Source organism: Artemia franciscana, chromosome 17, assembly GCF_032884065.1.
Source record: "Artemia franciscana chromosome 17, ASM3288406v1, whole genome shotgun sequence".
Taxonomy (NCBI): Eukaryota; Metazoa; Arthropoda; class Branchiopoda; order Anostraca; family Artemiidae; genus Artemia; species Artemia franciscana.
In genome coordinates, this window is record NC_088879.1 from 1,125,443 (window position 1) to 1,246,473 (window position 121,031).

The 121,031-nt window shown below is 35.9% G+C and overlaps 1 protein-coding gene across 1 annotated transcript; it reads right to left on the reverse strand.

The window, feature by feature from the left end:
- Positions 1 to 44,224: 44,224 nt before the first annotated feature.
- On the reverse strand, positions 44,225 to 107,765 carry LOC136037665 (ras association domain-containing protein 8-like). The gene is made up of 3 exons (XM_065720394.1): positions 107,612 to 107,765; positions 64,631 to 64,889; positions 44,225 to 44,968 (listed from the first exon to the last, which is right to left on the reverse strand). Exons 2-3 carry the CDS (start codon positions 64,876 to 64,878, stop codon positions 44,284 to 44,286), a joined length of 933 nt encoding a protein of 310 aa, XP_065576466.1. The 5' UTR covers positions 64,879 to 64,889; positions 107,612 to 107,765; the 3' UTR covers positions 44,225 to 44,283.
- Between the last annotated feature and the right edge of the window lie 13,266 nt (positions 107,766 to 121,031).

Sequence of the window (121,031 nt, forward strand, 5' to 3'; positions counted from 1 at the left end):
TATCGGAAAATGGAAGCCTAAGGAGTCATGTTGAGGAAATAATTAAGAGAGGTAGGGTGGCCATGTCAGCTATATTTAGAAACCCGACGATAATGGGGATCAAAAACCTAAAAATGCATAAAAGAATATTTAACACAAAAATTTTACCCGTAATAGAATATGGAGCAGAGATATGGGGTGGAGAAACGGTGCAGCAACTGGAGTCCCTTCAGCTCCAGTATTATAAAAGAGTGTTTGGTTTACATCAGACAACTCATTCACAGATTCTGAAAGGTGATATGGGCCTGTTTTCTTTAAAGCTACGTAGGTATATTTTAATGCTTAGATTCTGGTTGAAGTTAACTAAGAGTAATGAAGATAGACTAGTAAGAGTGGCATATGAAGAGATGTTGAAATGTAGATGTGAAAAACCTCGTGGCCATCCCAAATTAAATCATTACTAGAAAAAGTAGGAATGCCTTATTTATGGAATAATGGTCTTTGCTCTCGCGATGTACCAGCAAATTTAGAAAGCCAGGTACGATTTATATTAGAGAGTCAGGAAATTCAGCATTGGCAAGGGCTGGTTCTTGATTCTACAACCCTACAACATTATAATCAGGCAAAACCTAGTTTTGGGGAGGAAGTTTATTTTAAACTTAATTTACCGGCTATGATTCTACGTCGTTGGATTCAGCTTAGGGCAAATTGTCTTCCAATCCAGAACAGGCAAAAAACGTTCGACAAAAATAAAATGATAGTTGGTCCTGATAGGCGGTATCTTTGTCCTCTTTGTAAAGATGATGATGAAGACTTGGATCATTTTCTCCGGAAATGCCCGGTGCTCTTGGATTTACGGGAAATTTATTTGCATGGGATTAATTTGATGCTTCCGGGTATTCTACAAAATAGTAACCCAACCACAATATTTCGAGTGGGAGTATATATAGAAAAATCTTTAATAAGAAGAAAAAGTTTTATATGATTAATTTCTTTTGTAGTTAGATTTGGTACTTTTTGCGTTGAATTCTGTTTTTTGTGCGTGTTCGTACTGTTGTTAATTTCCTTGCTTGTTTGTTATTTATTTATATTTTGTGTGTATATGGCCCACGGGTTTTTGAAATACACTTATCTATCTATCTATCTATCTATACAAAATTCCACATTTTTGTAGATAGGAACTTGAAACTTCTACAGTAGGGTTCTCTGATACGCTGAATCTGATGGTGTCATTTTCGTTAAGATCCTACGACTTTTAGGGGGTGTTTCCCCTATTTTCCTAAATAAGGCAAATTTTCTCAGGCTCGTAAATTTTGATGGGCAAGACTAAACTTGATGAAACTTATATATTTAAAATCGGCATTAAAATGCGATTCTTTTGATGTAGCTATTGATATCAAAATTCAATTTTTTAGAGTTTTGGTTACTATTGAGCCGGGTCGCTCCTTACTACAGTTCGTTACCACAAACTGTTTGATAGTAGAAAACGCTGCTTAATTTTCCTCTATCGTTGCTTAAAATTTGAATACAAATTAGAAAGAAAGTTGCCTTGATAATTTTTAGTTTATTTTACAATTCATCATATTCTGAAACATCAAGACTTCGAAATTTAGAATTTTATATAGCTTCCTTGAGACTTTAATCAAGTCCTTTCCGAATTCTTCCAGAAAGGGCTAGATATTGGAAGACTATTCTTTGTGGGGATGTCGGGATAAGTAAATGATAAATTTACCTTTAATTTTAGAAATCACAATAATTAAATGGGACTATGACCTTAGTATTTTTCCTGACTTTTAGCTTTTTACTTTACTTCATTTTTTTTTGTTTGCTTGTCTTTTTGTGTCTGTTACTTAGGTTTTTCTGTCCATATACTATGGCTGCGGTAACCGCTGAAACCATGACAAAGAGCGAACCACATTCTATAGTAACTCAAATTTAAAAATGCGCTTAGGAAAAAATGAGGGAAAAATTACCATTCAAAGCTGACTAGGGAATATTTACTTACTCACTTTTCCATCTTCAGAAACAGTTTTGTCGAAAATCCTTCGCAGAAGAGCTAGTATTCGTAAAATGTTGGAAGAGAGAGAATTTGAATAGAACTCCCAATATCTAATGTCCTTTTTAAGTAAAAGAAAAAAAAAAAAAAAAAAATTCGCGCCGCAGCAGATTTGTCTTTTCAGCCATTTTGTGCCACAAAACATCAGCTTTTGCCCAAAATAGGCAAAAACGCTGGGGAGCAGAAATTCTAAAATTACCAATATGTTCGTCATAGTTTAAAACTAAACAGGAGGTTTTGAGCCCCACCGCCTATCTTGTAAAACAGATGTAGAGTATATGGATCAAGCTTTACAGTACGATGTGAATGTCAGGGTGGGTTCAGTGCTTATTTATAAATCGCCACCTGATAATAACATAAATGCTTCAGTGGTTAGAAAGGCTTTTGCCAAGCCGTTTGTAAATGATGTTTTTTGTATGTAATCCCACACAGAAAAAAATTTTTGGCTTTTTTCTTAGCTGAAACCTTAAAGCTGAATGCTGCAGTGAAAATTGAAATTTATTTTTGACAATGCAATTAGTAGATAATGATTTTTATAGGTAATCCCTCACAGGAAAAGCCTTTAGCTTTTTCTTAGCTGGAACCTTCAAGAGCAAAACATTATTTTGCTAGAAATTTAGCTTGATGTCATAGCGTCTTTGACTCTTACAACTATTAGATATAAAAAAGAGTTTTTCAACTGGAAGTAAGGAGCAACGTTAAAACTTAAAACGAACAGAAACTATTCTGTACATGAGGGGACTGTCCTTTCTCAACTCTTCACTGTTTACGTTAAAATTTGACTTTTCATCAACTTCTTTAAGAACAACTGCTGAAACACAAGGGCCATAGAAAGTTTTTTAAAGCACTAAAAATTTTGCCAGAATATTTTTGACAACTATTACTTTCAATGTCCGGTAAATTCAGGCGCCTCTGAAGTTGCCACGACCATCCCTTCTGCGAAGTGGCCCCAAAAAAATCCAGCACATGAAAGATACATTACTCTTCCTGATGGGGCACTCTTCAAAAGGGATCGTGCCACAGCAAATAGGTGTTTTCTGCCGTTTTCTACTACAAACATCAATTTCCAACAGATCTGTTTGTATCGGCAGGGAGGCTTTGATTGGTTCGTTGTGTTTTGGGATGACTAAATGCAGCTTGGTACCATCGACAAATTGATCCAGAGGACTGGTAAGGTTATCTTCCAGTAAGGCAGACCTGGAACAAAATTTTGGGGGCGGGGTTCCAGTGTGACAAGAGCACTAATAATTAAACAAATTGACAAGTTTATTTGCATAAAAAGAGTAAAAAAAGAAGAAAAGGAATGGGGGTGCCATAAAAATCTTGGAGGCCAGGGGCCCTCGGCCTCCCGGATCCACCTGGTCTCTCATATAATTTATACAAATAATGAGAGGTGTAGGTATCAATAAACCACCCTGGGGTACGCCTGCGTACCCCATGACGCGAGGGACGTGAAACTGTCAAGAATAAATGGCATGTGAACGACCAGAAAGAAAGTATTCAATCAATAGACTGCAATGCCATACTATGTCGAAAACTATAGTATCCCTATATAGTATCCTATAGTATGATGTCGTATCCCTTTCTCAGAAGTTCAATCCATTCCTTCTGCTGGGTCATTAAGCAATCAAGCCTTGAACACTTCTGACGGAATTCATATTGGTGGTCATTTAAAAGTTAATTTGACTCCAGATACTTATAAAGTAAATTATCTAAAACCTTTTCGTAAGCTTCCCCAATACAGGAGTGGAGGCTGGTAGACCTATAAGAGCCCACGCTCCATGGATCAGTTTCTGGTTTAGGTATAGGAATGACATAGGCAGATTTACGTGCGCGTGAAAAGGTTCCAGAGCAAAAGCACTGTCGGTAAGTAGTTACTGCGATCAAAGGCAGCATCGGTTCTGTCAGGATAATCGGGAACTTGTTTATCGTTGTCTTCCAGATATGGGACTTCGGCAAACGTCTTACTAAGAGCTTTGATCTTTGCCTGCAGGTCTTAGACAATAGTACCATTGCTATATACCTCCCCCTCGCGTATAGTCCCCCTCCCAGCTTCATTAGTAACTCAAAACTAAGACTTTTGAAAAGCTGCTTATAAAAAAATGTTGCTTATTTCTTTTATTTCAGGTAATATGCCCCTGGAGCTAATAATCTATGCGACAAACGTAATCTTGTGGGAAAGTTTCGGGGAGGTCAGAAGTATATCTTATATTTGGTGTGTGATTTTAACAAAATTATGTTAATTTTCTTATCGCCTAAGTTTTTTCTAAAGATGTTTTTTGTAAATTTTTTATTGCATATTAAAAAAAAAACAAAAAAAACGAGCAAAACTTAATTGAAAAGACGAAGTTTTCTCACGGGAGTGGAGAGCGAAGCTGAAGCTCCAAACGAACAAAAATTATGGTTTTGTATATTACGGAAGATGTATCTGCAAAACTAGCTTAAATAAACTGGCTAGAGATTTCTTCCAGTTTTTAGGTTAGGTTTCTAAAAACTAACACTTTGCTGAAAACTCAGCTTGTTTCAATTTCTTATTATGATTGATTATGATATATGAATTATGATTGCAAACTAAAAGTTTTCGATGTCATGGCCAATGAATGACTATTGAAAGTCTTATAAACTAGTCTTTTATTTCATTCTTGCTACCCATGGAATTTTCTGATCCTAAGAAAAATCCTATTCTTTAGGATGTTGGTTTTGTGTTTTCAGTAAAGCGCTAGGTTTCAGAATTTCACATATATTGAAAAATATTATGAGTCAGTTTGTTTGAGCTAGTTTTGCGCGCATAGTATTTTGTAATCTATGAAGCAATGACAATTTTTGTTCTAGGTTTCAACTTCGCTCTTTAACTTCCATAAGAAAAACTTTGTTAAAAAAAGTCCTTTGTATTTTGTTACCTTTGCTCTTCGTTGGATAGGGTTATAATTATGTCTTATTAGTAAATCTTTCATGTCTTGGGAGGTTTTTTAACGTCACACTATAACGTCAATGTGAAGGCTACGCTATTTTGGAAACCTCTTTATTGGTTCATTTTAGTGCTGTTTGTATGCTTGGTAATTACATCATGCGGATTTCAAAATCTGTCTAGTCATTGCTCGCAGATAGGTGGGCTTGCGTCTTGCTGTTTACCTTCTGGAGTTTACTTTGTTTAATTTCATCTTGAAAACCATAAAATGCTGTGTCAACCATGAGATATTACGTTCAACTAGATTTATTCAATAAATAATTTGTTTATTTTAGAATTTATTCCGGATTGCTTTTAATTTTTAAAGATAACAATTTTTCAGCTAAAAGTGAGGATCAACGTTAAAATTTAAAATAAACAAAAATTATTCGGTATATAAAGGGGGCTGCCCCTTCCTTAACCTTCGCTCTTGACGCTAAAGACTTAAAGTTATTTAAAAATAGTTATCATTCGAATTCAACGGTCCTTGTGTTTGAGCAATCTTTCTTGAAGATTTGTGACCAAATTCAAACTTTACGGTAAAGAGTGAGTGGGCAGTGAGTTGAGGAACGGGCAGTCACCCTTATATACAGAATAATTTCTATTCATTTTAAGTTTAAGTATTGCTCCTTACTTTCAGCTAAAATAAACTTATTTTATTATTTAATTTCTGACAATTTATCTAAACACACCAGTAAATTCCCCTACCTAGTCCCATGTATAATTTCCCCTGGAAATTTACTCCCGGAATGGTCATCTTAAAATTTTAATCGAATGTCTTTGTCAAAAATGACAAAGATGACAAAAATGAAAAAATGTGAGTTGAGCTAGTTGCTCCTTGATCTTTTCAGTCACTTAAAAAGGGTACTAGGACTTTTGATTTCCCTATCTTCCAGGACCATTGGTTCAATACGATCACCCCTGAAAAAAAAAACACACGTCTGCGATCTTTCTTTTGGCAAAAACTTCCACAAGTTTTTCAGTTCCATGTTTTTGTAGGTAAAAGCCCGACATCTCTACAGTAAGGCTCTTTGATATGCTAAATCCGAGGTCGTGATTTTCATTAAGAGTCCTTGAGTTTTTGGGGGTGTTTAAGCCTTTACAAAAGTCAAGCATATTGTATCAGGCTCGTAGCTGTTGATGGGTAAGATTCAAAATCAGGATTTTTGTATAATTATTGAATTAAATCACTAAAATTATTTAAAAATATTAAATTAAATATTAAATATTAAATATTAATATTAAAGCAAGCTCGATTGATGTATATATTGCTGTCAGAAAAAATCAGGTGATTTTTCTCAGGTTTGTAGCTTTCCATGGGCAAGACTAAACTCAATGAATCTTGTTTATTTGGAATCAACATATAAATTCACTTTTTCTTATGTATCTGTTTTAATGTATTTTGTTTTAAAATTTTTGTAGCTATTGGACCAAGTTGCTCCTTACATACAGTTGCCTACCACGAACTGTTTGAAAGATAAAAAGAATATACTTTCTTGTAAGGATCATGAACCTAATGACACTTAACGTGACATTCAAGTCAGATTCTAATATAAAGGGTTGCTTAATCTTCTTAATTCTTGAAGGGAGTAAGGTGAAAACAGCGGACCTCCTTTTCGAATGATGCTACCTAAGTCCAAAATCACAAACTTAGGAAAGAGATATCTGTGTACCATATTTTCTCCCCAACCTCATCATTTAGAATGGTCATTGTCAGGAGTTTGACCGGGCTCATTCTATTACAAAGTGAGTTACATTCTAATTATGTGTCATAACTGATCAAGGAGCATCAAACCGTTCTTCATCCCCCCAAAACACCAAATACTGTTTGATCAAAATTCAAGAATGTTCAGAACATTTAGGAAAATTTAAAAGTATCCAGAATGTTTTCAGTGTTCAAAAGTGTTCAGAGTGGGGTCATTTAACCCAGCCCTGCCCTTCCCCCCAACTGTTTAAAAATAAATATGTTTGCTCTTATTTGACTCATGATATTTTAAGGATTATTTGAGGAATGTTTCCAAATAACTGAATGCTAATCATCAACAATTTTCTGCATTGATTAAATCAATTGTAATAATAAATAACTTTGAGGTGTAAAATTTATTCTGTAGAAGGCATCCATCATACAAACATAAAATTTGTGCTCCGCGGCAAACACCCAACACTTTATCTATTTCTACTAAAGCTAATAATATAAATCTAAGGACAAACACGCCTATCATAACTACTCTTCCCATAGCGTGGGGTTGCTATGGGACTATTGTTTTGGTATTTATGATTCATGATTTTTTTTTCTTTATATATAGATAAAGTAGGGAAATAGTGCATAAAAGTGCTGTTATATTAGGTTAGTGTAGTACAGGGTCTCAAGTGATAACTTTTTTTTGTGCTTGATTTTTTTTTTTGCTTTTTAGGAGAATCCATTGATAATTAATTTGTTTTGTAGTTTCGAAAATGGTCGCACAAACCATAAGGCTTTTTGGCAAATTTTTCTTTTTTGTGTTCTTATAAATAAATTCTCTCTCTCTCTCTCTCTCTCTCTCTCTCTCTCTCTCTCTCTCTCTCTCTCTCTCTCTCTCTCTCTCTCTCTCTCTCTCTCTCTCTCTCTCTCTCTCTCTCTCTCTCTCTCTCTCTCTAAAAAAAAAATAGCAGCTACCACCGCTTTTAACTTGAGTGTGGCGCTGGTATTCCACACCTCTTCGCCCTTTTAACCTCGCACATATGGGCGCGTTGCACCCCTTTGGACTCATAATCACGAAGTGTTCATTGAATAAAAATTCTTCATCAGAAGAATGGTAATCACAAGAATTTTTTTGTCCTCCCCCTCCCTAAAAAGTGAAATTTTGTCTTAGTCTCACCAGATATCTCTTACACAAAAGAAAAAAAGAGCTTAAGTTTTCATTCGAAAAGAAAACATATAAAAGGAAGAAAGCATCAAACAAAAGTACTGTTAAAACCAAATTATTAAAATTTGGTTTAAAAATAAAAGTACTGTTAAACTATTAAAACCAAATGGGTCGTTACTAGACCAGAATAACTGCTTTAAACAACATTTATTTGTGGTATTTTATGTGCGTTCTGCGTTTGACTTCATTGTTTGGGTTAATTCTGGCATATTTCGAAGTTTCACTTCTTCTTTTATAATGGCTATTTACAGGAGCAACTCTTGATATTGTATATTTTTTCCTGTAACGTACACTTGTCGGCCAATTTCAGTTTATTACAGTCTATCAGTATTTCACTCCACCTCCTCTACCCTGAGTAACCACCGTACCTCTGTGATTTTTTTTTAGACAGCCTGAAATGTTGCACCTTGTTTGAAGGGGAATCACACAAGAATTTTTATTCCGTACTATTTGATGCTTAAACTGTACTTATGGCCATTTCGACGTATTCCATAACACTTTCTCCAGCTTTCACAGAGAACGATAGCCGTATTACCCAAATGCCAAAAGTTGTTTTGAGCCCAAATGCCAAAAGATGTCAAATCCGACAGATTAGAGAGCCCAAGTGTCCAAGTGGTCCCTCAGCAGGAATTTGTATAGGAGGGATGGAGGTTTTAGGACCCCGCATATCTTATTCAAATCAATTTTTTTTATGATTATTGTGTCACCTGAAAAATATTTTTGAACAGATAGCTATCCAGAAGCCTAAAATTTCCACCAGCTTTTTACCACAAAGCTACGCATGCTAGAGATAGTTTAACTGGGATCAAGCAGCGAATATTAGTTTCTTTATTTTGAGGAACAAGGTATGACTAATCCCACTAACAATCACTTTCCTTCTGTTTCCAGCATTTTCTGCGGATATACAGTCATGTTCTACCTTACTAAATTGAAGAAGTGCAATTATTTTTAACCTATATGATTTTAAACGCAAAATGGGTCCAGGAACCCTCCATAAGCCTCCCTAGTAGAAGGTAAACAAGTTTCACCTTCTTGAAAGCGGAATAGTGCAAGATTCTAAGCATATAAAGTTTGAGGCCCAAAGAGGGACTGCGCTAACTCCAGTGCCATCCTTTTCAGAATAAGGCTGGCGTGTTTTTTCTGCCATTTGGCTTCAAATTTATGGGGCAAGTACGTTGGGTGAATAGGACATGAGAATTGTGGTTTTTAAGAGCAAACCCCCTTCGTCCAGGTTTTACACGAAAGTGATCAGATCCACTTGAATCTTACTGGGGAAAATAGTTTTTGCATAAAGCAGAGAAGGATGAATTTTCACGTTCCATCCGAATTAAAGTATCTAGATTCTCTTTGATTTTGGCTGGCTACCACTTACCACCAAAGACACCAAAAGAATGTGATCTTAAACCGTTGATCTATTCATTTCAGCCTTATGTTCTATTGTTTGACGGTTTCTTTTCTATCACGGGAAATGAAGAGTATCCAAGAACGGCAAAGCATATTTATCTTCAAGGGGCAAAGAGTTGCAAAAAAAAAAAATGCGAAATTGGCAAACTTTCATCCTTTTAGCAATGCATGCTATTGAAGGAAGATCTACCTGTTTCCAATTGGTTAAAAACTGATTAAGCAAAATAATGCAGCACAATGATTCGATTTCATCCAAAATAGTAAGGTTAGTATGCAGCATTCATTCTTTAATAAATACTTTTTTGCAGGTTGGCCAATGGTCTACGTCGCGCAGATACCGATCTCCTGATGCACTGCCTTCAGCCAGGAGTGCTATGTGTTGGATAGTCAGAACCAAATTGTTTTACCATCAAATACATCAGAGTCAAACAATAACCGTAGAATTTGGCTTGTAAAAATAGTCGTTACAGCAGTAGTCTTTGAAGGTTAAATTGTGGTCGCGGTAGAGGGACTTGGAATAGCTGTGAAAACTTAAAATGAACAGAAATTATTCCCTATATGAAAGGAGCTGTCCCCTCCTTAACGTCCCGCTCTTTACGCTAAATTTTTTTATTGTTTTAAAAAGTATCCTACAACTGTGACAAAGAGTCAAACTTTAGCGTAAAGAGCAGGACTTTGAGGAGGGGACAGTCCCCCTAACATCAGAGACGGTCCTTTTACACAAAAAAAATTAAATGAAAGTAAGGAGCGACATTAAAACTTAAAACGAACAGAAATTACTCCGTATTTGAAAGGGGCTTTTCCTCCTCAACGCCCCGCTCTTTACGCTAACGTTTGACTCTTTTTCTTAACTCTACATTTTAAAATAGGACAAAACTTTAGCGTAAAGAGCGGGGCGTTAGGAGGAAAAGCCCCTTTCAAATACGGAGTAATTTCTGTTCGTTTTAAGTTTTAATGTCGCTCCTTGCTTTCATTTAAAAAAACCTTTTTTTTTGTTTAATTTCATGACGTTTTTGAATTAATGCATGGTTTGACCTTGGCTCTCCGCACATAAATAATTAAAACGAAATTTGCAAATTAATATTTTTGGGGCTAAATGGCCTTTTCATAGTTTTAATCCGAAGATTTTGAGCAAAAAGGAGCGAGGGAGGAGGCCTAGTTGCCCTCCAATTTTTTGATTACTTAAAAAGGCAACTATAACTTACAATTTCTACGAACGTTTTCATAAGTAAAAAATATACGCAACTTACGAATTAAATTACGTAGCGAACTTCTATATTCGTATGTTTTTATTACGTATATGAGGGGGCTGACCCCTCGTCGATACCTCGCTCTTTACATTAAAGTTTAAATGTTTTCCCAATTCCTTAAGAATGACCCTTGAATCACAAAGGCCGTAGAAGGCGTAAGACCCCTCATATGCGCAATAATTTCTGTTCGTTTTAAGTTTTAATCTCACTTTCACTAGAAAAAACTTTTCATATTTATTTTTTCATTGTTTTGTTTAAATAATGCTAGAAAATCCTGCGCCCCATCCATTGAAAGTCTCTTCCCCCATGAGAAGTTCCTCCATGGAAAGATTCTCCCCGGTAACCCTCCCCCTCAAATATCCCCCCAAACCAAAAAAGTCCCCCTGAAAACGTCTGTACACTTCCCAATAACCATTACTATATGTAAACACAGGTCAAAGTTTGTAACTCGCAGCCCCTCCCACAGGAAGTGCGAGGGAGTAAGTCGTCCCCAAAGACATAGTTATTGGGTTTTTCGACTATGGTGAATAAAATGGCTATCTCAGAATTTTGATCCGGTGAAATTGTTTGATCAAACAGAAGTTTGATCCGGTAGGGGCTTGAAACTTCTACAATATGGTTCTCTGATACGCTGAATCTGATGTTGTGATTTTCGTTAAGATCGTATGACTTTTAGAGGGTGTCTCCCCCTATTTTCTAAAATGAGGCAAATTTTCTCAGGCTCGTAACTTTTGATGGGTAAGACTAATCTTGATGAAACTTATATATTTAAAATCAGCATTAAAATGTCATTCTTTTAATGTAACTATTGGTATCAGAATTCCATTTTTTAGAGTTTCGGTTACTATTGAGCCTGGTCACTCCTTACTACAGTTCGTTACCACGAACTGTTTAATATTCACAAAATATGAAGTAAATGCATCTTGAACATTCAGTCTATTTTCGATAATTTTGCTCTCGAGATCCAAAAAATATGGGATTGATGGATACTGAAAGGAGGGCCTAAGTACAGAATTTATAACCTACCAAGTTTTTCGAATGTCTTTACTGCAATTTAAAAAACAATTAAAATAATTTTGGGAATTGGCCTTTGACACACAGAATTACAAATATTCCTGTAAATTTTAAATTACTGAAAGCAAATAGCTTTCATTTAGTGCCTAGCAGCCTTAAAGGCCCTTAAGAAATTATTTTTGTTCTACAACTCCTAAGGAGACCATGGGTCATCCAAGGATTCAGAGGAAATGCCTTCTTAGATTTATGATTAAAAAAAAAAGATTTTAACTGAAAGTAAGGAGCGACATTAAAACGAACAGAATTATTCCGTATAGTAAAGGGGTTGTCCCCTCCTTAACAGCTCACTCTTAACGCTAAAGTTTGACCCTCTGTCACAGCTCTACTTTTTAAAACCATAAAAAAACTTTAGCGTAAAGAGGGAGGTGTTGAGGAGGGATAACACCTTTACTATGCGGAATAATTTTGTTTGCTTTAAGTTTTAATGTCGCTCCTTACTTTCAGTTAAAAAAAACTTTTTTTATTTAATTTCAGAACGTATTTGAATTAATGCATGTTTTGATTTTGACTCTCCGCACATAAATAATTAAAACGAAATTTGCATATTAATGTTTTTTGGGGCTAAATGGCTTTTTCATAGTTTTAATCGGAAGATTTTGAGTGGGATTTTGAAAAGTAGTGGGGGAGGAGGCCTAGTTGCCCTCCAATTTTTTGATTACTTAAAAAGGCAACTAGAACTTTTTATTTTTTACGAAAGTTTTCATCAGTAAAAATTATACGTAACTTACGAATTGACTTACGTAGCGAACTTCTATATTCGTATGTTTTTATTACATATATGAGGGGGTTTAACCCTTCGTCAATACCTCGCTCTTTACACTCAAGCTTAAATTTTTTCCCGATTCCTTAAGAATGACCCATTAACAAAGGCCGTAGAATAAATAGTTGAAATTACTAAACATACTTCTGAATAAAGAGCGAAGTATTAGGAGGAGGTGAACCCCTCATATACGTATTAATTTCTGTTCGTTTTAAGTTTTAATGCTGCTCCTTACTTTCAATTGTAAAAACTTTTCATATTTATCTTTCATTATTTTTTTTTAATAATGCTAGAAAATCCTGCACCCCTTTCATTAAAATTCTCTTTCCCAATAACTAATGCCTCCATGGAAAGATCCTCCCACTTAACCTCCCTTTAAATTCTCCCCCCTCCCCCGCAAAAAAACCATGTGAAAACGTCTGTACACTTCCCAATAACCATTGCTATATGTAAACACTAGTCGAAGCTTGTAACTTGCAGCCCCTCTCATGTGGATTGTGGGGGAGTAAGTCAGCCCCAAAGACATAGTTAATAGGTTTTTCGACTATAGTGAATAAAAATGAATATCTCAGAATTTTTATCCGGTGACTGTGGGGAAAAATGAGCATGAGAGGGGGCCTATGTGCCCTCCAATTTTTTGGGTCACGCAAAAAGGGCACTAGAATTTGAATTTTCGTTAGAATGAGCCCTCTTACGACATTCTAGGACTAATGAGTCAATACGATCACCCTGGAAAAAAAAAACAAAAACAAATAAACACGCGTACGTGATGTGTCTTCTGGTAAAAAAAAATGCAAAATTCCACATTTTTGTAGATAGGAGCTTGAAACTTCTACATTATGGTTTTCTGATACGCTGAATCTGATAGTGTGATTTTTGTTAAGATTGTATGACTTTTAGGGGATTTTCCCCCTATTTTCTAAAATAAGGTGAATTTTCTCAGGCTCGTAACTTTTGATGGATAAGAAACTTAAATATTTAAAATCAGCATTAAAATGTGATTCTTTTGATGTGACTATTGGTATCAAAATTCCATTTTTTTAGAGTTTCGGTTACTATTAAACCGGGTCGCTCCTTACTACAGTTCATTACCACGAAAAATTGCATTTTAATGCTGATTTCAAATATAGAACTTTCATCAAGATTAATCTGACCAATCAAAAGTTACGAGCCTGAGAAAATTTGCCTCAGTTTAGAAAATAGGGGAAAACACCCCCTAAAAGTCATACAATCTTAAAAAAATCACACCATCAGATTCAACGTCTCAGAGAACCTTATTGTAGAAGTTTGAAGCTCCTATCTACAAAAATGTGGAATTTTGCATTTTTTGCCAGAAGACAAATCACGGATGCGTGTTTATTTGTTTTTTTTTTTGTTGTTTTTTTCCCCAGGGGTGATCGTATCAACCCAGTCGGCCTAGAATGTCTCGGGAGAGCTCATTCTAACGGAAATTAAAAGTTCTAGTGCACTTTTTATGTGACCAAAAAAATTCCACCAAAAACACTTTCAATGAAGGGGGCGCAGGACTTTTTTGCATTATTTAAAAAAATAAGGAAAAAATAAATATGAGAAGTTTTTTCTACTGAAAGTGAGGAGCAGCATTAAAACTTAAAACAAGGAGAAATTATTGCGCATATGAGGGGTTTACCTCCTCGTAACACCTCGCTCTTTACGTGAAAGTATTTTTAGTAATTTCAACTATTTATTGTACGGCCTTTGTGATTCAAGGGTCATTCTTAAGGAATTGGGACAGAATTTAAGCTTTAGTGGAAAGAGCGAAGTATCGACGGGGGGTGAACTCCCTCATATACGCAATAAAAATATACGAATATAGAAGTTCGTTACGTAATTTAATTCGTCAATTATGTATATTTTTTACTAATGAAAATGTTCGTAAAACAATTAAAAGTTCTAGTTGCGTTGTTAAGTAATCAAAAATTAGAGGGCAGCTAATCTTCCTCCCTCTCTCCTTTTTCTCAAAATCTTCCGATTAAAACTATGAGAAAGCCATTTAGCCAAAAAATTAATGTGCAAATTTCGTTCTAATTATTTATGTGCGGAAACAAAACTATTTTTTTTTTTTTAAATGAAAGTAAGGAGCGACATTAAAACTTAAAACGAACAGAAATTACTCCGTATACGAAAGGGGCTTTTCTTCCTCAACGCCCCGCTCTTTACGCTAAAGTTTTTTCCTTTTTAAAAAAGTAGAGCTAAGAGAAAGAGTCAAACTTTAGCGTAAAGAGCGGGGCGTTGAGGAAGAAAAGCCCCTTTCATATACGGAGAGCATCAGGTAGCCAATCATAAACAATCTGTTTTAGATGGTCACTTGAGGAACAAGGGTTCTGAATATTCAACTGATGCACTGAAAAATATTCAACATGTCCGGCGGCCTCCCTTACATTAGAAACATATTTACTCGTTTCTGAGGGGTTCATTGTAGTCAAATCACTACTAACATGCCCAATAGGATTATCAATCATGCTTACCACATCGATTGGTTATCATACAGCTCAAAAAGTCGTCCTTCAGACGACAAAATTTTTAGTTCAAACCCTAAAAAAAATCTAAAATTTTTTTTTTAGTTATATGCTAAATTTTTGTTTGGAAGATGTCAAATATGGCTTTGAAGTAGAGGGACATCAAACGACTGATGAAGATATGATAGGTACTTTCTAGAGGAAATGTATGAGAATGCTTTTTGGCACTCCCCTGAGGGACTGCATATTTATTAGTCAATAAGCTTTTGCGAAAATATTGTGGCTAAAAAATTTGGCTACAATTATGGTTTATAGATGAAAGACGATAGGATGCAGAAAACTGTACTTCTTAACGATCTAGCTGCAGAAAGCGGGACTTCCTCAAATGGGCTGGCATAGATAAAAAAATAGTAGGTTGTTGGTGGGATGGGATACAAAGTGGTTTCTTGAATAGAGTAGAATGGAAGAGGAGCGTGCATATCCTTATTGTCCTTAGTCCTACGACAAGCTAGGAGCAGCAGCAGTAGCTTTAGAATTCCACTGGGCTTGAAAATCGTAATCACCCTAATTCTTAAACTGATGTTCCTAGGAGATGCTGATGATGAGCATAAGTCACGCTTCCATAGCAATCGAAATGTAAAGAATGCTATTTATGAACCAAAACAATTCATTTTTCAAATAGGTTACAATGCTTAAATTTTGGAGATGATAAAGAAATTCATCCATCCTACAAACTCTTTGTTGGTAAAAAGCTTCATTGGGAAGAAAAATAATATCAAATTAAAATCAGAGCGTTACAAATTAATCAAAAAATATCTCTCTCGCGATAAATACAAAAAAGGCATGGTCTCTTGTGGTTTACTCTGTGTTTCGAGTTATAAAATAAGAATGTAAAAAGTGAGACGAGTAAAAAAAAAAACAACAAAAGAAAGACATAGTTATTGTCAGATGATGAACCACAAAAAAGTTTATTTGTATTTCATGTTCAAAGCGAATAACCTTAAGTGTAAGGAAAACGATTTCTTATTATCCCTGAATATTAGCCACATTACTTAGGGAATGCAGGATCAGTTTGCCCACGCGACATTGCACCAACATAAGCTTCCACCCAGGAATAAAGCACCCTGAAGATCAATCTACCTGTCTTACATACGAAAATTGTTAGAACCAGGGATTGTTTCTCTATTCTTATTCAAAACCAAGGCTCTTGACAACGATTTAAGAGAATTTATATAATGGAATGGGCATTGGATATTATTATTTGTTGCGAGAAATTATTGGCCTTGGATATTATTTATAATGCATGAATGTTCACTGAACCTTCTCCTGTGTCAGCAGAGAACAAAATGGCGCAATTTAGTCCACTATGGTACTATGTTTCCACCCCTTACTTGTTTTCTCTCTCATCCCTCCCTGTTTCCAAACATGGTAGAGAAAATATACTCGGTCCACAGTTTGCACAACAGTAACGGCTTGTGTTAACATTGCACCCATTGTTGAAATTATTTTTCAGTGTTAAATACTACGCTGCAAGGACTAAATTTTGGGGCAAAATCACGAGCTCACTGTAAGAGGAGGATGGGGGCTTTAAAAGGATATATAAAAAGTCTACATTAAAACAGATTATATTTCCATAAATTATCCTTATTATTCCATAATATTATAATTCCATAATATAATATTATATTATAATATATAATATTATATTATAATAAATAATTATTAAATACATTTATACATAATAATAAATATATAATATAAAAAAATACATAAATGTATAAAAATATACAAATATCATGAAAAGAGAAATCACCAATGCTACAGCACAAACACACACAAAAAAAAAAAAAAAAAAAAAAAAAAAAAAAAAAAATAAAAAAAAAAAAAATAAAAAAAAATAAAATAAAATAAAATAAAGAGACAGAAGGAGAAAAGGAAGACTGTTTTCCTAAATTAGTGATTAATATAGACCAGCACTTGAATGAGGCCTCAACCCTACTCATCCATACAATCACATAGGTCAAACAGCATAGCCACACACAATCAACCATAAAGAATAATCCATGGACAGGCAGTCATGTCGTCAATAAGTATAAGTCGTCATTTACTGAACAATAGAAAAAATAATATAGACAAATAATTCAGAGGCAACACCCAACATAAGGGCTCATCAGGAGAATACACTGGCCTATATTGGGTTTCGCCACTCTAAATTCTCTACCCAGCACAGTGTTGTGGCTACCACAGAATATCCATGGCATCCCCGCGTCAGGTATCACCCCCAAATTACATGCCTATGAAAAAAAAAAAACAGCAAATGTAAAACAACCAAGTAAAACCAAAACCAAAACAAGCTTATCCTGTTAATATATCCCTCCCTTTAGCAACAATAGGTAAACTAAATATTATAAATTTTACCAAATCACAAATATTAACACATTGCAAAAAACCTGAATGAACTAAACAATTATAGAATTCATCTTTACCATGTGGCTAATTTTTCAAAAAATTACGCTCAATTAGAAACGCAATTCAAAATAAATGGCGCTGTGACAACATTTCTCAAACCTCCCAAATTAGTTAAAAATTTCTTTAAGCATTTCTAGATAATTCTTTTGATATTTATTTAAAAGTTCGTTATAATGAAAACTAAATTTTTTAAATTGCCAAGTTAATTTATTTGCAGAAAAACCTCTTGATATCAATTTTTGGCTTAAGATTTTACATCTATTTTTAAAATCAATATAATTACTACATATCCTTGCATAACGAAGTAACTGTGAGAAAAACGCTGAATATGTGATATATGTGATAAATATATAAATAAATATATAAATAATAATAAATATAATGAAAAATATAATATAATAAATAATAAATAAATAAGTATATAAAAATAGATATATAATAATAAATACATAATATCTATACATAATATAATATTATAATTCCATAATATTATTTTTTCATAAATTATCTCTGTCGTGAAAATTACTGCTGCCCCTAAAGACGACGGTGATGGTGCGATCAAAGCAAAGAAAATTTTTAATGTAAAATTATTTTACTAAAAAAAAAAAAAAATTAAGATTGTAAAAATATTATCCTCTTCATTTTTTCAATTTAGTATAGATAAACAATGCATAGAATACTGTTATTTGCTTTATTTCGCTTTTTTTTACCCGTACATTTGTTATGGTGGCTTTGTATGGGCTAGGAATTTCGTTTCCTGTTATAGAAAAATCCAAAAATCCAAAATAAAGCCGTTAAGCTTTTGTCACCTAAAACTTTGTTTACTTATCATATTAATGAACTTTACACTGCGAATCAACTTTTTGGTATTCCAAAAACACGATATTACCAAGTTAGTATTTTTCACATATCAATTTATCAATAATATTCTTCCCTCTTCTTTCGAAAATTTTTTCTCCATTAATAGTGATCTCCGTAGCCATGATACACGAGGGGCATCAAATCTGGTTCACCGATTTAGAGTTACGGTTAGAGCTTCTTTTGTAATTAGAAATGTTACCACCCTCGGTATGGGATATAATTCCCATTGAAATAAGAAATTCGAGTCGTCTGACATCCTTCAAGGCTGCAGTTAAGACATTTTTCCTTGCAAAAGAATAGTATGTTTGTATGTATATATATACGTATTGTATATGTTTGTATGTAGTACTATGTAAAGTAGACAAGACTACCACTTGCTGCCAACAAACCCTTTAGGGCTTTCTTAGCAGGTTCTGCAAAGTGTTTTGTATACATTTTTTAAACAAAATTTATTTATCTATCTTATCTATCATTATTATTTTGCAAAATTTATAAAATAAAGAATTTGTAGAATGGACTAACCAGCAAGGTCAGTGGCAGGAACAAAATTGCGCATTTACCATTTATTAAAATGCAATTTGTATATTTTATTCGCAGCTTTTGATTTTCTTTATATGCAGGAAATACTTTGCGGTAACGATGGAAGTCGTCAATTGTCTATTACAAATTATAATGTTGACTATACATTCGAAAATAATTGACCAGTGAATTACTCCACAATAAAGCCGCTTACAACAAAAATACATTTTATATTATATTTAAATTACCTGCCATTGAAATATTTTCCCAAGGTAATTCACTCTTGTATACTTTTTTTTCCACTGCCCTAACTATCGCAAACAAAATTATTAGTAATTTTTTGTTGTTGCTACCAGGCCAGGATTTACGTATAGATCCACTAATCCCGGGCCTTATTGCATGCAGAGCATGATATTTTTAAAAAGCAGTGTTATCAGACTAGGATTTACGCATAGGCCCAGTAGACCCGGGCCTAGGGGCGCAAAATGATGTGGGTGGAGAAAAAATTGGGCGAATTTTTTTCTCAACAAAAACTAGACTATCGACTGAGTGCCAGTTTCACTTTGCTGCTGCGCTGCCTATTCAAAGAAATAGGATTTTAAAACAACACAGAAATTCTACAGCCACTTATAAACTGTCATTTGTCTCCCAAGAACGGCAGCTCTGAGCTTGGTATCACCTCTCTCTTGCATTACCTTTCGCTCATTCCTCATCAGTGACCTTCTGCTCAGGGCTTCCACTACTTTCAGATTTTCCCCATAATCACTTCGGACTAGGGGTACCAAAACTGCTTGGGTCTTGGGGCGCCAAAGATTTAGATCTGGCCCTGGTTACTATGCTGTAACACAAACATTGATCAAGAAAAGTTCATTTGTCAAGATTTGCAGAAAGCGTTCATGAAAAGTGGAGCAACAAAACACTGGTCTTATTTTGTGCATTTTCTTATCTTGTTCCATGGATAGTGACCAGTATAAATGATAAATAGTCAGTGTCAATGTCATGGATATAGTTAATAGTCAATAGTTAATACCAATGGTTTGTGGAGCCGTAGCTCCATAGCAACAACCATAGCCCTGTTTGTCCGCACATTGGCTAGTAACTCTTTTCAGTCTTCTTTGGACAACTTGTAAAGAATATATCAAGCAAGGGTGTATCCAAGATTTTTATTCAAGGGGAGAGGCAAAAAAAAAAAACACATATAAATTTCTTTATGCGCGTTTATGTTACGTTTTTTTGTTTTTTTACGATTTGTCGGACAAAGGCTTAGCGGGAGGGAGAGTCAAGCCCGGTAACATTTCCCTCCCCTGGATGTGACCTTGATATCAAGACGTGGTTGATCTAAAGAGGAAAGGACAGACTGTTCTTCGATGCTTCCCTGTTAAAAAACATATTATATAGTTCCGTTAACGAACTATAAGTAAGGAATGCCGCGGCTCAATAGTAACCAAAACTATAAAAAATGGAATTTTGATGCCAATAGTTACGCCAAAAGAATTGCAGTTTAATGCTAATTTTAAATATATAAGTTTCATCAAGATTAGTCTTACCCGTCAAAAGTTACGAGCCTGAGAAAATTTGCCTCATTTTAGAAAATAGGGGGAAATACCCCCTAAAAGTCAAACGATCTTAACGAAAATCACACCATCAGATTCAGCGTATCAGAGAACCTTATTGTAAAACTTTCAAGCCCCTATCTTCAAAAATGTGGAATTTCGCATTTCTTGCCAGAAGTCAAATCACGGATGCGTGTTTATTTGTTTTTTTTTTGTTGGTGTTTTTTTTTTGTTTTTTTTTCCCCAAGGGTGATCATATTGACTCAGTGGTCCAAGAATTTCGCAAAAGGGCTCATTCTAACGGAAATTAAAAGTTATAGTGTCCTTTTTAAGTGACCAAAAAAATTGGAGGGCACCTAGGCCCCCTCCCACGCTCGTTTTTTCCCGAAAGTCACTGGATCAAAATTCTGAGATAGCCATTTTATTCACCATAGTCGGAAAACCTATTAACTGTTTTTGGGGACGATTTACGCCCCCGCAGTCCCCATGGGAGGGGCTGCAAGTTACAAACTTTGACCTGTGTTTACATATAATAATGGTTACTGGGAAGCGTACAGACGTTTTCAGGGGGATTTTTTTGGTTTGGGGAGAGATTTGAGGGGGAGTTACGTGGGAGGATCTTTCCATGGAGGAACTTCTCATGGGGGAAGAGACTTTCAATGGAGGGAGCACAGAATTTTCTAGCATTATTTAAAAAAACAATGAAAAAATGAATATGAAAAGTTTTTTCTGCTGAAAGTGAGGAGCAGCATTAAAACTTAAAACGAACAGAAATCATTCCGCATATGAGGGGTTTACCTCCTCGTAATACCTCGCTCTTTACGCTAAAGTATTTTTAGTAATTTCAACTATTTATTCTACGGCCTTTGTGATTCAGGGATCATTCTTAAGGAATTGGGACAAAATTTAAGCTTTAGTGTAAAGAGCGAGGTATCGACGAGGGGTGAGCCCCTTCCTATACGCAATAAAAACGTACGAATATAGAAATTCGCTACGTAAGTTAATTCGTAAGTTACGTATATTTTTTATTTATGAAAACGTTCGTAAAAAATTTAAAGTTTAGTTGCCTTTTCAAGTAATCAAAAAATTGGAGGGCAACTAGGCCTCCTCTCTCGCTCCTTTTTTCTCAGAATCTTCCGATTAAAACTATGAAAAAGCCATTTAGCCCAAAAAAATTAATATGCAAATTTCGTTTTAATTATTTATGCGCGGAGAGCCAAGATCAAAAAATGCATTAATTCAAAAACGTCCAGAAATTAAACAAAATAAAATGAGTTTTTTTAAATGAAAGTAAGGAGCGACATTAAAACTTAAAACGAACAGAAATAACTCCGTATATGAAAGGGGCTTTTCCTCCTCAACGCTCCGCTCTTTACGCTAAAGTTTTTTACTGTTTTAAAATGTAGAGTTAAGAGAAAGAGTCAAACTTTAGCGTAAAAAGTGGGGCGTTGAGGAGGAAAAGCCCCTTTCATATACGGAGTAATTTCTGTTCGTTTTAAGTTAAGGTCGCTCCTTACTTTCATTTAAAAAAACTCGTTTTTTGTTTAATTTCTGGTATCAATAGATATCGGATAGAATTTCCTTATTACAATGATTCGATATATATATGAAGTTCATTAAGTGTAATTTTACCCATCAAAGGTTACGAGCCTAAGAAAATGTGCCTGATTTTCGAAAATATAAACAACAAAATACAAGGAGAATAATAGGGAAACGTTTTCTATAAGACAGTGGAATGCAAACTTTAAACGAATATTTCGACCCTATATCCAAGGGCCGTCCTCAGCAAAACAAATGAAAAAATATGTAAAAGATGCTGACATTAAAATACGAATGTTAAAACTATAATCTTTTTAAACCAGTCCTTTAAAATCGATCAGAAATTATATAAAGAAAACAAGTTTTTTCAACTTAAAGTAATGAGAAACATTAAAACTTAAAAAAAACAAAATTATTACGTATACTAGATGGTTTTTCCCCTTCTTAAGACCTCGCTCTTTACACTAATGTTTGAATTTTTGTCCCAGTTCCTTCTGACCAACTCCTGAAATACAAGGGTCGTTTAATTAGAACAATAGGAAGCTTTTATAAAAAACTTTTTCCTAAAAAACATTAGCGTGAAGAGCAAGGTATTAAGAAGAGGGCTAACCTTTTCATGTACGTAATAATCTCGGGTCGTTTGAAATTTTAATGTTGCTCCTTTCTTTCTGTTGAAATTTTTTTTTGTTTGATTTTTAAATAAACGATCATTCTCTTGGTATCGATAACGCTACAATCGACTTTACTTACCAAAAAAATAAAAAAAATAAAAATTATGGCTATAAAGCTAGGTAATTTTAATTTAATTTTTTTCTTTTCCTTGAAAGCAAGGCTTTAACCATGATTTTTATTCGTGGGGGGGGGGTTACAAAATAGCTTTTAAAAATATATCATAAATTTGCTTATAGGAATTTTGCTACGTATTTTTGAGTCAGACACAAATTTAGCTGAGGGAGGGGGGTTATTGGGTCAATGTTCCTAAACATGACCTTGCTTGGAAGGTATAGGGTTTGTTTATTACGTTTTAAGTTTTATAAAAAGTTTTACTAAAATCAGACGAGATCATCATTGATGCTAGTCTATTTTGCAGGAATGTTTAAAGAGTATGCATATACTATGTTTAGAATTTCTTTTGAAACCCTAACCGGACAATATAATACAAAAGAAAACATTTTATAAGTAAAAATAATACTACATTAAGCTTGAACAATACCTCTTAAAAATTAAATTGACAAACACGATAATAACTGGATTTTTTTTAATTTCAGCAGATATAGTTCCCCTGTCAATCTGTAGGATAGTGTTTGTTTTTTTAAACATTAAACAATTTTGAACAGCTAAAAAGACTTAAAAGATGGTAATTCTGAACTGAGCTCAGGCCGCGGCTAACTACTACAGATTTACTCTTATTAATCACTCGTATTTAAAACTATTGCTTCCGTTCTCTTTAAATAGATTCTCAAACAGCTCAAATGACCTTTTCTATTTTTAATTTTTACATCAAATTCGTTAGCTCTTCAGTTCATAAATTAGAAGAAACAAGCTTTTTTAATGAGTTAATTAAAAAATTGAGAAATATGTTAGTCGTGATCAGTCTTCAGAAAGAACTAATAATATTAAAATGAGCATTTGATATGTAATGATATTAATTGCCGAAAGCTCAGTAATTCAAGATTTTATAATGCTTTTATTTTTATTTTCAATGTTGTATATACAAAAGAAAACATTTGTAATATAATTTGTTTTCCGTAAAGCGTAAATGACACAGTGGGCTTTAGAATTTACAGCTAGGGGAAGGGGCAGTAGCCTAACTCTGGTTTGTAGCGACCTATAGAAAGGAATGAGTACAGCCTTAGGAATTTAGCCTCCCCTTAGGCACCAGGCACGTCCCAAGGTGGCGGATACGAGAAAGTCCTTTAGATGTAAAGGCCTACCTCGTACACGAGTCACCCTGCTAAAGACAGAGAGGAGTACCTTGCCGCCGTCTCGAAATCTAGCTGAGCATCGTCTTCTCAGATACTGCTCTCAAATTTTTTAATGATGAAGACATGAAAACTTACAAGAACCAGTGCTACCGCCTCCGGAGTTTCATCCGAAGACCATGCGATATAATCTACCAGGCGACCGACGAACCAGATACCGATTCCGGGGGAGCCGACGAACCAGATACCACGTCCGGGGTAGCCGACAGTGTGAGGACCGGCTCTTCCGGAAAGATTACTGATGACCTGACGACTGGCTACGCCTCAACCGCAATCTCCAATGTGACAAATCCTGCATCGAAAGCCCCGCCCCTTTTCACCCCTAAAACAACATTGACAATATGAACACTAAATGTAAAGACCCTGGTTAATGAAGGAAAGAAGGATCTACTTGTATGAGAAATCAACAGGTATAGATGGGACATCATTGGTCGGTCAGAAGCCCATCTTCAGGTAGCTGGTGTTGAAAAGATTGGGGACGCAAGACTAATTTTGTCAGGTCACAACGATAGAATGTTTCGCCAAGGAGTAGGAATTATCCTTTCGAAGAAAGCATAGAAATCATTTATCTCCACAACTCCAGTTTCCAAATTTATCATTGCTATCCAGCTCAAAGGTTCGACTGCGAACCCAAGCATCATATAGGTTTATGCGCCGGAATCTTCTCGTAGCGATGAAGGTTCAGAGGAATTTTACATCCAACTCCAATTTGCAGTGGTTTCGTTGGCAATGAAGACGTCAAGGAAAAATTTGAACATTCCAGAAGGCGAGTCCCTTCGGAAATATTGCCGGGACAACGAGCTAGTAGAGGCCAACACTCTTTTCAAACACAGAGAGTGACGAAAAGTCACGTGGAGAACACCTGCTGGAACCACCAAAAGCTGCATCAATTATGTACTCGTCCCAAAACGCTGGAAAACTAGCACTGGAAAACTAGCACATTGTCGATCTTGCAGGAGGAGACTTTTACAGCGACCACACATTGGTAATGGCATCTTTCCGCCTCCGTCTGAAGTCGACAACAAAACTTACGAAAAAAGTCCCGAGATTCCGTATCAAGCTTCTGAAAGACGAGTCAACTCGCAACCGTTACCAGCTGAATCTCGATTTGGCTCTCAAGACCCTCTTAGAGAATTCCTGAATGAGTTCAAGGAAATAGACATAAGCGCCCTAGTCAACAAGAGTACTAAGATCTTCATACAGACAGGTGAGAGAGTCTTTGGAAGAATTAATGGCTCCAAAAACCCATGGATCATCGATGGGATCATTCAACTATGTAAAGACAAGCGTGCTGTTGCTAATAGTCAAGACCCAGAAAGCAGAGACACTTATAAGCATGATAAGCGGCAAAGGGAAAAGAAAACCAAACGCGCTCTAATCGCGTACATTCATAACAGTTGTGATCAATGCGAGCTCGACTTCCAAAAAGGCAATACCCAGGCTGTGTACTAAAGAATACAAGAGCTGTCGAGGCGAAAAACTACACTTACGAATGTATTTCTGGATAAGGACGAGACTCCAGTCAACGACGCAGCAGGAATAAGAGAGAGGTGGAAGCAACATTTTCAAGAAAAGTTGAACACCCAGTCAATGCCGTTCTTAGGAATTTAACCATCTGCTGATCGGAATGAAGTCCACCACCACTCAGACGCGAGGTTGAAGCTGCCTTGAAGTCGCTCAAATCAAATAAATCGCCTGGACCAGATGGATTGCAAGCAGAAATCCTGAAAGTCGACTCAGAAGTCGTAACGGACCTCTACCACAGAACTGCCGCAGCTGCCTGGCACAAGGAATATTTTCCGGGAACGTGGTTTTCCGCTAGTATAATTCCACTACATAGAGTGTCCAAAACCGTATGTGACAATTACCATCCAATCAGCCTGACAAGCTATCCTGCCAAAGTATTGACCAAGATACTACTGGACAGAATAAAAGCAGTAACCAGTCACATCATCCCTGAGTATCAGTCAGGTTTCTGAGCGAATCGCTCAACGATAGACCAGATTTTTGCCATCCGTCAAGTAATTGAAAAATACTTTGAATACGGTCAGGAGCTCTATTAACTCTTCATTGACTTCAAACAAGCTTTTGACTTAATTTGGAGATAAGACCTTTTGCATTTATTACTGCATTACGGCGTCCCGTCAAACATCGTATTACTCATTCGTAATATGTATGAGCGGCTCAGAATTCAAGTGCAAACAGTTGAGGGAATGACTGAAGAATTCCAAACTTCTGCTGGTGTTTTGCAAGGATGCATCCTGTCACCTAACATGTTTAATCTCTCCCTCCACTGCGTAATGTCATATGTTGAAGCAACCAATCGGGCAACGATAGGAAGGATCGTAATCAATAAGCTGGCATACGTAAACAACATTGAAAAACTCATCGGATCCGTCACTGAACTCCAAACCAAAGCAGATAACCTGGAAGTAGTTACACGAGCCTTCGGAATGAAAATCAACAAGGATAAAACGAAACCCATGTGCCTGTCACGGTTCAAAAACCCATCCCCAGCGAAAATAAAGCTTAATAAAGCGTAAATAGAGTGGGTAGACAGCCTCACTTATCTGGAGAGCCAGATCACGAGCGAGAGTAATCACTCAGTGGACATCAAAAGACGCCTCGCTCTTGGTAGTGCAGGGTTCAAAGCTCTGATGCTAATATGGAAGCAAAATTGAATTTCCGTAAAGCTAAAAATTCAACTATTCTGCTCCATCATCAATACTTTAGCTACGTACGGCTGTGAAACGTGGACAGTCAGAGTAGATGACTCCAGACAACTCGCCGCTTTTGAGACAAAGTTACTGAGTCTAATCGCCGGCATACTATATGTAGATCGAGTACCGAATGCAGACCCACTCGAAAGACTACAGTACAAACAATGGCTGCCAGAGCCTAGACAAATATTTTAAGAAGCATTGTAAAAATTATTCTAAAGCTGTATAAATGTCATAAGGACTTTAGACCTTATACATAAGTTACGAAGAGTGGGTTTCACCATGTCTTAATTTATGTATAATTCATGCATAAGAATATGCATAATTCATTTATGGTATGTAAAAATTACATCTTCCTTTCCTTCATAAGTCTCCTCCTTAGTAGATATGGAAGGGAGCATGGAAAGAACACAACACACTAAACCGTTACTCCTAGAATCTGTTAGGGTACGCCTTTGATTAGGGTTTTGCAGACAAAACTTTAAATAGGATCAGCAAATTGGAACTTAGCAAATTCAACTTAGTTAAGTTGAAAGAGTTGTTTGAAATCTAATTTGTCAATTTACTTTAGAGTTCGTCAATAAACCACCAATTGAAAACACAGTTTTACAAAGTTGTTTAAAATCTTATTGGAAACAGAAAACTGGACTTGCAAGATCCGAATGGCGCAAGGCAAGGCTATGCTGCACCACTTTTTGTACATGACACTATTTCTATTTGGTATATTTACATTTGAACCATAACCTGAGCATGGCACACTTTTAAGCTCTATAGCTACGTATATTTGAGTATTTACGCTTCTATCATTAACTCTTGTAATCACAAGAGTTTAACAGACTGGTATCTATTGCATGCTGGCGAGCAAGTAGTGGTTGGCACTGGATTTGGAATCTTTTGTCAGAAGGGCTGGGGTTTGATTCCTAGTTTTGCCGAATATATGGTTTGGGACGGGGTCTTTGGCGGGACTCTGTAAGCTCAGCCAGAGTCCACCCAGCTCTAAATGGGTACCTGGAGTAATCTGGGGAAGGTAAGTAGAAAGGGTGCGAGAAAGCAGGATGACTGGCCCCAACCCTCTATTATACTTTCTGGCTGAATGGCCTTGAACGGAGATCATGCTGTATCCTTTACCTTCTTTTTTTTATCTATTGGCCGCAATAGAGTTACAGGATACACAAGCAGACTACATGCCTTACAATACAGGCTCTTAAGATTCTTTTGAATTTTTTTTTAGAGGCGTGGTGACTTTCACTATCGGGAAAATGCTCCTCTGAGTCATAGTTTGCTCCCTTTTATCATAAAAATAAATTTAAAGACTCTTAAAAAATGAATAGCCATCCCTCGTGGAACAGGAAACTCCGATCAGGTACTGAGACAAACATCTTTCTTTTCTTCCACAGCCTTGTTTCAAAATTGGCATTCATGCCTGTTGTTATTGGTACCTCTTATATTTATTGCCTATCTTTTATCTCGAAGCTAGTTGTGTATTGCTACCATAATTTTCACAGAGTACATTTTTCAGTAATTGTTTTTTTGCCGTCTTACTCAGAGAAAGAAGAATAATTCTATGGTTATTGCTGCTAATTTACAGCTAGCAAATGAAATTATGTAAGTAAAGATTTATGTCACCAATCCCAGCTAATTTTCATATTACCATATTTATTTGTTGAGAACGACAGATCAGTATATTAAAAGAGTATTGTCTGCATATTAAGTGAATATTTGAATAATAGGTTTCAATTGTGTGTAAAAATAGACTTGGTATACTGATATACTTTGCAGTTGAAGAGGTTTCAGACGAAGGTGAACGTTCAATGACTTGATGCTTTGTTTACGCAGGCCTAATAAATGGATGAATAAATGATACTTCATTTCAAAAACTGTAGTACACGCGCATATAACTGCATTTCTTTGAATGATGTAAAGATCATAAAATTTGAAGTTTTTAGTCACGATTCTTAACTTTCCTTTTGGGTGGGTGGGGGATCCTTGGAAAAATTCTATGCTAGATTTTACATTTGGACCTCTCTCCTTCTTCTCAAAAGTGCTGGCGAGAACAAAAATTCACGGAACAGACTATAGTAAACTGTTTCTAAACGTTTGACCATTGTAATATAAATTTACGTTGAATTCAATTTATTTTAACATTAGAACTTTTTTTATTTTATTATATTTATACTAAATATAATTAATTCAGTATTTAGGCTTTCAATAAAACCAATACTGCTATTGCTAATTATTAATAAATCCTTTTGTTTGTTTAACGATTAATAATATTAAAGTTATGGTACCAGTTAACGGACCTAAGAAGTATTGCTCTTATTTTCCAAAATATATTGATAGGCCAAGATTCCATGATTGGAACAAGGGGTCCTTCAAAGTTCTCTTTCACGAAGACTCTCCTTTCCAAAAATACGTACAGAATTTGATCACTCTTTTCGTGAGTGATTTTGCTTAGTTTACTTCATGTTTTACTTCCTCGTATTTCGGAAATACTGAAATTTTTAAGAACTGCAAACTTATTAAAGCTGTATATTCAGTGATTTAATATTGGAAGGTGCGCATAGCATTTAATAGCATCGTGTACAGTACACTTTCTAGTGACTTCATAAAAAGATTTGGAAATTGCAAGGAAAATTGCCTTAGTATCATTATTAATCTGTAATTTTATAGGATTCAAAGTGAAACTTTTCTGTAAGGGATAATTAATCTTTGTTTTTTTTGGGGGGATGGTGCTTTCAGGCATTAATATAACCCAAGACCCTTTTTCTACACAGTAGCCCTACCTCACCTTAGAAAATATTGGCATGTTAAGTAGGCTAGTTAACAATAACAGGATAGGTCTACTAGTGACAATATTCTGCTTTTCTTACCCTGCCTTAAGTTTTAAGGTACCTGGATGACAAGTATACAATAGTTCAGGGTAGGCTGAAAAGGAAAAAATCTCTAAATTGTAGATAGTGTTGCTGATTTTTCTTATGGACACAAGTGCTAGTTTCCGCTCTTAGAAGATTCCCATACTCTTTTTATGAGATCCCAAAGACTGATTCAGGTAAATAGAGGACGAGCAAACAAAAACAGTCTGTTGTCAGAACCACCATCTCCTGTCAGGAATCATAAAAGGCTTCTACAATCTGGGAACTTCACGAGACATCTCAGGACAGATGATCAGTCAGCCTCTTCAACCTAACCCTCACCCTCAAAAGAAGCAGACAAGGGCAATTGAAACACGGGATTACACAAGGAGATGGGCCTGGAACTTTAGAAGTTTCAAAAGTGTAGCTACTAATGAAAGAAGTTTGAAAGTCAATTAGCCTTAACGAGGTAAATGGCAGTAGACGGTTCGGTAGGCTATTGAAGTCAGGTTGAGCCGAGTGTCTGTAATTTTTTCCAAGAACAAGTGAAGTAAGTAAGATTTTCCTAAAATGTAAGAATGATGCAAATACATGAAAATACGTTTTTACTACCTTTTTGGGCTTCCCGTGGATGATACTGTCAGAAACGATAATCAACGGGGAAAAATTATGTGTTTAAAGTGTTTTAAGAAAGGGTCAGTTTCTGGGAAGTTACCTCACAAAAACTAGGAAATTTCCTAAGGTTTCATAAAAATAGTCACCACGATTGCCTTATAAATGCAAACCATTTATCCATTAAAAGGAGGCTCCGAAATTTTCCCCCGTACCTAAGAAAAATTACCACATTCTAATTTTTATCTGTTATTAACTGGCGTGCGGTCATAATGATGTTTAAGGATTTTGTTCAATAGTCTGTATATGGTCATTATTTTACAAAAAGGTACAAATTTGGATTTAATCCAGAAACCTCCACTTCAGCCACTACAGGTTCAGGGTTCAATATAGTTTATACGTATTATGGGTATTTTATGTTTGCAACATACAAAGATTTAATATAAAGGTGAGGTATGTTTTATCCTTACAGAGCAAATATTGAGACGACAGTCTACAATGTAGGTTTATTCTTTATTTTCAAAGTATAGAAACTATTTTTCATTTCACTTGAGGAGCAGTTCTCAATGCAGGCTATTCATTATTTTATCAAAAATAGACCCTTCATTCCAGTCTCGCAATATCTGTGTAAAGCCTAGTCTTGATTGACATTTTTCACCTTGCCAGCAGTACGGCTAGCTTCAACTGGAGCGCTAATCACAGCCGTCCGAATATTTGAAGGCTGTCCAGTAATATTGTCCAATCATAGCCGCCTGTTCAGAAATAATCCACCAGTATAAAATGTTGCCACCTGGGTGAATGATGTCAATCAAGACGACCCCTAGCTAGTCTAACCTAGTAAACTGAGAAAAAAAAATGTATGATAAAAAAGAAGTTACAGTTTACTAATGAGCGTTTATGTTACAATCACTCAAATATTTAACCTTTTCGGCTCTGCAATCAGGAAATAACCAATTTGACATACATTATTTTGTGGTCAGAGGTCTTTCTTTTTTCGTCACGCAAACTCTGTAAAATGTTTACTTTTCTCATAAGGCTGTAATTATGCAAAATGAGATATTTTAACAAAAGTGATGATATTGGAGAAAAACTAGGGCAAACTTGTATACTCAAAGCGTGATATTGAGTTATAATAATGGATGGATTTGTGCATCAACTACAAAACAAAATGAGAACTTTCATTACTAAGGTGACTCATTTCAATAAGGTGATTCGTTACAAGGAGATTCATTCATTTTCATTACTAAGGTGTATAAACAAGACCTTAAAGTTTATGTATAGAGTTAAAAGGTTCCGAGACTAAACTGGCTATACAGGACATATAAACAAAAACTAAACAAAATTGCCCCCTCCGTCTAGCTACGGAACATTACGGCTGAGTACAGAGCACCACAGGACCTAATCGATGCACTTCAAAACTCATACATGGGAATTAACATTTGTGTCCGTGCGTCAGGTAACGACACTCCCAAGTTTCTATTTCAGTTCGGGAAAAAACAGATATGTCTCTTATCGCCCACAGAATTCAAATACGACGAACGTTGGACAATTTCCTGAGAACTCAAGCTGTAGTTTTTCTCGGACAGCTGTAGATGTTCTTCAATTCTTGACAGACTTTTATTTTACACACGACGTTGCCTTACTGGATGTCACCATAAACGGGCTGCAAGACATGCTTGATGATGTTTCTGATGCCTCAAAGCAGAATGGCTTCACCAAAAGCAGCTCCAAGACTAAAGTGATGACCCTCAACCATTTGGCTTCATGTAAAATAATTTCAGATGGAATGCAGGTACCTTGTATTTATAGTAGTATCACATGGTGAAGCTGTAAAAAGTATTTCTGCCTGCATATCAAAGGTAAAGGGAGTCTTCACCAGTCTAATAAAGTTCCTATGGGCTTTACCTCATTATTACTTCACCTCATTATATATACCGATGATTTAATGAATTGATTTCCTTTTTAATGAATATAAAAGATTGTGAAATGCACTAAATACAACACGGAATTAATTTTCGATTGTGGAGGTTCAGGCCCTTAGTGAGTCCAACTTTTTATATTAACTTTTTTGCCTCCTTGCCTCTGAAAAGCTTAAGTTTTATTTCCTTTTTAAGGTCATAACTGGAGGACGTTCATCGTCAGTATTAATTAAGGGTTAATATCGTCTTTCAGACACACATACAAAAAAGCAACCCTTTAATGTTTCGGGAAAATACAGCAGAAAATAGAGCTTGGCGTTTATTTAACTTTTTTGAATTAAAAATTCAAATAGGTTTTTCATAAAAGTACATAGCAAGGTTAAATCGACAAAGAAATACACCGACTTCGCAAGGTTACACCACCAAGGACAACGAAAATTTTGGCCATATCTGCATCAGCCACATACTGGTTGCCTTAAGAAGTTTAACAACTAGAATTTCCAAGAAAAAAATTTAATACGAAAACCATTACCTACTCGTAATTGAAATTGTTCTTATTTACCAAAGCTACCAAAAAATTTGCAATATAAAAAGAAGTATATTCAAAGGAAATACCAGTAAGCCAGCCTTTCCATTTCAAAGTAATGAGATAAGAAAGGTAGTATCACCCCTGTAAGTTCAAGCGGCCAGTACCCCCACAATTCCTACGACTATTTGGGTTGCTAGTCACTCGTATCCAGCTAAAAACTTGTACAAGATTTAACATTTTTCCGGATACAATATAATCTCGGTTAAACCATTCTATCTTTACAAGTGGGCCCATATTGTTATCTCAATTTACGATTAATAAGGAAATTTTTGGAGCATTATTATCTGTTTTCGTTTGCTAAGTATGTTTTTCAATAACAGAAGTGAGTTTAAAGTGACATGATGTGTAACAATTGTTTTTTTATATGGATTCAAATATACAAGTGGATGAGACCTTTTGGTACTCTAACGGTATCGATCTGAATAATGATTACTGTTTATTGATAATTGATTATGACTATAACTGGCCAGGTCTTATTACATTAATACAATGGTCATGAGCACATGGCCTTCCATTACAAGGCTTGCTTTGGAGTTTGGACCTGCACATAGTCATCCAGGACCCAACGCCACCCACCAAGGCCCTGTGCTCCCTCCAGGGCGTCAAATTCCGTTTTGGTGAAGCTTTCCCTTCCTCAACTTTTGGCCCCCCAACCATTTTTTCTATGTATCAAAATCAAATTAAAGCTCTTAGAAGTATATTATATGGCAATGAATGTATCGTTTCTGGGATGCTGGCCATTTGATGTTAAGCGTCATAATATCACAATAAGTGAATTAAACAACAAGTGCAATCAATTTTCCCAATTGGAGATTGAGTTTTGGCAAATGTTACTAGTGATTTGTTTCCGTGTACCTTTTTTGGCATCATTCAAGAATTAGCAAACTGATTTCTGAGGATTTCAAGACTGATACGTTAATTGGTAATGCGTAATCATTCATTTTGCCAACAACGAATACAAGCGGGCCAATATAATGATTCTCGAGAATTTCTTGGTATGTTTCCGAGAATTTCAAGAACCATACGTTATCTACCATTGCATAATCATTCCTGTTCTCTATGATGGATAGATAGATAGATAAATGCATGTTTATTTACGACAAGAATTTAAACCATATAAACAAGTAGAGCAAATGCCTAATGTCATACTTAAGCGCGTGGTACATCACCAAAAAAAAACAAAAGAAACGCCGTCATCAATTCAGCTTAAACTAATGTGGACGCTCCTTACGGAATCAAAACTTCAACACTCACAACATAAAATATTACGGGAGAACGGCAACCTGATTTCCTAATAACTTCAGAAATTTGTTTCTATCATTACAATTTCTCAAAGCTATTGGGATTAAATTTCAAACTTTTGGACCAGTATGGCGCAAACTAAACAATGCAATGAATACAATCGGGCCCATATCCTGATTTCTGAGAATTCCTTGGCCTGTTTCCGAGACTTTCAAGAATGATACGTCATCTGGAACTGGGTAATCATTCATGTTGTCGGTGAAACAATAAAATAAGTTCTGTGACAGTCGTCACATCTGGTCCTTTGAGATAGTAACTGAGCCAACATCATTTTTAGCTTCTAAGCAGTTTTCCATTGATTTTACGAAATTTATGTCTAATGTATGAAACGGACGTAAGACCTATTATTTCCAACGGTAAAAGAATGAGACGTTACTCAACTGAGCTAACATGTCATTCATGAAATTATGTTCTTAGAATTACATTCTAAGCAATCAATTTATTGTTTCTGTGACGCTGGCCAACTGGTGTTAAGAGTCACCACATCGTAACAATTCCTTTGCACAGTCAATTTCTCACTAGGATATGTGGTAAGTGCAATCAGGGATATGTTTCCAGGCAATTTTCTCGGCATCATTCCAGGAACATATATAGCACGGTGGTTTGAGATGCTTGCTAGATAGACATATTCTTTTGATGGTTAATGATATTTATTTTCATCTCTAAAAATTGTAATATCTACAACCTGGCAGGTATCATTTTTGTATGGCAATGGTATGGAGCAATGATTATTGATTATCAATATTGATAATTGATTATTGGCTATTGATTATCGATTACTTATTATTGATTATCGATTATTGATTATTAATTATTGGTTATCGATTATTGATCATTGATATTGATTGTTGATTTCTTTTTGTTATTTTTTGGGATCCTAGAATTTTTTGTGAATTAAACTTTTTTGAACATAGATATATTTTGGGAGTCAAAATCTTCCTGGACTTTGAATTTTTTTTAGCTTAAATTTTTTTTGGAACTTAGAGTTATTTTTGGACTTTTTTGGGAATTTTTTTATCTTAGATTATTCCAAGTCTTTTATTTGGTGACTGAGTATCAAAATTAATAAAACAGCACTCTTGCATAGAACAAACTCAGCTACTTGGTAAATTCCAAATCTTTGAATTTGTGTCTAAGCATCAAGAATTAATACAAAAGTACTTTTGCAAAGAACAAACTCAGCTATTTGGTAATCTCCGAGTATTTTAATTGGTGACTGAGCATAAAAAATTAATAAAAAAGCTCTTTTGCCTAGAACAAACTCAGCTACTTGGGAAATTCCAAGTCCTTTAATTGATGAATGACCTCAATTATTAAAATAAATAAAAAAAGCACTTTGCATAGAACAAACTCAACTACTTGGTAAACTTCAAGTCTTTTAATTGGTGACTGAGCATCAATAGTTACTGTATCAATATATACATGTATATATATATATATATATATATATATATATATATATATATATATATATATATATATATATATATATATATATATATATATATATATATATATTGGCATTTGCTTGTTATACAATCATCATTACTCTTTACGCTCATTTGAAAAAAAAAGTTTTTTTAATTCTATTTCAGTTCTTTTTTATATCATGCATCATTGAATGGCTTTAATCATTCAAAATATAGGGGTTTATCACCTTAATACAATTTCAACTTAATAGAATTAGCCATTGCAATGACATTGCTGATATGACTTTTTGATAACCTGTACGTTCATGTACTTCTTGGCATTTTATCTGAATTATCTTAGCCTTACAAGTAGTTACAATAGAAGTAGCAGTAGTAGTAGTAGTAGTAAAAGTAGCAGTAGTAGTAGTAGTAGTAGCAGCAATAAGTATAGTAATTACATTACTATTTTATTAGCAGTAGTGTATTAGCAGTAGTGTGCACACATTGCCTTTTGGTGAGATGATCGTACCCTTTAAGCATTCTCTAAAAGTTCCAACTTAATACCCAAATCAATTCTTGAGATACGCTATTTTGACAATGTACAAGCACATATCTTCTTTTGATTTAGTTCAAATTTTCCAACAGTACTGTAATTAGGTTAGAGTTTCAGTAGTAGTGATGGTAGTTTTAGTAGTATTGTTAGCATGCAAATATTGCCTTTTTGATCATCTCCTTTGTCATTTCCTGAATATTCCAAATTAATATATTCAGTTTTTCCGGTGATACACACTTTCGACAATACGAATATACGTAACGTGTTTTGATTTAGTTCAACACTCCCTTCAGCATTTTCTGAAAGACTCACCTGAATACCCTTCTTCTTCTTGGAGAGTAAAGTGCAAATATGCATACCTTTCTCAATAGCATATACTATGTTTAAACAATGAACGAATTACAGTCTTTGTCCTGAGGACTGTGGGGAGGTTGACATCCCCAAAGAAATAATTACTGGACCTTTCAACAAGGCTGAACGAAGTAGCTGTCTTAGAATTTCGATTGGATATTTTTTGATATGATAGGCTTGGGGGGGGGGTTACCCTCCATTCACTTTTGACTCATAAAAATGGCAATGAGGCTTCCGACTTCCAACCAAAAGGCTATCTCAAAATTTCAATCGGATGTATTTATGGAAACTACGACGTGCGCCGATCTGTTGCCCTCCATTCACTTTTCACAATTAAAAAGGGCACTAGCCCTTTCAATTTCCAATCGAATGAGTTTTTTTCGAAGTTTCTGCGACGACAAATGATCTTCTCAGAATCTCTATCTTATGCATTCTGGGAAAATACGAGGTTTTTTTTTTTTGGGGGGGGGGAGGGGAAAGAATTCACGCTCCGACGACTTTGAATCTTAAAAAGAACTTACAAAGGAATCAGAAATTCTGATTACCAATTTAATAAGCTCCCTCCAAAGCTTTTACTACAAAACATTCTATAACAACCATATATGCCCCGAGGGCATAACTTACAACCCTTGGCCCGAGTGCTTTGGGAGGGGGTCGTCATTCTCAAAGACATATTTACCGGATCTATTTACTACGTATAAAAAAAATACAATTATCTCCAAATTCTGATTGGATGTGTGTTGAGGAAATGGTGGAGGAGGGAGGGGGTTTGTTGCCCTCCAATCGCTTTTAGATATAAATAAGAGCATCAGTCCTTTCACTTATTATTTTTTTATTTGTGCAACCTATGGCTAAATTCGGCTCTTTGTATCGGGACAGGGGGTCCTGACTGCGTTGCTGACTGATTTGGATAAAAACACAGTTTTTTTTTCAGTTAAATTTTAAACAAGAATTTTGCCCACTCTCTACTAATACGTTCTCTAAGACGAGCAGTATGAAAGACGCTCAAGCATTCCTCATTAATAATGGAAGGTCGGCTGTTAACTTTGTGAGACTTATATAGACTTCTTGGTCAAAATATTCGAACTATTTTCTCACTGAATTAATAATTTTTAATTAATCAAGATAAAGGAATTTTTACTGGATCCGATTAAATTAATAAGGTAGTGTATAGTTCAGTCGTAGCAAAGTTGAAGAGGAAAATCTCCGAACTGAGTAAATTTGCCTTTCCAACCATTAAAAAAGGGAGAAAACTAAGAAACTATTAAAAAATATAGCTTAGGTTAAGAATTAGCGCAAAAGATGTTTATTTAGGAATTAAAATGTCAGTAAATTGAAATAAAAATTGAAATATAAATAAATTGAAATAAAAAAGGCACACAACTCTTTGTATGCCTTTCTTTGACGAGGTTATATTGAAACTACAAATTGAGGACGTAAGCTTTCCTCCACGCAAGGTGACGAGTTCGACTTCCACACAGAGCAACCAAACCCCTCATAAATCTAGTAAAATAGCAGTTGATTCTTATTGACCTATTGACCAACAGTTATAAATATGACTAAATAAACTTCACTACTTTCACTTAGATGTTACAGCAGCAATTGAATTTTATTACATATAATGAAACGTACTTCAAAATGCAAGGAAGTGGATTAGAGATGTTCCAAAACACCATTAATAAGGGACATAAGAAGTGCTTGTTCAAGACGCTACCCTATAACAATACCAGGCTACCTACTTGTATATAGGCCTAATTTAAAGGGTCCTAGGGTTCTAGAGCACGATTTTCAGAACGACCTAGCATTAAAACGCTTCTCTTAAATATTTTGTACAAAAAACACCATTCTTTTACGAAAACTATCTTTTCTTGCAACGTAACGTAACTTGCATTATAGCCCATAACTTTATAGCCCAACGTAACTTATAGCCCAGGATTTCACAGAAAATATGAGTTTAGGACAGGCCAACATATGCAAGAAAGATATTTCTGGGAGGGTTACATATTCCAAAACAGCTAAGAAATAAATTTTATGAAAATATTAGAAAAAGCAAAAATTTAAAGCACGAAATTTCACTGAGGGAGGGTCAACCCCACTACCTACATACTAGCTCCGGGATATTACAAATTCAAAGACCCCAATCCCCTCCCGACCCAATTTTATGTCAATACAGAAATAAGAAGTGAACAGGATATGTTTAAATTGACATTAATCAAACAGTTCGTGATAACAAACTGTAAATAAGAAGCGATGCGGCTCAATAGTAGCCAAAACTCTAAAAAACAGAGTCTTGATAACAATAGATACATCAAAATAATCAAATTTGGATGCTTCGAATTTACCGGAATTTAATCGAAATTCGTAACACTCTTCAAATTTACCGGAACCCATCAGAAGTTAAGAGCCTAAGAAGATTTGCCCATTTTTGAAAAAGAGGGGAAAACCCCCCAAAAAATCATGTGATCTTAATAAAAATTACTCCATCAGATTCAGCATACCAGAGAATCCTACTGCAGAGGGTGGAAACTACTATGTACAAAAAAAAATAGAATTTTGCATTTTTCGCCAGAAGAAAGATCATGGATACGTGTTTATTTTATTCCCCCCCCCAGGGAATAAAACTGGGAAAATATCACCCCTTTTGTCGAACGAGTCTAAGTTAAGAGCCTAGGAAGATTTGCCCATTTTTGAAAAAGAGGGGAACCCCCCCCCCAAAATCATGTGATCTTGATAAAAATCCATCCATCAGATTCAGCATACCAGAGAATCCTACTACAGAGGGTTGAAACTACTATGTACAAAAAAAATTAGAATTTTGCATTTTTCGCCAGAAGAAAGATCATGGATAGGTGTTTATTTTATCCCCCCCCCCCCAGGGAATAAAACTGGGAAAATATCACCCCTTTTTTTGAACGAGTCTAAGTTAAGAGCCTAAGAAGATTTGCCCATTTTCGAAAAAAAGGGGAAAACCCTCAAAAATATCATGTGATCTTGATAAAAATCACTCCATCAGATTCAGCATACCAGAGAATCCTACTGCAGAGAGTTGAAACTACTATGTACAAAAAAAAAAATTGAATTTTGCATTTTTTGCCAGAAGAAAGATCATGGATACGTGTTTATTTTATTTTTCTCCCCCAGGGAATAAAACTGGGAAAATATAACCCCTTTTTTCGAATGAGTGATCATATGGAACCAGTGATCGTGAAAGATCGGGACACGGCTTATTTAATTGCAAATCAAAAGTCCTTTTAAGTGACCAAAAAATATTTGAGGGCTGCTAGCTCCCCTCCCATGCTCATTTGTTCCCCAAAGTCACATGATCAAAATTTTTAGATAGCCATTTTATTCAGCACAGTCGAAAAAACTAACAAATATGTCATTGAGGATGACTTAACTCCCCATAGTCTCCGGGGGAAGGGCTGCCAGTTATGAGCTTTATTCATTGTTTACATATAGTTTGAGTTATTAGGAAGCATACAGACTTTTTCAGGGTGTATTTTTTCGGCGGGGAGTCGGGAGAGGGGTGTTACGTTGGAGGATCTTTCCTGGCGGGATCAAACAGTTCGTGATAACGAACTGTAGTAAGGAGCGACTCGGCACAATAATAACCAAAACTCTAAAGTAAACGGAATTGTTATAACAATAGTTACATCAAAAGGAGAGCATTTTAATACCGATTTTAAATATATAAGTTTCATTAAGTTTAGACTTACATAACAAAAGTTACGAGCCTGAGAAAATGTGCCTTGTTTTGGAAAATAGGGGGAAACACCCCTTAAAAGTCATAAAACCTTAACGAAAATCACCACCATTAGATTTAGGGCATCAGAGAACCCTATAGTAGACGTTTCATGCTCCTATCTACAAAAACGTGGAATTTGGTATTTTTTGCCACAAGACAGATCAAGGATGCGTGTTTATTTTTTATTTTTTTCCCATGGGTGATTGTATCGACCCAGTGGTCCTAGAATGTCGCGAGAAAGCTCATTCTAACGAAAATTAAAAGTTCTAGTGCCCTTTTTAAGTGACCAAAAAAACTGGAGGGCACCTAGGCCCCTTCCCACGCTCTTTTTTATCCAAAGTCACCGGATCAAAACTCTGAGACAGCCATTTTATTCAGCATAGTCAAAAAACTTAATAACTATGTCTTTGGGGATGACTTACTCCCCCACAGTCCCTGTGGGAGAGGCTGCAATTTACAAACTTTAACCAGTATTTACATATTGTAATGGTTATTGGGAAGCGTATACAAGCTTCTAGGGGGATTTTTTTATTGGGGGAGGGTTTGAGGGCTAGGGTTTATACGTGGTGAACTTTCCATGGAGGAATTTGTCATGAAAGAAAATTTCCATGTAGGGGGCACTCGATTTTTTAGCATTTAAAAAAAAAAAACAATGAAAAAACAAATATGAAAAAGTTGTTTTAACTGAAAGTGGGGAGCAGCATTAAAACAACGCATATGAGGGGTCCATCTCCTCCTAATACCTTGCTCTTTACGCTAAAGTGATTTTAGTAATTTCAACTATTTATTCTACGGCCTTTGTGATTCAGGGGTAATTCTTAAGGAATTGGGACAAAATTTCGGCGTTAGTGTAGGGAGCGAAGTATTGACGAAGAGGCGAACCCCCTCATATGCGTATAAGAAAATACGAATATAGAAGTTCTTTACGTAAGTTAATTCGTAAGTTACGTATATTTTCAAACGGTTCGTGGTAACAAACTATAGTAAGGAGCGACCCGGCTCAATAGTAACCGAAACTCTAAAAGAATGGAATTTTGATACCAATAGTTACATCAAAAAAATTGCATTTTAATGCTGATTTTAAATATATAAGTTTCATAAAGATTAGTCTTACCCATCAAAAGTAACGATCCTGAGAAAATTTGCCTCATTTTAGAAAATAGGGGAAAACACCCCCTAAAAGTCACACAATCTTAAAAAAAATCACAGCATCAGATTCAACGTAACAGAGAACCTCATTGTAAAAGTTCCAAGCTCCTAACTACAAGAATGTGGAGTTTCGCATTTTTTGCCAGAAGACAAATCACGGAAGCGTGTTTATTTGTTTGTTTTTTCCCAGGGGTTATCGTATCGACCCAGTGGTCCTAGAATGTCGCAAGAGGGCTCATTTTAACGGAAATTAAAAGTTCTAGTTCCCCTTTTGAGAGAGCAAAAATTGGAGGGCACTTAGGCCCCCTCCCACGCTCATTTTTCCCCAAGCCACCGGATCAAAATTCTGAGATAGCAATTTTATTCACCATAATCGATAAACCTAATAATTATGTCTTTGAAGACGACTTACTCCCCCGCAGTCTCCGTGGGAGGGGCTGCAAGTTACGAACTTTGACCTGTGTTTACATATAGTCATGGTTACTGGGAAGTGTACAGACGTTTTTAGGGGGATATTTTTGGTTTGGGAGAGTTGAGGGAGCAGCAATAAAACTTAAAACTTAAAATTTAAAACGAGCAGAAATTATTACGCATATGAGGGGTTTACCTCTTCGTAATACCTCGCTCTTTACGCTAAAACATTTTTAGTAATTTCAACTATTAATTCTACGGCCTTTGTGATCCAGGGCTCATTCTTAAGGAATTGGGACAAAATTTAAGCTTTAGTGTAAAGACCGAGGTATTGACGAGGGGTGAACCCCCTCAAATACGCAATAAAAACATACAAATATAGAAGTTCGTTACGTAAGTTAATTCGTAAGTTAGGTATATCTTTTACAAATGAAACCGTTCGTAAAAAATTAAAAGTTCTAGTTGCCTTTTTAAGTAATCAAAAACTTGGAGGGCAACTAGGCTTCCTCCCTCGCTCCTTTTTTCTCTAAATCTTCCGATTAAAACTATGAGAAAGCCATTTAGCCAAAAAAAAAATTAATATGCAAATTTCGTTTTAATTATTTATGTGCGGAGAGCCAAGATCAAAATGTGTATTAATTCAAAAACGTCCATAAATTAAATAAAAAAAAACAAGTTTTCTTAAATGATATTAAGGAGCGACATTAAAACTTAAAACGAACAGAAATTACTCCGTATATGAAAGGGACTTTTCCTCCTCAACACCCCGCTCTTTACACTAAAGTTTTTTACGGTTTTAAAAAGTAGAGTTAAGAGAAAGAGTCAAACTTTAGCGTGGGGAGCGAGGCGCTGAGAAGGAAAAGTCCCTTTCATATACGGAGTAATTTCTGTTAATTTCTTTTAGCCAAAACAGTAAATTAGTATGCAAATTTCGTATTATTTATTCATGTGCGGAGAGCCAAAATCGAAACATGCATTAATTCAAAAACGTTCAGAAATTAAATAAAAAAAATCCTCCACAACATGTTGAGGAGGGCTGTTCTCTCCTCAACAACTCGCTCTTTACGCTAAAGTTTTTACTGTTTTAAAAAAGTAGAGTTGACAGAAAGAGTCAAACTTTAGCGTAAAGAGCGGGCTGTTGAGGAGGGAGCAGCCCCTTTTATATTCGGGATAATTTTAGTTCTTTTTAAGTTTTAATTTCGCTCCTTACTTTCAGTAAAAAAAAACTTGTTTTCTATTTAATTTATCATAAGGGACGGGAGTTTTCCATGGAGGAGGTGCCAGATGTCTCAGAATTATTTAAAAAAGATTGGAAATTAAATAGAAAAAGCTTTTTTCGCTGAAAGTAAAAATTAAACGAAGAGAAATTATTACGTATAGGATGGGGGTCATCCCCTCGTCATTACCTCGTTCTTTACGCTAAATTTTTTTATTACTTTTAAAAGAGCTATTTATTCTAATTAAACGGCCTTTGTGATTCAGGGGTCATTCACAAAGAATTGGAGCACAATTCGAACTTTAGTGTAAAGAGCGAGGTATTGACGAGGTGGCGAGCCCCCTCATATACGTGATAAAAATATACAAATATAGAAGTTCTTTCCGTAAGTTAATTCATAAGTTACCTATACTTATTACTAATAAAAAAGTTCGTAAATAAAATTGAAAGTTCTAATGGCCTTTTTAAGAAGCCAAAAAAATCGGAGGGCAGCTAAGCCCCCTCCCGAACCCCTTTTCCTCAAAATATTCCGATCAAAACTTAGAGAAAGCCATTTAGCCATAAAAAAAAATTAATATGCAAATTTCGTTTTAATTATTCATGTCCGATGAGTCAAAATCAAAACCTGCATTAATTCAAAGACGTTAAGAAATTAAATAAAAAAAACAAGTTTTATGACTCTTTGTCACAGTTCTACTTTTTAAAACAATAAAAAACTTTAGCGTAAAGAGCAGGGCGTTGAAGAGGGGACAGAGTCATTCTTAAAGAATTGGGACACAATTCGAACTTTAGCGTAAAGAGCGAGGTATTGATGAAGGGGACCCCCTTTCATATATATAATAGTTTCTGTTCGTTTTAAGTTTTAATGTTGCTCCTTACTGTCAGTTGTCTTTTAAACGATTGGGTCATGTGAGACTTAAAACTAAATCCTGAGAAGTAGTCTGCAGACTTTGGATGGATCTCATAGACTACTGAACAGGGACATAAAATGCAAATAAAGAATAGGTGGAAGATGACTTTACAGCAGAACAAAACGAAAATAAACAAGATAAGCTAAATGAATCTTAAATTTATTGCTCAGGAGGAAAGGCATTAGTTGCATCGGTGAATGTTCTGGCTCCCCACAAAGCAATTAAGCATTGTCGACGGAGAATTCGACGTTTAAATGACTTGGTAATGTAAGATCTAAAAAAAGATTCTATAGATGCACTTCTAAGGTCATTTAAGACTTTAAACTTTGAAATTTGAACGTGGGTCACGTGACACAGACCCATTGCAAATTCTGCCCTTGATATTTTAAAATCTAAAACCAATTAAATATATACGTATCGAGCAATTTTATTGTTATGAATCTTTTTCCAAGGGACAATTTACGTGAGTATGGCTTGTTTGTGCCTTGTGCAATATAAATAAATTTGATGTTCAAAATTGCTCTTTGTCATGGCCTTAATGGTAGTAACTCTCATGACAGAAAAATCAAATGCCAAGGTTTCTTATTTATCTTTGTTTCATATCCTTTTTGCACGCGCCTTTTAAAATATTACATTTAAGCAAGAACTGAGGTACCAAAAAATGCCACTTTAGAAAGGTCAAACATCAAACCAATTAAAAAGCTAGGAATTCGCCATATTCGAAGTCAATTTATTTACAAAAGTAAAAATAAAATATATAAATTTGTGCTATACTAACGTGTCTAAAATATAAACTCTTTCCTCGTCTGCACTACTATGCAAGGAAGAAAGACCCGTGTCAGAGTTTGAATCACTACCTTCTAACTTCGACTCGTTCACATATTTAAATGAATCCAATGGAATTTGTTCTGTCAGGTTCTGTGACAAGAGTTGCAGCTCTAGCTGAAGCATATCATATTCATGCTCAGTTGCAATGCAGTCTTCTTCGAGGTCACTGTAAATCATTTGTCGCTTTTCTAATTCACTATCTAACTCTTTTAACTGTCTTTCAATTTGACAAGACATGGTGGCTGTTTCTTGACAGTCAATTTCAATTTGTTTCAGCTTTTGACGCAGTTCATAAATTTCAGGGTCTGGACTAGATTCATCAGGAACTGTTTTCAAAGCTTCTGAGAGATGTAATAACCTCTTTTCTTCTTTAATTATTCTTTTATTCACACCTACAATTTTGTTTAAAATATCAATATTTTCAATATCTGGTGATACACTTGATACTTCGCTTTCCGTCCGTTTTCGTCTATGCTTCCTGTAATTCTTTTTAATTATATGTTCTTGCTGACTTTTGAGCTGTTCCAACTGTGTCTTAATAAGCTCACCCTGACTTAGGACTTTCTGTAACAGGGTTTCTATTGATCCAGTTTCATGTTTATGATGCGTCCGTTCCTTGTTTCTCCTGTAAATACAGTTTTATTATCGATTTTTCAGTGTACTAGAGACCCATTCACAATGAAATTTTACTAATAACGATATTTATCAGCACTAATTTCGGGAATCAGTTGAAACGAAACCTGTGCACGACAGAGATTTAGCTAACGTCCGAAACTGGATCGAGTCAAATCCGAGGTTGAATCGATCTGAAGCTATTTAAACACAGACAATTGCTCATGGAATTTTCTGATTGGCTATTACGCGACGCTAATCCAGATAGAGAGAAAAACTACAAACATAAAATAGATAAATGCCTGTGATTCCGGGGATGAGATTATGCGAAAATGTCCCCCATACAATCCATCAGCATCAAGGAGATGATAAATGATAAATGACATGTAGTGGTGCAGTGAATTTGGTCTGTGTTAAGTAATTGGGGGCTCGAAGATCGAACTCAGCCAAAGCAACCCGCTGTAGGGTATGGCATTGGATTCTGGTGACAGAATTATGGGAAATCGTCTCCATAACAATCCAAACAAGAAAAAGCAAAAAGAAGAATTAATATAAAAAAAAGGGAAGTGGAATATAAAAACGTGAAATATTGGGAGGAGCTACTGGAGCTCGTCTTAGATCAAGAAAATTCTTACGACAAGAGAAGCAAGGAGTATGGGGGATTTAGGTAAAGACGAATGCATAGGATAAGTACCATATTAGTTTATTTTAATGTTGAATTATTCATCGCGAAGGGTAAAATCTGATAAGTATCAGTTAAGGCTGTATTTCAGAACACAACTACAGAAGAGAGAATAATGAGGACTTTTTTTCTCCCAGACAATGAACCAACAAAACCTATTTGAATATTTCGGCCCTATATCTAAGGGCCGTCTTCAGCAAAGAAAATAATAAACAATAAAACACTTACAATAAAAGTTTTCGGTTAAAAATCCATTCTTTTTTTAAAATAGCCTTGCCATCAATACTTCTTAACGAAAAGTTCAGCCAAGACTGTGTGATAAAAGCTAACATTTTACAAGCTAAAAAGGTTCATTCATTGAACTAACTGTATTTATCAAAAATAGGAATAATTTCTTATTGCGATATTTGCCTTCTCTGCAGCTAATCTTGTAGTTCTTTCAGGATCGGGCTTGTTTTTATTCGTTCCTATTTTGTTTTATTTTGAATCAAAATATTTTCTGTAATTAATTTTGTGTACATAGGGTTGAGTGTGTATTGACCCAAGTCTCTATTTAGGGATGTATTATAATTTAAGTTTCGTTTGATTTCGATTGCCTCGCGGACAGTTTGTTTGATTCCTAGGTCATTGCTAATTAGAATTGTTTCGTCAAACAGAACATAATGGTTTGTATTTTCAAAAATATGATTGCTTAAAGCTGAATCGAAAGATATGGAGTTATTTCTACATTTTAATTCTTTTTCAATACTTTCTTTGTGTTGCTGTAATCTTGTTACTAAATTTTGGTGGGTTTGACCAATGTAATAATTTCCACGACTACATGGTACAACATGGACCTAGGAATTATTTGAAACTTAAACCAACCATAGATAAGGGACCTCAATTCGAAATTCTGCATTCTTATTAAGGAGCCTTAAATCAGGGTACAGCATAATGTCAATTTATTACAAATATTAAATATACTCTTTGCAAGGGGCCTCCCAAAATCATTACATTATTAGACCCCGCAGGCTCATGATCCGTCCCTGATCCTTGAAACACACCAAAAATTTAAATAGTGCCTATTGAATCTGTAAATATATTGCCAATCGACATAAATGTAATGGAATTTTTTTTCGAAATTTAAAGTTCATTATATAATATATCAGAAGCTGTAACTAGAACTTGTAACTATTATAAACTATCAGTAAGAGCTACTGAAAAGCTAGGGCTGTACCACCAGCTGATCTTTGTAGGTTTGCTCGTTATGGTCGTTTTATACATACATGTACATATACATACATATAAATGTTGTTTTTTGTCTTAAGTGTTTATGCAGTGATATGTACCACCATCTGATTTTTGTATGTTTTCTCATTATGGTTGTTTTATACATAGACCTACAATGTTGTTTTTTGTCCAAAATGTTTATGTAGCGATTTATAAATCCGTTATTGCTTGAATAATTTTTTTTTCATGTAACGACCTATTCAGCTTGATTAATGAACTCTTAATCATGCTTTACTTTTAACAAATAATTAATTCTACTCAGACATTGTCAAGTATGAAATGTAGGTTACTGTGATATTTAATACTTCACAAATTACATTCAGTAACCGGACAAAAGACTAAAAGGGCAAGAACAATAAGAGGTTCTGGTCAATCAACAAGAATTGTTTGAGTGTTCAAATAAAAAACTGAGAAAGTAACGATTTCACTTAGTCCCTGAACATTAAGACAAATAGGGTGAAAGCCATCAGGCCTTGTCCCACCGAGATGTTTAGACTAGATCTGAATACAAAATTTTTGCAAATGATTTTTTCTCCAGTGGGTCACGAATTCGCAACAAGGTGACACTGGACGAGATTTGAGACCAACTGAAAAGAAATTAGGTGTAGTAGACTGAGCAGTAAATTTTGCAATAAATTGAGCCAACATTAATCTCTAGAATTGTGATAAAGTAACGCACTATCTATTTCGCCTTTTGCTTTGCAGGTGCTCAAGACAAATGTTGGCCAAATGGAGAACACTTTTTAAAAATTGGCAATGTCGACCCATACCTATGGGAAGAAAAATTCAAAAATAAAAACAAGTTAAAAGAAAAATCATGCAATATCATTTGATACCGAATTGGTATATCATTGAGGAACTTTTATGCACGTTACAAGCATTTTAACTTGAAAACGCTTAGTAACATCTTTACAACCTGGAATCATTTCTTTGGGGTCTTTATATCGCCACTTAATAACTGAAGCTACGAAGATTAAGTATTTTATCTCACTAATGATCTCTTACCTATAGAAAATACACCAACCGGAAAGCAGTTTACACACATGAGCTACTTAACGCAAGTTTTTCCGTAGCAATATGAGAGATTTATTTTAGAGGAAGGCACTTTTTTTCCACCAATATTTTGTTTCATAATTTTTTAACTTTTTTCCAATAATAACTTTAAAATTGAAAACTATGCCCAACGCATAATTGTATATAGACTACACATTTTGACGAAGCAAACCTGTTTAATAAACCCATATAACTGAGATGAATACCCAAATTAGCTCTGTTATTCTTTAGCAAGAATGAGTCTGTTATTCTTGGCCCAAATTTGTGTGTCTTATGTCTTCGTTCGTAGTTTTTCGTACAAACGGCCAAATGAATCAACTAATTGAAAAACTTTTTTCCTATGATGCGTTGAAATATAACGATAAATAATAGTTCAAATGGGGATAAATCCTTTTGTTAGACAGGGAAAAAAACAATTAGAAAAATCGGATATTTCGATCAGATATAAAGTGACCGTCATCAACAGATCTACCATATATAACATATTGGCTGACGACGGTCCCTCCATAAAAGGATTTATCCCTATTTGAACTACTAACTGTCGTCACGGAAAGGCAGTGTGGTCTTCAAAATACCTATATTGAAACATAGACAGCTCAAACATACAAGAGAAAACAAGAAAAAAGGAAAAGAGAGAAATGAGGGTTCGATTAAAGCAGTGACACCTCTATGGTTTTCATTTGGCCCCTAATCCTTCGAATCCCAGTCGCGACACATTTTTTTAAACTTTTTCGATGTGCAGGTGTTAATTACATCGTAGAGAATGTTTACTAAGAGCAGTAGGTGTTAATTAATAAAAAAAAGCGACGAGGGCCAGGACTTCCTTTCTTCAGGATTATCTTGGTTGCTACGTAATGAGGGGGGGGGCACTCGTGAAAGGATGTGACACAGTCTTGCACGTGGGTGTTAGGTAATGGCGGAGCCCAAGTGGGTGTTACGGAATGACGGCGCACACGTGGGCGTGTTTCGTAATGACAGGGGCACACGTAGGTATTACGTAATAACAGTGCACACTTGGGATGTTGCGTATTGACGGTACAGATGTGGGACGTTACGTAATGACGGTACACACATCGGCGCTACATATTGCTTTAAGAGATCTTTTTCATCAGGATTTTGTTTTCCTTCAAGGCTTTTTTTTTCTTTCAAGGCGTTCTTTTTCTTTAAAGGCGTTTTCTCTACAGAATTTCTTTTTCTTTCAAAGTGTTTTTTTCTTTTTGAGATTCCTTGTTCTTTCAATACGTTTTTCTTTGGGAGCCTTTACATTCCAAAGATTTTTGTACCCAATAGGATTCGAAAAGGCATTTTTAATGGAACAGAGCGTGAACCAGGTGGACTAAGAAAGTCTTTGTAATATTATGATTCAGGAAACAGATTCTACACGCTAACCTATTGCACGCAAGGAGAATCCCCTGTTCGCGAATACTAGAATGATTAAGCTATTGATTATGTGTCTTCTATGGCTGCAATAATTGAGATGCAGAGGGAAAAATCGATTACTAAAGCTTAATTATATTTGAAGTGCACCTGCTTGCTAAGTTATGCTTCAGAAGTGTATTACAAACCCATACAAAGCGATTCTTAACTACTTAGCGATATGATCCTAGCATTTTCGGGGGTCCTTCTTAGAGAATTTCTAGACATGTTTTTTTAGAGAATGATATAAACTTGTTAAAAAATTATGAAAATTCTTCTTCTTAGAGAATGTTTAGAGATGTTATCTTAGAGAATGACCTAAGTTTGCCTAAAACATGGAAAATGAGGGCACAAGATAAGTGAATTAGTTCTATATTTTGTTCATTTTTCCTTTGTATTATTTTCTTTCAATTCCCAGCCTGTGAAACTCAATGGCTGACACACGATACCTAGTAGGCATCATCGCACATAGGGAATTTTTGGGAATTTTCCTGTAAAAACATTCGTTTACAATAGAATAGATCATTTAAACTTCATGAAAAACCACCGTTAGCGTTTCTTCTGATGACTCCTAGCAATTGCAGCCAACGCAGCACAATGAACCAGCCCCAATGACACCCTCAGGGGGTGCATTATAATACATAAGGGTTTTCAGCCTTTCTCTCTCAAAAATAAATGTATAAATTAAAAAATAACCTTCATTTTTATTTGACTAGCGGAAACCTGCCATTTCATCATTAGATTGCGATGTTCTATTCCAATGCCAAGCCTGTGACACTCAATGGCTAATAAAAATCACCCTCTAGCACCCCTTCATCATTTCTAAAGCATTTTCGGACATATTCTTGATAAAAAATATGCTTTAACTTCATTGGATCGTTTTTTCGTAAGCAAACCCCTTTGTGGTATCCCCTTCAAAAAACACTTCTCACTACCGTAAATTTATGCGGTTATCCCACATGGCATCCTTCGGCACCCATCATCGCCATTTAAACGTTTTCCGACATTTGAAAACTCCGATATATATATATATATATATATATATATATATATATATATATATATATATATATATATATATATATATATATATATATATATATATATTTATTTTTGTTGATATGATTTTTGTCAATTTCTAACCTGTGCCACACTATGATTGGCCCTAAGGCACCCTCTACCATCACCTCATTAGTCCTAAGACATTTATCAGATATTTACTTGTTAAGAATCACGCATTTTATTCATTGGTTCATGTTTTCGCAAACCAGCACCCCGTGATAAACCAGGTCAATTCACGCCACCGTGCCACACTGTTACTGACCAAATGACACCCTCTACCACCCCCTGTTTATTCCTAAGACATTTTCAAGATATTTTCTTGTTAAAAATCATGCATTAAATCTATTGCTTTATGTTTTTGCAACCCAACCCTCCTTGATACACCAAGTCATTTCACACCATCGCGCCACACTATTACTGATCGTCTAACACCCTCTGGCACCCTCATCACTCTAAGACATTTTCCAGATATTTCTTTTTAAAAATCATGCGTTCAATCTATTGGTTCGTGTTTGCTGCAAGCCAACCCTCCATTATATAACATATCCTTTCCCACCTTGTCATGACTGGCCCCTTTGGCACTCTCTGGTGCCCTCTAATCATTTGTAAGAAATTTCTAGATGAATTTTGAATAAGGTGAAAACCAATTCCGCTGATAGTGTATGATGTATTTTGTATAATGTAATAAAAATTAATGATTTTTACAAAAAAGTATTTTGTATTTTGTAAGAACTGTTTGTAATTGCTTAGGATGTCTTTCGTTTTGCGGGAATTATTTTTGCTTCGTAAAAAGAATTTGTGATTTCTTAGGATGTATTTTTGTTTTGCAAGAATTATTTTTTGTTTTGTAAGAAGTACTTTGTATTTTGTATGAGGAATTTTTGATTTTTTGGGGTTGATTGTCGTTTAGTAAGAATTATTTTTCTTCTGTTACAAGTATTTTTTTTTTGTAACAAGTATTTCGTATGTTGTACTTCGTATTTTATAATAACAGTTTGCGATTGTTCAGGACGTATTTTTGTTTTGTAACAAGTACTTTCTATTTTGTAAGAACAGTTTCAGGATGTCATAGGGGTGGTACATTGTGCCACGCTGACCTCAACTGCTAGGAATAATCAGAAGAAACTCTAATGGGAATTTTTTCATTAAGTATAAACGATCCATCCTATTGCAAACGAATATTTTTGCAGAAAAAATGCTAGAAAATACCATGTGTGCGATAATGCCTGCTAGAAGGTTCCGAAAAAAGCCATTCAGTGTCATAGGCTGGGAATTACCATGTAACATTGCATTGTAAAAGGATAAAAAATTCTTAGGCATGATAGTTTGGCCCAAACGGGAGCCCTTTGCAAGCCAAAGATTACCACGGAGGCAGTCGGATAAAAAATATTGGAATTGGCAGAATTTTGAGTGGATTTGGCGGAATCAGAAGTGTGGAATCGGGGGCAGAAGTAGGGAATCCAGAACTGATGCAGCCGGAGCCAGATTTGGAGTTTGGATCAGAGGAGGCATAGTGGGAGCTGGGATCAGTTGAACCGGGGTGGAAGCCAGCAGAATCGGAAGTGGATTTGTCGTAACCGGGGGGTCAGAAGTGAGGGAAGCGGCATTAGTTATCACCTTATTAAAAACTATATATAGAAATGAGTTAGGAATGACGAGAGGCACCAGAGGGTGCCAAAAAGGCCAGTCATGGTTTGGCACGGTGGCGTGAAATGACATGGCGGATCACGGAGGGTCGGCTTGCAAAAGACACAAACCAATGGATTTAATACTTGATTTTGAGATAGAAAATATCTGGAAAATGTCTAAGGAATGATGAGGGGCGCCAGAAGCTCAGTAATAGTGCGGCAGGGTGTTGTATCACGTAGGTTTGGGTTGCAAAACATGAAGCAATGGATTTGTTGCGTGATTTCTAACAAAACAAAATATCTTGAAAATGTCTTAGGAATGATGAGAAGGTGCTAGAGGGTTCCAGAGGGCCAGTAATGTCGTGGGAAGGTGGTGTGAATTGAAATGGTCTATCACGGAAGGGTTGGGTTGTAAAAACATGAACCAACGGATTTAATGTGCGATTTTTAACAAGAAAATATCTGGAAAATGTATTATGAATGATGAGATAGTGGCAGAAGGCCAGTCATAGTGAGGCACAAGTTAGGAATGGATAGAAAATAGTATCAACAAAAGCAAAAAATATATCTCTCGGGGTATTCAAACATCAGAAAACGCTGAAATGATGATGAAAGGTGCCGAAAGGTGCCACTAGGGGCAGCCGCATAGTGCCATTGTGGTCTGAAGTATTTTTTGTTTGGGGGGACTACGATGGGGTTTGCTTAAGAAAAACACGAACCAATAGAGTTAAAGCATAATTTTTTATCAAGAAAATGCCTGAAAATGCTTTAAAAATGATGAATGGGTGCTAAGAGGCTGCTGTGTGTCAACCATTGTGGGTCACAGACTGATAACTGCCATCGAGTATCACAATGATTAAGTTTAATTTTTATCATTAAGTTTAAATGATCTACTGTAAGCAAACATTTTTGCAGGAAAATAGCCGAAAAATGCCATATGTGTGATAATGCCTGCTAGAGGGTGCCGTATGTCAGAGGGTGCCATTGAGTGTCACAGGCTGGGAATTGAGAGAAACAATACCAAGGAAAAATGAAAAAAATATAGAATTAAGTCATATGTCTTGTGTCCCAATTTTCGTAAGTTTTGAGCAAACTTCAATCATTCTCTAATAAGGAGCACTTACCTATTTTTTGAGCAATTCTATGTCATTCTCTAAGAAAACATCTCTAGAAATTCTCTAAGAAGCACCCCCAAAATGTTAGGATCATATCGCAAAGAAGTGAAATATCACTTTCTCAGGGTTTATAATACCCTCCTAAAGAATTACTTAGGAAGCAGGTGCACTCAAAATATAACCAGACTCTAGTAATTGATTTTCTCCTCTGCGTCTCAATTATAGCAGTCATGGGAAACACGTAATGAATGGCTTAATCATTCTAGTATACGCGAACAAGGAATTCTTCTTGCGTGCAATAGATTATTATTTTTAATCTATTCCTTGAATCATAATATTAGAAATACTTTCATAGTCCACCTGGTTATCGCTCCACGCCATTGGATGGATATGCCCTTTCGAATCCTAATAGGGACAAAATCATTAGAATGCAAAAGTTTCCTGATAAAAATGTAGTTAAAGAAAAAAATGAAATTTCAAATATGTCAATACGCAAGATCCCACATGTGCGATGTCATTACGTAGTATACCCTCGTGCCCCCCGCCAGTCCGTTGCACCAACGTATGCCCTCATCATTACGCAACAACCACGTTAATCCTGAAATTAGGAAGCCCGGGTCCTCGTAGATTTTTTAAGTAATTAACACCTGCATCTCTTAGAAAACCTGTCTTATGACGTAATTAATGCCTGCGCCTAGAAGATGTTTTAAAAAAGTTTCACGACTGAGATTTGAAGGGATCTGGGCCTCATGGAAACCATAGAGGCATCACTACTTGGGGATGCATATTTCATCTTTTTTGTTTATACAAGGTTTTCCCCCATTTGATGTAATTTTCTTGTAGTTTATACCTGTGTATTCCAGTTTGTCTTTTTTTTTTATGATAAAAGTTTTGGGATGTGCAGTCAAAATATTTGCATTTTTTTAAATTTATTTCATTCAATTTCTGAATTAAAAAGTCTCACCCGTTGCTTATACATTTTTGCATTTTTATTTTGCTTATACATCCAGTATCGTCATATATTATAGAGAGCGTCCTAATCTTTTACAGTAGAAGGACATCAGTTAATTTAACCATTCCAACTTACAACTACCCCTAGGTCTTGAGCACCATCCCGCCAACTAGTTCTGTTTTACCCTGACTATGTTGACTTTAGTCGAGATTGTTGACAAAGACCTGCCATCTTTTAAAGAATACCAAAGGAAAAAACAAGTTTTATGAAATGAAAATAAGAAGCAACATTAAAAATTAAAATAAACGAAAATTAATCAGTATATGAAGGTGGCTATCCCTTCCTCAGTCCTTACTCTTTACGCTAAAGTCTTCAAGTTCTATAAAATAACTTCTAATTCAAATTCAACAATTTTTGTGCTTAAGGAGTCATTCATAAAGAATTGGGACAAAATTTTTAAAACTTTAGCGTAAAGAGCAAAGGTTGAGGAAGGGTTAGCCTCCCTCTCCTCCCAGGAGATCCCTTTCCTCCCCCACGTAAAAATTCCCCTTGAAATTTCCTCCCAGAAACTTTACTCCCTGAGAGAATTTTCCCCGTGGAAAACCCTTCAGATAGTTCCTCCGAATGATTTCGGGGTATTTCCTCAAAACAAATAGTATATGTAAACAATAAGGATATTCCATAGGAGGTCATGCCATCTCCAGAGGCATAGTCATGGGATTCTTAAATTATGCTGCACAAAATGGCCATTTCGAAGTTTAAATCGGATGACTTTGGGGAAAAGAAGAGTGGGAGGGGGCTGGTTGTCTTACAACATTTTTGATCGGTTTGAAAGGGCATTAGAACTTTTAAATTCCGTTCGAATGAGCTCTCCCCTGATCCTCCAGGACCACTGGTTCAATGCGGTTACCCGAGGGGAAAACAAACAAAAAAAAATAAATTGTAGAGGTTTGTAGGACCATGTAGAAGTTTCAAGCTCCTATCTGCAAAAATGCGGAGTTTTACATTTTTTTTGCCAGCAGAAATATTACGGATGCGTATTTTTTATTGTTCTTTTTTTCTTCTTTCCCAGGGTGATTGTATCAACTCAGTAGTCGTAGAATATCGCCAGAGGGCTTATTCAAACGGAAATTAGAAGTTTTAGTGCCCTTTTTCAGTGACCGTAAAACTATATGGCAACTGGGCCTCCTCCCGCACTCATTTTCCCCCAAAGTCACCCGATCAACATTTTGAGATATACATTCTGTTCAACATAGTCAAGAAAACCTAAAAACTATTTCTTTGAGAATGACTTAATCCCCCACAGTCCCCAAAGGAAGTTCTGCAGGTTATGAACTTTGCCCATTGTTTACATATAGTATCGGTTGTTGGGAAGTATACAGACGTTTTCAGGGGGGACTTTTTTCTGGTGAGAGGGGTTCGGGGAGGGGGTTACGTCGAAGGATCCTTTCATGGAAAAATTTGTCTTGGAGGAAGGGAATTTTCCATGAAGTGGGCTCCGGATTTCCCAGTAGCCTATTATTTAAAAAATGATCAGAAATTAAATAAAAAAAAACAAGTTTTTTTCCAACTGAAAGTAAGGAACGACATTAAAACTAAGAAATAACAGAAACTACTACACATATGATGCGCTTTGCCCCCTCGTCAATACCTCGCTCTTTACGCTAAAGTTTTGTTAGTACTTTCAAAAGAGATTTTTATTCTAACTAAACGGCTTCTGTGATTCAGGGATCATTCTTAAGGAATTGGAAGAAAATTCGAACTTTTGCATAAAGAGCGATGAATTAACGAAGGTTACACACCCCCTTACATACGTCAAAATTCCTATGTTTTAAGTTTTAATATTGCTCCTGACTTTCAGTTGAAAAAACTTTTTTTTTTTATTTAACTGTTATCAGAATTCCTTTTCTTTTGAGTCGGTTGCTATTGAGTCGAGTCGCTCCTTACTCACAGTTTGTTACAACGAATTGTCCGATAAAGTCGCAATTTTTCTGTTACAAATTTAATATCCAAATTTAGTATCGTTTACAATTGGCATGGAATGGTCCACTTTCAATTTTGCATCTAGTATTTTCTGATTTCCTTGTGATTTTATTTGTATATCTCTTTTAGTTCTTCAGTGTTTTAAAAGTTTCAGTCTTCTATGTTTTTGCTTTTAAATCTAAACCGAGGATGCATTCTTACTTATAGACAAAATGTTGGCGGTATTTTTTTGTTCAATGAGTTGCAACGAAGTTAGTCCGACTTCGAAGTTTTTTTTATTATCCTTCTAATTCTTGGACAAACGCAGAAAAATTAAGTCTAAGGCCACTATATATCCCCTTTTTGGTACCTAATATGATACACCTATATTCTTTAATATACCACATACCCTTCAGAAAAGAACATACCCATGGGGAGGTCCTCAGTGGCGAACATTCTAAAAACCTAAATTTGTTTACGAGATTCTGGGCATTTATTAATAACATTATAAAAAATCATTTTTAACTGATCCCCTTTAAAAATCCTACGTGCATGCCTTCCTCCAGGGTATGTCCTATGGCCCTATTCCAAATAGCGTCTTTGTGTATGTATCCATGCAAAATCTCCTTAACACTCCGACAGTACCATCTAAATGCGGTTGTTGCTATATGTTTTTTTCTTTCAAATAATTAATCACTCACTCAGTAATAACCTTGCCTTAAGCGATAGATATATTACGATGACTATGGTAACCCATTTCCTTTTTGAGAATTTTACGCGTTGCACATTCATTGACAGACCTGACATTTATTTTTACTATACCCAACTAGGGCTCTGCCCATCAACAACCGCTTTGAACACAAATTTAGTACCATCCGTTTAATATTCTACAGAGTTAGTTGATGAATTACTCCTACTTTTACTATTCCTTCATGTTTTGTAGTAAATCTGGGAGTGTAATAAAGTTAGTGAGAAGTGGCTTAAACGAGAAATTGAATTAGAAAATTTTTTCGGCAATTTTAAATTAGAAGAATTTTTCGGCAAAAATATTCATCAAACAGTACGTGGTAACGAACTGTAGTAAGGAGCGACCCGGCTCAATAGGAAACGAAACTCTAAAAAGCGGAATTTTGATGCTAAAAGATACATCAAAAGAATCGGATTTTCATGCTGATTTTAGTTATATAAGTTCCATCAAATTTAGTTTTTATCATCAAAAGTTACGAGCCTAAGAAAATCTACCTTTTTTGGAAAATAGGGGAAAACACCCCCTAAAAGTCAAAAGAAATCACATCATCGCATTCAGCGTATCAGAGAACCCTATAGCAAAAATTTCAAGCTCCTATCTACAAAAATGTGGAACTTCGTATTTTTTGCCAGAAGACGCATCACGGGTGCGTGTTTATTTGTTTGTTTGTTTTTGTTTTGTTTTTTTTGTCTTTCCAGGGGTCATCGTATCGACCAAGTGATCCTAGAATGTCGCAAGAGGGCTCATTCTAATAGAAATGAAAAGTTCTACTGCCCTTTTTAAGTGACCGAAAAATTGAAGGGTACCTAGGCCCCCTCCCACGTTCATTTTTTTCCAAATTCAACGGATCAAAATTTTGAGATAGCCATTTTGTTCCACATAGACGAAAATCATTATAACTATGTCTTTGGGGATGACTTACTCCCCACAGTCCCTGGGGGAGGGGCTGCAAGTTACAAACTTTGACCAGTGTTTATATACAGTAATGGTTACTGGGAAGTGTAAAGACGTTTTCAGGGGACTTCTTTCGGTTTGGGGGGTTGGGTTGAGGGAAGGGGGCTGTGTGGGAGGATTTTTCCTTGGAGGAATATGTCATGGGGGAAGAGAAACTCAATGAAAAGGGCTCAGGATTTTCTAGCATTACTATAAAAAAAAACAATGAAAAAATAAACATGAAGAAGTTTTTTCAATTGAAAGTAAGGAGTAGCATTAAAACTTAAAACGGACAGAGATTATTAAGCATATGAGGGGTCCTAAAAATACTTTAGCATAAAGAGCGAGGTATTTAGGAGGAGATAAATACATCGCTCTCTATGCTGAAGTATTTTTAGTAATTTCAATTACTTATTCTACGGCCTTTCTGGTTCAGGGGTCATTCTTAAAGAATTGGGACAAAACTTAAGAGTTAGTATAAAGAGCGAGGTATTAACTAGGGGACAAACCCCCTCATATACATAATAAAAATATAAGAATATAAAAGTTTGTTACGTAAGTTAATTTTTAAGTTACGTATATTTTTTACTAATAAAAACGTTCGTTTAAAATTAAAAGTTCTAGGTGCCTTTTTAAGTAACCGAAAAATTGGAGCGCAAATAGACCTCCTTCCCCATCCCTTATTTCTCAAAATCGTCTGATCAAAACTAAGAAAAAGCCATTTAGCCAAAAAAAATTAATATGCAAATTCCATTTTAATAATTTATGTGCGGAGAGCAAAAATCAAACATGCATTAATCCAAAAGCGTTCAGAAATTAAATAAAAAAGAACTAATTTTTTTTAACTGCAAGTAAGGAGCGACATTAAAACTTAAAACAAACAGAAATTATTCCATATATGAAAGGGGTTGTCCCCTCGTCAACGTCCCGCTCTTTACGCGAAAGTTTGACTCTTTCTCACAAATCTACTTTTTAAAACAATAAAAAAATGATTTGCAATGAAAGAAGTATTTTTTAAGAGACAAACAGCGATATTAAAAAGAGCAGAAGTTATGCTAAATATGAGCAGGAAATGCGAGGGAATAGGGGCAGCCATTGCCTCATCTCCCACTCTAGATAGTACAGTTTGACTGATGATTTCCTGAAAACAGTTTGCTTTCAGGAAATCAAAGGAAATGATGATTTCCTGAAAGCTTAACGAATCAGTAATTGCAGGTGTTTTGTTTTCTGAGTTACTTTTCGAGCAAGTAGTTTGAATCTCACATACCCCCTTCCGAATTACCGCAACCTATCTATATTTGGCTGAAAAAAGATAGTAGAACGACAATTTTCCGGCTAATTGATAATAGCAACGCATATTTCTTGTCCTTAGTAAGCTAGTTTTTTATTTCACCCGCATTAATCTTACTTTTGCTTTCGCACAAAAAACTGGCCATGTGAAGTCCAACTGAACTCCATGTGAAGTCTTGAAAGGAACAGAGGGAGTGGACACAGTCATAAATTTCATGGCAACCCCGGATAAGTGTATCTGAGAGTCTGTGTTAAGATTTTTTCTCTCGAGTGCCTGCCAACAAAATTATCGTCCCGTGTCAAGTAGCGCATAGAACAAAAAAGGAGTAGTAAAGGTAAAAAAAAATTCTTACTGTACTCAATAGTATTGGGCACAACTAAAATATTTGTTTCAAAATAATAATACCCAATAAGTTTAAATCTTAGCCAAACATAAGAGGCGAAATAATACTTTGGTACTTGTGCCTTATAGCCACCACACTCAAGTTCTGTCGAGAAGTGAAGTTTGGTAAATGCTAATGAAATAAACAAAATATAATGAAAATATAATATTTTATGAACATAATTATGAAAAATACAACAAAGAACTATACAAGGTGGACCGTCCAGATCGCATTATATTAAATACGTAACCTAAACTAGCCTAACCTAACCAAAATATCAACTAAATATTTAGTTAAAATATAGCTACAATGCAGTTTCCCACCGAGCCGAAGCTAATAGTGTCTGGTATATGGAATATGAAAACCGGTCATTGTCTCATGTTCGCGATGCAAGATCTTGAGTGTGGTGGCAATAAGACAAAAGTGCCAATCCTATTTTTTTATTAAAGAGCGATCAGAAGTGAATAAATAATGTAAATAAATTTTCTGAAGTTGATCTGAAAAGCAAACATTGCGTCTAAAATCGAATCCATACTAAACGAAAAATAAATACTTTCCATCAACTAAAAATCTATGTTTTATTATTCAGTCAACGATTTTTTTAATATTTGTAAATAAAAAGAAAAAAACAATAAATTTTCCTTCCGGCGAAAATCAAATGTAGCTTTTCCTGGCGCATGGGGGATGTCGAAACTTTTAACTAGTAGTGTAGTGAGATTGCAGAATCAACCTATCTTCTTGGACTGCAGCCAAATTCACCCTATGCTTACTTGCTCTGCTATTAACTCTATCCGTTGCTACTATGTTCTTGCGGCAAAAGATACAAAAGGCATAAATTAAATAGTGTTTTACTGCTTTTAAAATTAATAATTATCCCGTTCGAACGCACACTTTTTGATGAGTTGCTCTGCACGAAAAAGCCACAAACTTTAATGATGTCCTTTACACTTGAAAATATTTTAAGATAGCGGAATAATCCATAAAAAAACTAAATTTGACACTTTTGTTTGTTTTAACATCAAATAGTGATAATTCACAAGAGGAAGCTAACTGTTTTTCTTATTTATTCTGTGGGAAAAAATTAAGTCTTTTAAAATTCAGGTTTGCTTGTTCACTGCCCTTTCAACCATGCACCTTTAAAAAGAACGAAAATAAAATCAATATATGTGTAAAAAATAAACAAAACTTTTTAAGAAAACAAGAGCTAAGAGCTCATATGGCACTTGTGACGAGGCGAGAAGAGCTAAGAGTGGTATGAGCTCTAACAAAATTCTATGAATCAATAGATTGATTTAAAAAGGAAAATAAGAGGCTTAATGCCGGTCAAGATTTAAAATAAGAGCTCTGAGTCACGATGTCCTTCTAAATATCAAAATTCATTAAGATCCGATCACCCACTCGTAAGTTATAAATACCTAATTTTTTCTAATTTTTCCTCTCCGTTTAGCCCCCCAGATGGTCGAATCTTGGAAAACGACTTTATCAAGTCAAATTGTGCAGCTCCCTGACACGCCTATCAATTTTCATCGTCCTAGCACGTCCAGAAGCACCAAACTCGCCAAATCACTGAACCCCTCCCGCCAACTCCCCCAAAGAGAGCGAATCGAGTACGATTCTGTCAATCACGTATCAAGGACATTTGTTTATTCTATCCACCAAGCTTCATCCCGATTCCTACACTCCAAGTGTTTTTCCAAGATTTCCCCCTCCAACTCCCCCCAATGTCAAACGATCTGGTCGGGATTTGAAATAAGAGCTCTGAGACATGAATTCTTTCTAAAAATCAAATTTCATTAAGATCCGATCATCTATTCGTAAGATAAAAATACCCCAATTTTCATGTTTTCCAAGAATTCCGGTTTCCCCCTCCAACTCCCCCCCCCCCCCAACGTCACAGGATCTGGTCGGAATTTAAAATAAGAGCTTTAAAGCACAAGATCCTTCTAAATATCAAATTTCATTAAGATCTGGTCACCCTTTCGTAAGTTACAAATACCTCAATTTTCAAAATTACCCCCCTCCAATTCCACCAAAGAGAGCAGATTCGGTCCGGTTATGTCAGTCACGTTATCTTAGACAGGTTTTTATTCTTCCCATCCAGTTTCATCCTGATCTCACCGCTTTATGTATTTTCTAAGATTTCCGGTCCCCCCAACTGCCCCCCCCCCAATTACGCTTGATCCGCTTCAGATTTAAAATAAGAGATCTGAGTTACGAGGTCCTTCTAAATATGAAGTTTCATGAAGATCCGATCACTCCTTCGTAAGTTAAAAATACGTCATTTTTTCTTATTTTTCAGAATTAACCCCCCCCCCCCCCCCAATAGATCGGATCCGTTCCAATTATGTAAATCACGTATGTAAGAGTCCTGCTTATTTTTCGCACCAAGTTTCATCCCGATCCCTCCAATCTAAGCGTTTTCCATGATTTTAGGTTCCCCCACCCCAAACTTCCCCCAACGTCACCAGATCCAGTCAGGATTTAAAATAAGAGGTTTGAGACACGATATCCTTCTAAATATCAAATTTCATTGAGATCCGATAACCCGTTCGTAAGTTAAAAATGCCTCATTTTTTCTAATTTTTCAGAATTAACCCCTCCCCCAACTACCCCAAAGAGAGCGGACCCGTTCCGGTTATGTCAATCATGTATCTAGGACTCGTGATTATTTTTTCTACACAGTTTCATCCCGATCCCTCCACTCTAAGTGTTTTTCAAGTTTTAGGTTTCCCCCTCCCAACTCCCCCCCCCAATGTCACCAGATCTGGTCGGGTTTAAAATAAGAGCTCTGAGCCACGATATCCTTCTAAATATCAAATTTCATTGAGATCCGATCACCTGTTCGTAAGTTAAAAATACCTAACTTTTTTCTAATTTTTCAGAAATAACCCCCCCAACTATCCCAAAGAGAGCGGATCCGTTCTGTTTATGTCAATCATGTATCTAGCACTTGTGTTTATTTTTCCCACCAAGTTTCATCCCGATCCCCCCACTAAGTGTTTTCCAAGTTTTAGATTTCTCCCTCCCAACCCCCCCCCCCCCAATGTCACCAGATCAGGTCGGGATTTAAAATAAGAGCTCTAAGACACGATATCCTTCTAAACATCAACTTTAATTGAGATCCGATCACCCGTTCGTAAGTTAAAATACCTGATTTTTTCTAATTTTTCAGAATTACCCCCCCCCCAACTACCCCAAAGAGAGGGGATCCGTTCCGATTATGTCAATCATGTATCTGGGACTTGTGCTTATTTTTCCCATCAAGTTTCATCCCGATCCCTCCACTCTAAGTGCTTTCCAAGATTTTAGGTTTCCCCCCTCCAACTCCCCAAAGGTCATCAGATCCTGTCGGGATTTAAAATAAGAGCTCTGAGACACAATATCATTCCAAACATCAAATTTCATTCAGATCCCATCACCCATTCATAAGTTAAAAATACTTCGTTTTTTCTATTTTTCCGAATTAACCGCCCCCCCCCAGATGGTCAAATTGGGAAAACGACTATTTCTAATTTAATCTGGTCCCGTCCCTGATAAGCCTGCCAAATTTCATCGTCCTAGCTTACCTGGAAGTGCCTAAAGTAGCAAAACCGGGACCGACAGACAGACAGACAGACAGACCGACAGACAGACCGACAGAATTGGCGATTGCTATATGTCACTTGGTTAATACCAAGTGCCGTAAAAACAAGGAACATTCGAAAGATTATGGAGAAATTGTAAAACTTTCGGCGGATGATGCACTTTTTCTTAAAAGAGAGAAAAAATGAAGTCCGTAGGAAATTCAAAGCGACGATATGCAAACCCAAATACAATTATACCCACGAGGAACTCAACCCACCATAACTGAGCCCAAGCAAAATTGATCAAAATCCAAATTCAACCCAAAAATAATACGCTTATTCAAAATGAGATCTGGCGGAATTCAACTCGCGCTAAATTCATGGAGACTAGTCGTCGAGAGGTCAAACCGTCGTGACAGGCTGAAGGACTGACAACTCACCAGTGGAGATTTGAATTGCCGGGCAAACTTTTGTAGGGGCATTTTTTGGGGGGAGGGGGTCTAAATGATGGAAATGATTCAGGTGATATTGTGGTGGCGTTGACGATGATATTAACAGCATTGAAGAAGATGCACACGACTTTGGTTCAGAAGGGAGGTAAAACTTAAAAAAAAGTTTATTTCGACTAAACTTATCGAAAGATTAATCAAATCTTGCGCTTTTGAAAAGCAAGGCACGGGTTGGCCGGACCCTCTGCGTACAAACTATGTGATTGTTTTTGGCTTAAAAATCGTTGATATCTTCGTTGACACTATTATCATCACCGTCATCATCTAACACCTTCAAAAATCTCCCTTAAAAAGATGTATACTGGGATAAATTATGGATTGGCTGATTTTTATTTGTTCAAATTTGCTTGGGTTGCGTTTCGGGTTTTTTCTTGGTTGAACATTGCACGGTTTGAGCTTCTCTGTGACGAAATTAACAAGGGTTGAATTTTGGATGGAAAGATCTTACGAAACCCCTCAAACAGCGTTGGTAAAGTTTGGAATATTTGGCCCTAAAAGTGTATTTTTGTGAACTCACAGACCTCTTGAAAAATCCTCGTATAGGCTATTTTCTTATTTTTTAAATTTTGACTTTATACACTTGGCAGTGATTAAAGTTTTTCTAGAATAGGAAAATACAAAAACAAAGTCAAAAAGTAACAATAAAGCAAGAAATATGGCAATGAGGAAACTGAGGCAGGCTTGAAAGAAAAACAAACATCCAGATCTAGTGCTACTCTCTAACCATTAAAGAAATCTGAAATCTATAAAAGCTTGGCTTTAGGAAAAGGAGGCTTTTCTTTTTATGGGTTGCCCTGTTTTTTTTTCGTTATCAATTATAATTACTACACTTTTTCACTGATCTGCCTACGTCCCTTAGTTTACAGATATAGCCGAACACCTTTTTTGGTTTTAGCCGTCTTCTTACCCTTAAAGTTGTATTTTTGTTTTCCCCGTGCCACATGGGTGGTTGAGATAACACCATAAACATAGGATTGCAGGGACATGCACATGAACCTTGAGACGTACATCTAAACGTCCTAAAATAATTAACTTGGCGTACGGTATTAGTAGTGACAGGGCCCCTGTCACTATTGGTATTTATCTAGGGTTAGAAGTAAAAATATTCACCTCAGAATAAATCTGACATCCTTATCAGCTGATTCACCCCATGTCTTCCAGATTCGCCAAATACGAGTCATTGGACTGAGGCTCCGCTCCATTTCCTGCCATCGCTCTGCTATAACGTATTTTTCCCATTGCTCCTTCGGTATCCCTTCTGATGAAAGAAGGGCCTGAATGGCCTCTGTGCAAGTTGTGTAACGATTTACCCCGGAAACAGTGAGTGGTGACCCTTTATACCAAACCGTCACCTCCATCCGACATTTGCCTGAAAAGTACACGTAAGTTTAAATTTAAGACACAAGTTAACAAGAAGCTTTTTGAGCCAGACACTGTAAAAACAAGTTATTCAAATAAATACCATTTCATTATTTAAAGAAGTATCTTCTTTACAAAAATTACACAAAAAAATAAGTTTTTTTCAACTGAAAGTAAGGAGCAACATTTAAACTTAAACGAACAGAAATTGTTACGTATATGATGGGGTTTAACCCCTAGTTCATACCTTGCTCTTTACGCTAAGGCTTAAGTTTTGCTCAAATTCTTTAAGAATGACCCCTGAATCACAAAGGCCGTTTAATTAGAAAAGATAGCTCTTTTGAAAGTACTAAAACAGCTTTAGCGTAAACAGGCTAGGGGTTAAACCCGCTAATATACGTAATAATCTCTGTTCATTTTAAGTTTTAAGTTGCTCCTTACTTTCAGTAAAAAAAAACTTATTTTTCTCATTTAGTTTCTAATCGTTTTTTAAATGATGCTGGGAAATTCGGTGCCCCCTTCATAGAAATTTGCCTTCCGCCGTGAAAACATCCTCCAGGGAAAGGTCATCCGACGTAATCCTCTCCCCCCAACCCCCCACCAGAAAAATCCCTCCTGAAAGCGTCTGTATACTTCCAAATAACCAATACTATATATAAACAATGGACAACGTTCATAACTTACAGCCCTTCCCTTGGGGACCGTGAGAGCTTAAGTCATTCTCCAAGACATAGTTTTTATATTTTTGACTATGCTGGACAAAATTACTATCTCAAAATTTTGACCAGGCGACTTAGTAAAAAAAATGAGTGTCGGAGGGGGCCTACATGCCCTCCAATTTTTTGGTCACTTAAAAAGGACACAGGAACTTTTAATTTTTGTTTGAATGAGCCCTCTCGCGATATTCTAGGACCACTGGATCAATACGATCATCCCTGGGAAAAACAAACAAATAAACACGCATCCGTGATCTTTCTTCTGGCGAAAAATATAAAATTCCACTTTTTGGCAGATAGGAGCTTGTAACACTCTACATAAGGGTTTTCTGATACGCTGAATCTGATGGTGTAGTTTCATTAAGATTCTATCACTTTTAGGGAGTGTTTCCCCCGTTTTTTGAAAATAAGGCACGTTTTTGCAGGATCATAATTTCTTATGGGTAAGACTAACTTGACTTATATATTTGAAATCTGTATAATAGTCGAATTCTTTTGATGTATCTAATCTGTATAATAGTCGAATTCTTTTGATGTATCTATTGGTATCAAAATTCCGTTTTTTAGAGTTACGGTTACTATTGAGCCGGGTCGCTCCTTACTTAGAGTTCGTCACCACGAACTGTTTGAAAAATAGTTTAGGCTTACGCGATAGGATCAAACAGTATAAAAAATGCAGTTTTAGGTATAAGTAGTCATTGGCCGATCTGCCTGTGGACTTTTGGAGGAAATGCTGCTGCTACTACTGCCACTCATGTCGATCTTCCTGAGAGTAAAAAACTTTATTAGTGGCACACAAGATAAAAACCGTTAAGTGCTAAAAGCATTAATGAAACAAAAAAAAATGGGGTAGTTATATTGAAAACTTCAAGAAAGTAGGTTGTGAATTCCCTCCGAAAGCATGAATTGGATGAACAATGCAACTAAAATTAAAAACAAAAATTCAAGGAAAAACCGCTGCGATGCCAAGCCGCACGAGGCAGCCCCTTGATTATAGCCTTCATATCCTCAAAACTACACATGTAATTGGCCTCATGCCAACTGCGTCCAGACACCCAGAGCCAGACTACGCTTGTGAATGACGTAGGCTTTATCCTCCTATATTGATCATAGCGGTTCAAGCGATGGACTTTTGTTTCAAGAGTTTTTAAAGCTCTTTAAAATTTCCGTCAATTTTTTCGTCACTACTTTTTGCTTTTAAGTCAATTATGGATAATAATTAGCATTCTTCAATCACTGACAAATGGTGACTTCTCAGCTATTTTTAACGGACTTTTTTAACGGATTTTTAATGGACTTTTTAACGGATTTTTTTAACGGGCTTTCAATTTTCAGCTACTATGAGCTACTATCAGCTATTTCTAACGGACTTTTTTAACGGACTTTTTAATGGATTTTTTTAACGGGCTTTCAATTATCAGCTACTATGAGCTACTATCAGCTATTTTTAATGGACTTTTTAACGGATTTTTTTAACGGGCTTTCAATTATCAGCTACTATGAGCTACTATCAGCTATTTTTAACGGACTTTTTTAACGGATTTTTAACGGACTTTTTAACGGATTTTTTTAACGGGCTTTCAATTATCAGCTACTATGAGCTACTATCAGCTATTAGGGTTCGCACTTTACTAGGCTGCAGCTATTGCTACAATTGAATTCTGGATAATTTTAATCATGAATTTAACTAGCAGAAATCAGTTATGGATTTCCATCCATGAAAAGTTAATAGTAAGATATTAGAGTCATTTATATGTCTAAGTCTTTGTTTTTAACCCAGGTAAGATCATAATCTACTCTAATAAACTATTTACAGTTGAAGTCAGAGATCAAGAGGTTATCTACGTGGTGGGCCATTGTTTAAGCTCAAACTGAAAACAAAAAAACAAATTATAGATCTCAGAGGTATACCAAAGTAATTAGAGACACAAAGAAAACTAGCAGTAGACAGACTTATGTGCGAACAGCATACTCATTTTATATTCGTCTGGTTGGATATAATTAAAACATTGGCTGGTATACACGTACTAATACACGTACTATTCACGTACTATATAGTACTATAAACGACTATGCTTCAAAATAGGTATTAAAAAAAACATTTATAATTCTTCCTTTCAATATTTCTTTTCTACCTATTCAATCACAGGTTAATTATGTTGGTTTGGTCAGGTTGGTTCAATCCAAAGCTATAGAATACATCTAGTGTTTCCTAAAAAGCGTAGTTGTTATCCTAAGTCTTCTAGAGTATCTTACACCAATGGCTGTATTTACATAGGCATATATGCTTCACTGGAATCTTTCGAGGGAATAGCTTAGAGCATATGGTAAATGTCAAAATGCACCATTCACATACACAAAGTGAAAATTCATACTTTTTACCTTAAATCCTTGAAAGAGACTTTTAAAAGTTGAAAATTCTTCTTTATCTCTCAGATATTAGGGGAATGTGAGATATCATTTTCGTTTTGGGCAAAACGTTGTTGTGAGATTTGTTTCAAGGTTGTCAAAATTAATTTTTCCAAAGTATATGCAGGGCCGGATCGACAAGGTACGGGTTTTGTTTCGGGCCCCCTCTATTTAGTAATTTTTTATGTAATAAAATTGTGCAGCTATTTTGCAGCTGAAAACATTGTGACAATTTTAGGTTCGATTATCGCTTACACTGTATGAAGCTAAAGGAAAACATGAGCTCCAGTTTTATATTTGTTTTTGGAACTATTTAGATAGCGAATGATGTGCTATAACAGGTCAATTTGTTGGCATCGAAGATTGCGATGTTCTTCTAACATAATATTTTTTTTGGTACTTATGTGCATAATTGTACACACTCGAGAAGAGTAGTCAGGTCAATCCTAACAAAATGTACCAAAATTATGATGAAAATATAATACTTAAGCAACAAATTTGGGCTATAAATTTACACATTAGGAGGGAGAGTACAGTATAGGGGTATGCATGCAAAATGTGTTATCTATGAATGTTCTGAACATTATGAAGTAAGAAATGTTCCCCAACTACACAGGGTCCAATACTTTACCCCTCCCCCTAATATGCAAATATATAGCCCAAATTATATAAGGTCAATTTATTCTGTAACCCGTCACTGTTTTTCCACCTTGCGTAAGCAAATTATTTCTCAATACAGACAAATAAAACTAGTTTGTTTTCAAGTGTGTACCATTATGTATACAAGTACCTTTTTTTCTTCTGCACTTTCATTTCTGACTGGCTCTGATTCTCGCTATTCTCTAACAGCATAGTTCTTTGTTCTCCGCTGTCATTTTCAACACTCTTGATACTTCTGATACTCACCTCAGCGTGTCTGCTAACCCTACAGTTTTTTGTTCTTCACTTTCATCGTTGACAAGCTCTTATTCCTGCTGTTGATTTTAATTCTCGCTGCTTATTACCTTCTAACTGCCTATTTCTTTGTTCTCACAGCCATATATCTTCTAAACAAACATTTTTCTGTTCTTCAACTTCATTTTGATTCTTTCTTACCCTTATTGTCACATGTCTTGTAACCGCATATTTTTTCTGTTCTTCACTTTCGTTTTGAGACGTTGTGATTCTCGCTGCTACTTTTTCTTTAAAATGCATATTTCTACGTTCTTCAATTTTGTTTTGACATGTTCTAATTTTCAGTTTCGCTAATGTTTCAGCAATATATCTTTTTGATCTTTACTTTCGTTTAATGAGGTTAGCAACTGGTTTTGTATTAAATCAGGAGTTAAACAGGGTTGTGTTATATCCCCCTTTATATGGATCATTTTGATGGACTACGTCTTAAGGAGCACAGGAAAAGCAATTGGAGACCATGGAATCAAATGGGGAGGAAGAACGCTCCTGGACTTAGATTATGCTGATGATTTAAGCATATTAGATGAAAGTGTAAGCAAAATGAATTGAATTTTTAAAGGTTTTGCGAGTTCAGGGTGCTAAAATAGGCTTGAAAATTAATATTAAGAAGACTAAGTCACTAAGGCTAGGAATAAGTGAAGGTGAACAGGTGACATTAGGTAACAAAAAGATTGATCAGGTTGGGAGCTTCAGTTACCTTGGTAGTATTATTAGTAAAGATGGTGGGAGCAGTGAAGATGTTAAAAGTATAATAGCTAAGGCTCGGGTTTTTTTTTCACAGTTAAAAAAAGTTTGGAAGAATAGAAAGATAAGTCTACAAACCAAGATTGGAATATTGGAAGCTACAGTGATGACAGTGGTCAAATATGGCTCTGAAGCATGGACACTCCGAAAAGCTTTACTAGATGTTTTCCAGAGAAATTGCCTACGGATTGTTCTGGGTACCCGGCTGACTGACCGTATTTCAAACAGTAGGTTGTACGAAAAGTGTGGTTCAATCCCGCTTTCTGGGGCTATAATGAAAGAAAGGTTGAGATGGCTAGGCCACGTTCTACGGATGACAGATTACCGAAGATTGTCCTTTTTGGCCAACCGTCTGGGGCTACACGGAAAGCAGGTCGTCCTTGTCTGGGTTGGGAGGATGTCATAAATAAGGATTTAAAGGAAATGGGAACTTCCTGGGAGGGTGGAAAGAGGGAGGTTTTAAATAGATTAGGTTGGAAGAGGAGCGTGGGTAGCTGTGTTGGCCTCAGGCGGCTTGGTGCTGCAGTGAGTTATTATTAGTAGTAGTAGTAGTATCATTGTTTCAGCCATTTTTTCAGTGCCTTTTGCCCTAGTTCCTTGAAAGGTCTTGTCATTCTCGATGGTCTAGGTTGTTCATTATCACCCGAAGCAGGTCGTTTTCTTGATCTTGTCTCATTTGGTGGTCCAGTTTGTTCATTTTGAGCTTACAGTTTTGTCCCCTTTTACCTTTTTTTGTACTCATTGTGTGCTAACGTTAATTTACGTTTTTGTCCTCGAGATATTATGAAACTGTTGAAAATGCCTACTGAAATTTACATCACCGAATATAGGCACAAGAATCTGCATATTTCTAAATTTTGCTCTTCAAATGCTTCAAAACGGTTTTAAGATCTATTTTCCTTGTGTCTCCACTTTCAGTCATCATGATTGCTAGACTATCTAGTCTATCCTGATTTATTTTTCCTATCGCACAGTTTTTTTTATTGGTTTTAGCCTGAAAATGATCTCTCGCCAGAAGCAATGCTTAATGGAATTGTTAAGAACATTTTACAATTTCGAAAATTAATTGTTCATTTTGATGGCGGCACGGGTCCCTTTCAGAAGCCGGACTCGATTGAGCCCAATCGTTGAAATCGCCCTTTTTCTGGCCCTGAGTATATGGCTGCAAGAGGTTGGCCCTAAGAGCTATAAAACCTATTTGTTGCTTAATCTTTAGCAAAATTTGTAGCACCATCTATAACTTTTAGTAAAATGTCGTTCAAAAAACCAAAAATCGAATACCTCTTAGAAAAGCTGCATTGACGGGTATATATTTACCGAAAAAAAAATCTTGAGGGTGGTAAGCTAAAAAAAACAGCGTTGCTGATTGATATGAGAACTACAGATTTTAGTCACTAGGCATTATCTAAAAATAATGTTTTGTCCTAAGACAATAAAGAGCAACAGTAAAGCTCAAACAAGCATAAACTATAATAAACACGAGCTCCTTCCATAAACCACTTCTCGAAGTTTAACTTACTCATTAAATAAACAATAACCTATATCTTTTTAAACTCACCCCTTAAGTTCACAAAGGCTATCCAAACTGCTTTTGATCCCTATTTGCGTTAGGAACAGTATATATTTCAGCCAAAACAACCCCTTTGCTGACCTTATCTTCACGCATAATGCTGGAATAATCTAATGAGTGGAGTCAACACTTGTATATACTCGTCATGGCCTTCAAGAAAGCGTTTTATTCAGTGAACAGACGAACCTGTGGAGAGTCATGATGTTCTATGGCACTCCTGAGAACCTAGTTTGTATAAAAGTTGTCACGTGTGAAGAGATGGAATGTTATGTCAAAATTTTGATGGCAATATATGCTGCTTCAAAATGATGACTGACATCAAGCAATGTCATGTCATGCATCACCTCTTCTCTTCTCTCTATAGCAGATTTCATTTTTAGACAGATAAATGCACACGGAATCCGAATTATAGGGAAGCACCTTCAGAATATCGACTTCAATGACGATGTCCGGCTTACAAAAGTCGACAAGCAGAAGCTTGAGGAATTCTTGAACCTTCTCACCAAAAAGGTTGAACAGTTCAGATTACATCAGCGCCTCAAATAATTAAAGCTATACCAATTAACTATTCGCCCAGAAGAATCCAAATAGGAGTCAGAAACATCGAACAGCTGACAGAATTCAAGCATACAGGGAGTACAGTGATCTGTATAGGCGATCCTGAAAAAGAACTGCGCCACTATACCAAAAAGAGAACTGCGCCACTATAGAACTGCATCACTATACCACTTCAGAGACTTCTACCAGTCTCGAAATTCACAGCATCCTCCCAAAATCTGGAATTAAGGCTACTTCAAAGCATTGTTTTGTCAGTCCTGGGATATGTCGAATTTCTCAAGTTAACCGTAGTACAGAAGAAATACCTTACCACCTTTGCGAATAATTTTCTCTGCCTAATCCAAGATTCATACCCGCACAGGCTAGCCAGACATCACCTTTTTCTGTGAGAGAGGAAAGATGACGATACCTTGGACATATCCTACACATTAAAAATGCTCCTTCGCCGGCAACTGGAAGGCACCCATCACCGACAAAAACCAAAGAACGAGTTGTGTAGGAAGTAAAAACGTAAAAGAAGAGCCCTCTGTACTAGTTTCATTCCGGCTAGGGATGACATATAAGCAGTAGCCCACTTGAGAGAAGGTTGGAGGTAACTCAATACCTGGCTCTTTACGCTACAGTTTGACTTTTAGTTCCAATTATTTTATAGTGACTCTTGAAACAGAAGGGCCGATTAATTAGAATAATTAGCTTTTTTTAATTATAAAAATAATTAGCGTAAAGAGCGAGGTGCTGACAATACCCGTCATATAAGTAATAATTTCTGTTCGTTTAAGAGTTAATGTTGCTCCTTGTTTTTATTAGAAAAAACTTTTTTTTATTTAAGAACTTTTAAGAAACAATCCCAGTACAACTAACCTTTGGGGAAATAAGCATGAAAACTATATGATAGTGCTTGTAACTGAGGGTTGGGATGAGACGGCCAAAGAGAGAGTGGCACTGCAAAATGCTGGGATTTTGAAGTATAGGTACACTGCTAAATGATCCACCTGAATATAAGGGTCATTCTTAACTAGGTTGTCACTCTACCGGCGATCGTGCTAAAAATACTATCACCATATGATCATAGTAGCCTACTAAGTTTATTATCATCGGCAAAATGAAGTGTTTACAATTCATGAGGTAAAAGTTACTATCAAAAAGAAAACCAGTTCTGAGATCATGAAAGATGAATATTCTGTCACAGTGGGTAGAGACTATAACGCAATACCGTAACAACTTAGGTGGTACTGCAGATACTATTTTAGTTGAAATGTCGGCTACTTCTCAGTCGATTTATCATTTTTCTTCTGAGTTTGGCAGGTATTTTAGATCAAGATCAGCAATGGACCCTAAGGTAGTTGGGGTTTCCTGTCAAAATATAATCTCATCAGAAATTTGGATTTATCATCTTTGACCCATTGAGGATTGAATAGTAATTGATATCTGTAAAATTAAGTAGTGATAACTTGAAAATAATCATAGCAATCTGCATTGAAAAAACTATATAAAAAGCCATATCCCGTAAATACGTAATTACAGTTATGCTAAGTAAATTACACTATTTAGCCAACCACTATATAACGAGGATACCAATAGCTCTCTATACCGCAAAGCGACCTATCTTCCCAGCCCTCGTCAGTTGAGTCTCTTAAAATTACATAAAAAGCCAAATGCTCAAAAATGTACTCTATGTAGCAAAAATTAGCTTTAAAACGAAGTTTCATACTGCTACTATATAACGAGGAATGCACTGCAGGGCCGACGCAGGGACCTTAGTAGTCAAGAAGTGTCGTTAATCCGATCTATATAACGAGGATACCTATAGCTCTCTAGGCCGCAAAGCGATGTAGCTTCCCGATCATCAACAGTTTAATATCTGTTATGAAAAATAAAATAAGCACTTAATTTATAATCATTGCTATATGTATGAATAACAATTATTTATTGACATCGCTTGGTAATCGCATTACTGAAAATTCTTTACCGATAAACTGAGTTTGGGGGGGGAGGCGCAACTAGACCGGAGCCACAGAGGTTTTATGTCATTATGATAACATTAGATAAGCAATGAACGGCTGCAGTAAACGTTGAAAGGGGGTGCGATGAAGGCCTTCACTCCTTCCAGACAATGCAATAAAAAATCGAAATTAGAATGTTAATAATGACGAAAATAAAGACAAAAACCACACTGCCTTTCCATAGTACAAATACATAAGAGAAAATAACGAGGACTTTTTTTTCCCAAGACAGTGAATGGAGCATGTTTGTAAGTCACAAAAAGATTTGTAAGCGTACAAATAGATAAAATAATGTCTGTCAACCAAATATTCCGTTCTATCTTTTTATATTTTAAACGTTTTATATTTTAAACGAGGAAGTTGTTTTGGTTAAACGTCAACAAATCTCAATCACTGTGTGTTTTTCACACTTAGCAGCAGACTCCGCTATCTTCACGACCTTCGAAGTATAATTCAAACATACTATTCACTTCATCTCTTTGGCTTTAAAATTGCCCGCGGCAGGATTTGAACCTGCTACCGTTGCAATATTATTCCAACACACTATCCACTGCACCAAGCAGGCTTTTACCGCTATCTTCTTGAAAATTACCCGTAATGCACTTTGAATTTTCACATGCGATGGCTCAAAGTTGTATACGGTGTACATCCCCGTATTGGAAGCAGAAAAACATTTATCAAATGTAATTTTTTTTTCTTTCGACAAGCAATTTGCTTCACGCTACATGCATGAATAAACAAATAATAAGTACCAACAAATTAGCATGGTATAATATAGCCAAATTCATAATCGTTTTTTTTTGAAAGTCTTGTCTATATACTAAGTCTGGCAGCACATACAGTTTCAATTTTCCTCGAAGAAGAAGAAGGGCGTTGCAAGACCCAATGAATTTTCTGCATGCGGGAAGGGTAGAGCAGAAAGTTTAATTGTAACAATGTTTTAAAAAAAATCCCTTTATATATTGTTTTCATATTTTCCAGCCGTACGTAGGTATGGCTGTACAACCCCAACGCCCAAAAAAACTAGTGATACATCGAAATTTTTTTTCTTTTTGTTTCAAAGTAGTCAGCATCACTCTTATCAGAATATCTTTTTCTACAGAGAACAATAAAGGCAATTATGTTCTCCAACCTAAACAAAATGAATTCTATTAATTATGAATATCTAGGAAGGACCAGGTTTGCCAAGAAATTTAGTTCATTATTTTCGTTAGTTCATAACTATCAATTAAATAAAAAAAAACAAGTTTTTTTAACTGAAAGTAAGCAGCGATATTAAAACTTAAAACGAACAGAAATTACTCCGTATATGAAAGAGGCTTTTCCCTCCTCAACGCCCCGCTCTTTATGCTAAAATCTGACTCTTTCTCTCAACTCTACTTTTTAAAACAGTAAAAAACAGATCGACAGACAGGCGGACAGAATTTGCGATTGCTATATGTCACTTGGTTAATAATACCAAGTGCCATAAAAATCTTACTAGATCTCTTCCTCGAGACATCGCTAAGTCTCAGCTAGAATGTCATTTTTGCATGAATCTCAAGCATCAACAAAGAACCTTGACTGTTTCCTTTTATAAACAAAAAAGTTTTAAATTCAGTTTTCGCCTGTCACTAAGTCCTGGAGCCAAAATGGAGTCACTAATACCAAAAAAATAAAAGCGGCCCATTTGTTGAGCCGATCTCTGGCTAATCGTATGCTGACATTGATGTGTCCCCGTCTTTCAAGCATGGGTGCGGAACAACACTTTTTAGTATTGAAAATGACGGCAACGCTTACCCATCGTTTATGCTTTTCTCTTAAAAAAATTTAGTGACCTTCTGAGGAATACTTGTGCTAGAGGTTCTTTACTTAATAGCTGAGGAGGTTTTTTACCAGTATCTAGCCCTTAAAATGTACCTCTTAGGAATAATTACAAAAACTTTCACTTTTCCGCATGCATACAATAATCCACTCGCGCAGGTACTAATCTTCTAATTCTCTACCTTCGGCTGAGAGTGATCAGCGTGGTTGGGGACAAATCATCCGACACTTCCTGTGTTCATCACCCAGATTTCTCCAAGTGCCGGGTTTGAGGCTGGGTCAACTTTTGCTGAGCTTAAAGAGTCACGCCGCTGACCCCTGTTTCAATCCAAGCAATAATCAGTGACAATAGGACTGTCCTTACGGACAAGGGATTGCAAGCCCAGCGCGTCAACCACTCGGCTAGTATGGCTCGAATAGATATAATATTTCGGTACTGTCTATTATAGCGACTACACCCAAGAAGTGAAGTTAGGTTAATCATAATGAAATATACCAAACATATTAAAAAAAAAATAATATTTCAGCAACAAAATCATGGAAACTACAACAGAGCATTATGGAAAGTAGGCCGCCCAGAACGCGTTATATTAAATACCAAACCAACTCTATATATTAAATATTTAATCAACGTATAACTCAATAATAGTTCATTTTTCTCATGCTAAGCTGATTATCTCCGAATGAACACAGAAAACAAGTTTATTACAGATCAAGAGCAAAGTATGGTCGCTATAATAGACTCCTCCAATATTTCTCACAAAAAGCTTCTCCGATCCATCGTCAAAACATTAGGTTGCATCCACCTTTACACTCAACCTGTTTTGATTTTAGACAGCCGAGATTCTCACGACAAAACCTCCATAGAAGTCATCACCAAGGTCAACTCAAAGAAAGGGTTATCTATACAGCCCCATCTGAAGAGGGCCTTTGAATCTTGTTTGCAGTCAAAGCATGATGGATCCTCAACAATTTACCAACGGAAGCTTTAATTCCACTTGACTGCCTTCGTGATGGAATAATGCGGTCCAATTAGTGAATGCTTGTCAGTGCACATTAAGCTACCACTTTTCTCGGGCTTGAATACTCAGAAGTCAATTTATTTAGTGAATAAACAAGCCCCTTTGTTCAAAGTACCGACGCGAAAAATACCGGTAATGTAAGGAAAAAAAACAGGTATCGCGTGTCGCCTTTTGTACCATGTATTATCGTTCAAAAGTGAAAAGATGACATCTCAAAAGAAAGCAGTATATACACACCTGATAAAGTATCTATGTTTAGATAAAGCTGAACAGGTAGTGTTTTGCGAGGTATGACCAAGCGATTCGCATGGGATAACGCTCATGTTAAGCGCAGAGACGATTTTAGGGGAGAGACAGATGGGGCACTTATCCCGGGCGCAGAAATTTTAGGGGCGCAAAATTTCAAATAAAAATCTAAAGGTTATGACCGTTCGTTGTAATTTTGAGATTTTATTTTATTAAAATAAAGTGGAAGGCGCAGTTAATAGATGATAATAATTAACAAATTATTAATTGATTAATAAAATAAATAACAAAATTAAAATAGTTGAACAACATTAATTAATAACAATTAAATAGTTTAAATAATGAATTTATAAAATTAAACCTCAAGTTATTAATAAATTAATTAATTGAAAATAATTTTGTTCATAAATGACAATATTGCTAGAATTTGGCCTGCAAATTTTGTAGGACAGAGAGGGGGGGGCAATCAAGATTTTGCCCCTGGCTCAAGAGAGGCCAGAACCGGCAATGATTCAGTGTTTCTTTTTAATTTATTTCGCAGGGTTCTGATTTGGGTGGGGGGATATAAGCCGCAGAAACCCATAACCACCTTGAATTTTCAGAATGGGTTACAGTCCCTAAGCCCCCCGCTTTCTATACACGTGCCTCAGGCATGTACGCAGGAATTTTTTTCGGGGGGGCCAAAACCTTCGAAACAGCAGATATAAAGTATCACTTTTTTTTATCTAGTAATGTAAAAAGCAGGTATATTGGAAAATGCGGATTAACTTTAATCTGTAGAATTGTAGCGGATGGGGGGGGGGAGAAGACTAAAGCCTCAAAAGTATATTTTAGGCTCATGTTATGTTCATAGCGATTTAGAACCAGTGATTAATCTATTATATCCCACTGGAAGGGAAATTTTAGGGTTAACAGTGCAATATGGATTCTGTAGGGGGTAGTTCTTTTATTGCAAAAACGTAGATTTTAATGAAAAATGATAGTTCCCAAAATTGATCCATTAAAAGCTGTAATTTATCCTGAAAGGGGGGGGGATAAACGCCCTAATATCAAGGATAATTCTATTTGGCTGTGGAAAGCAAACTCTCTTTACAAAAAAAAAAATAACAGCACAATTGCTAATTACTTCAAAGAGGGTAAAAAGTTAGACAGAAAATGGGTTAATAATTGGGCAGTGACTTGACCAGATAATGGCATGCTGTAAAATCCCCCAAAAAAGGCTTCACACATGTATCTAGATTCTTAATAAATGTCCTACTTTTGCCAGAAATCCCAAGAAACCATGGGGAAATTTAACATTTCACAAAGTTTCGGGGGGGGGTGGTTCCGAAGGCTCCCCCTGCGTGCGGGCCAGACGTGCCTGGATTTCAGAGATATTTCAAATTATTCTGAAAGTTCTCGAGCCCTCAATCTTACTTCTGAGAAAGATTGTCGATTCTTGTTAGATTGTAAAAAAAATAAATAAATAAAAAGTTCAAATTTCACAACCTGGACAAATAGAATATTTGTGGCGTGAAACAGAAAAGAATGTAGGATTTTTGGGGTTGGGTAAAACTACTACTACTAACATGAGACAGAAAAGAATGTAGGATTTTTGGGGTTGGGTAAAACTACTACTACTAACATTTCACCGCAGCACCAATCCGTCTGAGGCCAACACAGCTGCACACGCTCCTCTTCCATCCTAATCTATTCAAAGTTTCCCTCTTTACACCCTCCCAGGAAGTTCCTAATCCCCTTAAACCTTTCTTTATGACACCCCCCCAACCGCGGACGACCTGCTTTCTGTTTGGCCCTAGATGGTTGGCCAAAAATAAAATGACAATCTACGGCAATCTGTCATCGTTCATCCGTAGAGCGTGCCCTAAGAGAAAGATTTAAAATATTAAAAACACGTTAAATCTTACTAAAGCTTAAAGAACTACTTACAGACTTATTCCAAAAAATTATAATTCCAGTGCCGTAAGCCCCCCCCCCCCCCCACCACCCCATGCATGACTTGATTTGAGATTACTTGCCAGTTTTTGAGTAGAAATTTGGATAGCATAGTTCCTTCTTTATTTTTCTGATTTCTTTTTTATATCTGTCTCAGATTATCAAAACATTTGAAAATAGGAGAATATGTAATTAATAGTGCATACTATTGCTCCCATTTTGCCTAGATGTAATTATTTTTATTCATAATGGAACAATCAATAATTGTAAAAAATATACGCTGTAATATAGTAGCCTACGGAACATTATTTGATTATCCATCTGATCCTGCAGTACATGTTAGCCCCTTACCCCCTCTCCCCCTGTAAGATTTGAATTGATCTAAATATGAACCTCCTGGGTAAAGCTTTCTTTGTTGACACATCGCATGCGCGGAAGACTACCAAATGAGTTTATGATATACCAGAAGAAAACAAGCAAGGCGGCGTTATTATAACGAATGTTTAATTTGACTTTGTGATTGTAACTGGAAGATTTGAATTAGACAGGGGAATAACCAAAGTTGCAAACCGCTGGTGAAAATAGAACTATTTGAGGTTGAAAGTCCGAACTTGGGCGAAGGTTGGAAGAGGGAATTTTCACTAGCTCGGGAGGAAAGTTTTAGATCAAATTGAATTTTGAACCAAAATACACAAAAAGGGAGTGTCTGGTAGTTTTCAAACATCATAGGTTCATAGAACTAGGACATTTGTATACCGTAGGGGTGATTATGAGGAGAATTTCTACAATAAAAAGCCTGAAACCCCTCAAAAGTGACGTCAAGTGCCAGTTTTGTGTGTTCTGGATGGAGATTTAATAGTTTTCCTGTATTTCAGAATTGGCAACAGGCCAACTTTGAGCCAAGATCAAGTTTCGCCCAAGTTTTTACTTCCAACTTAAAACGACTCTACATAGTTTGAAGGCCTGTTTTTGCAAGAAGGTGGTTCTACATTTATTCTTCTCTTATCTTTAAATTTATTTATTTTTCTTTTTTTTTTGCTGAGTCTATGGAGTCCCGTATCGCCTGATTTGAGTCGGTTGATGGTGATAAGCTGATGGATCATCAGGTTCCAATTTCTTTTTTATTGTTTGTTATATTTTTTTCCTTATTTTCTGTTTCGGGGCCATGTAACCCATTGGGGGGATATCTAAGTTCTTGGTTTTCCACCAATGTTGTAAATAAACGAACTTAAACGCTAAATAGTTAAAAAAAAACACAAATTGATGTAACCATAAAATTTTTAAAAATGGTAATTCTAGAAATTTGCAATTTTGCAAATTTGAGGTTGGAAACCAAAACTTGTGTGAAAGTGTGGAAGAAGAGTTTATCTATGAAAAAACTACTTGATTTTAATTCAAATTGTAATTCCAAAAATTTGCAAATTTGAGGTTTGAAACCAAAACTTGGGTGAAAGTGTAGAAGAAGGGCTTATCTATTAGCGAATGAACTGACATCATTTTGATACAATCGATAAGGGCTTATGCCAGATTTGCCTCTAACTCAATCGGTCTATCTGTCTCGGTTTTTTCTACAATTAGCCATGGCTTGATGCTCACAACTACTTGATTTTAATTCAAGTCGATTTTGAATTAAAATCAAGTAGTTGCGGGCATCAAGCCATAAAGCCAAGACAGATGGTCCGATTGAGTGAGAGGCAATCATCCGTCCATGCGTCATTCCTAGGGCAGAACTAAGGTAGATAGTCATAGAACAAAGATAGTCGTAGAAACTATAGTTTCGGAGCCATGTAGCCCACTGGGGGGATATCTAATTTCGAAGTTTTACACCAATATTGTATATAAACGAACTTAAACACTAAATAGTTAAAAAAAAACACACAAATTGATATAACCATAAAATTTTGCAAATTGTAATTCCACAAATTTGAGGTTGGAAACCAAAACTTGGGTGAAAGTGCGGAAGAAGGGCTTTTGCTAACTTGGGAAAACATGGCACTTTATCGATCAAACTGAGTTTCAAAGCAGAAAACACACAAAATTCTAAACAATTGTAGTTATAAATTTTGAATGCGCTTCCATTATGCTTTAACCCTCCCCCCCATACACGATCACATAACTCAAATTATATATTTCCATGTGTTTTTGTTTATTGATTTTTTCAGCGTTGAATCAATTTACTAGAAGCAAAAACCATATACCGTTTCAACATTGAATGAGATAGACCTACATACTTCTTTTTGAAAAAAAAAAATTAGCATGAAAACAGAGGTATCCTTCCTTTTAAAACGAAAACAACAGTTGGTACTGATATAATTGACGCTCATATTGAAATAAACTTTGGCTAACTGACACTCATGGTGAAATAAACTTGGTTTTTTGAACACACTATTATTCTACAACTCTTTTTTAAAGGTTTTCAAAAACAAAAAATGTACTTTTTTAACATGAAAACAGAGGTGTCCTTCCTTTTAAAGCGAAAACAACAGTTAGTAATGATATAATTAACACTCATGTTGAAATAAACTCGGCTGAGAACACCCTCAAGTCACAATGCAAAGGTGTTCCCACAATTAGAGCATGCTACACTACTCTTCCAAATTGCAGTTGTAAAGATTTATTAATTGCCTATTCAAATGTCTTTCTTTTGTTTGTATTTTTGTTTAAAATGCTATTTTCTTAATATTTTGATTCTTTGTTTGTAGCTTCTGTGGTATAGATATAGATTTTTTGTATTATTTATTGCGAAAATAAACCATTACCTTCCAGATCTCATTATAATAAGTGATTCCATATACTTTGGGACCAATAGCGTCGCTGTGAAGTCCACAGGATAATAATCGCCGTTGCCAGTCTTTTTTTATGCTTTTAATCTAGCTGTTTTTAGGAGAAATATTCTAAATAGGATGATTCACAGATTCTGATACATTTCCCTACATATCTATGGGACTCATTGGTCGCCAGGAGTATTTTAACGTCACAAAAGAAATGATCTGAATTATAGCGCTGCAATAGCGCTGCTTAAGTAAAGAGCGATATGGCACACTGCATTATTTTTTTGGTCTTAGACCAGGGCGTTTCGTATTGAACGATTCATTGGAGAAACTTCAAAAAGGGCTCATTCGATTGGAAATTGAGACGACTAGTGCCCTTTTTAATATTCAAAAGTGATTGGAGGGTAACTAACCCCCTCCCACGCTCACCCTTTCCCCAAACACATCCAAGCAAAATTTTGAGATTTTTTTCAACGTAGTTGAAAGATTATGAAATTATGTCTTTGAGGACGACAAGCCTTCCCCCCCACACACACAGCCCTCAGGGCGAAGGTTGTTAGTTATGCCCTGCGGGCAAATAAGGTTTTTTGTAGAAAGCGTTGTTGTAAAAACTTCAAAAATAGCTCACTCAATTGGAAATTGACAGGGCTAGTGCTCCTTTTGATATTCAAAAGTAATTAGAGGGTGAATGCCCCACCCCCACCCATCATTTCTTCGAACACTTCCCATCAAAATTTTTATATAGCCATTTTGATCAACATAGTTGAAAAGTCTGGAAATTATGCCTTTGAAGGTGACCCCTCCCTACAGCCCTCTGGTCCAGGGTTGTAAGTTATAGCCTTGGGGCATATAAGGTTTTTTATAAAAAGGTGTTATCGTAGAAACGTCAAAAAGGGCTCATTTGATTGGATATTGAGAGGACTAGTGCCTTTTTTATTAGTCGAAAATAATCGGAAGGCAAATGCCTCCCCCCTACTACGTTCAACGTAGTCGAAAGTTCCGGAAATTATGTCTTAAGGATGATTAACCCCCCATCCCTCGGGGCAAGGGTTGTAACTTATGCCCTGGGGTATAGAAGGCTTTATGGAAAGCGTGGTCATATAACCTTCGAAGGGGCACGATTGATTGGTAATCAGAAGCTCTAGTGTCTTTTTTAAGAGTCAAAGTGATTGGAGGGCAACTACCCCCCCCCCTCACACGTCGTATTGTCCCGAAATGCATCTAATAAAAAATTTTAAACAGAAATTTTATTCAAAATAGTCTAAATATTATATAACAAGGCTTTTGGTGTTGAAAACTCCAGAGCCTGGGAACAAGGGTTGTAAGTTATGCCCCGGGGGCATTTAAGGTTTATATGGAAAGGATGGCTATATAAACTTTAAAGGAGGCTCACTTGGTTGTAAATTGAAAGTTCTAGTTCGCTTTTAATAGTCAAAAGTGATGGAGGGCAGCAAGCCTACCCCCTCCCTTTGACGACCCCTCTTCAACAGATGAACCTGATTAAAATTGTGAAATAGCGCTTTTGCTCAAATTAGTCCAAGGAACATAAAAAAAAATCCTCTAGGGTTGACAAAAACCCCCTTGCCCTGGGGATAAGGTTGTAAGTCATGCCATTGAGACCTATAAGATTTTTATGGAATGGGCGGTCGTATAAACTTCAAAAGGGGCTCATTTGATTTGAAATTGGAAGTTATAGTGCCCTTTTTAAGAGACAAAATGAATTGAGAGCAACCAGCCCCCCCCCCACGCTCATCATTTCCCCAAAGACGTTCAATCAAAATTTGGAGATAGAAAATTCGTTCATTTTAGTCGAAGAGTGCGGAAATTATGTCTTTGAGAAAGATACTCCTACCCCCACATCTTTCAAGGAAAGGGTTGTAAGTTATGCCCCTGGGGCATATAAGGTTCTTTTAAAAAAGGGGCAATCATATATACTCCAGAGGAGACTCATTGGATTAGTAAACCGAATTTCTAGTGCCCTTTTTAAGAGTCAAAGGGATGTGGGGGCAGCTATCCCCCCAACACGCCGTGTTTTCCCTAAATATGTCGAACAAAAAAATTTGACAGTTATTTTAATCAGAATAGTCCAGAGATCATATAACAAGGCTTTTGAGGTTCACAAATACCACCAGGGCCTGGGGCGAGGGTTTTAAGTTATGCCCCGGGGCATTTAAGGTTTTTATGAAAGGGATGGCTGTTTAACTTTAGAAGAAGCTCATTCGGTTGAAAATTGGAAGTTATGGTTTCTTTTTCAAGCGTCGAAAGTGACGGAGGGCATTTAGCCCCCTGACAACCCGTCTTTTCACCAAACACATCTGATTGAAGTTATGTGTTATGCCGTGGGGCATTTAAGGTCTTTATGGAAGGGATGGCTGTATAACTTTAGGAGAGGCTCATTTGGTTGAAAATTGGAAGTTCTAGTTGCTTTTTAGTCGTCAAAAGCGACGGGGGGCATTTAGCCCCCACTTCCCTGACAACCCCTCTTTTCACCAAACGTGGTTCAAACGTGGTTTCGTTCAAAATGGTCTAAAGAACATATAATAATGCCTTAAGGATTGACACAACTCCCAGCGCCCAGAAGATAGGGTTGTAAGTTATACCACGAGGTTGAAAGCATATGAAGTTTTTATGGAATGGGCGGTCGTATAAACTTCAGATTGGGCTCATTTGATTTGAAATTGGAAGTTGTAGTGCCCTTTTTAAGAGTCAAAGTGATTTGAGAGAAACCAACCACTCGCCTCCACGCTTATCATTTCCCTTAACACCTCCAATCGAAATGTGGAGATATCAATCTTGTTAATCGTATTTGAAGGGTCCGGAAATTATCTCTGTGAGGAAGACCCCCATCCTACGGCTATAAGGACAAGGGTTGTAAGTTATGCCCTGGGGAAATATAAGATTGTTATATATGGTGATATATGCTTTGGAGAGAAATCGTTGGATTGGTGATCAGAAGCTCTAGTGCCCTTTTTATGAGTCAAAATGATCAGAGCGCAGCTACCCCCCCCCCCCACACACACACACATACACACACACGAACCCGTCGTGTTTTCCCAAGATGCATCCAATAGATATTTTGAGACAGGCGTTTTATTCAATTAAATAAAAAAAAAACATTTTTTTTTTTAACTGAAAGTAAGGAGCGACATTAAAACTTAAAACGAACAGAAATTACCCCGTATACGAAAGGGGCTTTTCCTCCTCAACGTCCCGCTCTTTACACTAAAGTTTGACTCTTTCTCTTAACTCTACTTTTTAAAACAGTAAAAAACTTTAGCGTAAAGAGCGAGGCGTTGAGGAGGAAAAGCCCCTTTCATATACGGAGTAATTTCTGTTGGTTTTAAGTTTTAATGTCGCTCCTTACTTTCAGTTAAAAAAGTTGTTTTTATTAGTTAATTTCTGAACGTTTTTGAATTAATGCATGTTTTGATTTTGGCTCTCCGTACGAAAATAATTAAAACAAATTATGCATAACTTTTTTTTGGCTAAATGGGTTTCTCATAGTTTTAACCGGAAGATTTTGAGAAAAAAGGAGCGGGGGAGGAGGCCTAGTTGCCCTCCAACTTTTTGATTACTTAAAAAGGCAGCTAGAACTTTTAATTTTTTACGAACGTTTTCTTTAGTAAAAGATATACGTAACTTACGAATTAACTTACGTAACGAACTTCAATATTCGTATGTTTTTATTACGTATATGAGGGGGTTCACCCCCTCGTCACTACTACGCTCTTTACACTAAAGATTAAATTTCGTCCCAATTCCTTAAGAATGGCCCTGAATCACAAAGCCCATAGAATAAATAATTGAAATTAATAAAATACTTTAGCGTAAAGAGTGAGGTATTACGAGGAGGTGAACCCCTCACATGTGTAATAATTTCTGTTCGTTTTAAGTTTAAATGCAGCTCCTTACTTTCAGTTGAAAAGACTTTTCATATTTATTTTTTCGTTTTTTTTTTAATAATGCTAGAAAATCCTGCGTCCCCTTCATTGAAATTCTCTTCCCCCATGAAAAATTCTTCCATGGGAAGATCATCCCACGTAACCCGCTACAACTTCTCCCCCCCCCCAAAAAAAAACAAACAAGAAATCCCCCTGAAAACGTCTGTACACTTCCCAATAACCATTACTATATGTAAACACTGGTTAAAGCTTGTAACTTGCAGCCCCTCCCACGGGGACTGTGGGGGAGTAAGTCGTCCCCAAAGACATATTTATTAGGTTTTTCGACTATGCTGAATGAAATAGTTATCTCAGAATTTTGATCCGGTGACTTTGGGGGAAAATGAGCGTGAGAGGGGGCCTAGGTGCCCTACAATTATTTTTGTCACTTAAAAAGGACACTAGAACTTTTGATTCCCGTTAGAATGAGCCCTCTTGCAACATTCTAGGACCACTGGATTGATACAATCACCCCTGGGAAAAAAATAAATAAAAAATAAACACGCACCCGTGATCGGTCTTCTGGCAAAAAATACGAATATCCAAATTTGTGTAGATAGGAGCTTGAAACTTCTACAGTAGGGTTCTCTGATGCGCTGAATGCGATGTTGTGATTTTCCTTAAGATTCTATGACTTTTAGGGGGTGTTTCCCCCTATTTTCTAAAATACGGCAAATTTTCTCAGGCTCATAACTTTCGATGGGTAAGACTAAACTTGATGAAACTTTAATATTTATAATCAGCATTGAAATGCGATTCATTTGATGTAACTACTGGTATCAAAATTTCATTTTTTAGAGTTTTGGTTACTTTTGAGCAGGGTCGCTCATTACTACAGTTAGTAACCACGAACTGTTTGAACACTGGTCAAGGTTTGTAACTTGCAGACCCTCCCACGGTGACTGTGGGGGAGTAAGTCGTCCCCAAAGACATAGTTATTAGGTTTTCGACTATGCAGAATAAAATGGCTATCTCAGAGAAATGATCCGATGACTTTGGGAAACAAATGAGCGTGGGAGGGGGCCTTGGTGCTCTCCAATTTTTTGGTCACTTAAAAAGAACACTAAAACTTTTAACTTCCATTAGAACGATCCCTCTCACGACATTCTAGGACCACTGGGTCGATACGATCACCCCTGGGAAAAAAAAAACAAAAAACAAAAGAACAAATAAATAAAAACGCATCCAAATAAATTCCACATTTTTTGTAGATAGGAGCTTAACTTCTACTGTAGGGTTCTCTGATACGCTGAATCTGATGGTGTGATTTTCGTTGAGATTTCATGAATTTTAAGGGGTGTTTCCCCCTGTTTTCTAATATAAGGCAAATTTTCTCAGGCTCGTAACTCTTGATGGGTACGTCTAAACTTAATGAAACTTATATATTTAAAATCAGCATTAAAATGCAATTCATTACCACGAACTGTATGAAGTAGCTCAAAGATCATATAACAAGGCTATTGAGGTTGATAAAAACCAGCAGAGCCTAAGGGCGAGGGTTTTAAGTTTTTCCCCCGGGGCATTTAAGGTTCTTATGGAAATGATGGTGGTATAAACTTTAGAGGTGGCTCATTCGGTTGTAATTGGAAGTTCTGTTTCCCTTTTAACGGTCAATATTGATGGAGGCCAACTACCCCTCTAGTCACCAAATGTATCTGATTGAAATTATGCTATGGCAATTTTGTTTAAAATAGTCAAATGAACATAAAACAATGCCTCCAGGGTTTGAACAACCCTCCAGAGCCCTGGTGCAAGGCTTTTAAGTTATTCCCAAGGGCATATAAGGTTCTTATGGAATGGCTGGTCGTTTTAAATTCTGATGGATCTCATTCGATTTCAAATTGGAAGTTAAAGTGCCCTTTTTAAGAGTCAAAGTGATTTGAGAGAAATCAGCCCCCCCCCCACGCCCATCATTTTCCACACACAAATATTCAAAACAAAGGTTTGAGACATAAATTTTTTTAGGATTGTTGCAAAGCTCAGTCATTATGTGTTTTGGGGTATCACACCACCCCCCTACCCCAAGGCATCCAGGCAAAGGCTGCAAGCTAAGCAATTTGTCCATTGTTTACGTATAGTATATGTTACTGAGAAAAGGATACATGTTTGACTTCTACTTTCCCAAAATACGAAGAACATTAGGATGAGTCTTTCAGGAAATATTGAAGGGAGTGTTGAGCTAAGTTATAACATGTCGTGTGTATATGGGTTGTCAAAAGGGTGTAACTCAGGAATGACTGATTATATTAATTTGAAATTTTCAGGAAATGATAAAGGAGATGATCAATTGACCAAAAAGGCAATATGTGTATGTTACTATTACTATACCAACTGCTGCTTCTACTGCTACCACAAGTATTATTACGCTTACCACTACTATCACTAAAACTACTACTTTTGTAGTGAGTACTATTAAGGCTGAGGATATTGAAAAAAAAATATATGAAGAAACGTTGAAGGGAAATCTTTAACTAAATCGAAACATACTATGTACATAAAGATTGCTGATACCGGTGTATCAGCAATATTTTTGGAACGGCTTATCATACCAAGAGGAAACTTTAGGGGCGCCATGAATGGGATGTGCAGTTAACCAAAAGAAAAAAATAGTGGTGGGGGTTCAATCTATTTAAAGGGAGTGCTATCTCTGGATTCCAGGGAAGCCCTATATCTGCTTTTCAAGGGAGCCAGCACGTGCATTTTACGTCATAGGGAATTTTTTCTAAGAGATACAGGTTTTAATCATGTAATAGGAAATGTTTTTTCTTTGATTATTTAAAAAAACCTACGAGGGCCAGAGCTTCCTTAATTCAGGATTACAGGATTACTTAATTCAGGATTATGTAATGACGGGGAGGGAAACGTGAAATGTGATGCAATCTTACATTTGGCTGTTACGTAATGATTGTGTACACATGAGTGTTACGTAATGGTGGCGCAAACGTGGGGTGTCACTTAATGGAAGCGCACACTTGGGGTGTTACATTTTGTCAGAATTGTTTTTTTGTTTTTTTAAGAATTATTTTATATTTTGTAAGAAGAATTGTGATCTTTTAGGATGAATTTTTTTTGTAAGAATTATTGCTTTTTTTGTAGTAAGTATTTTGTAATAAGAATTTGTTATTTCTTGGGGTGTAGGCCGGAAGATGTCATAAGGGTGGTGCATTGTGTCACGCTGGCCTCAGTTGCTACGATTCATAAGAAAAAACACTAATGGGGATTTTTTTTATTAAGTTTGAACGATCCATTCTAGCGTAAATGAAAGTTTTTGCCAAAAAATACCCCAAAAATGCCATGTGTGCGATAGCGCTTGCTAGAAGGCGTCACATGCTAGCCATTTAGTGTTAGAGGCTGGGAATTACCATCAATACAATCTAGTATTGAAATGACAATTTTCCACTGTTCAAATAAAAAACAATGGTCATTTTAGTTTATAAAGTTATTTTTGTGAGAAATAGTTTAAAAAACCCCTTAGGCGTGATAATGTGTGGGGTGCCATTTGCCAACCATAGATTACCACGGAGGCAGAATTCGCGGAATCAGAATTATGGAATAGGGGGGGGGGGCAAAAATGGGGGATCAATCTGGAACTGACACAACCAGAGCCAGATTCAAAGTTGGGATCGGAGGGGGGATAGTGGAAGCTTGAATTGGTTGAACCGAAGTGGAAGCCAGCAGAATCAGACATGGAATCGTTGTAACTGGGGGTCAGAAGCGGGGGAAGTGGAATTGGTTATGATCTCTAAACAAAAATCTGGAAAACGCCTTGGGACTGACGAGGGGATGGTAGAGGGTGTCAGTGGGTCAGTAATAACGTGGCACGGTATTGTGAATTGACATGGTGTATCATGAGGGGGTGGCTTGCAAAAACATGAACTAATGGATTTAATACATTATTTTTAACAAGAACATATCTGGAAAAGGTCTTAAGAGTGATGAAGGGTGCCAGAGGGTACCAGAGGGCCAGTCATAGTGTGGCACGGTGGCATAAATTGACATGGTGTATCACGGAGGGTTGGGTTGCAAAAACATTTGAACTAACGGATTTTATGCATGATTTTTAACAATTAAATACCTAGAAAGTGTCTTAGGAATGATGAGACAATACTAAAGGGTGGCAAAGGGCTAGTCATAGTGTGGCGCGGTGGTGTGAATTTACATGGTGTATCACGGATTCTTGGGTTTCAAAACATGAATCAATGGATTTAATGAGGAATTTTTAACAAGAAAATATGATGAGGTGATGGTAGAGAGTGCTTAAATGATGATGACGGGTGTCGAAGAGTACCACGAGAGGCAGCGGCATAATACTACGGTGGTACGAATTGCTTTTATGGGGGGGGGGGTACCACGAATGGGTTTGACTATGAAAAACAAGAACCTATGGAGTTAAAGCATAATTTTTATCAAGAAAATATCTGAAAATACCGTAAAAATGGTTGAAATGACGAAAGGTGCAGAAGGGGTCCTGTCTGTCAGCTATTGAGTGTCACAGGCTGGGAATTAGCATGGAACATCACAATCGAACAATGAAATGGCAGGTTTCTGCTGTTCAAATAAAAACTATGGTCATTTTTTGTTTATAAATTTATTTTTTAAAAGAAAAAGGTTGGAAAACCCTTAAATGTGATAATGTGTTCTCCAGGGGAGTCATGCTGGCTTCAATTGCTGACAACCATCAGAAGAAACGAGAATATTATTTTTCCATTAAGTTTAAATTATCGATTTTAGTGTAAATGACTATTTTTGCAGGAAAATGCCAGAAAAAAGCCGTAAGTGCAATAATGCATGCTAGAGGGTTACTTGTGTAAGCCATTGAGCATCACAGGCTGGGAATTTAGAGAAAACAATACCAAGAAAAAATGAAAAAAATATTGAATTAAGTCACATGTCTTGTGCCCCGATTTTCCTATTTTTTGAGCAAACTCAGATCATTCTCTAAGAATACCTCTCTAAACATTCTCTAAGAAGTCGTATTTTCCTATGTCTTGAGCAAGTTTATATCATTCTCTAAGAAAACATCTCTCGAAATTCTCTACGAAGCACCCCTGAAAATGCTAGGATCATATTACTAAGAAATGAAGAATCTGTTTGTCTGGGTTTATAATACCCTTATAAAGCACTACTTAGCAAGCAGGTGCACATCAAATATAACCAAACTCTAGTAATCGATTTTCCCCTGCATCTCAATAATTGCAATCATACAAAACACATAATCAATAGCTTAATCAAACTAGTAAGTGGGACAGGGATATGGGTCAAATAGTTTATTTTGTAGAATCTATTTCAACTTAATATTAGAAAGACTTGTACAGTCCACCTGGTTTACACTCCATTCTATTGGATGGGAACGCCCTTTTGAATTCTAATGCGAACAAATATCATTAGAATATAAAGATTCCCTGAGAAAGACATATTGAAAGAAAAATAAAATCGAAAAAACACCTTGAAAGTAAAAAGAAATCCTGAAGAAAAAATCTCTTGAAGTGTTATGTAACACCGATGCGTGTACCGTTATTACGTAATATCCCACGTATGCGCTGTCATTACGTAACACCCAAGTGTGCCCCTCGTCATTACGTAACACCCACGCGTAAGATTGTTACACGTGTAAGACGTATAAGATACCACTACTACTATGATACTAGTACAATTAAGGCTGCACTTATGAAGGTGAAAATTTGACAGAATATTGAGGAAAACTTTGAATTAAATGAAAGCACATTATGCGCATGTAGATTATCAAAGGGCGTATCTCGAGAACTGATTTGGGAATTAAGTTAAATCTTTCGAAGAATGCTTAAAGGGGAAGATCAATTGACAAAAAGTTAATACCACGCTACTTTTCCTTACGCTACTATTGCTACTAAACTACTCTAACTACTACTTCAATTGGAACAAATTGTGAAGCTCAGAGGGCTAGGGTGAAAAGGGCGTCAAAAGGGTGTCAAAAGCGCACATCAACAATATTTTTAGAACTGCTTAACGTGTTTTAGGTGAAACTTCCAGGTCATCATGAAAGCGATGTTTAACTGACCAAAATTCAATAAGCACATGCTACTACCGCAAACAATACTGCTGCTACTACTACTACTGCTAATACAACGCTAACACTGCAACTACTTTTACTACCACTGAAACTACTGTGATAATAATACTATAAAGATTAAGTCTATGAGGGTAAAATTTGAGAGACTATTGATGGCAAATTCGAACTAACAAAAGAGACTATGTGCGTTTAGATTGTCAAAATAGAGTATCTTAAGATTTGGTTAGTTTACTAAGTTGGAACTTTCTGAGAATACTTAAAGGGGAAGATCAATTGACCAAAAGGTAATATATACACACTACTACTGATACTACTGATACTGCAACATTTATTAGTTCTACTATAACTATTACTATTGCTCCAACTACTACTAATATCGCAACTACTTGTAAGGCTATGGGTATTAAGATGAAAATCTCAAAAACTATATAAATATACAGGTTAAAAAAGAACAAATCGACAATATCATGGCAATGGCTAATTGTATTAGGGTGAGTAGTTATAGTACTGCTGTGACTACTATTACAACAATGCCCAAGGGTATGAGGGTGAAATTTTCAGAGAATTTTTTGAAAATTTCTGTTGCACGGATGACAATCTGCCATCCATGTACAGGTTGTCAAAAGGGCATATCTGCAATATCTTAGGAACAGTTTTGTATGTGAAATTATAAGTTACAACGCTTGTTGTGGGGGATCTTGAACTAACCAAAAGAAAACATTTGCATTATAATACTACTACTTCTACTCCTAAAGCTATTACTACTTCTACTATTATTAATATTGCTACTACTGTTACTGCCACTAAAGCTAAGACTACTGCTATTACTTCTACTTCTACTGCTATTGGTATAACTGCTGCTGCCACTAATACTACTAATAAATCTAAGGGTATCAAGGAAAAACATTTTGGCAATATTTTAACTATATTTAAATACATCTATATACACTATGCCCACATAGGCTATCCAGAGAACGTATTAGCAATGCTTCAGGACCTGCTGATGGTGTTAAGTTAAAAATTTCGTCCTGCACCAAAGGGGATGTTGAAAAAAGGTGCTATTTGGATACTGCTGCTACAACTATTGCCACTAAACAAGCTTTCAAGGAATGTTCAGGTGAATGCTGAACTCAATTAAAACGAGGTATGATCATGTAGATTGTCAATATTGCGACAAAGCAATATCACAATAATGGCTTACATTATTAATTTATACCTTTCAGGGTAAGTTGTGAGAGATTTTGAACTAGCCAGAAGACACTATATTTATATCTTGATGCTACTTCTATGGTTTCTGAGACTAATGACACTTAAGGGCATTACGTTGAAAAGTTTAGGGGTAGTCTCAATTAAGGGAAAAAAACATACACTTGCAAGTATTAAAAGGGCATATAAACAATATCATGGGCAGCGCTACTCTATCATAGCAATTAATATTATTGATATTCTCTTTAGTTCATAATTTTTCCAACATTTCCAATCAAAATTTAATATAGCTATTTTGTTCAGCATAGCTGAACTGTCTTGTAACTGTATCTCTAGGGTTAATGCATTGGTCAGCCCCCCATAGTTATGCAATTTGCTCATTACGTTTGAAAAGTAAATGTTGGTTTAATATTAAATCAAAATGCAATGTGTTAATGCTAATTGCCAATATGGCAATAAGCCAATTTCCAATTGCCAATATGGCAATATTGGCTAATTGCCAATAAGGCATCTCAGTAGTATCTAAACGACTGAGGGCATTATGTTGAAACTATCAGTGCTACTTCTCTTACTGCTTCTGCCCTTGAAATTTAACCAAATCAAAAGAGTGTAAATGGATCCAAACTGTCAAAGAGCATAGACAGATTTTTTGCGAATTTTATCAAGTTTTCTAGTTCAGGTCAAATAGTGATGGTATAAAATTAAATTAAACACTACTATTTGTGCCCAAATTTTTAAAACGGTGTATGTTGTCATACAAATAGCAGGCCAAACTTTAAATTTTTAAAGAAAAACCGAAAAGATCTAAACTCTTACTTTAGTTTTCTAGTTCAGGTCAAATAGTGATGGTATAAAATTAAATTAAACACTACTATTTGTGCCCAAATTTTTAAAACGGTGTATGTTGTCATACAAATAGCAGGCCAAACTTTAAATTTTTAAAGAAAAACCGAAAAGATCTAAACTCTTACTTTCTTTTTCCCTGAAAAGACTATGTCAATATAAAGCGAACAAAAATTAATCAAAAACTTCTTCCATAAGATAAGTTTTTCGAAGGAAAGTAAAGAACTCCATTAAACCAAAAATGAACAAAAATAATGTGCCAAGTGTAAAACTAAACAAGTAAGCATCGATAAATAAATGAAACCTAAAACGAATAGAAATCACAATAAATAACCAAGCAAACTCAAAACGAGCAGAAGTTAATATGAGTACGGCTCAAAACCCCTATACTTTTCCATGGCCAGAAAAAATTTCCACTTAGTAAAACAAATAAATTTTAAATGGTTTCACTTTTATAACTTCGGTAAATCAAATTTTATTAACATTTTAATTGATAAATACCAGTATATGAATATTAAACTGACATTGCACATTCATTAGCATTTTTATAACTTATTTCTAGAATTTTTTTTTGATTAATCAAAAAATGCCACCGACCAGTAGAGCAAATTAAATTGTTTAACAAGGGCGTAATTTGCTATGGGGTATGGGGGTCAATTCCACCCCAGACCCAATTTGAACCCCCCCCCCCTCACCAGCTGAAATTTAGCATCTTCAAAAATATTATCAAAACTAATATAGGCGTCCGTAATCAAAGCCTCCGTAGAAATAGATCAGTTTTCTTTAGTACACCATTATCTTTATAGTAGTGTATGGCCCATTTTTCACTGTCATTTTCACTTAACTTGGTAAAATCGACTCCAGCTTTGCCTCCCCCCAAAGTATTTTGACAAAATTACACCACTGGTGCTCAATAGTATTATATTTGTAACATCTAAACTCCAAATTATTCTAAACCCCATCTAAACTCCAAGTATCTAATTTCATCTAAACTCCATTCTAACATCTAAACTCCAAACATCTAATCTAGTCTACTTAATTATTAGTTGCTTTATTGCAAGAAAGTTGTTTGGCAAATATCTTGAAGAGTAACAACGAAATCAATAAGAACCAAGTGAGAACGAAACAAATTATGTATTGTAGGGATCGCCATTTCTCATTTTTAGAAGAATATCTTTTCGGTCTGCCCTTATAACGTTGGAATTCCAATTACACAAAAATTCAAACTAATCTCCTTCTTTTTTGAGCTATAAGTTAATTTTGTCACGCAATAGCAATTTGCAATTTAGCATAACCTGACAAGTAGTAGAAATATATACAGTAATGCAAGCCCCTATCTTCTCCATTGAAAGATAACATTGCTCCTTTGCCCCGACCACAAAATCTTCGCCCGAACACAAAAACGAATTTTTGCAGATGGCTGGCGCATAGGCAACAATCCAATTCTTCCATTCAAAATTGAGTCGAAACTCCACCAATCGAAATTCAATCCTTCCTACTCCAACCACTTCTCTCTGTGTCACTAGTGCTTGTGTATCGGCCTCTGTCCCATTTTAAAACCTAAACTGCGTTAATGTTTATTATATTTATAGTGTGATTTGTACTAAAGCTGCTAGCCTGTGTTTGGGAAACTACCCTGACTAAGCACCAATTACATAAATCAAAACCATATTGATTAACTATTTGGATTACATTACCAAGTTCTAACAGGAAGAAAGGGAGAACAGTGGTATGCCAACGAATTGAATTCAGGACGGAATTAGATACAGCTGAAGTGACTCAGCTTAGCCCAGAGGAAAACTGAACTTCTTAGCGCAATTCCTAGGTTTTGGACACCACTAGAAAAGAAGAATGATCCGAGGGCCCCAATAGAGCGACCATAGACTGATTAGGCAGGAATGAGCTAAATCATGACCAGTTTTATGATGCAGTAAGTGTAAAGACGCGCCAGATTTGGAAAATATTTAATTACCATGGGCAAGCCAATAACGAAAATCTGTTGAGAAAATTATTAGCTTCGTAAATGCCGTCACAAGGCGTATCAAAAGAAATGATTGGCATCATAACGCCTGAGCCTAAGGAACAATCCGTGAGTAATTAAATGGTGCTCTCACTGATCAATAGAGTCACTTTAATTATATTCCAGCATCCTTTACGATTAGGTATATCACGATGCATAAAACAGTTTTAATTTAGAATTATTTGAATGTCAAAATTTCAACCTGACCTTGAGTAAAGTTGCTGATGTAACAGATCTTATTGATATCTACTTCTGTTTTTATTTAGGTAATTGAAAGAAGCTAGGAGAGACATGTATCCGTAACACCGCCTTTACTGTAGTATGTGTAAAGCTGTCAGTTTTTTACAGCCTATTTTTTATTATATTATTATATTTTTATATTTTATTTTATATTTTATTATATTAGTCATTTCATAGATATTGGTTCTGAAGCCTAGAAACTAGGCATTGAGTGGCTGGCAAAAAAGCCTTTAATAATACCCAAATTTTCAAAAACCTTTTAGCTCTCATTCGAAATGATATTTTTTTTACTTTTTTAATGTCTACGCAAGGGTCGTCTTGAGGATTTTTTTGGGGGAGGGGTACAAATAATCTTTAAAAAATGCATCAAAAATTTTTTAGTTTCATTTTTGTTAAGTTTTTAAGAATTGGTCAAACATGGGGGGTCAAACCCTCTAGCCCTCTCCTGAACACGGCCTTGATCAGTGCCACAATTATTTTCGCCTGTCCTTGAAAATGAAAGTTCCCTCTGCTTTATTGAGTTCAACAGCGCACACGTGCGACAGAAGAGAAATGTGAAACGCAAACAACTTGATATAAACGCCAACAAGTTTTGTTTCAGGTATTTTCTACTAATAAAAAGCCTTTGTATCTTTTGTCAAACTGAGCGTAAAGGTCAAAAACCGCTCTTCCAAGTCCCTCCTTGAAAAAATACTGACTTTTTTGCCAAGAGCCGGGAACATGGTTGCATGAATAATATCAGCCGAACAAAGATTCCCTCTGCCTATTCGGCTCTTCTAAGCACAGAGCGTGCCAATCAAAGGCAGTTTTAGGGGAGCAGGTGCGGCACTTGCCCTGTATGTAGAATTTTTTTTTTTTTGGGGGGGGGGCAAATTTCAAATAAATAATCTAAAACTATCATTTTTTAATTTTTTTAATTTCATTTTCATTAAAATAAATTAGGGGGTGCTGTTGGCAACAAGTATAAGCAAATTGAATCCGAAATTTTTATTTTTCCCATATCTTTATCACCGTTCCTGAAAGCAGACTGAATTAGACCGAATTTGATCAATTTTAGACCGTGAAGAATTTGAAGCTATCCTTTGGGACGAAATAATTAATAATTTAGCAGAGGCTAAAGTAAAAAAAGTCAGATAAGTCAGATTTCAATAAATGGATAATTTTGTTAAAAATGAAAATTTTGTTAAAATTCGGCCTGAAAATTTTGAGATTTCAATCAAGATTTCACCGTGGCACAAGAGAGGCCAGGGCCATTACTGGTACCAATTAGTGTCTATCAAAGATAAAACTGATAGGTGGCGCACAATTAGGGAGCATAAGCACGCTAAGCAAATGGAACCCTGGGCACCGCGTGTCAATAGATTTCAGATACATTTACGAAAAAAAACTTTTGCTCTATAAAATCCGGGAGAACGAAGGTCATTTTTGACATTTCTTGTATATAGTATACATTATGAAAACGGTTATACGTGTCACGTTAAATTAAAAAAAAATATGGTTTTCTGACATTAATTGTCTTCAGTTCACAAATTAAAAGTGTATATTTGTTACAAATAATTAACAAGAATAAACATGCATTTCTACAATTATTTTATACAGCGAATGTGTTAAAGAAGTGCATGTATCATATAAGATTCAGGAGAATAAACGTGGTTTTGACATTTATTTTGGACAATGCATGTTTAAAGAGTGTGCATGTCTCACATAAAAATCAGGAGTAATAAATGTCGTTTCTTTACAGTTATTGTTTACAGTGTACATACTGAAGGTGGTATTTGTCATGTCAGATTCTGAAGAGCAAAACTTGTTTTGTTTTTTTTTACATTTATTCTATATTGTGTGCATTTGACATCGCGCATTCGTCATATTAAATTTAGGAGAATGAACGTCGTTTTGACATTTATTGTCAAAAATGTATTCGTCATATAAAATTTATATACGCATTCATCACATAAAAGTTAGGAGAATGAACGTCGTTTTTTACATTTATTGTCAAAAACGCATTCGCAATATAAAATTTTATATGCGCATTCGTCATATAAAATGTATATGCGCATTCGTTATATAAAATTCCAGAGGATAAACGTCGTTTTTGACATTTATTGTTTGTCAAAATGAAATGAGCACATGTGTCACATTAAATTAAGGAAATAATGACGTTTTTGCAATTATTGTGCAAAGTGCTCATATGTGACACATGATATGTAACATAAAACATAGGAGAATTAACGTCATTGTGACATTAATTGTATGCTGCTTAAATTTGAGAAATACACATGTGTCGAATAAAATTCAGGAGAACAAACTCTGGGGAATAAAAATCATTTTTGACATTAGTTGTAGACAGTGTACATTTGATAAGTGTATATGCGTCACGTAAAATTCAATAGAATAAGCGACTCTGTCATAATTATTGGGTACATTTAGAAGAATAAATATAACTTTCAACATTTTATCATATACAATGTATAAATGGTTATCCTCGTCAAGAGTGGGAGGGTATCATAAATAAAGATTTAACGGAAATGGGAACCTCCTGGGAGGATGTAAAGAGGGAGGCTTTGGATAAATTGGGTTGGAGGAGGAGCGTGCGTAGCTGTGTTGCCCTCAGATGGCTTGGTGCTGCGGTGAGTTATTAGTAGTAGTATTATTAATGTACAAATGAAGTTTATTCATCTCACGTAAAATCTGGCAACGTCACTTTTCGAGTCACCATCACTAGCACGAAATTTCACCAATCGTCAAATCCTTCTTTCAACAAAATTCTAAGTTTAATATTGTTTTAAGAGGTTTATCGTCGTGATTTAGCTCATACCTATTAAAAAAACAAAAATGCCAAGGCTCAACTTGAATACCGACAAAGCCAACGACTCATTGTAAAAAAACTTTCGGCAAAAAAACTTCTTCATTAAGAATTTTCCACTTCAAATTCGGACAGGAAGCTTGGACTAAGGAGTTATAAGTGTTTGTTCAAATGGTCACGACTAAGAAAAATCCCCAAAATTTGTTTTGGTTAACCTGTATTCATCATTTTAAATTTCCGGTTCTTTCATAAGAAATACTAAGGATGATGGGTACAATTGCATCTAGCGTTTTTTCTAGGGGGAGAATTTCTTTATATTAAATTTAGCCCTATTTTAGTTAAGTGATTTCTGTGAGTCCTTTAGGACATGTTTGCACAATAATTTTTGTTCAGGGGGAAGGGGTTAGGAGAATTTATGCTCAACAGGGGGAGGGGGGGGGGGGGTAACAAAAGAATTGTTATTTGTTTTCAGTTTTTTTACATATATAGCAGATATTATGAATCTTATATCAGCTTCAAAACTATACACACCATTACCATAGCTGTTTAAATATTTCATGGAGAAATATGTGTAGGCTCTACGTAATGAAAACATAACTTATGGCAAAATTGGAAAAAAATTGGATAACAATATTAGAAAATAGTAAGCAATATTTGAAAGATCAGGCCCTGTTTAGTGAATTGATTTATTTTTGCATTGGTTCAAAATAATAGGTGAACAATGTGCCGCTGTTAAAAGCTGGGCTCAGAGCCCAGCTAAAAATCACTGGCTCAAAATTTGTGATATCTATTTCGTATAACAGAACTTTAAGGGAACTAGATACTTATTTACGGCAAGGGGGATTCTAGGGCTCTGCACTGAAAATGCACTTCATACTAAAGTATCTGAGGAGACTCTTACCCAGGGGGAGAGGTACAATAGCAGAAAAGTAAATTTACTGGATAACTTAAACAAGAGGTGCATTAAATTCGGGTAAATTTAGATATCGGAGCTGGCCTAGAGGCTCCCCTTGTGAGTAAGGGTTTGTCAGTATTCCTCTGATGCGAAGCTCCCGGTCCCCGCCAAAAATTTCATAATTTGTGTCTAGTCTGTAAGTTTGTACACAAAAAATCTTTACGGTAGATTTCTCTTTCCCATCCAGTATCTTACATCGGACCATAATTGGGGTGGTGGAATTTCCTCGCAATAACTGTTTCAAATAACTAATCTTTAGGATATTCTGAGAAAAAAAAATGTCAGACTTCGTGCAGACTTTCCGCAAAATGTGCGCCTTTGAAAATCAAATCCATGAACCTACGACTGAATTCAGTTTTAGAAGTGCTAACCTAAAAAAAAAATTCAAAAATAGGTGAATTATTAAAATTGTAAGTTCCGTCGTAATGATATCAAGATTTCCGGGGTCATGTCCGATATCAATCCCTCCCCCTGGGTCTATGCCTAATATGGCCCTTTCCATTAGAAACTTTTCTGAGACCATCTTAAGTCTGGGCTGAATCCATCAATGATCTTCCTGGCTATAGATAATTTCAGTAATTAGGAGTTCTAGTAGCTAAATTCACCCTTGTTGTTCTGTATTAATGACTATAATCAATTGATAGAACAAAGCACCGACCTAATTCAAGAGTTTATATTGGGGGAAGAAGAAGAATTAAGAAGGCGAGAGCATAAATCAAGCAAAATTGACGGCCTTATACCTGTATCATGCCTGCTTGGATATCAATTTGAGGGTAATAAAGATACTTGGGTGGTCTGTAAAAAATCAATATAAAGCGATTTAGAGGCTCTAAAGATAAACAATTATGCGAGCAACACACGTGTACCCTGAATAAATTGCGCATGAGACAAGCTTCGTAATATTTCAACCCCTATTTTTTCTAATAACTACATTATTTAGTATACTCTATAATTCTATAGTCGTATCTAATTTTATAACTATGTTTCTATATTCATCTTAAGAAATATATTTTTCGTTAATAATTGACATTTCTTTTATTGTGATAAAATTTGATGTAAAAACCTGTCACTTGCCCGTAATAGCATGTCAAAAGCGTTTGACACCTAGTCAAGGGCACCTGCAGAAAAATTTCCAGAACGGAAAGATTAAAGCAAAATCTCTAAGCCAGGAAGTCTTATTTTCTTGGTAAAATTCTAGGCGGGGAGTTTTTGCTACCTTGGAAAACAGTTGCATTAAGAGAATAGAACTATCAGGAACGAATTGAGAGCCTAAATTATGCCCTGGGAGGCATTCTTAGGCTAATATATCTACTCCTCCCTTATTTCTAAGGCTTAGAAAATTTCATACAAAACAGCTCTATTACCAACCTCAACTTTGAAAAAAGCTGTGGTTTTTCTCATTTTGGTTTGAGGTTACTTTTATTTTACTCCAGGCTTAAAAAGAAACACAATTCTAATGATCTGATTACAAATTTTAGCCATATTAGGATTTTTCTTTTCCATTTAAATCTAAGACAAAATTTTCTAAATTCTTTGAAACTCATAAATCAAGATTTAGCAGTGTTATGATGTTTAGAACACTTTCCTTGGGCCTCTAGCGTATTGTAGATCTATTTCTGAAGATTTAATTATTATGACACTATATTTTTACAAGCTTAAAAAACATCATTGCACTTTACAGGGGGAATGGATGGAGACATATAATTCAAAAGAAGACCCAAGACTTAGTTCGGGCTCTGAAAACATTTCCCGAGTCTTATTTGTGTAATGTAAGTACTTTTTAAGGTGGCAAACAGCCCTTCATTTAGAATTTTACCAATTTCTCAATTATTGGAAAGTTTTGAATTTTATATGTATTTTTGGTCTTCCAGGGAAGAGGAGGCAGTCCCCTTGCTCCTCCCATATAGGTATTCCTGTACATGGGCAAGTGATTTGAGCCAAAAAGTCTTACAAAATGATACTATTAATAGCATATTTTTTACTATAAATTCAAGAATTTCTAGTAACATAATACAGATAACCTTCTGTGATGATTCTGATGAAAATTGGCGTCGGAATTTTTGGAATCTGAAGCCAATTTTTAAAAGTCAATTTTTAGACTAGTGTAAAGAAATCTTGCCCATTTTTAATTTCCAAAAAGGAAATAATGGTATTTTTCTCGAAATTAAACATCTTCTGTTATATTTTCCATTTTTCTTAATTCATTCAATGCCAAAGGTGAGTAAGACTTTATAGAAGTTTTGGACACCTCTTTTTAACACGCTTGTTTAAGGGCACGCTAGCAAAGTTCTTTGAAGCATACACTATTTTTCAAAACTAACATTTCTGTTTCTACGATGAAATAGGCTGCCACCTCTCTAGCAGTTATAGCACGCCTAAAATCGCCAGACTACTTGTATTTCGACGGTGATTGAATGGATTAGATACAATAGGAAATATTCGCTAAAAAATCACAGTTCAGTAAACATATTTAATTTGTAACTCAAGCAGGCTATAGGCTGTATTCTGTATTATCAACAAAAGAGGAAAATTATATAGAAGGTACAGTTAGTTATATTATTTTGAGGGGTGGCATCGAAGTATCTCCCACGTGAATACGTGCCTGTCAGTCTGATGCCTTTTTCCTCTTCCGTACCTTGCGTATTTTTAAATCTTTTTCATTTGCTAACACCTGCACATGAACTTAATTCATTTACAACAGACACGAAATACTTTATATTTTAGCTTAATAAAGCCCTTCCACTATCCAAAGTACAGCAATTATGGAACTATAGCAAGACAAAAACAAATTAAAGAAAAGAATACAGTATTAATGAGCTTAATTAATATTTTCTGTTAAAATACACAGGAAGTCATTATTAAGTGTAAAATCGTTTTTAGACCTTTCGCAGGACTTTTGAAAGGGTTCAGTTAGGTCATTACCTGCTAATGGTATGGATTCTTTGCTTGCAAAATTACTGTCATTACTGGCGTGAGAGAAAATAGTATATAGGGTTGCTGCTGTTTAGAAGAGTCAAAGGTAAATTCACTTCACAGAAAGAATCATAAGCCTCGATGGTGATCATAGGTTATACCTTTTCATATCTAACGAATAATAATATTTGGTGTTTTCAAAATTGGTTGTAGAGAGCGGAAACAATTTTTAGTAAGGTCAAATCACTATTTTACAGTGGTTTTGGTTGTCAGGTAGGCATAGTGATTCTTAGCAGGCTTTGTGCATTATATTTGCCATCGCTGTAATATAATTCCAAGGGAAAATGACAGTTAGCCCCGCTAGAATATAGAACACCACCTGAGTGAAGGCCAGTGGATGAGAGCGTATCGTGCTTTTCAAGGGCTATGCCCTGATAAAAGGGCTATGACTTGATTGCCTTGAAATAAAAAAGATTATATACCGTCTTCTCATCCTTAATTACGAAAAGAACGTAGATATAAGCACAAAAGTAATTTTCCTTGGTGTTCAAAGAGGGGGACTGTAAGTCTCCTTTGTGAAATTTTTGACAGTGGTAATTCCACAGTTGTACTTTTTGCTTCGATCCGACCCTATTTTTCTGGGATTTCTGTCTATTTTTTTAAACTCTCACAAATATGTTTTCAAAATAACCTTTTTATTGTTAAGACTAATCGAGATCATAGCAAACATTAATGAATTATTAAAAAATTGCAAATTTTCCCCATTAGACAGTTAATTTAAGCGCATTTTTAAAATTTTGGTTACTATGGGTCGTGCTTCGTTTTTTACTAGAGTCGTTGTTTACACTATATATCAAATCATGTTTTCAATGTAATAAACATAAAAATCAATTAGGAACCCATGATTTTTTTTTTTTTGGGGGGGGGGGGCATTTCTTTGAGAGACCGACTAAAATTTAAGAGGAAAAGAAGTTATGCGGTAAATATATGACAATATGGAGAAAATCGTACCGCAACGAATCTTTAAAATTGCTTTGAAGCTATGAATTCCAAAAAATGATTAAGGCTATGTGTTCGACGCATAAGCACTTAAATAAAAAAAAAAATCCGAATTATCCTCCTTTTCATCAGCTGAAAGTGTTCTTTCTATTTAAAAACACTTTCAAACGAAGTTAACGTTTCTGAAAACATAACGCTACGTTATACATAAATTATGTTTTACATTAACATAAAGTTACGTTTCTGAAAACATAATTATAGAAAGTGACATAACACTGCTTTGGAAAAGCGACCTATTTTAGGCCGACCTATTTAATACGACCTATATTTAAATACGACCTATTTTAGGCCGTATTACTTCTCTAGGCTCATGTCTTTGGGAGGTGGAGTTCAATTGTATTCCTCTGAAATAGAATCTAAAAATTTTGTTATAGTGAGTTAATGTGGCTTTTCTCCTCTTTTTTTTATCTTGACCAACGGTATGGAGTTCAGTGACGTTAAGAAATGGAGATTTAGTGCTTTCTTTCGGTGTCAGGATTGGGCACCGAAGGAGGCAAGAATATCACCTCTTGTGTTAGCCTGAAATTTAGCTTTTCATGGATCATGTAATTTTGGACTCTACCCAGACGTAGAATAAAACAAACCCAGACCTGATCTGAATCATAGGTGGGGAAGGGAGGGGAGTCTAGAATCTTGTCATTTATATATCTACTAGAAGCAACTGCTAGATCTTGACCAAACTTGATAGGATGTAAACAATAGGGTCTATTCATTGTATTTGGGGTTAATGAACACAATCCATCCTCTGCACGCGAGACAGATCTATAGATTCTTGTCACCAAGACATCTAGCGGAAGTGATCATCAGATCTCGACCAAATTGGCTGGGAAGGAAGGGCTAGTGTCCTACTTATGTCTCTTGATAATCAAATCCTGGTCATAGTTTTTCAGGGGGATACAAGAAAAGGTACCTATATCTTTGTCATCAGGACATCCAAAATGGGACTATCCCATCTTTGTAAAAAGTAAGAGTAAATGAACCAGTGCCATTTTGAAGTCCCAAATCGAACCTGATATGTTTCGGAGGATGGGGGTCCAAAAATGTTTTTCATCAGAACGTCTACCAAAAATTATTATCAGATATCAATAAAGCTTGTGGGAAATAAGAGTGTCCTAGTTGAGCATTTGGAAGATGGGAACCAACTCATCTTCTAGGGAGAAGGGTAGAAAAGGCTCCTAAATTCATTTCATTTTGACATTGACCATGTGAACCAAAATTTGAAGAAACAATATCTAGTCAAACAGTTCGTGGTAACGAACTGTAGTAAGGAGCGACCCGGCTCAATAGTAACCAAACCTCTAGAAATTGAATTTTGATATCAATAGCTACATCAAAAGAATCGCATTTTAATGCTGATTTTAAATATATAAGTTTCATCTAGTTTAGTCTTACCTATCAAAAGTTATGAGCCTGAGAATATTTGCCTTATTTAGGAAAATAGGGGGAAACGCCCCCTAAAAGTCGTAGGATCTTAACGAAAATGACACCATCAGATTCAGCGTATCAGAGATCCCTACTGTAGAAGTTTCAAGCTCCTATCTACAAAAATGTGGAATTTTGTATTTTTTGCCAGAAGACAAATCACAGGTGCGTGTTTATTTGTTTGTTTTTTTTTTTTTTTTTCTTTTCCCCAGGGGTCATCGTATCGACCAAGTGGTCCTAGAATGTCGCAAGGGGGCTCATTCTAACGGAAATGAAAAGTTCTAGTGCTCTTTTTAAGTGACCAAAAAAATTGGAGGGCATCTAGGCCCCCTCCCACGCTCATTTTTTTCCCAAAGTCAACGGATCAAAATTTTAAGATAGCCATTTCGTTCAGCATAGTCGAAAACCATAATAACTATGTCTTTGGGGATGACTTACTCCCCCACAATCCCTGGGGGAGGGGCTGCAAGTTACAAACTTTGACCAGTGTTTACATATAGTAATGGTTATTGGGAAGTGTACAGACGTTTTGAGGGGGATTTTATTTGTTTGGGGGTGGGGCTGAGGAGAGGAGGCTATGTTGGAGGATCTTTCCTTGGAGGAATCTGTCATGGGGGAAGAAAAATTCAATGACAAGGGCGCAAGATTCTCTAGCATTACTATAAGAAAACAATGAAAAATAAACATGAAAACGTTTTTTCAAATGAAAGGAAGAAGTAGCATTGAAACTTAAAACGAACAGAGATTATTACGCATATGAGGGGTTCTAAAAATACTTTGGCATAAAGAGCGAGGTATTTAGGAGGAGATAAATACCTTGCTCTTTATGCTAAAGTATTTTTAGTAATTTCAACTATTTATTCTACGGCCTTTCTGATTCAGGGGTCGTTCTTAAAGAATTGGGACAAAACTTACGATTTAGTGTAAAGAGCGAGGTATTAACGAGGGTACAAACCACCTCGTATACATAATAAAAAATATAAGGTTATGAAAGTTTGTTACGTGAGTTAATTCTTAAGTTACGTATATTTTTTACTAATAAAAACGTTCGTTAAAAATTAAAAGTTCTAGTTGCCTTTTTAAGTAACCGAAAAATTGGAGGGCAACTAGGCCTCCTTCTCCTCCCCTTATTTCTCAAAATCGTCTGATCAAAACTAAGAGAAAGCCATTTAGCCAAAAAAAAATTAATATACAAATTTCATTTTAATAATTTATGTGCGGAGAGCCAAAACCAAACATGCATTAATTCAAAAACGTTCAGAAATTAAATAAAAAAAACTAATTTTTTTAGCTGAAAGTAAGGAGCGACATTTAAAACTTAAAACGAACAGAAATTACTCCGTATATGAAATGAGTTGTCCCCTCCGCAATCCCTCGCTCTTTACGCTAAAGTTTGACTCTTTGCCACAATTCTACTTTTTAAAACAATTAAAAGCTTTAGCATAAGGAGCGAGGGATTGCGGAGGGGACAACTCATTTCATATACGGAGTAATTTCTGTTCGTCTTAGGTTTTAAATGTCGCTCCTTACTTTCAGCTAATAAAATTAGTTTTTTTTTATTTAATCCTCTCAATAGAGCCACATATAGCATTGGGCTGTAAAAGTTGGCTAACTTGGCCGTTATTTTTTTTAATTGCCTTTGTTTGGCATTATGAAACGTTTGTATATAGGCCACGGCCATATCTGGCCCCATTAGCGGTCGGGGGGGGCAACGACGATGGGGTGTTTATTATAATCGGAAAGCACATTGAATTGAGAAATGAAGGTAAATGTTTATTTTCTTTCCCAGTACTCTTAAGTGCGTATTACTGCATATAGCAAGATTCTGATGATCGCATATTGTTTCTTTGTCATTATTTGATAAGCGCATCCATTTCTGGTTGACCCTCCTCCTCCATGGGGTACACTAAAAATGGGGAAAGTGGCCTTGCTTAGAGGTAACATTACCTATAGAGCGAAGCTTATTAGTCCATGAGCCCCGTGAGCAGCGGGGCAAGGTCTGTATTCTATATTTAATCAACGGAGAGTGATAAAACTCAAACGAAAAAAACTCAATCGAGGTTTATTAAATAAATATAGAATACAGACCCCGCCCCGCGGGGCTCATGAACTTATACACTTCTCTCTATAGGTAACGTTACCTGTAACACATTTTTATTTTGCCCCATGGAGGACGAGGGTCAACCAGAAATGGACGCGCTTCTAAAATTAGCATTTCTAAGTGTTCTAAACTGGAAACTATGCTGGTTCGGAGCATAAGTTTCAGCTTAGAGCACTTGGAACGAAACTAGACAATTACCGAAATGAATAGTATATTCCCTTTTTTGAGTTCTTAAACCAAAAAATGTTAGGTACCTTGTGTCACCGTACACTTTGGAGTCTCTTTTAGGTCTCAAAATTGAATTTGGTATTGTACCGAATAGTATATGTCAAATAGCATTAAAAGGCGCATCGAGTGGCATATTCATTTTGAGATAGCAGATTAATGAAATCCCAGAACAATTTACTCAAACTTACTGATTGTCATTCTTATAAGCACATGAATCATACCTGCAATTTCTTGAATAAACTTGCAACGAAGAATACGAAAAAGCCTATATCCTTTTTTTTAGTTAATCCTTATCGAAGATGGGAATTCACGGTTTCAAGCTTTTCCCTATTGAAATATTGGTTTAAAGCGGATAGACTGAAAAACTTGTAGAGTTCAGCCGGGTTTGGGTATTCCTACCCGCATAACTTTTTTTTCCACTTCTCTGTCTTTAGGCGGCTCCGACACCGACATACCCAGAACACAGCCTTTCTTTGGCCTGCTCATCCAATAGCCCATTCCGTAATTTCTCATCATTGTCATTGTTTTTTTTTTTTTGTTTTTTTTTTCATTTGTTGGATATTTTTTCAAATTGGTATTATGAACCAACTGTTGACTAGAAATTAGCAAAAAGAAATTAAACAAAAAGATAACGCAGCAACGTTAGAACATTTGGAGCATAACAAAAAAAAAAAATGATTATTTCTGTTTCGTAAGATTATTCACATTGTAATTTCTTTAAATTTAAAATTCCTTTCAGCGTAATTTTCTTCCTTCTTATATTAAACTTCTAAGTTCATCGGCGCTCTTAATTGAAACTATTTTTCAATGCAATATGTCTGCAAATATTTAAAAATCTGGTATATCAAAACGCCATAAAGCAACAGCAGGGACACTAATCCCTATTATTTAATTATTTATTAAATAAAAAAACAATCTCCTTCTACTGGAAGTAAGGAGCGGCACTAAAACTTAAAACGAACAGAAATTATTCCATATATAAAGGTGCTGTCCCATCCTCAAAGCCTTGCTCTTTACGCTAAAGTTTTTTTATTATTTTAAAAATAGAGCTGTGAGAAATAGTCATGCATTAGCGTAAAGAGCAATGCATTGAGGAGGGGGTAGCCCCTTTCATAAACGGAATAATTTCTGTTCATTTTCAATTTTAGTGTCGCTCCTTACTTTCAGCAGAAAAAACTTTTTTTTACTTTCTGATCTTTTTTAAATGATGTCAGGAAATCGGACCCCACCTCCACGGAGAAACCCCATCACCATGGAAATATTCTATAGACAATTCAATCCCAGTGAAAATGTACCCCGGACAATTACTCTTAACCACTCCGCACGCAAACCTGAGACAGAAAAGAGAAAGTAAGACATAAAAAAAATAAAAAGAATTTTGTATAAGAATTCTGGCAAATTTTCGTAGTGTATAATTTCCCATGACAAGTTCACTCCCTTAAAACTTCCCTCTCCATGGAAAACACCCCGTGGAAAAACCCTCAGCAAAAAATGTGTACCCCCCATCCCCATCCGATAATGTATGCATGCATCCCAATAACAACTACTATGCGTTAACAATGGGCAAATTTTATAATTTAAACACCTTTCCCCATGGGGGGGGGGGTCATGTTATACCCAAAGGCATAGTTACTGGGCCTTCCAAATATAATGAACAAAATGTTATGTCAAAATTGTGGTCCGACGATTTTGGGGAAAAACGTGGTGGGGGAGGTGGCCTAGTTGCCCATCAATTTTTCTGGTTGCTTAAAAAGGACAATATAACTTTTAATTTTTGTTCGAATGAGTCCTCTTCTGATATTCTAGATACGATCACCCTTGGGGAAAAAAATAATTATGCATCCGTGAAATCGTCCGAGTATATTATGGCAAAAAATACAAAATTCCACATTTTTGCTCATAGGAGCTTGAAACCTCTACAGTAGGGTTCTCTGACATACTTGACTTTTAGAGAAAGTTTTCCCTTTTTTTGAGAATCAGGAAAATTTTCTCAGGCTCGTAACCTTTGATGAATAAGACTGCGCTCAATAAAATTTATATATTTGAAACCAGCATAAAAAGTCGATTCGTCGAGTTGATTTTTAATATATCTATTTGTATCAAAATCTTTGTTTTTTTTTAAACCGTCTTCGGTTACTATTGAGTCGGGTCGCACCATACTTACGGTTCGTTACCATGAACTGTTTGAACCGTAATCTTCACAGATTTTCTTTTGGCTGTTATTACGTATACGAGGGAGGAGTTGCCCCCCCCCCTCGATACCTCGCTTCATTACCACGAACTGTGAGATTCCCAAAAAATTATATTTGTCGCAAGTTAAACAAATTTGATTAAATTCAGGTCAAGAAAACTTTTTTGGGATTGAGAATTGCATGAATATTTTCGTTTGAATATGCACGTTGACTCCTTCCGAAGTTTATTTCATTCCGACCTATTAAACAGTTCGTGGTAACAAAGTATAGGTAAAAAGCGATTTGTCCTAGTATTAACCAAAACCCTAAAAAACGGAATTTCGATAACAATGGATACATCAAAAGAATTGGCTTTTTGTGCTGATTCCAGATATGTAAAATTCATACAGTTTGCTGCTATCCATCAGAATCATGGCTTTTTGTGCTGTATGAAACCCATCAAAAGCTAGGTGTATGAAACAATTTGGCTAAGTTTGACTTTTTAAAGTCAAACTGAAAGTTTTACTTTTTGTCGCAATTTTTAAAAAAAAGACCTCTCCGAACAAGGGCCGTTGAGTTTTAATCAGCAGTATTTTTAAAGAACTTTAGGACTTTGGCCTAAAGAGCGAGGGCTCATGAAGGGACACTCCCCCCTCATATATAGAATTATATATTGAAAAACTTATTTATAATTAATTTCTTAGACCACACTGCTTCTCTATTTAGAGAATTTAAGAGAGAGAAAACGGCTATAATTCAAATAAAAGAAAACAGTGGAACGAAATAATCCACTCTGTTCAAATTTGTTCCACTGATTTTTTTAAATTTTGCTGTTTTTGTGCTTCAATTTTATTTATAAGATTATAAACTCCGCTTTGTATTATTTTTGGTTTTAAATTGTTTCAACTATTTAGTAAAGGTCCTACATCAAGTTAGGATTTAAAAGTAGTTTGTGCAATATATTATTTTTAATATTTTTCTTAATTTTTGGGACAAATAGTAAAAATGGTTAAGACATAATTATAATCGTTTTTATTGCACTTGGTATTTACCAAGTGACATATAGCGATCGCAAATTCTGTCGGCCTGTCTGTTGTTTTGTCCTGGTTTTGCTAGTTTGGGCACTTACAGATAAGCTAGGACGATGAAGTTTGGCAGGCATATCAGGGACCAGACCAGATTAAATTACAAGTCTTTTTCCAGATTTGACCATCTGGGGGGAGTGGGGGACAATTAATTCGGAAAAATTGGAAAAAATGAGGTATTTTTAACTTACGAACGGGTGATCGGATCTCAATGAACTTTTATATTTAGAAGGATATATTGTCTCAGAGCTTTTATTCTAAATCCCGACAGGATCTGGTGACGTTGGGGGAGCTGGAGGAATCGAATCTAAATGAAATGTGGATCTTAATCATTAGAAGAAATGAGGTATTTGTAACTTACGAATGGTTGATCAGATCTTAATGAAATTGGATATTTAGAAGGATCTTGTGCTTCAGATCTTTTATTTAAAATCCTGATCAGATCTGGTGAGATTGAAAGGTTTTGGAGGGGGAAACCGGAAATCTTGGAAAACGTGAAATTGAGGCGTCTTTATCTTATGAATGGGCAATCGGTTCTTAATGAAACTTGATATACAGATAGGGGGCATTGAAAATGAGGTATTTTTAACTTACGATTGGGTGGTCAGATCTTAATGAATTTTGATATTTAGAAGGACCTCGTGTTTCAGAGCTCTTATTTTAAATTCTAATCGGCATTAAGCCTCTGATTTACCTTTTAAATCAATCTATTGATTCTTAGACTTTTGCTAGAGCTCACGCCATATTAACTCTTGGCTCCTGGCTCTTCCGACCTCGTCACAAGCGCCATATGAGCTCTTAGCTCTTGTTTATTATATAATTCGTCTTCTTCTATTATCTGAGCTCATTAAATTTTTTCCTTCTTTTCTTTCTATAGATTGAGAGAACATTTTTTCAGGATACGCATTCCCAGTTAAAATATCTTAATGAAGATAAATTTTGGTGGTAATAATTTATTTACCCTTTCTGTTACCAAAAAAATTGCTCCCGTTTTAGCTTGAATAGGATAATTTGACATAAAATGTAAGTAACGGTTATTGCTCGCCGGTTTATCATATATCGATTATATTCAGCGCAAGATATTCGAACTTCTATTAATACTAGTGAAAAAAGGTTTTTATTATTTTCCACTGTGTTATTTGAGATTTTGCACCCGTTTTTCTATGTATTCATTTTGATATTTTTGGAAATGAAAAGGCTGTATGGTCTAAGAAAATCAAAGAATAGCAATGAAAATAATTTAATTAATATAATTAATATTAACTAAATAGTTAAAATAAACAATTAAAAATAAACAATATATTAGCTAATTAATTGAATAGATATATTGAGTAGATTTATGTATAGACGTCTGATAAATGAAGGTATTTTATTTACCAATTACCTTCAAAAATTCGATTTGGAAAAAGGTGTTAGTTAAAAGAAACTAGACCTATGTTGCCCAGGCAACGTGAAGTGTTGCGGCAACCTTTGTCCGGTTCGCCGACTAAAGTGTTGCGAGAGCTACTCTTTGGTTTTGTTTCTTCACTATCGATCAGTAATCTCATGATCAAAGGCTATTCCTCAGCTTTGAAAAAACCGCAACAAAATAGTAACGAAAGAAGGGACAAAATTGACTTTGCAGCCAGTTGAACTTTATCCTTTTCAATCGTAGACATCGTGACGGATAAAAACTCGGAACAATATCTTATATAATCTAGTTAGTATTATAAAGCTATCCTTAACTTTTCAGGATTAAAACACCATAGATGACATTCTATTAATTGTTACGAAACTATCTCATTGTTTTACATTCCTGTTTGTGCCTGTTTCTTCACTATCGGTTAAATGATGAAGTTGTCAGCCTATCGAAGTTTTTAAAACAGTATGTTCAAACAAAAACACAATCAGTTATCACCTCACCAAAGGCTATTCCTCAGCGTTGAAAAAACAACAATTACAAAATAATATCGAAAGAAGGGACTGAATTGACTTTGCAGCCAGCTGAACTTTATCCTTTTCGATCGTAGACATCGTTACGGATGAAAACTTGGAACAATATCTTATATAATCTAGTTGGTATTATGAAGCTATCCGGAACTTTTCAGGATTAAAATACCATAGGTGACACTAATTATTACGAAACTACCTCATTGTTTTACGTTATCATTTGTACCCGTTGCGTAAACACCTAATTCTGTCAGATTTAAAGAAATCGAATACAATGTGCACCAATTTACACAAATATGTTGCCCAAAGTGAACAGATTCTTACTTACTAAGTCCCTCTCCCGTGATAGAATTCAAGTTCACCGGAAACAAATAAATGGGTACACCAACTAGCAAAAGTTACAAAACCCACATCACTGAAGATGATTGTAGTCCAACTGCCGATTATTACTTACAAGTCCCCTTACAAATAATAGGTACACCAACTAGCAAAAATGACAAGCCCCTCATTACTAAAGATGATTATTAGCTAACAGCCATTTTTCGCAAAAAGTGAACCAATTCTTACTTATAACTCCCTTTACCGTGATAGGCATCAAGTTCACCGAAAACAAATAAATGAGTTCACCAACTAGCATAGTTGCAAACCCCTCATCGCTGAAGTTGACTGTAGCCTAACAGCAGATTATTACTTACAAGTCCCCTAAATGTCGTATCACTGGAACCAAATTGGCTTTACCATCAAATACACTGGAAACAAATAAAAGATACACTAGCTAGCAAAAGTTGCTAACCCCTCATTGCCTAAGGTGATTATTACCTAACACCCGACTGTTGCTTACAAGTCCTGTATATGTTTCACAATTTGTATCGGCCTAGATTTTGTTTCTTTATGCACCTTACTACTGAAGTTGTCAACCCCTTGAAACTTTCAAATCGGTATACCTCATGAAGGAATTTTTGTACCAAAAAATGGATGTCATACACTTTGACCAGCTCATCAAGAGCTATCGATTGCCGTCAAAAAAAATTCTATCTGTCTTAGTTCAAAAGTTGATTTTTTTGCAGTAGGCTAACTTTCTAACGTCACCACTTAGAAAGGGGCAAAGAATAAGCTCCAATTTCTTTAGCAATGACAGAACTTTTAAAGTTTATTAGGCACATCTGATACCATTTCTCTACCGTAATCCCAAGTCCGAAAAACCGAATGATAAACACAGCTGAAATCACGAACAGAAATGGGTAGAAACAATAGATATCAGCACTTTTGGACACGTGGGAATGGAAAATGCCATATTTTTGCTTCTATTTTGTATTTATCACTCAAAGAAGATATATTGGTTGTGGGTCCGGGTAACTACCGCATATATTTAAGACTTATTGATTTTAGTCCATCTTCAATTTGAAAGTGGTGCCTGCCTGCTTGCCTGCTAGAACGGAGCTTTCCACTCGAAAGCACAAACATGGTTTGATGAAAAGGAAGCTTGGCTGCATAACTTCAGATACTCCTCTCTGACATAGGCTATATAACTCCACTTCACTTCGCAGAGCATAGGCTCTGGCTCGTTCACAAGCAAAAACCATCCTTTTTGGCTCCAGGCAAGAGTTCTGCGGAGCTTTCCAAAATCTAATGTCATATTCAGCGATCCGGCCTGAGGTCCACACTTTCCTTAAAAACCGCACAGGATAGACCCTTACCATTTTCCGGGAATAAGCTGAAATCGGTGGCGCAGGAAAAAAAAAGGGAAAAAAATCGCAACACAATACGGATGTTGTGCGTGTGTGTGTGTGTGTATGTGTGCGTGTGTGTGTGTGTGTGTGTGTGTGTGTGTGTGTGTGTGTGCGTGTGTGTATGTGTGTGTGTTTGTGTGTGTGTGTGTGTGTGTTGGTGTGTGCGTGCGTGTTCTATATCTGTCCATCTGTCCGCCAGGCCCGGTTTTTCTGGTGTGTGTGTGGGTGTGTATCTGTTCCTATATCTGTCTGGTCTTGTCTGTCTGTGTGTGTCTCTCTCTCTGTCTCTGGGCTGTGTGTCTGTATGTATATCTGTCTGGTTTAGGCTGCTCTTTGTATGTGTGTCTGGGACGTGTGTCTGTCTGTGTCTGTATCTGTCCCTCTATCTGTCTTGTCTTGTCTGAGTGCGTGTCTCTCTGGGCTATGTGTGTGTGTGTGTGTGTCTATATCTGTCCATCTCTCCGTCGGGTACGGTCTTTCTGGTCTGTGCGTGTGCGTTTCTGTGTGTATCTGGTCTGTTTTTTTTTGTCTGTCTATGTGTATATCTGTCCATCTGTCTGTCTGGTCTGTGTGTGAGTGTATGTGTGTGTGTCTATTCCTGGGCTGTGTATTTGTTTGTGTGTATATCAATCCATCTCTCTGTGTGGTCTGGTCTGTCTGTTCTGGTCTCTGTGAGTGTATGTGTTTGTCTTTGTTGGTCTATTTCAATATTGTGTCTCTGAAGAAGATTGATTAGCTTAACGTGATGTCTCCCCGTCATGATTCTTCCCACGAAATGGGTGTAATGCGACGCCCTCTTTTCCTTTCTTTTCATGACTCAATATCTTTCTTTAGTTTTTCCTTGTAAAATAAGCTTAGCAATGATTTATCTCTCAAAACATTTAAGACCACCTATTGGAACTTTGTGATGATTTGATTGGAAGTTATTGACGAGCATTTCAACCTTTGCGCCCCTACTTCACATTTTGTACCAGTTTCTAGTTCCTGTAATAAATGAAGAATTTTGGTTTCTGAATTAGCTGCAAGGTCCAGTTGGAAACAACGAACAGGAAAGGCAGTAGGCTGAATCTTTCTTGACGCTATACTTTAGGCCTGGGTAGTCATTGTACCAGTTCTAACAAACCACTACTGGTGTTTGGAACTCTGGAATTGGATTTCCTCGTTTTTTTTGCAAAAATTGATTTTTGGCTGAAATCATCCTGGTTTTGTAAGCTACAGCTTTTCTGAGTTGGATTTTTTTTTTCTCTTTTAGCCCGGGATTTGGTTTGACTCGATTCCAGCTTGTTGTAAACTGTCAGCTTCAGATTCTACTCCTTCCATTCTTGACACTTTCTGAGAAACGAATTTAACCTTTCGGCTTCAGATTCTACTCCTTCCATTCTTGACACTTTCTGAGAAACGAATTTAACCTTTCGGCTTCAGATTCTACTCCTTCCATTCTTGACACTTTCTGAGAAACGAATTTAACCTTTCGGCTTCAGATTCTACTCCTTCCATTCTTGACACTTTCTGAGAAACGAATTTAACCTTTCGGCTTTAGATTCTACTCCTTCCATTCTTGCACTTTCTGAGAAATGAATTTCTTTTACTGACTAATAATCCTAGTTCCATATTTACTGTTTGATTCCCATATGTCTTGAATAAGGATCTGGGGGGGGGGAACATCTTTAAAAAAAGAATTCTCGAAGAGAAAAAATCATCCCCTATAAAATTACGCAACAGCCAGGTGTGCCCAATAGATCAATAGCACCAGTGTCTTGAAGAAACTCTACCAAATATCCGGTAACCTAAAAAAGGGCCGGCACCGGGATTTGAGGGGGGGGGTGTAAGGACCGGTAGTATCCAAGTGGATTAGTGCGCTGGATTCAGGAGTTGTTGTCTGAGAGGATGCGGGTTCCAATCCCAGTGTAAAAAATTGTTTAGGACGGGGGTCAGTAGCGTGACTCTGAAAGCTTAGCCAGAGTCGACCCAGCTCTAAATGGGTACCTGGAGAAATCTAGGGTAGGTAAACAGGAAGGGTGTGCCGAAGCAGAGGATAGTTGGCCTCAAGCCCCCCGTTGCACTTCCTGGCTGAAGGGCCAAGAAACGGAGATCAGCACCACCGGTACGGACTGTAGAGTCTAATGCCGTATCCTTTACCTTTTTTTAAGTGTGAACTATAGTGGAGACTAATTTGATTTAGAAATTTGAATTTCTAGTTCCCTTTTGAGAGTCAAAAGTGATGAGGGTAACTGCCCCCTTCTTCCTGACACCCTCTTTTCCCCAGCATTCGATCAAAAGTGTGAGACATTTATTTTCTAGAGAGCATATAACAATGCCTTCAGGGCAGGGGCGGATGTAAAGCAAAATCATGGAAGGCCTATGGAGGCCCAATGTGAAAAGGGTGCCAAGGAGCCAAATCTTGGCTTTGCAAAATGGCTATCTCAAAATTTTGATTGAAGTGTTTGTGGGAATGATGGGCATGGGGGGGGGTATTTGCCTCCGTTCACTTTCGAATAATAAAAGAGCAATAGTCATCTCAATTTTCAATTGAATGAGCCCTTTTTGGAGCTTCTACGACAAGGATTTTTATAGGAACCTTATATGCCCCAATGGCATAATTTACTACCCTTACCCTGAGGATTGTGTATGGCGGAGGTTGCCATCCTCAAAAACATAATTTCCAGACCTTTCAACTACGTTGAACAAAATGGCTATGTCAAATTGTTGATCGGAAATCTTTGGGGAAATAATGGGTATGGGGGGGTGATTCTCCATCCGATTACTTTTGATTAATCAAAAGGGCACTAGCTCTCTCAATTTCCAGTCGAATGAGCCCATTTTGAAGTTTATACGACAACGTTTTCTATAAAAACCTTATATGCCCCCAGGGCATAACCCACAACCTTAGCCCTGAAGGCTGTGGGGGGAGGGGGTTTGCCATCTCCAAAGACAAATTTCTAGACCTTTCAACTACATTAAACAAAATTGCTATATCCAATTGCTGATCGGAAGTATTTGGGAAAATTAGGGCGTGGGGGAGGGGATTCACTCACCGATCACATTATACTATGCATAAGGGCACCAGCCCTCTAAATTTACAATCGAATGAGCCCTCTTTGAAGTTTCTACGACAACGCTTTCCATAAAAGCCTTATATGTCAAGAATAATCTAGAAGTTGTTGTTCTTGTTTAAATAGACCCTATAATATTAAAAATATACAAAATCCTTTTCCAATGCACATTCTTTAAATTCTTCTTCTTTTCTTTTTTTAATCCTGTGGTATTTGGTAGATACTTTTTCCTTTCACTATTTCCTATTAAGTTATCTATTTAGCTATCTTTATTTAGTTCTTATTCATTAGTTATCCTATTTAGCTATTATCATTCACTATTTCCTATTTCCTATTATTTTACTATTTCCCATTGTTCACTATTTCCTTTCACTATTTTACTATTTAGACATTTCCTTTCACTATTCTATCTTTACCTAACATTAATCTACTCATACAAAATATTAAAAACCAACCTTCCTACCATTATTAAATACATTACATTGCTTCTACGTTCCATAAGCACCTTACCCTATTTTTTTTTATTTTACTTATCTGCTTATTTTTGTTCTCCCTCTACCCGTTTACATTGTCCTTTCAATTTAACAAGAAAGCAGTTTTCGAAAGATTAAGCAGGATGTTTTTAAGGGAAGTTTTTAAGGGATGTTTTTAAGTTTTTAACTTAAGTTTTTCCCTTAACTTACCTTAACCTTAACTTAAGTTTTTCCCTTAAGTTTTTAAGGGATATTTTATTTATATATAGAGTCATGCAGCTATTATATTATCATTTTAAAGCTTTAATTATAGTCTTTAAGACAGAGTATAGTGTTTTTAGTTAAGCTTTCTATACTGTAATTGTATGTGACTAAAAAGAGTGATTACAGGCATATTTTTTCTTTCATAACAAAATATTGTTACAACGAATTTTACTCCGCAAGCCAAAAGGATTTTGCTTATAACAATTGTTTGTGATTTTTATTAATATATTGAAACACTGTTGAAGAAAATTGTTTAAGTACCGAGGACACTATAAATGGAATCCAATTCTTTGAATTGGTTATCTGAAAACTTTGACAACTATATACGGCTTAAAACACTAGAAAAAACAGAAATTCAATTTTTGATGAAAAAGATCTAAAAATTTATTTTAGTTTTTTACACTCGCAGGCGTCAAGTTTAAAAATAAACAACTTGTTTGGTGAAAATGACTAACAAAACACCATAATGGAGCTGTAGAGAGTGTAACTTTCCTGATTGTTGTAGCAGAAGGAAAACATAACCATTAATTGTCTCTAAACATGGTAAAAATCCAATATTTTGATGAGTACAACTATGTACAAACAGAACCTAATCCTAACATCTTATTAATAGACAGAAATCAAAAAGAGTTATGTATCATGTAGTATGTAGCTAAAATCATGAAATAGCTAAAAATCTAAGCTATGCATTGATTTGTTTAGTAATAAAATTATTCTCCGCTTCAAGTTGATAGTACCTGATTTACCTAAGAAAATATATTTTTGGAAAGACTATATAACCTATTTCTTAATATTTATCCCTTCCGAATATTTTCTACAAAAGAAAAATTTACAAATATAAAATTTATCGTTTCGCCTCAAAAACCAAAAAAAAAAATACAAATGCGACACAGTCAAGTGTAACAAAACAACTTACGTTAAAATATCAACCTAACCTGTTTGGCTAAATATATAATAAGTAATAAGACTAGCCCATGTAGAATAAATGTGAAATAGTGGGTATTGTCTTATAGCCACCACAGTCAAGATCTTGTATCGTGAACATGAGACAATAACCAATTTTCCTGGTCTTTATTCCAGACAATATTACATTCGGCTCGGTGGGGAACTACATTGTAGCTATATTTTAATATTTAGTTCGTATTTTACTTAGAGTAGGTAAGGTTAAATTAGTTTAGGTTACGTATTTAATATATTGTATTCTGGGCGCCCACCTTCCATAATTCTTTGTTGTAGTTTTCATAATATTGTTGATAAAGTATAATATTTTCATCATATTTGGTTTTATTTCACTTGCATTAGCCAAACTTCGCTTCTCAACAGAACTTGAGTGTGGTGGCTATAAGACACAAGTACTAAATAGTGCAATGCAAAACTCAAGACAAGTCTTCCTTAATGATTTTTCGCAAGTTTCTGCAATATTTTTTAATATCGCAGTAATTCTTTCATAATATTGTTGATCAAGTATTATAATTCCATCATATTTGTTTCATTTCACTAACGTTAACCGAACTTCACTTCTCAACAGAGCTGAGTGTAGTGTCTATAAGGCACAAGTACTAAATGCAAAACTCAAGACCACTCTTCCTTAATGATTGTTTGCAAGATTCTAAAATATTTTTTTTATTTTTAGTTGCGACAAGCGAAAAAGACTTTACTAAAATTAGTTTCATGGCTCGATTTAAAAACACTGGTCAAACTTTGTGCATGAATTCCAACCTTTCATATTTTGTAACAATCAAATAGAAAATCCTAGTTTTCCAGTGTGAGATCAAACTAGGTGGAAAAACATGTTTTTAACTTGATATCCTTAGTAATTTAATGTACTTAGAGCGCAAAATTCGAAACTCCAAACATAAAACAAGAGAAGGAGAAGAAAAAGAAGGCTTAAGGCCTAGCCTAGCCAAAGTCCAAAAATTTAACTCCCTTGTCAATTCTTTTTCTTAGGCGGCAAGTTGGTCAAATACAAAGGTATCAGTTTTCTTCGTCGCTTCAACTAAACAAACATAAGAGGGTCGAACTTAAGGGTTTTCACACTCAAAATTACGCTAAGGTGCAGGTTATCCTTAGCAATTCTTCTTGTAATTATTTTATACAATATAATTTTTTATATGTATTTATTAACCAGCAGTTTGATGTCTGCACGCTACTTATTCTCTAGACTCTGTTTAAACAGGTTACAACTAACTAATACTTGACTGATTCGCTCCTGAACAATCCGAGCAGTTAGTCCCTTGGTGTAATTTATGCATTCTCACACGCTCCGATTACAGCTGAGTCTAGTCTTTTGAAGGGAATTTTTGACTTCGGAACACAAATATGTAAAGTATTTGCAGGGATTGCAGCCAGGAAGTATATATTATAGAAATAAGTTTCTGATTATTGAATAGAAAATTTGTTGCTTTATTTTTTGATACCCCACAACAACAATGTCAAGCATAGCAATCTAGAATGCAAACCCGAAACAGGTTTTATTATTATTTCGGGATTATTAAAAAAATAATTGTCGGCTTTAAGATTTAATTAAATCAAAATATTTACCAATTTTTTTTATTTCTATTGACATAAAAACCGCCGAAATCACTAATTCAGGAACGTCAGGCAAACTCCAAATGTTTAACATGGGAGGTATAGGAAGATTCCTTGAGAGTGCGTCCTGCCAAATTTCTTGCCGTTTCTGCCTTAAGAAAGAATGTTCTTTCTTACCTTTTGTCTTACATAGTTATCCTGGTTTTGAAACCATATGTCAGGCCTTTTTTTAATTTATGAAAGCTCACTCTTAATGTGCGTGGCAAATCACTATCGTTCAGTGGATTGTTTGTTGGAATTCTTTGTTAATTTAGTACTACGTGGATTTCTACGCGGTAACAAACTACGCGGTACTACGCGGATTTCTACGCGGTAACAAAAAATCGTTAGCAATCGGCAGCTTTGTT

Excerpts from the sequence above, each read along its gene's own strand:
- LOC136037665 (XM_065720394.1), bottom strand. The coding sequence starts at position 64,878 with ATGGAGGTGACGGTTTGGTATAAAGGGTCACCACTCACTGTTTCCGGG. Across the intron at positions 44,969-64,630 it reads GATGTCAGATTTATTCTGAG|GAGAAACAAGGAACGGACGC; the intron begins GTGAATATTTTT and ends CTGTATTTACAG.